Source organism: Lontra canadensis, unplaced genomic scaffold, assembly GCF_010015895.1.
Source record: "Lontra canadensis isolate GAN:19392208 unplaced genomic scaffold, GSC_riverotter_1.0 scaffold163, whole genome shotgun sequence".
NCBI lineage: Eukaryota > Metazoa > Chordata > Mammalia > Carnivora > Mustelidae > Lontra > Lontra canadensis.
Window position 1 is genome coordinate 2,128,643 of NW_022631157.1, and position 142,114 is coordinate 2,270,756.

At 43.3% G+C, this 142,114-nt stretch overlaps 5 protein-coding genes, 1 long non-coding RNA gene and 1 pseudogene across 17 annotated transcripts in view; 4 read left to right on the forward strand and 3 right to left on the reverse strand.

Annotated features, from left to right (window-relative positions):
* Window positions 1-3,154: 3,154 nt before the first annotated feature.
* On the forward strand, window positions 3,155-48,000 carry ATAD5 (ATPase family AAA domain containing 5). 3 transcript variants are annotated; one of them, XM_032845410.1, is made up of 23 exons: window positions 3,155-3,609; window positions 7,325-9,213; window positions 10,426-10,534; window positions 12,582-12,746; window positions 14,657-14,783; window positions 15,280-15,361; window positions 21,125-21,309; window positions 24,442-24,599; window positions 25,629-25,788; window positions 26,240-26,566; window positions 28,418-28,514; window positions 29,861-29,940; window positions 30,171-30,313; window positions 30,414-30,507; window positions 34,568-34,738; window positions 35,015-35,148; window positions 35,852-35,945; window positions 37,089-37,153; window positions 41,348-41,528; window positions 44,318-44,499; window positions 45,215-46,074; window positions 46,518-46,676; window positions 46,780-48,000. In XM_032845410.1, the coding sequence occupies exons 1-23, from the start codon at window positions 3,544-3,546 to the stop codon at window positions 46,856-46,858; spliced, it is 5,607 nt and encodes a 1,868-aa protein (XP_032701301.1). In that variant the 5' UTR covers window positions 3,155-3,543; the 3' UTR covers window positions 46,859-48,000. The 3 variants fall into 3 exon arrangements, with proteins under 3 accessions (XP_032701301.1, XP_032701300.1, XP_032701299.1); XM_032845409.1 differs by having other exon boundaries at window positions 3,156-3,609; window positions 30,414-30,564; window positions 46,521-46,676; XM_032845408.1 differs by having other exon boundaries at window positions 3,157-3,609; window positions 30,414-30,564.
* A 2,254-nt stretch (window positions 48,001-50,254) lies between these two features.
* TEFM (transcription elongation factor, mitochondrial) lies at window positions 50,255-57,675 on the reverse strand. Its single transcript, XM_032845412.1, has 4 exons — window positions 57,609-57,675; window positions 56,144-56,607; window positions 53,035-53,184; window positions 50,255-51,245 (listed from the first exon to the last, which is right to left on the reverse strand). The coding sequence occupies exons 1-4, from the start codon at window positions 57,673-57,675 to the stop codon at window positions 50,808-50,810; spliced, it is 1,119 nt and encodes a 372-aa protein (XP_032701303.1). The 3' UTR covers window positions 50,255-50,807.
* Window positions 57,676-69,162: 11,487 nt separating this feature from the next.
* Window positions 69,163-98,041, forward strand: ADAP2 (ArfGAP with dual PH domains 2). 4 transcript variants are annotated; one of them, XM_032845327.1, is made up of 11 exons: window positions 69,163-69,365; window positions 70,233-70,363; window positions 71,993-72,084; window positions 75,131-75,210; window positions 76,158-76,270; window positions 86,775-86,921; window positions 90,728-90,811; window positions 93,818-93,880; window positions 95,447-95,524; window positions 96,483-96,711; window positions 97,589-98,041. In XM_032845327.1, the coding sequence occupies exons 1-11, from the start codon at window positions 69,272-69,274 to the stop codon at window positions 97,672-97,674; spliced, it is 1,197 nt and encodes a 398-aa protein (XP_032701218.1). In that variant the 5' UTR covers window positions 69,163-69,271; the 3' UTR covers window positions 97,675-98,041. The 4 variants fall into 4 exon arrangements, with proteins under 4 accessions (XP_032701218.1, XP_032701219.1, XP_032701216.1 ...); XM_032845328.1 differs by having other exon boundaries at window positions 97,640-98,040; XM_032845325.1 differs by lacking the exon at window positions 97,589-98,041 and having other exon boundaries at window positions 96,483-97,324.
* LOC116859772 lies at window positions 81,189-84,250 on the reverse strand (annotated as a pseudogene).
* A 6,585-nt stretch (window positions 98,042-104,626) lies between the features above and the next one.
* RNF135 (ring finger protein 135) lies at window positions 104,627-120,321 on the forward strand (the record flags this gene model as incomplete). The annotated part of the gene is made up of 5 exons (XM_032845399.1): window positions 104,627-105,037; window positions 112,821-112,970; window positions 115,522-115,684; window positions 118,821-118,910; window positions 119,505-120,321. Coding segments are annotated over 5 exons (1,344 nt in total), but the record flags the coding sequence as incomplete, so codon positions are not given.
* Window positions 120,322-132,047: 11,726 nt separating this feature from the next.
* LOC116859806 lies at window positions 132,048-133,029 on the reverse strand. Its single transcript, XR_004381213.1, has 3 exons — window positions 132,942-133,029; window positions 132,670-132,789; window positions 132,048-132,322 (listed from the first exon to the last, which is right to left on the reverse strand). It is a non-coding gene; the product is annotated as an uncharacterized LOC116859806 (long non-coding RNA).
* Window positions 132,579-142,114, forward strand: part of RHOT1 (ras homolog family member T1) — a 63,568-nt gene continuing 54,032 nt past the window's right edge. For 5 of the 7 annotated variants that reach the window (XR_004381212.1, XM_032845393.1, XM_032845390.1 and 2 more), the window contains exon 1: window positions 132,702-132,805. Coding sequence is in view for 6 of the 7 variants with exons in the window: in XM_032845393.1 (XP_032701284.1) it covers window positions 132,730-132,805 (76 nt within the window). In the remaining variant the exon portion in view is untranslated. Of the gene's footprint in view, window positions 132,806-142,114 lie in introns of all 7 variants that reach the window. The other 2 variants (XM_032845395.1, XM_032845394.1) reach the window with 2 other exon arrangements.

Below are 142,114 nucleotides of genomic sequence, written 5' to 3' on the forward strand. Positions count from 1 at the left end.
TGGGAAGGTGGGAAGAGAGAAAGTGTGGAGGGTGCTGTTATAAGAGAATTAAGTCCTTAAACAACATAAAAGGACATTAATGAATACTGTTCAAAATTGTTAAATCAAGAAATAGCTGTATAAGCAAATTGCTCTATTTAAAAATAAGAAGATGGGTGCCTGGGTGGCTCAATTGATTAAGCAGTGGCTCTTGATTTCAGCTCTGGTCATGATCTCAGGGTCCTGGGATCAAGCCCCGCATCAGGCTTGCTCTTAGTTGTGGAGTCCACTCGGTTTTCTCTTTCCCTTTCCCTCTGCCTCTCCCTGCTCTCCGCTTGTGCATGAGCACTCTCTCTCTCTCTATCTCTAATAAATAAAAATCCTTTAATAAATGAGATCTTAGGTGCCTGCGTGGCTCAGTGTGTTAAGCCTCTACCGTTGGCTCAGGTTGTAGTCTCAGGGTCCTGAGATCAAGCCCCGCATGGGGAAATTTCTGCTCAGCAGGGAGCCTGCTTCCCCTCTCTCTGCCTGCCTCTCTACCTACTTTTGATCTCTCTCTCTGTGTCCAGTAAATAAATAAAATCTTTTTAAAAATCATTTAAAAAATAAATGAGATATTTATAGTGCTAGAAGAGTTTTGAAAGTGACTGCCTCTGGGAAATTATACTAGGGTATGACATAGAAATCAGCTCTTTTTTGGGTTACCTGACTGGCTTAGTCAGTAGATCATGTGACTCTTTTTTTCTTTGTCTTTTTTAAAAGATTTTATCTATTTGAGAGAGAGAGGGTACAAGCAGGGGGAGCAGCAGAGTGAGAAGGAGAAGCTGGCTCACTGCTGGGTAGTGAGCCCAACATGGGGATTGATCCCAGGACCCTGGGATCACGATCTGAGCGGAAGGTAGACACTTAACCTACTGAGACATCCGGCCGTCCCAAGAGCGTGTAACTGTTGACCTCAGGGTGGTGAGTTCAAGCCCCACACTGAGCAAAAGGCCTACTTTGAAAAGAAAAAAAAAAAAGAAAGAAATCAGCTCTTTTTTTTAAAAATTAAGATTTATTGGGGCGCCTGGGTGGCTCAGTGGGTTAAGCCTCTGCCTTCGGCTCAGGTCATGATCCCAGGGTCCTGGGATCCAGCCCTGCATCTGGCCCTCTGCTTAGCAGGGTGTCTGCTTCCCCCACCCCCTCCGCCTCTGCCTGCCTCTCTGCCTACTTGTGATCTCTGTCTGTCAAATAAATAAATAAAAATCTTTAAAATTAAGATTTATTGATTTATTTTAGGGTGAAAGAGGGCGAGCAAGCGTGAACAGGGGGAAGGGCAGTGGCACAAGGAGAGGGTAAGGATCTGAAGCAATCTCCCCACTGAGTGTGGAGCCTGACATGGGGCTCAATCTTGCAACCCTAAGATCATGACCTGAGCTGAGATCATGTTGGATGCTTCACTGACTGAGCCACCCAGGTGCCCTAGCTCTTTTCTGATAGTAAGTTTTATAATGCTCTTTGCCATTTATTAACCAAATACAGGCATTACTTTGATAAATACAAAAGTTAATAATTTTTAAAAGGGGGTGGGACTCTGGAGAAACATTACACAAGTTCAAGGAGACATAGACAGGAATGTTCACCGGCTCACTGAAATAGAAAATTGGAGACAACTCTAAGGAAATGAATAAATAAAATGTGTCTAGTTGGATGGAATGCTGAGGAGTGAAAGGAAGTAAATCAGATCTACATGGATTATGGATAGCTCTTGAAAACAATGATGAATGAAGATTGCTGAGTGATATTTACATTGTAACCTTTTCTGTAAATAAAAACAACACTGAAGATTTTTCTGTGGATACATATATGTATCCATATACAGTGCTACTACCCACCAAATAGTTAATAATGACCACCACTGGGGCCAAGAGGAGTTTGGGGGTTGAAGTCAAATGGACTTTTTTATTTCTCCTCCTTGTCCTCTTCCTCATCCATCTCCTTGGACAATGTTCTTACTCTATGGTGAGTAATAAAAAATTAAAAAAAAAAAAAAAAAAAAAAAACCCGGAACAACAAAACAACATATAGAAGACTGAAGGTAGTGCAGTCCCGCTTCCTAAAAAACCTTATCCGGGGCTAATAATTGTAAAAGAAAAAATAACTACCTCCAGTTTTCTTTTCCTTTTTTTAGATTTTATTTATTTATTTGCCAGAGAGAGAGAGAGTGCACAAGCAGGAGAAGCAACAGGCAAAGGGAGAAGCAGGCTCCCTGCTGAGCAGGGAGCCCAATACGGGACTCCATCCCAGGATCCTGGGATCATGACCCCAGCCAAAGGCAGACGGTTAACGGACTGGGCCACCCAGGCATCCCTACCTCCAGTTTTCACTGGAGAAATTTAAACCCTTTATGTTGTCAGAACAACAGCAATACCATCTTTATGGTATAGAGATGGACACAATTACATCAATAGTTCAAGTCAGTATGCATAACCCGATGTAACAAAGTGGCTTCCCATATTATTTGATATATCCTTTTACTTGCCTTCACAATATCATCCAGTTAAAACTATGCACTCAAAGTAAATACACTCTATATGTCACTGCAACTAATGTAAAAAAAAAAAAAAAAGTCAAAGCTAAACCAATCCATGAAAACAATGCAAATGACGTATGAGATTATCATCACTACAAACCAGCAGAGTACTGGTACCCTGCGACTGCTGAGCACTCCCACCAGCTGAGGCCATGACATTGGGCTCCTAGCTGCGCGCGAGGATGAAGTCCACGGGAAGATAATGCCTCTTTTTTAGCTCAACTGAGGGTTAAAAGTTGCAATCTCGGATCCCGAAAGAGTGTATTTCGAGATAGGACGCTTGGCAAAATCCAAATAACATTCCTTCTGGGAAAAAATATAATCAATTACTTCCTTTCCTGTATTTTTCAAATTTCCACTTTTGAAAAAGAGCTAGCTTGGGACGTCAAAAATCTAGTTTTAATTCTGCGAAAACGGACTTTAGTCAAATCTTATCCTCATCCGTGAAACTGGGTGTCAGAAGTTCAAATCTCCAAAATTCCCGCTAGTTTGAAATCCCTAAATGAGACGAAGCCCGCCTCCTGCAGTTTCGCCCAAGAAGTATTTTGACCCTCTCTACTCACCGTCCGCGCGGTCTCCCGAAGCAATCGTAAGCTCCGCCCCCTGCGCTCCGGACGGCGCGAAAACCCAATTGACAAGAACTCCCTCCGAAGCCCGCGGGTCCGATCTGTGTTCCGCCTGCTTTCCCAGCTGGGATCGCAGTCCCGGGCGCTCACCCTGGGGCGCCCGCGTCGAGGGCACCCCGCGCTCGCCGGCCACGTCCCAGAGTCCTCGCTGCCCGCGCTTTCTTACCGCCTCTTCCCGCGTCCGACGCGGCTGAGCTGGGCCCAGCCTCCGCGACCGCTCCGGCCGGGTGGGCGCGGGGGAGTCGGAGACGGACCCTGCGGCCCCGGCTGCTCCCTCTGCGGGAGCCGGCCGCCTCCATGGCCTCCGGGCTGGCGGGGCCCGGCCGCGCAGTGCCCTAGGAACCGGCATTCCGGAAAGCTGGGAGCATGGTGGGGGTCCTGGCCATGGCGGCGGCAGCTGCTCCCCCTCCGGTGAAGGACTACGAGATTGAGGTGAGCTAGTGTATATCTCTGTCTGTAGGAGGTGGGTGAAAGGTAATCCCGACTTTGGATCTAGGAGGGGAGAGGAGGGACCAGGTGAGGCCCCACGGTTGTGACATTGTGTGCAACAGTTGCTGGAGTGTGTCGCTTCCTAAAGCCGTGATAAGTGCTAACAAACATTGGAAAGTCAGGATTCAAAAGATCCCTCGACCAGTTCCCAGATCCTGAAATGTTGGTGGAACCTAATGTTTTGGACTTGTGGAATGTCACAGAGGATCCCAGGATCAAGTCTGGGTTCATCATAAGGAATCACAACTTCAGTTTGAAAAGAATCTCTGAGTTCACCTAGTCTGTCCACCTTAAAGACCTTTAAGAACAACTAGTCCGTTCAACTAACCTAAGACTACCGCTTAGATTGTCATTACGGGAGTCAAAGTAATTTTTTAAAGAATCAGCTTCTCATCTCATGGCTTTAGAGCATGGAATGCTGTTATTCTTATGTTTTCACCAAGTTTCAGTGAAATGCTCTAAGCAGTCGTTATAAAGATGCTTTAATGTCATGAAGTAATGGAGTAGCATCTCAAAGTGACAGTTGTATTTTTACACCTTTTCATCTCAAGCTAGCATTCTAACTGAAATACACATACTGGTGTCTGAAGTAAGCCAAGTTGTACCTTCACTTATTTAACTCGGACTTTCTTATTTTTTAGAATTGAATAACTTTTTTCTATTTGCTAATAGTTGTTGTGCTGATATTTGTTTGCTAAATCAAGGCGGTTGCTCAGTTTTCTTGGATGTGAAGAAAGACTTTTGGTACTTGAGTTAGACAGTTCTTGATTTTTGTATGGTCAATTTATCAAGCTTTTCCTTACAGTTTCTGTTTTTGGTGCTCTGCTTACCTTATTTCATAGTAATGATACTTTCCTTTTAGTATTGCAGGGGTAGGGGCCTTGTATACATTGTTTTGCTTAATATCAACTGTGCTGAGGTATCATTATCTGTATCCATACAGATGAGGGAAGAGGGTCAAAAAGTAATTAAAAGTGGAGCACCTGAGTGGCTCAGTCTGTAAGGCGTCTGCCTTTAGCTCCGGTCATGATCCCGGGGTCCTGGGAGCCAGGCCCCACATTGGGCTCCCTGCTCAGCGAGGAGCCTGCTTTTCCCTCTCCCTCTGCCTGCTGCTCGCCCTGCTTGTACTTTCTCTCTCTGTCAAATAAATAAATAAAATCTGAAGAAAAAAAAAAAAAGGAAAGAAAATTAAAAAGTTAAAAGTGGGCACCTGGGTGGCTCAACTGGTTATGCGTCCGCCTCTTGATCTCAGGTCAGGTCTTGATCTCAGGGTTATGACTTTAAGCCTTGTATTGGTCTTCACATTGTGGAACCTACTTTAAAAATTAAAGAAAAAAAAAAGTTAAAAAGTAATATGCTTCGGGTCCTATGCTAGTAGATGCCAGAGCCAGCACTTGAACTTAGATCTGCCGGACTCTAGGCCCCATAGTATCATGCCTTTGATAACCATCTCGGGGTAATAATAATACTAACAGCTCACGAGCATTTTCTTCCAGTGCTTTTACCATTTCATTTTAGCAGGTGAAATTTTAATCAGTAACTTATTTTGCCTCTTATTTATCCAACTGGTTAGAAATTTGTCCCAATACCATTTATTAACTACTTATTTTCTCACTAACTTAAATGCTACTGTTCTCCTATACCAAGTTCTAAATATATACTTATTTCTTTATCTGATTTTCTAATCCATTCCATTATGTTGGCTACCTTATTCATGCATCAGTACTATGCCTTTTTTTTTTTTAAGTAGTCTCTACCCCCAAGTGGGGGCTCAAACTCACAACCCCAAGATCAAGAGTCACACGTTCCACTGACTGAGCCAGCCAGCTGCCCTTCAGTACTAGCTTTGTGATACCTTTTAATTTTCTAGGAGTATAATTCCCCTATTCACTATTTTTAGACTTTATTTATTTGTCAGAGAGAGAGAGAGAGAACATGTGTACAAGTAGGGGGAGCAGCAGGCCGAGGGAGAAGGAGAACCAGGCTCCCCACCTAGCAGGGAGCCAGATAAAGTTTTGAACCCAGGACCCCAGGATCATGACCTAAGCCAGAAGACAGATGCTCAACCAACTGAGCCACCCAGGCGCCCCGTCCCCATTCATTACTTACCTTTTTTTTTTTTTTTTTAAGATTTTATTTTTAAGTAATCTCTACACCCAGCGTGGGGCTGGAACCCGAAACCCTGAGATCAAGAGTCACATGCTTTACCAACTGAGCCAACCAGACACCCCTCATTACTTATCTTTTAAAAAAATTTTTTGTCATTCTGGGATGTTTAGTTTAATGAATGAACTGAGGGAAATTAAAAGAAATGACTGATGGAGCTTTTTGTAGTAATAGTTTTTTCTAATATGTAAGGTACTAATTTATGACCAACAAAAATATAACTTTGTAGTATTATAGTCAACTTGATATGTGAGGGTAATAACAGGAGGCAGGCAGTAACTTTTAATAACAAAACACTGGAAAGTTTTGGTTTTTTTATTTGTGGTAAGTGTCCTTCATAATTTTTACTTGATTAGTAAATTTGAGGATCACAGGTTTGTTCACTGTATGTCTGTTTCTTAGAAATAATATGATTTTTTTTTAAAGATTTTATTTATTTATTTGAGAGGCAGAGAGGCAGGCAGAGAGAGAGGAAGGGAAGCAGGCTCCCTGCCGAGCAGAGAGCCCAATGCGGGGACCTGATCCCAGGACCCTGGGATTGTGACCTGAGCCGAAGGCAGAGGCTTTTAACCCACTGAGCCACCCAGGCATCCCCGAAATAAAATGATTTTTTAAAATATTTATTTGTTTATTTTAGAGAGAAGAAGAGAGTGCAGGGGGGAAGGACTAGAAGAGGAGAGAGAGAATCTCTCAAGCAGTCTACCTGTTGAGCACAGAGCCCAGCAAGCAGGGGCTTGATCCCATGACCCTGAAATCATGACCTGAGCCGAAATCAAGAGTTGGATGCTTAACTGACTGAGCCACTCAGGTCCCCCAAGAATACCTTGTTTTTAACTTAAAAAGGAAAGAGGGAATGGAATTAGTATTTGTAGAGTCTCCACCATGCATTTGATTTCACACATTCTTATGCAACGTGTTCGTTACAAATTTTGTGGGATGGGTGGTAATATTCAAAGGTTATAGAGTGAACAGAGACCAACAGAAATTAACACATTTGTACATAAGTATAGCAGCCTTGAAACTTTTTATTCAAGTATACATAAAGTAAAACACACAAATTATAAGTATATGGCCTGATGTGATATTGAGGTTTGAATGTAGGTTTAATTTTAAAGCTCTTTCTTTAGGGCATCTGGGTAGCTCAGTTGGTTAAGCATCTGCCTTCAGCTCAGGTCATGTGTCCCACATCGGACTCCTGCTCAGTGGAGAACCTGCTTCTCCCTCTCCCTACGCTTCCCCCAGCTTGTGCGCTTGTGTGTGCGCTTGCTCTGTCTCTGACAAATCAATAAATAAAATCTTAAAAAAAAAAAAAAAGGTAGAAAAAGCTTTTTTTTCCCTAATAAATCAGCTTCATTACCTAAGGGAGCCTTCCTTTTATTATCCAAATATCCAAAAATCTAAATATCTAAAATATTAGATCCATATTTACAATTTATGTTTTGTATTATTTTGTTTGAAATAACTGCTTTTTTTTTTTCTTTTAAATTGATAGGCATGCAAAAAGCGAAGGAAAGATGATGACAGATCTTCCTGCAAAACAATTACAAAATATTTATCACCAATAGGGAAGACTGGAGACAGTGTCTTCTCTCCCCCAAAATCCAGTAATATTCTGGATTATTTTAGAAAGACTTCCCCCACAAATGAGAAGACACTGTCAGCAAAAGAGTGCAAGATAAAGTCATCTGCTCCATTGCCCTCTGACAGCGGCAAAGACTGTAAACCACCATTGGAAATGTTCTCAAATCTAGAGTTTAAGAAGAGAGGAAAGAGAGTTAATTTATCTCATCGGCTGAATAGTGTTAAAACTGAAAATGAATCTCCAATTAAAATTAGTAGTGATGACTCTAGTCTAAATCATGATTTTGTAGAAAGTAATACTTCTCTTTTACTCTACAAGAAACATGTAGAGGTCCTGGCAGAAAGTATTCAAGATAAAAAACAGCCAAGCACTATGACTTCCATAAAAAGCTCTAAGAAGGTGAATCCTAAAAAAAGGATCACAAAAAATGATTGCAAAAAAATGAGAAAAAGGAAGCACAGGGACATAATAGATCTATCTGAAAGCTTACCATTGGCTGAGGAGCTCCCTCCAAAAGATGGTAAAGGTAGGAAACAGAGTCCGCCTTCCCTAACTAATGAGATGGAGAGTCCTGCAAGTGATGTGGACTCCAGAGGTGACAGACCCAGAACAGCCCACTTACATGATAGTACAATTACTGTCTCTTACGAGGAATTTTTAAAAAGTCACAAGGAAAATAAAGCAGAACACATACCAGACTCTACAATGTCGATCTGTATTCCCTCTGAAACTGCTGAAGATATGGTCAAAAGTGGTTGTATAAGTGACCCAGAAGCCTGTGACATTTCCCAACATGGACGCTATAAGACAGTTACTGTTCTTGCGCAAGTTCACCCTGTCCCCCCAAGAAAGACAAGGAAAATACCCGCCATTTTCTTGAAACAGAAGCAGTTGGAAATGGAAAATAGTCTGTCTGATCCCGAGAATGAACAGACCGTTCAGAAAAGAAAATCCAATGTTGTCATCCAGGAGGAAGAGTTGGAATTGGCAGTGTTGGAAGCTGGAAGTGCCGAGGCCGTGAAACCAAAATGCACTCTAGAAGAAAGACAGCAGTTTATGAAAGCATTTAGGCAGCCGGCAGCCGATGCACTTAAAAATGGAGTCAGGAAGTCTGAGAAGCAGAAAGAGCCCAATGAAAAATCTTTAAACGAGGAAGGAAGACACAATAATTCTAAAAGAATAACAGAAAATCCTAATGTCCAGGTGGTTTCGAATTATGGCAGTTCGCCATCACACACTGAGAAAGGAAGTTTTCCTAACGAGAAACGTAAAAAGCTGAAGAAAAAGGATAAGAAAATGTTAGATACTGGTACTACCGCAGGCGAAAATAGACAGGGCAATATTCAAAAGAAAGCAGCCACTTTTTCCTTTAGAGATACACAGAATCAAAATAGACTTAGAATGAGTTTAAGACAAAAGAAAATAGAAGTTTTCAAAAACAGCACACTATTTAACAGTGAAAGGCTTATTTGTAAAGATTTAGCAAATGATGACCTAAAGATTTCCTCTCCGTGTAACAAGAAGTCTTCAAGAAGAACCAGCATGCCGGTTAAGGATAACGTTATACATTCTAAAGCTGAATCTGAAGACAGTTTGGTAAATGTTTCCACACCCAAGCCAACCAGAAGGTCTATAAGAACCAGCAGCACACCTACTACAATAGTCATTAGCGGTTCTGATTCTGAAGAGGGTAGTCCAGCAAAGGCATCCACTCCAAAAGCAGCCAGCTTACTGGAAAAGCACAGTTTATATACAGCAGAATTAATGACAGTACCTTCTGACTCAGAGAGCCCTATTAGGTAAACTTTTGTATTTGTTCTGAAGTTCTGAGTAGTCTGTATTTAATACCTGGGAAGGAAAATACTTCAAGCATTGGAGACTATTATTTTTTCTAGAACACAGCTGATTACTATAAGAAAACAGTTTCAAAAATGCTCTTTGTTTTCCACATTTAATTTAAAGTCAGGAATGGTTTCAGAAGGATTTTAGATGACTTCAAACTCTCATCACAGTTGCTAACTTCGTAGGGAAATATTTTTCAAATATGAATTTAGGAGTGCTTGGGTGGCTCAGTGGGTTAAACATATTTTTCGGCTCTGGACATGATCCTGGGGTCCTGGGATGGAGCTGCATGTCAGGCTCCCCACTCAGTGTGAAGTCTTCTCCTTCCTCTCTTGCTCCCCCTCGTTGTGTGTGCTCTCTCTCTGTCCGACAAATAAAATCTTAAAAAAAAAAAATACAAATTCTGTGCATGTAACAAACATGAGATTAAATAAGAGTTTTTTTTCTTGGGTAAACTGAGCCATATTCTATGAGGTATATACTTGCATGCTGGTTTTGGCCAATGGAAGAGTGATCTTAGGAGGCAATTTTTTGTAAAGCTTATGATTTCTAAAAGGAAACATTTTATATTTTCTGAGAGTTTAGCTTGAAGTTTGCCTTACTTTCGATCAGTAGTTTGAATCTAATTGGGAGTAATTTTTTTAAAGAACTGTACAGGGCACCTGGGTGGCTCAGTTGGTTAAGCAACTGCCTTCAGCTCAGGTCATGATCCCAGGGTCCTGGGATCGAGGCCTGCATCAGGCTCCTTGGTCAATGGGATCTTCCTTCCCTCTCTTCCTTTGCCAGCTGCTCCCCCTGCTTGTACTCTGTCTCTCTCTGTCAAATAAATAAATAAAATCTTTTTTTTTTTTTTAAAGATTTTATTTATTTATTTGATAGAGAGATCACAAGCAGGCAGAGAGGCAGGCAGAGAGAGAGGAGGAAGCAGGCTCCCTGCCGAGCAGAGAGCCCGATGCGGGGCTCGATCCCAGGACTCCGAGATCATGACCCGAGCCGAAGGCAGCGGCTTAACCCACTGAGCCACCCAGGCGCCCCAATAAATAAAATCTTAAAAAAAAAAAAAAAAGAACTGTCTAGAAATTGGAGCCATGTTTGGTTCTTTTCTATATTTAATTGAAATTCTTACACGTAATTATGAAAATGCTTATGATTGTCTTTTTTCCCCCCAGAATGAAATTCACCAGAATTAGTACTCCTAAGAAATCTAAGAAAAAATCTAAGAAAAGATGTGAGAAATCTGAAGCCACTGATGGAGATTTTACTTCTCAGACCAGAAAGGTAATTGAAATCTCAGGGGGTTGTTTAAGTGGTATTCTGTTTCCTAAAACAACAACTGCTATTAGAAGTAGTATGCCAAAAGAAGATACACAGATTTTATAGATTGGTTATGTTAACTACAGTCATATACTGTTACTATTATTCTGTTCCTCTGGTTAGTTTGTTGTCAAATAGCTTACTGTGAGATGAAAACAATTGGTAAGGATAGTATAATTTACTTGGAAAAAGTTTTCTTGGGGGCTCTTGGGTGGCTCAGTCAGGCTCAGGTCGTGATCTCAGGATTGTGAGATTGAGCCCTGTGTCGGATTCCAGACTCAGCCCTGAGTCAGCTTGTTCCTCTCCCTTTGCACCTCCCCGAGCTTGCGTGTATGTGCGCTCTCTCTCTCCTCTGTTTCTCTCTAAAATAAATAAATAAACAAAATCTTTAAAAAGAGAAAGTGAAAAGAAAAAGGCTTTTCAGTAAGAGTTACATTCTAATCATTTTCCTTCAGGCTGCTTTTATAGGTCATGATTGAATTTTTGGTTTGTTTCTATAGATCAGAGGCTAAAAAGTGGGGTCTATAACTGGTACAGGTCTAACAACCCTGGTACTGTTGATATTTTGGGCTGGATAATTCTTTGTTATAGGGGACTGATTGTGCATTGTAGGATGCTTAGCAGTAATGGGGCCTCTACCCATGAGATGCCAGGAGCTCTCCAGCTTCCCTGGTTCTAACAACTAAAAATGTCTCCACACATTACAAATATCTCCGGGAGGGAAAGAAATCTACTACTACCCTAAAGGGAGAAGTAGAGTATATAAGAATACTATAGGGGCGCCTGGGTGGCTCAGTGGGTTAAAGCTTCTGCCTTCAGCTCAGGTCATGATCTCAGGGTCCTGGGATCGAGCCCCGAGTCGGGCTCTCTGCTCACTTGGGAGCCTGCTTCCATTCCTCTGTCTCTGCCTGCCTCTCTGCCTACTTGTAATCTGTCAAATAAATAAATAAAATCTTAAAAAAAAAAAAGAATACTATAGCTACTTTTACAAACTAATCTCCCCAGGTTGAGTAGGAACAGGTATGTGTGTGTGGGGAAGCCCCCAGTGTGATTGTGACATAGTCCTTGCGTGACTACCGCTGCGGCAGAAGATTGGCATCTCTTTTGTTGTTATTAACAGCTGTCATGTTTTTTGACTGCGTATCACATTCCAGACGCTATGCTTAGTACTTACCATTAATCTCATAAAGTAAATATTTAACCCTGTTTTGAAGGACAGAGGAGCCAAAGGAGGTGAGAACATTTTTTAAGAGTCGTTGAAGTGGTGTACAGTGGGATCCAAACTGCGTGGGTGCAGGGAAGGCTGATAAACAGGGAAAAAGTAGTGAGTGCTGTCGAGCGGTTTCTTCATTTTTTTTTTTTTTTTAAGGATTTTATTTATTTGACAGAGAGAGAGACAACCAGAGAGGGACCACAAGCAGGGGGAGTAGAAGTGGGAGAGGCAGACTCCCCGCTGAGCAGAGAGCCCGATGTGGGGCTCAATCCCAGGACTCTGGGATCCCGCCCCGAGCCCAGGCTAGATGCTTAACAACTGAGCCACACAGGCGCCCCTCAAGAGAGGTTTCTGATATAGTCAGGAGTAAGTAGGGCTGGGAGGATGGGTGATTAGGTCAGAATGTAGGGTGTTGGAAATTACTTATTTTCAAGGTAATAGGATTATGATTGGTTTTAGTTTTCTTTATTTTTCTGTTTTCTGTTTTTTTATAAACATGAACTTTTTATTTTTATTTACTTATTTTTTTTAAAAGATTTTATTTATTTATTTTACAGACAGAGATCACAAGTAGGCAGAGAGGCAGGCAGAGAGAGAGAGGAGAAAGCAGGCTCCCTGCTGAGCAGAGAGCCCAATGTGGACCTCGATCCCAGGACCCTGGGATCATGACCTGAGCCAAAGGCAGCCGATTAACTGACTGAGCCACCCAGGCATCCCAGCCTTTTCTAATTTTTTTAATCATTAAATATAAAATGTTTGCCACTAACCTATATTAATATTTCATATTTTTTTGTTTAGGCAAGCAGTGCTTCCAAAAATGTATCTAGAGCAAAACAGTTGATTGAAAAGGCAAAAGCTTTACACATTAGTAGGTCAAAGGCTACTGAAGAAACAGTGACACCCTTGAGACGTTCATCTAGACATCAGACACTTCCTGAAAGGAAGCCGTTGTCAGAAACAGAAGTAAGTAATAGAAATATTTATTGGTATGAGTTCTGTCCTCTTCTGCTGCTTAAAGTGGGAGAGAGAAACCATTACAAAATTATAGGGTAGAACTGTAAGATACCCTTGAGGGCGACAGAAAGAATATCATTTTCAGTTGTTTTAGAAGCTTTGGGTTCTTTTGCCTACAGAATATAGTCTGAGTCCTTATCAAGTCATTCACGATCCTTTACAGGCTGAATAAGCGCTTCCCTTTCCTCGAAGCAACCATCTTCCTCATACACACAGTTTGCTCTAGTCACACTAAATTATTCATTTCTCCCCCAAATGGTGCAGTTTTTACTTGTTCCACTTTGAGTCTTGGCTTGAAATGGCCATTCAGAGTACTCTCTTCTACCTCAGGAATTCCTACTCAACACGTTAAGTCCTGCCAAATGCTAACACTTCCTCTTTTTTTCTTTCTTTTTAAAATATTTTGTTTATTTGACAGAGAGAAAGAGAGATCACAGGTAGGTAGCAGCTAGAAAGAGAGGGGGAAGCAGGCTCCCCATTGAGCAGAGAGCCCGATGCAGGGCTCGATCCCAGGACCCTGAGTTCATGACCTGAGCCGAAGGCAGAGGCTTAACCCACAGAGCCACCCAGGTGCCCCGCTTCCTCTTTTTTTCAAACCAGCTTTATTATAGAGATATGAGTCACATACCATACAATTCACTATTTAAAATGTGCAATTCATTTGGCTTTTACTATAGTCACAGAGTTGTGCACCCATCACCACAACTTCAGAACATTTCATTACCCCAAAAGAACCCCTATTTCCCTTAGCTGTCACTTCCCAGTCTCTCCTCTCCGAGCCGCACCCAACCACTACTCTACTTCCTGTCTCTGTAGATTTGACTATTCTGAACATTTCGTATAAATGGTATCATACGTATAGTATATGGTCCTTTGTGTCTGGCTTCTTTCGTTCATCATAATGTTCTCAAGGGTCATCCATGTTGGAGCATCAATATTTCATTTCTTTTTATTGCCAAATAATACCCCATTGTATGGATATATCACATTTTATTTACCCATTCATCAGTTGATGGACATTTGGGTTGTTTTCCACTTTTTGGCTATTAAGAATAATGCCTCCTCTTGAAACCTTTGCTGAAGTCTTCAAGACAAGTAGTTTCCTTCCCTACATGTACTTTACTTCTATGGTTTTTGTATTTTGGTCAATATTGCCTTCACCAGGGGCGCCTGGGTGGCTCAGTGGGTTAAGCCACTGCCTTCGGCTTGGGTCATGATCTCAGGGTCCTGGGATCGAGCCCCGCATCGGGCTCTCTGCTCGCCTGCTTCCTCCTCTCTCTGCCTGCCTCTCTGTCTGCTTGTGATCTCTCTCTGTCAAATAAATAAATAAAATCTTTAAAAAAAAAAAAAAATATTGCCTTCACCATACTTAAAGACTAGCTCTCTCTCCATCACCTAAGCCATGGTGTAACCTTGAAGCCAACTCTTGTTTCATTTGTATATGTACTCAGTGCCTGTTGTATTGCCTGATATACAGTAGATGCTCGATAAATGTATGCTGACCACATGAAAATGTATCAGATTTTCATCTAATACCTTTATAGAATGTATAGCTTTCAAAGAATATACCTAAAATTTTTATAGCTTGGTCATATTGATTCTTAAGTCTGTTGGTTGCTTCTTTAAAAAAGAAGGCCATGGTCATAATAAATCCACTCTTTGATATGTGAACTTGTATGATGTAATGTAGACTGTTGTCACTGTATGTTTTCTGTATTAGGTAGTGTCTGATGGAGAGAGGTATGGAGCTGCTAATGTCATTATCTTAACCTGGGGCTTCTAACGTCGTAATCCTCTTGACATTTTAAAACATCAATTGTATGACATATTTTTAAAATGTTTTTCTTATTCTGTCTTAGGACTCTGTAATAATTATCGATTCAGATCATACTTCTTTAAAGCATCCTGAGAAAAATCAGAAGAAACTTCAGTGTCTGAATGATGTGCTAGGAAAAAAACTAAACAAGACTCCTAAAAATGTACCTGGTAATCAAATTTGATAATGCTTATGATGAACATTAGAATGTTTTAGAGAGATTATATTGCTCTGAAGGCTGTCAATTTAATTCCTTTCCTTCTATGGTGCAAACTTAATTATATTAAGTATTTCTATCTATCTGTTTAGCCTCAGTTAAATTTAGAGGTTCTCAAACCTGATAGATCATCAAAATTGTCAGAGTAAATTTTAAAATTTCCTAAATCTTTAGGTCCTTCCCTAGGCATATTGACTGAGAATCTCTGGAGGGGGGTTATGGGAATCTATAGTTAAAAAGTTGCCTGGAGATTCTGATAATGATATTGGGAGACCAGATCATTGTATAGAAATTTTTTAAAATAAGAAGTTAGTCTTTTTTAAGATTAAAGAAAGTAAAAAGGCTTAATTTTTTTTAAGTTTAAGAAGGTAGTGGTATAATTTGAAAATAGCTGGAGGTAAGAAGAGATGATAAACATTGACACTAACATAAGTATTTATTTTTCTAAGGGAAAATGAAAGTTGCTCCTTTATTTCTTACCAGAAAGGCTCAAAAAACAGCTGATCCTGTTCTTGGTTTTGATGAAAGCAGGTCAGTCCAATACAAATTTTTAAATGCTGAAATATCTTACAGAATGTTTTTGTATTTTTTTTTCCTTTACTTTGATGAGAAAGCATGTATGTTATCATTGAGGCTGTAAATAAGTTCACTTTTAAAGATGACAATATTAACAGTGCTACGACTGCAATTTGAAGATCATTTTGTGGCCCATCTCTAGGTGAAACAGTGGAAACATAAGCCAAAAGTACCAAAGAGCTGATTCTGAACTTATTCAGCAAATATTTAAATACCTGCTATGGGGCACCTGGCTGGCTCAGTTGGAGGAGCATGTGACTCTTGATCATAAGGTCATGAGTTTGAGCCCCACATTGAGGGTAGAGATTACATTAAAAAAATAATAATAATAAGTAAAAATAAATGAATAAAATAAAATCTTCCAAATACCTGCTTTGTACCAAGCAGTATATTTGGCACTGGGAATATTATGGGGAACAAAACAAGACACATTCTCTGTCCTCATAAGGCTTATACTCAAAAGGAAGGATAATCTATAATTAAATATTAATTGAGCCAACAAATGAAAAATTGTTGTTGTACTAAGAAGAAGAGGTGCCAAGTTCTATTAAAGTTTATATTAAGTGGATTTGGTCTGGTCAAGCAAGCCTTTGCTAAGGAAATGTCACCTGAACTGAAGGATGAGCCGGAGTTCATCAGGGTGGAACAGTGTTCTAACCAGAGGGAACAGTCTGCAGAGTCCCTATAGCTGGAAGGAGCATGGCAAACAGAAGGTTGAAAGAATGCCAGTGTGACTTGAGCATAGAGAGCAGAGGTGAGAGAACTGTAGGATTAAGCTAGAGAGGTAGATGCCAGTCCATGTAGCACCTTTGGACCACGTGCAAGAATTTTGTCATTACAGCAACGGCCATTAGAAGCAGTCAGAGGGTTTTAAACACACATCTGGACATAAACATTTGGAATTTTGGAAAGCTTATTCTGACTGCTAGATCAGTTTGCTAGATCAAAATCCATAGTGATTAATTAGATCTGGGGGCTGGGGGTAAGAGAGAGGAAGGTGCAAAGATGACACTTAAGTTCTGGTGTCCGTGTGCAAGTGGATGGGATGTTGGCAAAAGACCAGGTTTAGGGACATCATGTTCAGGTTATTTTTTTCCTCTTTCACTTTTATTGAGGTATAATTACATATTGTTAAATGCACAAATCTTTTTTTTGTATTAAAGTATAATTGATGTACAATATCCTGTTAATTTGAGATGTACATAATAATGATTCGATATTTTTATATCTTAAAGAAGATCCCCATGACAAGTCTAGTTACCATCTCTCACTGTATAGAAAGTTGCTATAGTTGCTTGTACTCCCTATGCTACATATTTCATCCCTGTGACTTAACTTTAATGACTGGAAGTTTATACCTGTTGATCCCCTTTCCCTATTTTATCTGCCCCCTCCCCTTCCCCACTCTGGTAGCTAACTCTTTGTTTCCTTTCATGAGTCCATTTCTGTTTTGTTTGTTCATTTGTTAAATGCATCATTCTTAAGGATAGCAGTTTTTGTAAGTACATTAAATCAATATTTAACATATTTCTTTTACTCCTGAGAGGTACTCTTTTTCTGTTATTCCCATCCTACCACAACAAAAGGTTACCACTATCCTGATTTCATCACCATTGATTAGTTTGATTTCTGTTACCGGGGATTAGTTTTGTCAGTTTTAGAACTTTGTGTAGACTTTATATATATATTCTTTCATATCTAATTGCCTTTGGTCAGTACACACAGACACAAACACACACACACACATACACACATTTTTTTGTTGGTGGTGGTGTTGTTTAAAGATCTTATTTATTTATTTGACAGAGAGAAATCACAAGTAGGCAGAGCAGCAGACAGGGAGAGAGGAGGAAGAAGTTTCCCTGCTGAGCAGAGAGCCTGATGTGGGGCTCGATCCCAGGACCCTGGGATCATGACCTGAGTGGAAGGCAGAGGCTTAACCCACTGAGCCACCTAGGCGCCCCCCACACACACATTTTTAAAAAATCACTTTTATTGGGTGCCAGGGTGGCTCCATTGGTTAAGGTCATGATCCCAGAGCCCTAGGATCCAGTGCTGCATCGGGCTTCCTGCTCAGCAGGAAGTCTGCTTTTCTCTCTGACCTTCCTCCTCTCATGCTCTCTCTCTCTCATTTTTTCTCTCTCAAATAAATAAATAAAATCTTTAAAAAAAATAAAAAATAAAAAATCACCTTTATTCAGGTATAATATACAATCATATGCATATAATATCAAGTAAACAGTTGGAGGTTTAATAAATGTACACATCTGTGTAATCTCCACAACAATAGAGAACATCTTCATCACACTCAAAAAAGTTCCTTTGTGTCTCTTTTCAGTTAATCCCTGCCCCCCAACTCCCATGCAATTTCTGATCTGTTTTCTGTTGATAGAGATTGGTTTGCCTTTTCTAGAATTTCATAGAAATGAAATCATACAGGAGGTACACTTTTGTCTTTGGCTTCTTTCAGTCAAGGTAATGTATCAGTAGTCTGTTCTTTTTTATTGCTGAATAGTATTCCTTATATGAATATATCGCAGTTTGTTTATCCATTCTTTAATTGATGGCCATTTGGGTTGTTTCCAGCATTTGGCTAGAAATTAGGCTGCACTTAAGCTGCTGTGAACATTCCATACACATGTGTAGACAGTGTTCCCATTTCTCTCGAGTAAATACCTAGAAATGGAATTGCTCTGTCACTAGGTGGGTGTATGACTAACATTAGAAGAATCCGCCAAGCTATTTTCCCAGGTGGTTTTTCCATTTTACACTCCCACCAGCAGTGTATGAGAGTTCCGGTTGCTAACACTTGGCATTATCAGACTTTGTAATGTTAGCCATTCGAGTAGGTTTCTAGTGGTCTATTTTTTTTTTATTCTTTTACCTTTTATTATTATTTTTAATTGATTAAATTTTTAAACCTTACTGGGGTATAGGGGTGCCTGGGTGGCTCAGTTGGTTAGGCAAGTGCCTTCAGCTCAGGTCATGATCCTGGAGTCCCAGAATCGAGTCCCACATTGGGATCTCTGCTCGGCAGGGAGTCTGCTTCTACCCCTGACCCTCTCTCCTCTCATGCTCGTTCTCTCTCTCTCTCTCTCTCTCATTCTCTCAAATAAATAAATAAAATCTTAAAAAACAAAAAAAAACCAACAACCTTACCAAGGTGTAATTTACGTACAGTCACCTGTATTGGAAGTATATAACTTGGTGAGCTTTGTCAGTTGGCTACATAGTGAACGCCCACTCCTGCCATAGAGACCCAGATTTATTTCCGTGGCCCTCTGAAAGACTCCTTAGGCCTTCCGGCAGTCCTCCTCCTAGTTCCGGCTAAGACAAGTGGCAGTCTCTTTTTCTCTGTTAATTTGCATTTTCTAGAATTCTTTATAAGTGAAATCATATATTCTTTTTCACCTGGCCTCTTTCATTCAGCGTGCTGATTTTGAGACTTATCCATGTCCTCAAATACAGTCGACTCCTGAACAACATGGCTCAGATGGCGCAGGCCCCCTCACATGGATGTTTTACATTACGGTGCTGTAAAAATGGATTTTCCTTAGGACTTTCTTACTATTTTTGTCTCTAACTTCCTTTATTATAAGGAATATAGCATATAGTATAAACAACATGGACTGTGTGTTCATCAGAGGTTAATGTTAGTCAGGAAGGCTTCCAGTCAGCAGGAAGCTATTATTGGTGGGTAAGTTTTAGGGGAGTTACATTACACATGCATCTTTGACTGTGCAGGAAGTCGGCACCCAGAACTCCCATGTTGTTCAAGGTCAGCTGTATATCGGTAGTTCATTGTATTTTTGCTGAGTAGTATTCCACTGGATGGATACACCACTCACCTGTTGGTGGACATTTGGGTTGTTTCCAGTTTTAAACTATTGTGAATAAAGATGTCAGGAACATTCATGTAGAAGTCTGCTGGGATTTTGCAGATGATTGTTTTACATTGTGAGAGAATTGGTATCTTAGTAATACTAAGTCTTCTTGTCCAAGAATGTGATATTTCTATTTGAGGTTTTAATTTCTGTGGTTCTCAGTGCAGAGGTTCATCTTTTATTTACTCTGCCCCAGCTCTGTAAATAGCCTTTTCTCCAAAGAGCCGTGGTTCCTTTTAGTGGAGGATCTAGAAACCCCAAGACCTAAGTGCTTATTTTACTCATTGCTTCTGAGGTATCAATGTTTCTAGACCTCCTTAAAGCTAGGAAATACACATACACACAAACACACACACATGTGCATCCAAGAGTCCAAACTGTAATTGTATATAATACATATTGTATAACATATATAATATGTTTATATGTGTAAAGACTCCCTTGTACCCTTCTTAAAGTTTATCTTCTGCTATAGGCGCATACTCTTTTTTTTTTCCCTAAGATCTTATTTTCTTTTTTTTTTTTTTTAAGATTTTATTTATCTGTTTGACAGACAGAGATCACAAGTAGGCAGAGAGGCAGGCAGAGGGTGGGGGGAGCAGGCTCTCCGCTGAGCAAAGAGCCCGATGCGGGGCTCGATCCCAGGACCCCGAGACCATGACCTGAGCTGAAGGCAGAGGCTTAACCCACTGAGCCACCCAGGTGCCCCTTAAGATCTTATTTTCAAGTAATCTCTACACCCAACATGGGGCTCAAACAAGAGTTGCATGCTGTACTGACTGAGCCAGCCAGGTGCCCCAAGCACATACTTATTTAGCTACAACTTCATCCATCCTTTCCTCCTTCCTGCCAATTAGCAACAAAAAGGTACACCTCCTCTTTTTTAAGATTAATTCCTCCACTCTGGCTTTAGGTCTCATCTTTCCCTCATTTCTCTCAAATAGAAAAGGAAAAGAGAAATGGAAGTTTTTGTAGCCTCTTTTTAATTACCAGCCCAAATTTCTGTTTGTAGAGAATATGACAATTCTCCCTCTGTATATGACAGGCTAGGAAAGGCAAATAAACTGTGATACCACACTCTCTCCCCTCCACTAATCCAGCATCCCATTACCTCCCTCCCACAGAAGTCAAGACTCTTAACGATTAACAATATGAAGATAAGCCAGGTAAAACTGAGGCATCAGTAATAAGGGCCCTCATGTTCTTGCTATTATTTAGGAAACAGTATCACATTAGAAATTCTTGGGGAAAAAAAAAAGAAATTCTTGGATTAACTTTTTGAACTATAACACTTATTTTGTTTTCTGATTATAATATAAACTTTTTTTTTTTTTAAAGAAGACAAAAGACTCAAGGGGAAAAACTCACTACTCAAAGATAGCCTCTGTTAACATTTGGTGGATGTCCTTTAAATCATTTTTCTTTTTTTTTTTTTAAGATTTTATTTATTTACTTGACAGAGAGATAGAGAGACAGCACAAGTAGGCAGAGCAGCAGGCAGAGGGAGAGGGAGAAGCAGGCTCTCTGCCGAGCAGGGAGTCTGATGCGGGGCTCCATCCCAGGACACTGGGATCATGACCTGAGCCGAAGGCAGACACTTAACGACTAAGCCACCCAGGTGCCTCTCAAATTTTTCTATATATACTTATTTTTACTTAATTTCTTACAACTGGTAGACTTGTTTTTATGATAAGCAAAAATGAATTTGACTACCTACCATCTGAGGTAGCTGATTTTTTCAAATTAAATTAAAAGTATTTTATAGTTGGTTGTTTTTTTTTTTTTTAAGTGTGTATAACCTTAGCTTTCCTCTTTCACTTCATTTTCTTAAAAGTCAAGATACATCTGACAAGGCTCAGGATTGTGAAATGCAGTTTAAAGCAAAGCGGGACTTCCTAATGAGTGGTTTGCCGGATTTGCTGAAACGACAGATTGCAAAGAAAGCTGCTGCATTAGATGTGTACAATGCAGCAAGTACTAGTTTCCAGAGAGTCGTCCATGTACAACAAAAAGATGATGGTGAGTTTCCTATAATGAGAATTTTAAAATGAAAATATTCTTAATATTTACTATTCTATATATTTTATATTAATATTTAATATTTTAAATTTTAATATTATGATGTCTTTTTAAATTTTAATCTAAAGATTCTAAAATTTTTAAATTTTAGAAGTAATGTGAAACTGTAAGTTGACTTAAAACAAGGCTAAGGTTTAAAGATAATTCTTAAGGGGAATTTAGTGGGAATTCAAAGGGTGTGTTTCACTCTCTCCTCCTCAGTCTTGGACTCACTTTACCAAGAATGGGGGTGTCAGGGCAAGAGAGCCAGCAGCATCCTCAGCCCTCCCCCTCTGTGCAGTGGGGAGCAGGCACGTGGGTGGGACCTCAGTGGATGTTGTTCCCCAGAGAGGGACCGTGTTCTAAATGGAAGGCCATGCTCTTCACACACGTAGCCTGTGTGTGAACAGATCATCTTTTAAGACTTTCTCAGAGGAGCTCCGGCTCTGTTCTTTCCAGTGGGCTGTTGAATGTTCCAGAACAGCTTTTCCTCTCTCAAACCATATAAATAACTGCTGGAACACGTAGCAAGTCTCAGTGCTCCCCGCTCCAGTTCAGCCTTCCCTCACACGCACCGTGCCCGGGGTGAGCTGTTCGCACAGGCCACTTGCACAGTGGCCTTAGTGTGGTCAGAACCTGCTTCCGTTTGGATTCAAATGCTAGAGCAAACACAATCTTATTTCACTTACCTAGTTTTGAATTGCTGAAAGTGTGTACAGCTTTAGATCTTCCTCATTATTCCTGCCTAGAGGTGTTTTTGCCTTATCAACACAAAAGCACTTGTATTCTTCTCAGGTGGCTTTGAGGTTTGGTTTAATGCACTCCCTCTACCCACAAAACAGACTCTGTGTTCTCTTTTCCTTCCTTTTTTTGTTTTGTGTTTCTGACCTTGATAGGTTTTTTTTGTGGTTTTTTTTAAGATTTTTATTTATTTATCTATTTGACAGACAGAGATTACAAGTAGGCAGAGAGGCAGGCAGAGAGAGAGGAGGAAGCAGGCTCCCTGCCGAGCAGAGAGCCCGATGCGGGGCTCGATCCCAGGACTCTGGGATCATGACCTGAGCTGAAGGCAGAGGCTTTAACCCACCGAGCCACCCAGGCGCCCCTGACCTTGTTTTTGAATTTTGTTCAGCCTCCCATTTAGATTTTATTTTATTTATTTATTTATTTATTTATTTATTTTTAAAAGAGAGGGAGCACGAGCAGAGGGAGAGGGAGAAGGACAAGTAGTCTCCTGCTGACTCGGGGGGCCCAACATGGGGCTCAATTCCAGGACCCCGAGATCAAGACTGGGCAGAAGTCTGATGCTCAACTGACTGAGCCACCCAGGTGCCTCTCAGCCTCCCGTTTATACAGGGAACTTCCTAGCCAGTCTGTCTATCTATCTATCTATTTAATTATTTTAACTATTTTCATTAACACATAATGTATTATTTGGGAACTTCCTAGCCAGTGTTTCTATTTATTTATTTAAATTATTTTTATTGACATATAGTGTATTATTTGCCCCAGTGTACAGGTCTGTGAATCACCAGGCTTACACATTTCACAGCACTCACCATAGCATATACTCTCCCCACCCAACCACTCTATCCCAACCCCCCACCCCCCAGCAAACCTTAATTTGTTTTGTGAGATTAAGAGTCTATTAGTTTTCTCCCTCCCAATCCCATCTTATTTCCTTTTTTCTTTCCCTACCTCCCAACATCCCTCGCCCTTCCTCTCAAATTCCTTGTATCAGAGAGATCATATGATAATTGTCTTTATCTGATTGACTTATTTCACTCAGCATAATACCCTCTAGTTCCATCCATGTCTTTGCAAATGGCAAGATTTCACTTCTTTTGATGGCTGCATAGTATTCCATTGTATACACATACCACATCTTCTATATCCATTCATCTGTTGATGGACATCTAGGTTCTGTCCATAGTTTGGCTGTTGTGGACATTGCTGCTATAAACATTCAGGTGCACGTGCCCCTTTGGATCACTACATTTTTATCTTTAGGGTAAATACCCAGTAGTGCGATTGCTAGGTCATAGGGTAGCTCTATTTTCAACTTTTTGAGGAACCTCCATCTAGCCAGTCTTTCTTTTTTTCTTTTCTTTTCTTTTCTTTTTTTTTTTAGATTTTATTTATTTATTTGACAGATCACAAGTAGGCAGAGAGACAGGCAGAGAGAGAGGGAAGCAGTCTCCCCGCCGAGCAGAGAGCCTGATTTGGGGCTTGATCCTAGGACTCTGGGATCATGACCCGAGCTGTAGACAGAGGCTTTAACCCATTGAGCCACCCAGGCGCCCCAAAGCCAGTCTTTCTAACGATATTTTACTTTCCCACTCTTCTCTAGCTCTGAAGAGTTATTGTGTGTCGGTTTACTAGTATCTGGCATTCTGCTGAGCACTTTGTATGCATAACTAGTTTGATCTCTGTAACAACTCTAGGAGGTTGACTATTATAATTATCACCCCTACTTTACAGAGGAAGAAACTAAGGTTTAGGATCTTGCCCATGTTCAACCTAGCTAGCAAATGGCACAGTCTGGATTTGAACTCAGGTCTGACTTCAAAGTTTAAATTTTATTTATTTATTTATTTATTTATCTTAAAGGTTTTTTTTTAAAGATTTGACTTGTGAGAGAGAAGTGGGGGGGCATGAGGGGGAGGGTGGGGCAGAAGGAAAGGGAGAAGCAGGCTCCCCGCTAAGCAAGGAACCTGATGTAAGGCTCGATCCCAGGATCCTGAGCCAAAGGCAGATGCTTAACCGACTGAGCCACCCAGATACCCCTGAAAGTTTAAATTTTAAAGCAGGATGCTACCTGCCCCTGAAATTTTTACCCTGAGTAGCAAGGTTGATTTAAGAAGAAAAGAAAGTTTGCTATTACTTGGTTATTTTAAACAGTTGGATCAGAAGGCTCAGTAATTTTTATTAATTGTATTCGTTGGAAGTAAGAATGGGTTCCCTGTGCACTCATTTGAGTTTTGGTATCTTTATGTTAACTATGTAGTTGTCAGGTCTTTTCATGTTTGGGTATTTGGATTTGATGTGTGTGAGTGAAAGTAATTAAGGTATTTGTTTTCTGTTTTTCTTTAGGATGCCATTTGTGGCATTTGAAACCACCTACTTGCTCTCTTTTAACTAAACTTAAAGAACTGAATACTAAAGTAATAGATCTCTCAAAATGTGTTCTTGCTCTTGGTGAATTTTCAACATTGAATTCAAATTCTAAAAGGACTAATTCTGCTGTTGGGGTAAGTACTGGAGAGCTCCTCCATTATAGGATGTTTCCTTCATATCTTTTAGAGAGAAAAAAAAATTGGAAATCTACTATTGTGGCCTAAAGTTCATTTTTTTCCCCTAGAGTCCAGTTTTAAAAAATAAATCCCAATTGCGATAGACATCTCTTTTAAATATTCCTAGAGCTTTAGAAATGTTTTAGGAATTACTGGTAGCCAATTTCAAAAGAATATTAGGTTATATAGCACATTTAGATATTATATAAATCAGCCTTCTAATCTAATAAATGTGTAATGTACAATTAGTTGAAAGAGGGAACAATGAAAATATGAACTAAGTCCTTCAAAAGTATGCAAATGCAGCTTCATTGTCAAGGTTGTATTTAGTCACTGAAGCTACTCCTACATTAATACTGATTTATTATAGACAGAAAGTAGTTGTTGACTAATATTAATAGTGTAGGGGGCGCCTGGCTGGTTCAGTTGTTGGAGCAAGATACTCTTGATCTCAGGGTTGTGAGTTTGAGCCTCATATTGGGCATAGAGATAACTTTATTTTTTGTTTATTTCTTTTTAAGATTTTATTAGGGAGAGAGAGAACGAGCTGGGGGAGGAGCAGAGGGAGAAGTAGACTCCCCACTGAGCAGGGAGCCTGATGCTGGGCTCAGTCCCAGGACCTTGGAATCATGGCCCGAGCTGACAGCAGACGCCTAATCAACTGAGCCACCCAGACGCCTGAGATTACTTAAAAAAAAAAAAAAAAAAAATCTTAAAAAAAATAGACAATGTGGGTCTGTTACTGAGCATTTTATTTTATTTTATTTTAAGATTTTATTTATTTATTTGACAGAGATCACAAGTAGGCAGAGAGGCAGGCAGAGAGAGATGGAGAAGCAGGCTCCCCTCTGAGCAGAGAGCCCGATGTGGGACTCGTGGGACTCGATCCCAGGACCCTGGGATCATGACCCAAGCTGAAGGCAGAGGCTTTAACCCACTGAACCACCCAGGCACCCTTGTTACTGAGCCTTTTATTCTGTATTGCAGTTTGTGGAGAAAAGGAAAGATTTGACTGAAGAAGTAAGAAATCTTTTGCTGGAGGAAATTAGGTGGTCAAATCCTGAATTTTCTTTGAGGAGATACTTTTCCTTGCTTCTAAAAAAACAAAGTGAGCACCAGGGGCTTTCTGAGTGTCATCGTAAACAAGGTTAGTGATAATTATTATCATTTACATTAGCATTTTGCTTTTGAAAACATTAAGACTTGGTCATTGACTCTTACAAGTCCACAGAGAAAATATTGCTTATGGTTGGCAGGAAAAATTGTTCAACTGAAGTAAAGCATCTCGTTTAAGTGCAGTGTTGGCCCCTGCCATTTTCCATAGATGCGAATGCAATGGCGGCTTTAATTAAGATATTAATAGTTCATTTAAGGAAAGCATTAGATAAGATTATTTGAATTTACACAGCTTGTACAAAAGGCAGTCTAAATAACAAGATAGCCTGCTTGCTTTCCGTGTGCCATATTTGATTCTTGCTTCTTCATTTTGTGGTATTAAGATTATTGGATATTCGGAAGTGACATTAAGATGGTCGGATATTAAAATTTCATTTCGGTTGACTTGTTAAACACATGCATTTCTGTGATTTCTGAAATAGAAAGTCCACAACGAGAGCCCGATGTCAATCAAAAAGAAACTAAAAGGAAACGAGTGGAAATGGAAATTCAGAAGTCAAAAAGAAAGAAACCAAACGAGTATTCACAAAGTCCAAAAAAGACAAATGGGAAGCCAGAAGAACTTGACAAAAGAAATAACTCCACCAGGATAAAGCTAGACTCTTGTAAAGTCCTTCTTTCTAAAACATCCAGGAAGAAAGAGACTGCTCTGAGCACAACATGTAAAGTAGAAACAGAAGCAGTTGAAGATCCTGATGTTCTGATGATAGATGATGGCAAAGAGTCTCCCTCAGAAAGATCTATTCCTGGTAAATCAGATCTTCTCCTTGTGGTCCTAGAACACTTTTGTGTACTTAACCTCTCATCTTCTCTTCTCTTTAATACATGTTCATGCAACATTCAAGTGATATGTGTGTATAAAACAGGTGGGAGCCTTCCTAATGTCAGCTTTAAAAAGAGTACCACATTTAACAGATTGGTGTTTGATGTTTGATTTTTCTGTGCTTCTATAAATACATGTGCTTTTATAAAAACCTGGAGTTATACTACACCATTTATTTTACATTTGTTTCACATGTCTCTGACATGTTCCCATTTGGGTTACCTAGCTTTTTCAAAGTATTCTTTTGAATTAATTCATTCTGTTAGATAGCTTTAGTGTATGTTTTGATACTTGTACAGCAAGTCTCCTATCGTTTCTTTAAACTATGTTCATGTAGCTACACTGCTGAATGAACTTTAGGTTCTCCTACCCCCACAGATCCCATTGGGGTTTTGATTTTGGATTAGTGTATAGATTCATTTGGAGTGAATTGGCATCTTTACAACATTCAGTCTTCTCAAATGGGAGTGTTGCACATCTCCATTTACCCTGGTTGACTTAATAGGACAGTTTAATGTTTTTTTTGTTTTTTGTTTTTTGTTTTTTAGGAGTCAAAGGAAGTTGCACTAGAACTATGCTACCTTTGCTCTTCAGATTATTTCTTATAGTATAATTTATTTTTCATATTTCATGTTTTTTAGTGATTATTAAAATTTTAAATGTGTACTTTTATTTATTTTTTAATACTTAATATTTTTAAGTATCTGCAACCTCAATGTGGGGCTTGAACTTGCAACCCCAGTTGAGCCAGCCAAGTGCCTCTAAATATGTACTTTTTTTTTTTTTTTTTAAGATTTTATTTATTTATTTATTTGTGAGAGAGAGAGTGTGAGCACACACGCTCTAGAGCGCAAGCAGGGGGAGCAATAGGCAGAAGGAGAAACAGGCTGCCCACTGAGCAAGGAGCCTGATGTGGGACTCAATCCCAGGATATTGGGATCGTGTCTTGTGCAGAAGGCAGACACCTAATCAATTGAGCCAAGCAGGTACCCCTAAATGTGTACTTTTAAACCTTACTGCCATGAGACTTTATGGTGGTTGGCCTTTTTTTTTTTTTTTTTAAGATTTATTTATTTGAGAGAGAGAGAGAAAGCACACTGGGGTCAGGGGGCGGACAGAGGAAGAGGGAGAAGAGCGGACTTCTCTATGTGCCAAGCCGGACATGGGGCTGGATCTCACTACCCTGAGTTCATGACCCTGAGATGATGACCTGAGCCAAAATCAGAGTTGGATGCTTAACTGACTAAACACCCAGGCCCCCATCCTTTTTTTTTTTTAAGTAAGTTCCATGTCCAGTATGGAGCCCAACTTGGCTTGAACTCACAATCCTGAGATCAAGAGTTGGGCACTTATCTAAGTCACCCAGGCATCCTAGTGGTGGTTAGCTTTTAAGGAGAAAGGGTTTTGATATGAAAAATTTAGATGTGGGGTGCCTGGATGGCTCAGGCAGTTAAGACTCTGACTTCAGCTCAGATCATGATCTCAGTCCTGGGATCAAGCCCAGGGCTGGGCTCCCTGGTCATCAGGGAGTCTGCTTGTCCCCCTGTTTATCCCCTCATTCATGCTCTCTCCCCCTCTCCCTCAAATAAAAATACCAAAAATTAAAAAAGAAAATTTTTTTTTAATGTAATGTTAAGTTTTGAAATTGCCCCTTTTGGCATTTTATAGATATAAATACCTGGATAAATACTCGTTGGTTACATGAAACAATACTGTAAATGTCAAGAATATATACTTATGTCAAGGAAAAATGTTTAATATGTATTTTTTGCTTTAGATTTTGGAACTGAAGACATGCTTTGGACAGAAAAGTATCAACCTCAGAACTCCAGTGAACTCATAGGCAATGAGCTAGCTATAAAAAAGTTACATAGGTTGGTAAAACTTATAAAAGAATTGAGAAATTGTTTATGGATCTAGTTTTACTACGTAGTCTGTTTTCTTTATACTAAAATCTAGAAAATCTAGAAATTATAAAGTAATACATTACATGGAAAATCTTAAAAAAAAATTAAGAAAAATGTGAAAATAAATATCCATCTTTTCTCCCATTTCTGCTTTCCAGAGGTAACAACTATTAAAGTTTTTTTGTATGACTTTACAGAAAAATGTAAGGTTATACATATATTATGCATATATTAGCTCCTTTCTTCCTAACAAATAGGATCATATTACTAATTCAGGTCCAGAATCCTTTGTCTATGATTCCCACATCCAAGAAGTTCTGAAAACCAAAAGTTACTAACTTTATTATATTTTATGGGTTTTATGGATTCCCACTTAGTAGGAGTTCATACATTTTTTTAAACAGAAATATTAAGTGATTGTGGATGTAATGTTATGGACCCCATTAGAGGTATCGTGTTATATGTGGTATATGTACCAAATTACTTTTATAATATCTGAAGATTTTTGAATTCTAAAACTCACCTGGTCCAAAGGATTTCATATAAGAAATAGGGACCCATAATAATAGTTAACACTTTGAGTCTATCATCATTCTAAGTACTTGCATTGTTCTTAGCTCATTTAATCCTTAAAACTATGAGGATAAATACTGTTGTCCTTATGTTACAGATGAGGAATGGGCCTACAGAGGTTGAATGATTTGTCCAAAGTCACACAGCTCGGAAGTGGTGGAGCTGGAACTCAAACTTGGGCAGTCTAGCTCCAAACTAGAACTTCATCTTTCTACTTTTACTTAACATCGTGTATTAGACATCTTTCATGTCATCACACGGTCTCCTCGGTTCTTTTTTTTTTTTTTTTTTAAGATTTTATTTATTTATTTGACAGAGAGATAACAAATAGGCGGCGGGGGGGGAGTAGGCTCCCCACTGAGCAGAGAGCCCAATGTGGGGCTCGATCCCAGGACCCTGAGACCATGACCTGAGCCAAAGGCAGAGGCTTTAACCCACTGAGCCACCCAGGCGCTCCACGTCGGTTCTTTATAGCTGCTCTATACTGGTTTTTTAGCTAACTGCACTGTGTGTATCTTTTCTCCTACTGAGGTACTTCTAGGTTTTTCCCTATGGAAGCTAATAGGAACAATGTTGCTGTGAATAACTTAGCTCATAGAGTCTTGTGTGTTTTGGTAAAAATATTACTTCATTTAAAAATATTCATGCCCATGTAAAAATATTTCACTATTTAGTTGATTCAAAGAGATACAGCTCTAATCTCTGCATTATTTTTATTAATATACATTTTCTTATGGCAGTTGGTTGAAAGACTGGAAGAGAAGAGCTGAATTGGAGGAAAGACAAAATCTGAAGGGAAAAAAAGATGAGAAACAGGAAGGTATTTTGAGTCCTTATCTCCATTTGACTGGACATTTTGAGTTAGATGAGCTAAATATTCATATAAAATTTCCTAACTGGTATTTTATACTTGATTTTCTAGCTTTTGTAAGTTAAATTTCCAGCATTTACTGGCAAGAAGTTTGTAAGGTTTGATCATTGGGTTTTATGAGATAGAGTTGCTGCCTGAGCAATTATCAAATGATAATTTGCATTTGAATAATTTTTCAGATCCATCGGATAGCATAGATTTTAAAGGCAGTTCAGATGACGAAGAAGAGACTCGCCTTTGCAATACTGTTCTTATAACAGGACCAACAGGAGTGGGGAAAACTGCTGCGGTGTATGCTTGTGCTCAGGAGCTCGGATTCAAGGTTAGTAGGAGCTACACTGGGAGAATGTTAATGTCGTAGTTACACTTGAATTAAAGGAAAACCAACCATTCTGCCTTACTTTCATTTATTCTTCTTTTAGATATTTGAAGTCAATGCATCTTCTCAGCGCAGTGGTAGACAAATTCTGTCTCAACTGAAGGAAGCCACTCAGTCCCATCAAGTGGACAAGCAAGGTGTGAACTCTCAAAAACCTTGCTTTTTCAATAGTTACAACCTGGGCAAGTCACCAAGTAAGTAAACTATTGTCTTTAGGTCTTAATATCTTTTGAAAAAACAAAATCTGGGTGGCTCAGTGGGTTAAGCCTCTGCCTTCGGCTCAGGTCATGATCCCAGGGTCCTGGGCTCGAGCCCCGCATCGGGCTCTCTGCTCAACGGCGAGCCTGCTTCCCCCTCTCTCTGCCTGCCTCTCTGCCTACTTGTGACTCTCTCTGTCAAATAAATAAATAAAATCTTAAATAAATAAATAACATATACAAAAAAGAATTTTAGTAATCAGCATTTTGCCATTCATTTTTTTTTTTTAAAGATTTTATTTATTTATTTGACAGAGAGAGATCACAAGCAGGCAGAGAGGCAGGCAGAGAGAGAGGAGGAAGCAGGCTCCCTGCTGAGCAGAGAGCCCGATGCGGGGCTCTATCCCAGGACTCTGAGATCATGACCCGAGCCGAAGGCAGCGGCTTAACCCACTGAGCCACCCAGGCGCCCCTGCCATTCATTTTTTTATCTTTTCCTACACACACACACACACACACGCTGTTTTAATTTTTGCCTGTACAGTTTTAAAACAAATCTTAAGACCATCATATAATTTTACCCATATATACTTCACAGGTATCTCTGATAAGGACTTTACTTATTTATTTATTCATGTATTTATTAAGATTTTATTTTTAAGTAATCTCTACATGGAACGTGTACAACCCCATGATCAAGAGTCACACGCTCCTCTGACTGAACCAGTCAGGCACCCTTGATAAGGACTTTTTTTTTTTTTTTTTAAGATTTTATTTATTTGAGAGGGTGTGTGAAAGAGAGCGCGTGCGAGCACACCAGCAGGGACAGAGGGAGGGGGAGAAGCAGATTCCCCTGTGGGGAGCCCAATGCAGGACCTGATCCCAGGACCCTGGGATCATGACCTGAGCCAAAGGCAGACACTTAACTGACTGAGCCACCCAGGCATCCCTGGATAAGGACTTTTAAAAAAGCATAACCACAGTATTATAATTAAACCTAATGAAATTAACTTTATATCTTAATTTGGTCTAATACATACTCTTAATTTGGTCTAATACATACCCTTCTAATACATACATACTCTTTCTTTTGTTTAAATGCTTTGTGCAAATTTGGATCCAAACAAGGTTTACATCTACATTTGATTAATGTTTTTTAAAATTTCTTTCAGTCTCCCTAATAATTCCCTCATCTTTTTCATACCATTTATTTGTTGAAGAACATGGGTCATTTTTCATAAAATTTCTCACATTTTTAGATATGGCTGATTGTATCTTTATGGTAACAGTTAATATATTCCTCTTCCCTATTTACTTGTAAACTGGCAGTTAGATCTGTGGGCTTGATTAGATTCAGTTTCTGTTTCAGGGCTATGTACCTGCTTAGGCAAGGCTGTGTGCTTTGTGATATTAACATGGACTGATGAGTTCACTTGTTTCCAGGCTGACCTGTCCATTAAAGAGTTCCCCCATCGCTCTTTGAACGAGTAGTATTTTGTAGCTATGAATGATCTTTATCGAGTAGATTATTTCATTAAAGGTTAGAAAATGGGTGATTTTGTAATTCACTTAGCCTTTCTGGATTTATTAGTTAAAATTCTGAGAAGCACTTCTCATCAACTGTCTGGACACTTTGACATAGAGTTTGTACAGGAAAGGCACAAGAAATGCTTCAATCTTTCCTTTTATTTGTCAGTTCACAGAGCAATGATGCCCTAGTAATCTCTGAGGTTGTCCAGTGAGTTTTGGGGTAGTTTACTTTTTTTCAGTATTATGATGAACTCATGGATTTGTGTATATATAATGTGTTTCAGTCATCTGCTTCTGTGCTTCTTTTGAGATTTTTCTCTTTGTCACTCATTGTTAGCAACTCTGACTTTGATGTGCGTTTGTGTGGTTTTCTTCATGTTTCATATGACTGGGGTTTGTTGAGCTTCTTGTATGAATGGGTTTCTGGTTTATCAAATTTGGAAAATTCCAAGCATTATTTTTTTTCTTTTAATTAAAATATATCTGACATATAACATTGTATATATTTAAGGCATACAACATGTTAATTTTATACATTTATATAGCAGTATGTTTGCCATTGTGTTGATAATTAGTAATTAGTACCTCTATCACATTACATAATTACTTCTTTTTAGTGGTTGGAATAATTAAGTTATAGCCTCGGGAAGTTTGGTGATTATAATATATTGTCTATATTTACTATACTGTGCATTAGGTCTCTAGGATTTATTTATTACTCATTGCAAGTTTGTACCCTTAAACATTTGTCCTATCCCCCTACCCCATCTCCTGGTAACCACCATTTTACTCTCTGTTTTTGTGAGTTTGGCTTTTTTAGAATCCACACATAAGGAATGTCATAGAGTACTTGCTTTTCTCTGTCTGACTTAACCTCACTTAGTCTGATGTGCTCCCGGTCCATCTGTGCTGTTCCAAACCGCAGGATGTCCTTTCTTCGGGCTGGGTAATCTTCCATTGTGTATAGAAACCACATCTGAGGGGCGCCTGGGTGGCTTAGTGGGTAAAGCCGCTGCCTTCGGCTCAGGTCATGATCTCAGATTCCTGGGATCGAGTCCCGCATCGGGCTCTCTGCTCGGCGGGGAGCCTGCTTCCCTCTCTCTCTCTCTCTGCCTGCCTCTCTGTCTAGTTGTGATCTCTCTCTCTCTCTGTCAAATAAATAAATAAATAAATCTTTAAAAAAAAAAAAAAGAAACCACATCTGGATCCATTCACGGGTGGGCACTCAGGTTGTTTCCATACCACATTCTATTCTTTTTTTTTTTTTTTTTTCAGATTTTATTTAAGATTTTTTATTTAAGATTTTTTTTTAAGACTTTATTTATTTATTTGACAGAGATCACAAGTAGGCAGAGAGGCAGGCTGAGGTGGGGGGGGAAGCAGGCTCCCCGCTGAGCTGAGAACCCGATGCGGGGCTCGATCCCAGGATCCTAAGATCATGACCTGAGCCGAAGGCAGAGGCTTAACCCACTGAGCCACCCAGGCGCCCACCACATTCTATTCTGAATAATGCTGCTAAGCTGTCTCAGCTCGATGATTGTTCAGGTTTGCAGTTTTCTTGTTCCTCTCTTGGATAGTTTCTAACTACTGAAGTTCACAAATATTTTCTGCAGCATGTGGTAGGCTGTCCGTGCCATCTAATGTATTTTGTATTTCACACATTATAGTTTTTATTTCTAGAAGCTGGACTTGGGTCCTTTTATATTTTCTGTGTTACCATGCCCAATTTTTTCTCTAAGTTTGATTGTTTTGGGTCTTTTATGCTGTATTAGGGGAGGCGATAGCAGCATTTAGTTTAGGACTAATTTTGTGCCATTACTTAGCAAAATCCTTCTGAGTAATCTATCCTGTCCATGTCGTTGCAAGTGGCAAACTCAGTTTTCAAACACCTGTAATATACAAAGGATATGATAAGATCTGTGGAAATGAGGTGTAAAAAATAATAAACAGAATTTGTACATGTGAAGACTGAATCAGAGCACTTAGAGGGGAGTAAAGGACATGCTCTGGAATAAATGCTTGGGACTGTAGAACTTCTGTCTGTCCTTCACTACATCTCTAGAAAAATGTATTCTCTGCTTGCAGTATCCATTTACTATAGGGCTAACCTGAAGTTGGATAGCAGGTATATCTCCGTATACACCATTATCACGTTTCCTCCAGCCTCTTCTGAACTCCAGCTGATGGAGAGAAAGTGAATGGAGGGATTCTGAACATTCTTTGCTTCAAGGATGTATGTTTCTTTGGAAAAGAATGTCTTTTCCAAATGACTGGCTTTACCTTCTCTGATAATAGAATAACTGTAACAGTACAGTACTATTTGTATACAGTATTTGAATATGAGAATGAAAGGAAAGTTCTATATTAATTTTTAGCTGGTAAGAGTAGAAGTATAGACTGTGAATAACTTGATCTTACCATCCGTTTAACTTTTAGAATACTCATCCTTCAGTAAATTTGTTTTTGGCAGAAAAATTAAGTTCCCCTAAGAAAGTTCTTACATCGCCAAGGAAACTTCCTCCACCATCACCACAAACTAACATACCAAAGCGAACACTTCCACCTAAAACTTTGGCAAATTATTTTAAAGTGTCTTCCAAGCCAAAAAATAATGAAGTAGTACTCCTGGAAAATAATAAAGGTAAGGCATTAAATGTACAAAATGTATATGACAGTTTTTAATACTAATGACCCTGAAACATAAAAATTTTATCATATTTCCTGAGTTTCTGTTGCCATTTGTTAAACCTCAGCTATACTGAAGGTCCTACATATAAGAGTTTTGATATTTTGTTTCAGTTTTTCCCCTTTGTTTAATTTTTGATAGGGGGTTTCAGTTTGAGTTTATTCCGTAGAAGCATCCAGTGTTCTATTAAAAGTTGATTTTATCTAAAATACTAATATTTTATTTATGCAGGAATAAAAAATTCTTGTGAACAAAAACCAATTACTCAGACTAAATCTGCGAACACAACTAAGTCAAATGTCAAAGAATTTGGAGCTGAGGAACCCAACAGGAAAAATGCAACATCTCTCATTCTTTTTGAGGAGGTAGGCTCATGGGCATATATTTATGTTATCTCATAGTAAGAACTTACCCTAAGGGTTACTATATGTGTTACTATAAAGTATTGTAAAATAGCCAAGGAAGCTGGGAATACTTGTATCTGTTTAAATGTTTAAAAAATTTTTTAAAGATTTTATTTATTTAGAGAGCATGTGTGTGTATGCCCGAGTTGGGGGAGGGGCAGAAGGAGAGAGAGAGTCTCAAGCAGACTTCATCCTGAGTGCGGAGTCAGATGTGAGGCTCGATCTCAGGACCCTAAGTTCATGACCTGAGTGGAAATCAAGAGTCCGGTGTTTAACTGCCTAAGCCGCCCGGGTACCCAATGTAATCTGTTTGAATTTAAAGTGAGTGAAACTGTCAACCATAGAAGAATTTTTCAGAAGGATGATTAATGCAATTCAGGATTATTAATTATTATTCAGTGATTGTAGAAATTATTCTGACTCATACTTGTCCAATTATAGGTGACTCCATTTTTTTGGTTTAATATTTGATAATTTTTTTTTTACTTTTAATAGTTCAAAATATTTTAAGCTTTCAGTATGGGCTGAATCATATTGTTCATAAATTTCATAAATTCATAAATTTTGTCTCTAACAGACATATACTATATCTATTATGTATATGTAACATATCCAGTACATGTTTTGTTACTCAATACAGTATTATTGTCATAATGGCTCTTAGGTTGATGTCATTTTTGAAGAAGATGCTGGGTTTTTAAATGCAATCAAAACATTCATGGCAACAACTAAGAGACCTGTGATTCTTACTACTAGTGGTAAGTAACAATGATTTTGCAACTAATTACTTTTGGTTTAAATATTTTGAGAAAGCTGCTCATTTTAGTTAAAAACGTTCCTTTAAAAGTCTGCTAGTAAATTAAGTCTTTTTTCCTAAAATTTGGAGGCTCCTAGATCATTTTTTAAGTGAAGAATTACTTAAATTTGCTTTCGATCCACAACCTTGAGTAATTATAAAGTTACTGTATTACCCTGCGAATAGCAGTGGTGTGGAACTGGATACTACTTTGAATCACTGTGTAGAGTATTAGATATTTAGGATGCCTACAACAGCATAGAATGTAGGTAAAGAAATTTTATCCAGGAAAGGGGTTTTGGTAGGGGCGACAACAGATCTTTCTCTATGCCTCTTCTTCATACTTATAATTAGATCACCAAATGTTACTCGCTGGTCAGAACTTTTTATGGAGCCCATAAAAAATTTTTTCTGCAGTGCCTTAATATTGAACTTAGCCATTCCTTATTCCCTGAGAACACTTCCATATGAATTATTTCATATTTTGTCAAAGTAAGCCATAGTCAGCCTAATGGAATTGGTCCACTTCCTTTTTGTTTTTTTCCTAAGATTTTATTTTTAAGTAATCTCTACACCCAATATAGGGCTTGAACCCATGACCCCAAGATCAAAAGTCACACAGTTCACCGATTGAGCCTGCCAGGTGCCCCTGGAGTTGGTCCACCTTCCTAGTAATTTACATTCCGTGTTCAATTTTAAGACTCATACAGGTTGGTTGGTTTGTTTGTTTCATTATAAACACTGAATTATGACACTGTTTTCTAATATTTTTTCATTGCACATATTCAGTAGTGTATCTCCGCTGTGGATTTCTGTAGGAAAATGTGTTTATGTTAGACGCCGCTTACAAATTAATGGCTCATTTGACTGTTAGTGATTGTACTCTAAAAATACGGATATAAATCATGTTACTCAAAGGGTACATGGTATTTTAATTAAAGATCACAAGTTACTTTAGGTCAAGACAAATTTAGTTCCTTTAATGATTTATAATTTACATGATATTTTCATTATCCATGAAATATAGAATATTTTCATAGAAAAAGTAACTGGAAAAATGAATTGAGTAGTCTTAATGGTTTTTTAAAAATTCTTTTTCCTCTAGATCCAACATTTAGTTTAATGTTTGATGGCTGTTTTGAAGAAATTAATTTCACTACTCCTTCGCTTGTAAGTTTTCATTCTGATCATAAATCACGTCACAACTCTATAAAGGGTGGTTTAATGTGATAGTGCCAGCAAACCTTCAGTACACTGTTGAATAGGAGTTAAACATGAACATCTCTGCCTTGTTTCTGAATTTGGGGCTAAAGTAGGCACTCTTTTATCAGCAAGTGTGATATTAGCTGATTTTCATAGATTTTCATCAGTTAGCTGTGTTTTTATTGTCAATGGTGTTGAATTTTGTCAGATACTTTCTACCTTTGAAGCAATCATATAGTTCATCTTTTTAATTCTATTAATATGGCAAATGATACTAGTTGATTTTTGAATGTCAGAGCAGTCCTGCATTCTTAGGATAATATGGTCATGATGTGTTATGTCTTTTTACAGTTCTGGATTTGATTTGCTCATATATTGTTGGGGACTTTCGTGTCTACATTTATGAAGGATGTTGGTGGGTGGTTTCTAGGCCATTTGAAGTGGATTAGGACAGGGGCGCCTGGCTGGCTCAGTGGGTTAAAGCCTCTGCCTTTGGGTCAGGTCATGATCTCAGGGTCCTGGGATCAAGCCCTGCATCGGGCCCTCTACTCAGCGGGGAGCCTGCTTCCCCTCTCTCTGTCTGCCTCTCTGCCTACTTGTGATCTTTCTCTGTCAAATAAATAAATAAAATCTTAAAAAAAAAAAAAGAAATCTGGGTTCTCAGTTTTTCCATCAGTACTTTTTTTTTAAGTAGGCTGCACACCCTGCATGGGGCTTCAACTCATCACCCAGAGATCAAGAATCACATGCTCTACCAACTGAGCCAGCCAGGTGCCCTGAGTCAGTACTTTAAAGATGTTATTCCTTTTTCTTTTGGTCAGTGGTATTTCTGATTATGTCACCTTTTTTTTCCCCTCCTGTGTAATATGTCATTATTTTCTGGATGCTTTCAAGATATTCTCTTTAACTTTTCTTTTTTTTTTTTAATAAGATTTTTTTTTAAGATTTTATTTATTTATTTGACAGACGGAGATCACAAGTAGAGCAGCAGGCAGAGAGAGAGGAGGAAACAGGCTCCCTGCTGAGCAGAGAGCCTGATTCGGGGCTCGATCCCAGGACCCTGGGATCACGACCTGAGCTGAAGGCAGAGGCTTTAACCCACTGAGCCACCCGGGCACCCCAGTTTTCTTTTTTCTTTTTTTCTTTTTTATATTTCATTTATTTATTTAAGACAGCATGACAGAGAGGGAGCACAAACAGGGTGGAGGGGCAGAGGGAGAAACAGTCACCTTGCTGAGCAGGGAGCCCAATGTGGGTCTCAATCCCAGGACCCCATGATCATGACCTGAGCCAAGGGCTCAACTGACTGAGCCACATAGGCGCCCCTAACTTGAGTTTTCAGCAATTGCCTGTGATGTGCCTAGGTGTTATTTTTCTTCATGTCTATCCTGGTTGTGGTTCTTGGATATCTACAATCTGTAAATACATGTCATTCCTTCAATGAGGGACATTTTTAAACTTAATTTTTCAAATTTATTTCATGTCCATTTTCTCTTTCCCTCTTGGGAGTTTAATTATAAGTATGTTAGACATTTTACATTGTCTCAGGGGCCACTGAGGCATGCTGTTCTCCACCGCCCCCCCAACTTTTTTCTGTTTGTACTTTTGGTTTGATCATTTATATTGATTAATCTTCAAATTTAATTGACACTTTTTTCCTGCCACCTCCATTCTTCCGAGGCTCATCTGGTAAAATTTTTATTCTGATACTATGATTTCTAGTTTTACATTTGCTGTTTCCTTCTTTTTTTTTTTTTTTTTTTTTTTAAGATTTTTAAAATTTATTTGACAGAGAGTTAAGAGCCAGACAGCAGAAATGGAGGGAATGGCAGAAGGAGAAGCAGTCTCCCCACTGAGCAGGGAGTCCAGTGTGGGGCTCAAACCCAGGACCCTGGGACCATGACCTGAGCCGAAGGCAGATGCTTAATGACTGAACCACCCAGGCACCCCTGTTTCCTTCTTTTTATGGTTTCTACTTTTCTGCTGGACTTTTTTTTTCTTTTAAAGGTTTTATTTATTTACCTGACAGACAGAGGTCACAAGTAGGCAGAGAGGCAGCCAGAGAGAGAGGGGAAGCAGACTCCCTGCGGAGCAGAGAGCCTGATGTGGGGCTCCATCCCAGGACCCTGGGATTGTGACCTGAGCTGAAGGCAGAGGCTTTAATCCACTGAGCCACCCAGGCGCCTGTCTGCTGGACTTTCTTATTCATTATGAGCCAGTTTTCTTTAAGCATAGTTTTACTAGCTGTTTTCAAATTCTGCCAATTTCAACATCTTTGCCATCTTTTTTTTTTTCCTTTTTAAAAATTATTAACATATAATGTCTTATTTGTTTCAGGGGTACAGGCTTGTGATTTATCGGTCTAACACAATACATAGCGCTCACCACAACACATACCCTCCCCAGTGTCCATTACCCAACTACCCTATCCCCCTTTCCCTCTCCCCTCCAGCAACCCTCAGTTTGTTTCCTGAGATTAAGAGTGTCTTATGGTTTGTCTCCCATCTTCTTCACTTTGTGATTAAATCTATTGGTTGTCTCTGAGGAGTTAGTTACTTTTCCTGCTTCTTTGTATGTGTCATAGTTTTAGAGTTTAGAGTTTTATCCTCTACTTTGCGAGTGATATGTTGTAGATACTCTGGATTCGGTTCTCTTCCTCTGAATAAATACTCTCCTGTAATATGTAGCAGCTAATATTTCTGCCCAGTTCTTTTAGTTTTAGCTGCCTGCTTTCAGACAGGCTCACACATGTGAAGTTCAGGTGTCAGCCAGGGATTTGCAGTCTTCTTTAGTTAGAATCTGTTTCCCTACTTTCACAGACATCCCCTCTCACTTTCCAACTACTGCCAGCATTCCAAACTCTGTCCTCTGGTAAAAGCCTGTAACACTGTGACTTTCTGAGTTTTAGCTATTGCTGCTCCATCCTGCCCTAAGTCAGAAATCGATTTAGAGGGGATGAGATGGGGGTGGGGATTCACCCAGGGCCATTTTCTTTTGTCTAATTGTTGATTTTCCCTTCAGTTATCTTCTGCTTTTGGTTACTCTCTTGTCCCTTCAAATCATTTGCTTTTTTTATTTATTTGTAGTTGGTGATGGAGTTTATCATTATTACTGATGGCAAGGTTTGTCTGATAGTAGGTAGTTCATTATGAAAGCAGAATTCCTAGATTGTGAAGCAGAAGTCCCAGAAGTATGCAGGAGTAATGTATGTACATAGAATGAGGTCAGAGATTTAATAGGAGAAATCATTTTTTAAATTGTCTTGTTTAAAATAAAAATGCTAGTGGTCTTGTAAAATCTGCAGAATGTAAATGTAATTTTATTTGTTTTAGCTTTTCCAGGTAAGAAGCTTTCCAAAAACAGTGGGAAGAGAATAGTATATGTTTTGTTGTTTTGCAAAAAAAGTCATAGCAATATTGATGGAACATTAAATAAAATGAAAATTTGGGGGCACCTGGGTGGCTCAGTTGGTTAAGCCTCTGCCTTTGGCTCAGGTCATGATCCCAGAGTCCTGGGATGGAGCCCGGCATCGGGCTCCCTGTTCCACAGAGAGCGTGATTCTCCCTCTCTCCCTCTACCTCTCCCCCTGCTTATGCTTTCTTTCTCTCTCTAGCTTTTCTCTCTCTCTTTCAAATAAATAAATAAAATCTTAAAAAAAAAAAAAAAAGAAATCTCATGGGTTTTGCTTTTTGGTTTTTTCCCCTAATGTTTCTTGTTTATTTACATTTATGCATTTGTACATGCATTGATAGAATTTTCTAACTCTGGTATAATAATACTCTATCAGTATTATTATAGTATTCATATTTATAGTTTTAATGGCTGTAAAATATTCTATCAAGTTGTACCATTATTTAATACTAAGGGAATTTCTCAAGGTTTAATAAAATTGCCTTCAGGGTTTATAGAAAATCTCCCATAAAAGTTTCCTTGATGTTTTAGACTGTATACGGTTACTGAAATAAGGTTATATAAAATATTTAATTTGGGAAGTATATTCCTTTATTTTATTTTTCCAGATCAGTTTCATTCTCAAGAGCTAAGATAGTATGAATTTTAGTGAAATTTGTCCTACTTTTAAATGTGTATTACTGATGTATTTCTGTTAATTCTGCCATTTACCATGTTTCTTTTTTCTTTCTCTCTGTTTCTTTTTCTCAGCTAAATGTTGCCAGCTACTTACAGATGATCTGCTTGGCTGAGAACTTTAGAACTGATGTGAAAGACTTTATAACATTGTTAACTACAAATGCTTGTGATATCAGAAAAAGTATCCTTTACTTACAATTCTGGATTAGAAGTGGAGGTGGATTTTTAGAAGAAAGGCCATTATCCCTTTGTCGTAAGTTGATCTGTTATAAAAGAAATTTCTACAGTAGGACCCTACATTAAAGTACGTGCTGTACCAAAATAATCTGAAAGATCTTCAAAATTTTGAGCATCCAGGTATCGTGTTAATCTTGAAAATATATGTATGTCAACTTTGTTGGTGAAAATTTTATAAACATTAAGTGTGGGTAGAGTTAAACTACACATGGAACAAATTGTTACTTATAAATTTATTAGCATAGTTTCTTTTTATTTTTAAAAAAACTTTTTTTCTTTTAAAGATTTTATTTATTTGACAGACAGAGATCACAAGTAGGCAGAAAGGCAGGCAGAGAGAGAGGAAGAAGCAGGCTCCCTGTCGAGCAGAGAACCCGATGCAGGGCTTGATCCCAGGACTCTGGGATCATGACCTGAGCCAAAGGCAGAGCCTTTAACGCACTGAGCCACCCAGGCGCCCCTCTTTTTTTATTTTTTAAGATTTTACTTATTTTCGAGAGTGAGCATGTGTGCAGAAGCAGGAGGGGCAGAGGGAAAGGGAAAGAGAATCTCAAGCAGACTCTGTCCTGAGTGTGGAGCCCCACTTAGGGCTCTATCTTACTACCCTGAGATCATGACCTGAGCCAAAATCAAGGATCAGACGCTTAACTGACTGAGCCACTCAGTCGCCTTATAATCACAGTTTCTTACAAACAATTAGAATACTGTTATTTAGGGGTGCCTGGGTGGCTCAGCAGGTTGAGCCTCTGCCTTCGGCTCAGGTCATGATCTCAGGGTCCTGGGATCGAGCCCCACATCGGGCTCTTTCCTCCGCGGGGAGCCTGCTTCCCCCCATCTCCCTTTCTCTCTGCCTGCCTCTCTGCCTACTTGTGATCTCTCTGTCAAATAAATAAATAAATAAAATCTTAAAAAAAAAAAAAAAGAATACTGTTATTTAGCAACTAGCTTTCTTTTTTTTTATTTATTAAAAAAACATTGGTGACTTTTCCATATATATAAATTATTTTTATATGACCGTAAGTTCTCTTTCAGCTTCTTTAGTGGTCTATATATAGTTCTGTTTTTCATAAGAATTTATCATTCCAGAAATGTTTTATTTCTTATCGATCTTTGGTCGTTGTTACCTAATTGAAGTCACAAACATTTATTGAGGGCTTTCTCTATGCCAGGTCCTGTGTTTACATGAATAAGACATGGTTTCTTCCCTGAAGAAGTTGATAGTTTGTGGTTTTCATGCTCCATAGTCACAGTTCTATAGTTAAAGATCCTGCTCTGGGAAATATACAAATATTTAAATAAAACCAATGTGAAGTTCTGTAATATTAATCCCCTGTCAATTTTTTTTCTCTTTGTTCATTTCAGAATTTTAATATATTTTTCTATTTCAAAGTGGCAAATGTATATATTTAATTCAGTGTGAGCTTGTGCCTTTAAATGTTTCTTAGAAGTAAATATGATAAATAAGACATGGTAAATATCCTTTTAGAACAAACAAATTAAAAAAAAAAAAAGAAAAAACAAATTAGGGGTGCCTGGGTGGCTCTGTGGGTTAAAGCCTCTGCCTTCAACTCAGGTCATGATTCCAGGGTCCTGGGATCGAGCCCCACATCGGGCTCTCTGCTCAGTGGGAGCCTGCTCTCCCCACCCCACCTATTTGTGATCTCTGTCTGTCAAATAAATAAATAAAATCTTTAAAAAAAAAACAAATTAGTAACTGTTGCCATACTGTTGGATATAAAATGCTATACAAGAAACTTTAAAAGATAATAATTAGGTATAGCATTCTTTCTTTTCTTAAATATTTTATATGCATTTTATTTCTGTCTTTCCTACAAAACACAGGTAGGTACTCATTGGAAATTGAAATAGTGCAGAAGTATATAAAATAGAAAGTAAAAGATCTTCTGCACTTCTTAAAGTTAGCCACTGTGAGAACTTGATCTATGCGTGTACAAATATCGCTACCTACTTATCTGGCAGAATTAACCAATACTATATATACTGTTAATCAGTTTGCTGTTTTTTACTTGAGAATTTTTTGTTGGTATGTACAGAGGGGTACAATTCTGTCCCTCTATTTTTCACAGCTATGTGCTATTCCATAATAGGGAATGGATGTGACACAATTTATTAACCATTACTTATTAGAGGAAATTGAAGTTATCGTCAGTTTGTCATTAAAATATGCAGCGAATGTCTAGACACATATCCTTGAGCATATCTGTCAGTACTGCAGTTGGAGAAAATTCTAGAAGTATTGTTGCTGGGCCAAAGGCTGGAATACATTTTTACTTTCCAACAGGTATTGTCAGGTTGCCCTCCCAAAGATGATTGTCCTGATATATGTTCCCATGAATAGTTTATGGTGGATTTTTAATATATACCTCTGAGAAAACTAGGTTACCAAGTTGTTTTACTTTTGCCAATTTAAAAGGTGAAAAGCATATGGTATCTTTTATTTTTTTTTTGCATTTCCATGATCACTAGTGAAATTGCACATCTTTTTATGAGTTTATTAGATATTTGTATTTCTTCTGTAACTTGTCTGCTCAAAGTCCTTTGCACTTTCTTCTTTTGGATTGTTTTGTAAGCCTACCCCCACTCCTCTTACCCCCTGTATGCTAAAAATAGTGTAAAAATGGTGTTTTATTGTACTTTTTATGAATTAAATACATAGGTGGAGAAGAACAAAATGGGAGTATAGGTCTCAAAAATGCGGATCTTAGGTCTTAAATAATTGTTTGCTATAGTTTATTAAAAATATAGATGGCTAAGGGTTGGTTTTTTTTTTAATTAATTTTGTAGGAGGAAATAACAGAAACGTTCAACTTGTTTGCTCTGAAGATGGCCCTGATTCCAAAAATAAAGCTAAAAATACTAAAAGAAGTCCTACAGATCTTCCCAAATGTGATACTGGCTGTGTTGAGACCTTGTTTGGCCTTAAGAACATTTTTTCTCCATCCGAAGATTTATTTTCATTTCTAAAGGTATTTTCAGTATCTAATATGGGATATCAAATATTTATTCCTTTTCATCTTCCTAACACTCATTCCTATCTTTTGAATCTTAAGGTTAACTTACATTTGCCTATAATTTTTATAGGCTTTAGATTTCTGATTTTAACATACTGTACTACTTTGACAAATGGTGCATAGACAGTGCTCTAAATGCATATATACAGGATTTAGTCTAGAATTTAGAAAGATTTCAGATTAAAAAGACAATTTTCAGAAAAGTAGTTTTTAAATAAATTAGGTTCTCACTATTGAATTGGGGTATAAACTATTAGAAAATTTAATTCTTGGGGTACCTGGGTGGCTCAGTGGGTTAAAGCCTCTGCCTTTGGCTCAGGTAGTGATCCCAGGACTGGGATCGAGCCTCACATTGGGCTCTCTGCTCAGCAGGGAGCCTGCTTCCCCTCTCTCTGTCTGCCTCTCTGCCTACTTGTGATCTCTGTCTGTCAAATAAATAAATAAAATCTTTTTAAAAATATTTAATTCTTCAAATATTAGTAGTCTAATTCTATTTTATAGACTCAAAACTATTCTGATGAATTTAAGGAGTACAGATTAATAAAATTATGAGAGGGTAGCAACATATTACTTTTCAGATAGAATAAGGATGCCACTATATTCATATAGGTAGAAAAATGTTCAGACTGTGTTCTGTTATAACACCTCTTCATTCAAAATTGTTTTTCAGCACAAAATCAGAACAAAGGAAGAATGGCATCAGTTCATCCAGCTTCTTACAGAATTCCGAATGCAGAATGTTGATTTCTTATATAGTAATCTTGAGTTCATTCTACCACTGCCTGTTAATATCATTCCAGAAACAGAAGACTATTATGGTTCATTAGTAAGTGTGGACACCAGTGCAGCAACAAAAAACATGAAATGTGTTGCTCGGAAACATTCTGAAGAAGAGAAACCATTGAAAAAGACACAAAAAAGGAAGAAAAAGAAAAAGATAGTAATTCTAGATGATAGTGATTTATTTGACACTGAATTGACCTTCTCTAATGAATTTCTTAACCTTTCCCCTACATCTTCCTCCTCAAATTCAGAAGAAAGCAAAGTCAGAGATAAAGAAAGCAATCTAGAGACAAAGAAACTGAACCAATGTGTAGAGTCTAACACAAAATCTGTTCCTTGTCCACCTAAAACACTGGCAGAAAAGAAACGTTCTGCCCTTGTTTCTCAGTGTTTAAATTCCCTCACTGAGTTCCTGGATAACATGTCCTACTTAGATGCCGTTTTAACTGATGTAGGAGATCAAAAGGAATTTGGTCAAAATGACTTCAGTTGGACAAATGTGAAAAGCGGACTCTGTGATGAGTTTAGTCTGGAGACCAGTGATGGATGGACTTGTTGGAGCTCTGGAGAATTAAAGGCAGCTATAGAAGCTCTCAGCTTTACTAAGTGTTCGTCTACTATTTCAAAAGCACTGGAAACCTTGAATTCTTGCAAGAAATCAGGAAGAGATCCAACAAAGGAGCTTACTCTTCATGTTCCACAGAAGCGCTGCAACATATACTTCAGTCAGTCGGTGGCTAATGTAGAGTAAGTCTTCCTTTTACTTTTGATTTTTCAATAATAAATGATAAAAAATAATAATAAATGATAAAGAGGAAACTATTAGTTTCTTTTTACTAATTTTGAAGTGCTGGGCTTTATCGATCATGGTAAACCCTTAATATTAATAGTGCACCTTCTAATAAGACAGGGAGACCAGCCTGATTGCTGGGAAGAAAAATGAGAGAGATTAGAACGACAGGGAATGGAGTTTGGATTTGCTGGGGCAGAGAGCGGGTAGCCATTCTAGGTTCTTTTCGGTAAGGGAGTGATGTGTTGAAAGTAATACAGGAAGTTAACCTGGAATCTGGTTGATCTCATTTAGACCAGAAGCAAAGAGAAGCAGAAACCAGAAGCTGGTTGTGATCGGGACTGTTGCATTTCTCTTGGACAGTAAAAATCCAAAGTAATGCACTACTTTTCATTTACAGCAGTGCCTGGAAGAGGATAGCAGTCATTAAAAGTGTATTTTCTAGCCGATCCCTTCTGAACCTGGGTAACAGACAAGCTAGTATAACTGAGTACTTGCCAACTCTTCGGAACATTTGTAGGACTGAGAAGCTAAAAGAACAAGGAAAAAGTAAAAGAAGGTAAAAAAGCTCTATATAAATAACACTGTAGACAGCTATTTCAAGATTAATAAATATTCTCATCTGATGGTTAAATTTGAATTTCTCCTTGTAATTTTGACAGGTTCCTACACTATCTTGAAGGTATTCATCTTAACATTCCGAAAGAGACTGTGAACACTTTGGCAGCTGGCTTCCCTTAATATTCCGTATTAATAATGCCTTGTACAGATTATTATGTTCCTCAAGATACATTTTATATTGATTTTCATGGAAGAATTTCTTTCTCTTAATGTACATTTAAAACGGACTGTTTGTATATTTTTTTATTAGTGTTCAAATATTTAAAATGAAAAAATTTGAGTTACAAATTGTATTTATGATTGTGGTGTTTTTTTTTCTGAAATTTTTTGTATTATTTGAGTTAGCTTTGTTGTATTTTGCATGTGAGTGAGTTGTTTCTAGAAGGTAGAATTCACTATATTTCTGAACATGTTTCATTATTAAATTAACCCATAATTTTTCCCTTTCCCGTTACCTTTAATCCACCTTCCTCCTACCCACCCATCAGTACTCTGCCAAGTTGTATGTATGAATCATCCAGGTGGTAATCAAGTTCGTACAGTACAAAATTATGTAAAAACTTCCTAGGTAAGAAATTATGCTTCATTTTTCAAAAAGTACCATCTTCTAGATAAATTTATTTTTAGTGTATTCCTCCAGTGTATTTTGCCATTGAATCATTGAATGTTTACAAAGTGAAAACAAGATTATGAATTGTCATTTTCATAGATTTTTTAGCAACCATACATATGTGATATTTTGTATATTTTGCCAACTCACATCATTTGCCTTGTACATTTTTCTTATATTTTTATATCAGTGATGTTTTATTTCATAAAGATATTAATGATGTTAATATATCTATTTTGGACAAACTGCTATTCAGTAAAATTGTAAGAAAGGAGGATTCTTCGATGGACTTTCTACATCATAGTCCTTTCCACTTAAGGTTGTTTTTTGGAGAAATCATGTATTTTTTAATTACAAGATTTTAAAATCCCACATTTCACTTAAAATCATTTTTGCAATCATATAATCAGGTATATCTGAAAATAGTTTCCTATTTCAAGTGTTTATATATGTATTAGCCTTGAATTCAGTTACTTTATCTGGTGAGTTACATATTTATCTCAAAGGTAAGGATCCTAATTTTGTACAGATGGAAAATATTAATGTGTATCTGTTTACAAATGTGTATGAAGATATGTTTTTACCTCTTACTTGTTCAGTCTACCTTTTTGTTGATAGTATATTGATGTAATTAAAGGTAAAATCTAAAAGACTTAATGCAATGTTTAAATAGGTGGTCCAGATGTAGTTATCTGGGTAAATATGGATATTTTATAGGTTTGGATATAGGCTGTATCTTACAGGTTTTGTCCTTGTACAAAAGAATAGATCTGAAGTTCTGTGGGTGTTTTTTTCTTTTAAGTATATGGATTTTCTTCTATTGCATACTAGCATTCACTATTTGCAGAGCACTTACCTGTTAATTTGGTCTTATCGAAAATTCTGGTAATAGAGTAAAATAAACTAACTTTGGAATTTTAAGAAGATCAAAAATCAAGAACAATGGGGATATTTTCTTCCCTAATAGGGACACATTTGAGATTTTCTTGTAGGTGGGGCGCCTGGGTGGCTCAGTAGATTAAAGCGTCTACCTTCAGCTCAGGTCGTGGTCCCAGGGTCCTGGGATCGAGCCCTGCATCGGGCTCTCTGCTCAGCAGGGAGCCTGCTTTCTCCTCTCTCTCTCTCTCTCTCTCTCTCTGCCTGCCTGCCTACTTGTGACCTGTCTGTTAAATAAATAAATAAAATCTTAAAAAAATTTTTTTTTCTTGTAGGTTTAGCATCATTTGGGGGGGAATTTTTTTTTTTTTCCTAATTTATTTGACAGAGAAAGAGAACATGAGCAGGGGCATCAGGAGAGGGAGACCTGGGGCTCAATCCCAGGATCATGACCTGAGCCGAAGGCAGATGTTTAACCAACTGAGCCACCCAGGTGCCCCAAAGTTTTATTTGAGAGAGAAAGAGAACATGCAAGCGGGAGGGGTAGGGAGAGGGAGAAAGAATCTCAAGCAGACTCCACCCTAAGCTCAGAGCCCAAAGTGGGGCTCAGTCTCACGACCCTGAGATCACAAGATCATGAGCTAAAACCAAGTCAGATGCTTAACAAACTGTGCCACCCTGATGCCCCGAAAATTATGAATTCTTTTTTTTTTTTTTAAGATTTTATTTATTTGACAGAGAGAGATCACAAGAGGGAGGGAGAGAGGGAGAGAGAGAGAGAGAGGAGGAAGCAGGCTCCCTGCCTAGCAGAGAGCCCAATGTGGGACTTGATCCCAGGACCCTGAGATCATGACCCGAGCTGAAGGCAGAGGCTTAACCCACTGAGCCACCCAGGCAGCCCCCGAAAATTATGAATTCTTAAAGGTGACAAAATCCTGTAAGATTTAGATTCACTTTTAAGATAAAGTAAGCAAATTCTGATGGCTTTTTCAGTACTTATCCTATAAATGTCTACAATTAACACATTTTCACTTAAAGCTATTTCCAGAAATATGTGGGAGGTAGAATGCCACATATCTGGCATGAACCACTGGATGGTTGGTGAAGCTGTTTATCAAATTATAGAACAATGGCAAAGGAGGCAATTTGAAGGAAAGAGGATTATTTGAGATAGATAGTTTGAGATACCTACAACATATCCAAGGTGGAGATGTTTGTGTACAATCATGTATGTAAATGTAGAGATTTCCAAGTGAATGGCAATAAGTCTAGGCTGCATCCCTAGGGAGATGGGAAGTGCTGGAAGAAAGGACTTCTACTTATTTCACTTTTTTTTTTAATTTTCAGTGTTCCAAGATTCATTGTTTATGCACCACTCCCAGTGCTCCATGCAATATGTATCCTCCTTAATACCCACCACCAGGCTCACCCAACCTCCTACCCCCCCTTATTTCACATACTGGATTATTCTAAAGTTTTTCTAACAAGCATATTTCACTCTGTAGATTAAAGGAAGGACGTAATGCTTTGACATCATACACTTGGGTTCAGGACTGCTAAGATATAATGAGGGCCTAAACTGAGGCAAATGTAATACTTGAAAATGTGAGATGTGAAAAAATTACGTGCTACTTTTCTCAAAAGTTGGTCTATCTAGGCGTACCTGGGTGGTGCAGTCGGTTAAGCACCTGATTCTTGGTTTCAGCTCAGGTCGTGATCTCAGCATCTTGGGGTGGAGCACAGCATCAGGCTCGGAGCTCTGCATGAAGTCTGCTTGGGATTCTCTCTTCCCTCTCCCTCTGTACCCCTGCCCCCACATACTCATTCTCTCTCTCTCAAATCTTTTTTTAAAAGATGGTCTGTCCAGGGGCGCCTGGGTAGCTCAGTGGGTTAAGCCTCTGTCTTGGGCGAGCCCCACATTGGGCTCTCTGCTCAGCAGGGAGCCTGTTTCCCCCTCTCTCTCTGCCTCTCCGCCTATTCGTGATCTCTCTCTGCTCTGTCGAGTAAATGAGCAAAGTCTTAAAAAAAAAAAAAAGATGTTCTGTCCAAGTAAAATATTTCAAAGTGGGGGAAAAAAAGAAGGTATTAGACAAACCTTCTTTGTTCTGGGCTGATAAAACTGAATTGATGAAAATCACCTTTTGGAAGCAATACATCAAACCACATGCTATTTACAGAATTAAGAAGATGACTTCTTAAGTTGTGTTCTTGATTATATTTAGTGTTATTCCCATAATGAGCACCACCCCAAAAAATCATTACTCTCTATTAACAATAGAATGATGCAGATCATTGGTATGGGATGGAATCTGCTTTTCAGGCAAGATAACTTCGTTCTTGCTTCGGCTGTTTAGGGGGCATCTTACTATTTAACCCTTATACCCAAAAGGCACAGAATCTCCTAAAATATTTATTGATTTAGCTTATTACTGTTTGAACAATTCAACAGTTGAAAGTCTGACTTTAAATACAAACATTTTCTTCTCCATAAACATGGATGTTAAAAACAGTTGGCTGTACAGCTTTCGGGCTAATAAATATAAATTAATATAACCTTAGAGCTCTTTATTTAACCTCAGCATTTTAAGGTTCAGTGTCAAAAACTGCTAATTCATAGAAGGCAACAGCTTGCAGTAATGAGTCATACAACTCTTCTGCTCTGTGCTGTTCGGTAGATGAAAACATCTGTCTGTAGAGGACAATCTTCTCAGGGGGGAAGACTACCCGAGGCTGCTCCTTCAGAACAGACTCTGAGAGGAACTGCTTCACGAGCTCTTTTCCACTAGTCCGTGTGTCCCCAATCATCAGTTCAAAGTGCTTCCCCACTCCATTTCGATTCATGCTCAGCACCTGATGCTGGCCGTCCTGGGCAAAGGTTTTGTTTAATAAGGCATACAGCATGGCTTCCATGATATGAAAATGTAACACTACAGGAAACCGAGATGAGTTCTGAACTGAAAACCCGATTTTTTCCAGAACATAGAAGTCAGCTTTAGGCATCTTTGAAATGACTGAAGAAATCTTTAAAAAAACAAAACAAAACAAAATAAGTGAACAGAAATAATTCATTAAGTTTTGTTGTTTCAGTCCCCTCTCCCATTTCTTTTTAAAAATATGTAACTTACTTTATACTGCTACTGACAGTTTTTTGGGGTTTTTTTTGTTTTGTTTTTGTTTTTTAAAGATTTTATTTATTTATTTGACAGACAGAGATCACAAGCAGGCAGAGCAGCAGGCAGAGGGAGAAGAAGAAGCAGGCTCTCTGCTGAGCAGGGAGCCCGATGCAGGACTTGATCCCAGGAGGGGGAAACAGGTATTTGCAAAAGTACCTTACTTTATCCTGAGAGCTGCAGGATACTTAACCGACTGAGCCACCCAGGTGCCCCTACTACTGACCGTTTTGAAGTAACTGAAAAATCATCATTTTATGGAGAGTCAGGAGTCAAGTTCTGCCCTGGTTCTATCAGGAATAAGCTGAGCTAAGGCAGATCATTCAGTCCTCCCAAGTACTAGTTTCTTCATCTTGAAAATGGGCTTCATAATTTCTAAATCTATATTAAGATCAGACAACTTAAAACATTTAGTAACCTTTTGAAAATGTCTAGGGTAGAGCATAGGGTTAGAATACCTAGCCTACGATCAGGGGTGCCTGAGTAGCTCAGTCGGTTGAGTGTCCAACTCAATCTCAGCTCAGGTCTTGACCTCAGAGTTTTGAGTTCAAGCCCTATGCTGGGCTCCACAATGGATGCAGAGCCTACTTAAGAAAAAAAAAAAATGAAGGCCTAGCCCACAATCCATTATCTGCAACTGACTAACTGACTAATCCTGTCAGATGCTTGATTGATTATACCAGTTTTCATATGTGTAATCAGGATGGTAATTGTTACCCATCTCACAAGGTTCTGAAGACTCAAATGAGACAATTAGTGAAGGATTTTGAAAAATAAGCTTAAGGGCACCTGGGTGGCTCAGTCCGTTAAGTGTCTGACTCTTGATTTCAGCTCAGGTCAGCATCTCAGGGTCCTGGAATCAAGCCCCATGTCGGGCTCCATGCTCAGCAGGGAATCTGCCTGAGGATTCTCTCCCTCTCCCTTTATGCTCCCTTCACTAAAACCAATAAAAAAGGGGTGCTTGGGTAGCTCAGACAGTTAAGCATCTGCCTTTGGCTCAGGTCTTGATCCCGGGGTCCTGGGTCTAAGCCCTGCATCGGTCTCTCTCTCCCTCTGCCTCTCCCCACTGTTTGTGCTCTCTCTCTCTCTCTCTCAAATGAATAAATAAATAAAATCTTTTCTTAAAGAATTAAAAATAAGCTTTGTAAATATAGTGCTGAAGTTCTATAACATTAATGTATTTTACCATCAGTTTTCTCAGTATCTGCCTTTGATACATTAAGGTATTTCATGAACTAAATGAAGATTCAATTTTTAAAAATCATAGGTGATGAAAAACATGATAGGAATGGGTGAGTAGGGGCGCCTGGGTGGCTCAGTCGGCTAAGTGTCTCCCTTGGACTCAGTTTGATCCCAGGGTCCTGGGATTAAGCCCCATATCAGGGTCCCTGCTCAGCAGGAGGTCTGCTTTTCCCTCTCCCTCTGCCAGTGCCTCTGCTTGTGCCATCTCTCGTGTTCTCTCCTCCTTTCTCTGTCAAACAAATAAATAAAATCTTAAAAAAAAAAAAAAGGAATGGGGGAGTAATAAGCAGCCAAGGGAAATCCATCTGCAGTAGTGTATTCCATTCCCTTTAGAACTAGAAGATTAAACTACATGAGGAGTTCCAGCAGGGAGGAATTTGGAGGTGCAGTCGCTTTACCTCTTGTAAATAGACAGATGATATGTACGTTCCTTTCATCAGCTGGCGGCACTCATCCTGCTGCCAGTCCAGCACTGCCAGTTTACGATCCACGTGAGCCCAGGCAACTCTTCGAGTTCCAAAAACGATGGATACGATACTATTAACTGCCTACAACAAAAAGACTGGTTTAATTACAAGTATAAACATTTTAACATATGCAAAATTTAAGCTATAAACTCAGAATGCCAAATCAGTTTACGCGATAGAATTATACCGGGGAGCCAGAGTGGCTCAGTTGGTTGAGCATCTGATTCCTGGTTTCAGTTCATGTCGTGATCTCGGGGTCATGAAATCAAGCCCCATGCCAGGCTCCATGTGGAGCTCAGTGTGGAGTCTGCTTAAGACCTTCTCTCCTGGGGGCGCCTGGGTGGCTCAGTGGGTTAAGCCTCTGCCCTACATTGAGCCCTCTGCTCAGCAAGGAGCCTGCTTCCTCCTCTGTCTCTCTCTCTCTCTCTCGTGATCTCTGTCAAATAAATAAATTAAAAAAAAAAAAAAAAAGACCTTTTCTCCCTCTGCCCCTACCCTGAGGTTGCACTCTAAAATAAATACATAAATCTTTAAAACAAAGAAGTATACTTCTACTTTATGAACTGAGAATTGTTAAGGAAATGCAGGAATAATAATTTTTTTAAAGACTATTTATTTATTTGAAATAGCATGAGTGGGGGGCAGAGAGAGAGGGAGAAGCAGGCTCCCTGCCGAACAAGGAGCCCAAACTGGGCCCCGATCCCAGGACCCTGGAATCATGACTGTGCCATCCAGGAACCCCCAGGAATAATTATTACTAAAAGATTACCAGTAGCAGTCAGTTTAAAGACAAAGAACCTTTACCTAGCCCAAAGCAGGCATTCAAATATTCCAGTGTTGCTGGAACAAGGAACATGGCCATACATTGTAAGAAATGCCACCACACAACAGTCACACCATCAGGAGAAGACATGGTCTGGGACGATTTCCTAAAGGACTAGGAGAATGAGTAAGTGTAAGTGGGAAGTGATTTCCCCGAGTGTCCACCCAGATAGGCGGTATTACACTTCACACACGCAGGCCCTGGAATAAAGTGTGCAAGTGGGAAAGATGTGGAGGGGTAAATAGGTATTTGCAAAAGTACCTTACTTTATCCTGAGAGCTGCAGGAAGCCATCAAAGCATATAACTAACATTCAGACACAAAACGAGATTTACAGTTCAGAACCATCACTGACCGCTGTGTGGAAGATGGACCATAGAAGGCTAGACGAGAGGAAGGGATCTATTAGGTGCCTGTTATGTGACAAAGCATTAAGAATCAAAGACAGTGATGATGAGGACAAGAAACAGGTCGGATATAATGCCAGTAGAACTGATATGCGGGGATGGGAGAGCTTAGGATAAGCCCACTTTTATTGCAGTATTAATATTAAGACATTAATCAAGATGATGATAGGAAGCAGATGAACTTGGGAAGGTAGGGGAAGAGGAGTTTTTTAACGTACTGTATTCAGGTTGCCTATAGGGCTTCTAAGGGGAAATGTGTAATAGATAGTTGGATATGTGGATTTAACTCTGCCGAGGCTGGAGGTAAGAGTACAATAGCATCTCTGTACCCTCACACAGTTCATTTAGTTGTACGGATAAATAAATTAGTGTGCTCTGTAGATACAAAGGCACACAAGCAGGAACATTTTATAATTCTATACCCATCTCTCTTTCACTGCTAGGGAATGGATAAAATATCCATAAAACGCAGACTAGTTTGGATGCCCAAACATCTACAAAATACAGGCCTTCTTTTGATTTCTGAGTTCAGTGATTCTCAAGCTTTAGTGTACGTAAGAATTACTAAACCAGGTTACACATGGTACTTCATGGGCAAGAGATTTGAGGAAAAGAACATACTTTATTTGGAAGTCAGTATAATTGTTCTCATCATATACAAAATGACTTTAGAACCCATCCCTGTAAAAACACTGCAACTCCACTATAATGACTATAAATAGTACTTGTAGCCAAATCGGAACAGAAATCCAAACCCTGAAAATTTTGGTTCAAATATGTTCCAGATCAACTGCAGAAGTTGTTCTATCTGTAGTCCATGAATGGATTTCATGTAACCTATATGTCCTCTGAAAGTGTATACAATATTCTATGTAAATGTGCTTTTTTGGGTTGTTTTTCTGAAAAGAGGGTCATTAGCTTTCATCAGGTTTTCAGAAAGTGTCCATAATCTTCCCAAAACTGAGAACCACTGGTCCAGAGAAAAAATGTGCTTACTATTGGTACACAATGAGAGAATATTTTATCACGTACTGCTACACAGGACCTAACCTCCTCCTCCAAGGTTTAATGTTTGATGTGCCAAGTAATTCTAATATTTGTTTTTTAAGACAACACTGAAAAGGATTTGCTTGTAGAATGCCTTTTGAAAGGGGGAACAGAAAATAACTTTAAATCCTGCTGGAAAGACCAGTATAATGTTCTGAAGTCACTCCTTGGTCATAACCCTCTTTCTATCTTAATCTCAATATAACCCTCTTGATAGACACAGGTAGTTCCTCAATTCCTCTTCAATAAATCTTGCACAGACCTGTTTCTCTACAATTGTTCTTTCTTCCTAGAATGCCTGCCTCCTCCAATGAGCCTCATTCTCCTTCTCTGAGATCTAGGTTTTGGTCAACTTTCCCCAATAGGCACAGCCCATGGTTCTCTGTCCTTTCGACTGCCCATTCACTCTCTCCTCATCTCATTCTTCTGTACTGATCACATTCCAACTAAACTATAAGCTGTCCTGCTACCCAGAATAGTACTTTGCAAAGTAGATTCTCAATATGTAGGGAGCAGTATAACGGACATTAAGAAAAAACAGTATACCAGGGTACCTGGGTCTCTCAGTGGGCTAAGCCTCTGGCTCAGGTCACGATCTCAGGGTCCTGGGATCGAGCCCCACATCGGGCTCTCAGCTCAGCAGGCAGCCTGCTCCCTGCTCTCTCTGTGCCTGCTGCTCTGCCTACTTGTGATCTCTCTCCATCAAATAAATAAACAAAATCTTTAAAAAAAATAATAATTAAAAGAAAAGAAAAACGGTATACCTTAAGTCTCTCTCTCTCTATTTCTGGTTTGATGAGCTTTCTCAAGAGCCGGTTGTCCTGGAACTTTCTTTTTTTCCCTCCAGTCTCTGGACAAAGAATGGAGTTACAAACTTGAATGGTAGTTTTATACTGGAACAAGGGCACATTCATTAAACTCTCCAAATTCTGAAATGGCCCAAACTTCTCTCTGTGCTCTATAATATTGACAGATTTTCTTCCACGAAGCAACCTGAAAGCTTCAAGTTCTTTATTAGATGCCGTATTCAACACATGCAAGATGGAAGCCTGCTGTTCTGAAGAGAAGAGCTTGTCAAGTGCATTTCCAGGTTCCTTTGTATTTTCATCGTAAAAAGCAGCATTGGGAGTAATCTTCTTAGGTGCAGTGGATTTTTTCCAACAGCAGGAACTATGTAGCGCCTGGAATAAGGATGACCTTAATGGAACTGGAAAACATCGCCCCCTTCCTAAAAGGAAAATTCAGCAAAATGTAAGCTGGAATGTCCTACTTCTTTTTAGTATTAGTTGTGGCTTGACTAGAGCCTTCGCAAAGGGACAGAGACATTCCCATAATCTTAGAAGTAGTATACCATACTCGCAAGAGAAGTCTTCTGATTTTTGTGGATAAGTCCTAAGTTTTACTACCAAGAAATCTTACTTAATGCCTATTAAAAAAAAGCATGTATTTAAGACAATGATTTCCACCGCTGAACGTTTTTGACATTTTTAACTTTAGAGGAATCTTTGTGTAATTCATATCTCTCGTTAGGAATATTTTCACAACCATTTTCGCTAGTTTCTTATGCGGTGCAACCAAATAAAATTAGATTGTATACGTTTATAAGACGTGTTTTAGCTGAGTGGTGGATGTCACGGGCGGTTTTTATTCTCACCGGTACACTTTTCCAGATTTCTACTACGACTGTTTCCGCAAGCAGAAAAACAAAACACCACATTGAGAAGTAATTCTGGGGGCGCCGGGGTGGCTCAGTGGGTTAAGCCTCTGCCTTCCGCTCAGGTCATGGTCTCAGGCTCCTGGGATCAAGCCCCGCATCGGACTCTCTGCTCAGCGGGGAGCCTGCTTCCCCCCCCCCACCTTCCCACTCTGCCTGCCTCTCTGCCTACTTGTGATCTCTCTCTGTGTGGAGTAAATAAATAAAATCTTTTTTAAAAAGAAAGAATTCTGCAAAACCAATGGGAAGTCACTCAGACACCGCGGCCACAGGAAAATACCACAGCCTGAGGTGAGCAGACGGCGGTTGGCATCTCAACCCTCCGCCCGCCACACAGTCGGGGAAAGGCCCGCCCGCGGACCCCTCCTCCGGGAAGCGCAGTCGCATCGAGGCGCCCCGTCAGCTCAGCCAAGACTCCAAGAGGGAGGGCTGGACGGGCGACTTGTGGAAAAGGGTACTCCAGGACCAGAGGCTAAAGACAGGCGGGAAATTAACCTGCATTCCAGGTACCCTACCTCCCGCCACGAGGAGACTACCGACGCTCATCCTTCCAGGTAAAGGACGGTGTTCCCGCAGTCCCATCTTCCTCCACCGACTTCCGGCCCGGCGGTGCTTCGCCTCTTAGGGCCCGGCCTGGCGGCGGAAAGGTTCCGGCGGCAGCGGTGTTCCGGCGGGGGATGGGTCCGGCTGAGCTGCGAGGGAGCCACTCCTCCGCTGCGGGCCTCGTGGCGGCCTCCCGCCAAGGCGGTGTCCTCCGATCCCGAGCCCCCGGGTGGTCTGCACATTCATTCCACCGCGTCCTGGAGACGTTCTGCCCAAGGCCGGTCCGTGACAGCCACTGAGCGGAATCTCTAGGAAGAAAACGCTTGGGCGGGTTTTTGTCCGTGGTTGGCCAGCTCCTCCTTCAGGGAGCCTCCCTGGGTTTTTTCCAGGCACATGGACTGATAAGGTCTTGTTGTGGCCCTGCCTGGTGCGCAAGGAGCGGAGTTTGGTGGGGAGCATAGACGGGTACACAAATAAATAACCGTATCACTAGGCAGAATCGGGAGAGGTAAGGGTTCAGGGAAGGGCGAGCGGTAAGAGGAGGTGGCTTTGCCACTGAGACTTGAAAGCCACAGCCTCATTCCATTTGGAAGGGATGGGGCGAAGGGGAGGGAGATGAGGCAGGTACAAAATTTGGTTGGGCCTTGAATGCAAAAAGGGGTAGTTGAATAGGGTCATACCAGAGGTATGTTTCTAGAAAATTTGCCATATATAAAAGTGCGAGGCTAGGGACTCCTGGGTGGCTCAGTCAGTTAAGCAGCTCAGGTCATGATCCCAGATCCTGGGATCCAGCCCCACATAGGGCTCCCTGCTCAGCAGGGAGTCTGCTTGTTCCTCTCCCCCTTCTTGTGCTCTCTATCAAATAACTAAAGTCTTAAAAAAAAAAAAAAAAAGGATCTAAGAATCTTATTAATTCTTGGAGAACTTAGAACTGTAAGAAGAAATAAACTCAACTTTTTGTGCAAAATCCTCCAAATCAAATAATTTCCTTTTCTCCTGGCTTATTCTGCTTAATGAGGTGTTACAGGTTGAATTACATCCTTCAGTAAAAGTATGTTGAGGGGTGCCTGACTGGCTCAGATCTTGATTCCTGCTCAGGTTATGATCTCAGGGTGGTGAGAATGAGACCCATGTTGGACTCTGCATTCGGTGGGGAGTCTGCTTGAGATTCTCTCCCTCTGCTCCTCCCCTGCTCTCTCTAAAATAAATAAATAAACAAATAAAATCTTAAAAAAAAAAAAAAAGTATGTTGAAGTCCTAGCCCTCAGGTCCCCAGAATGTGATCTTATTCAGATATAGGGTTATTGCAGATGTACTTAGATAAAATGATGTCATCCTAGAGTGGGAGCAGGTGACTAATTCAATATGACTGGTGCCCTTAAAAGAAGAGGACCAGGAGTGCCTGGGTGGCTCAGTGGGTTAAAGCCTCTGCCTTCGACTCAGGTCATGGTCCCAGGATCCTGGAATCGAGCCCCGCATCGGGCTCCCTGCTTAGCGGGGAGGCTGCTTCCTCCTCTCTCTCTCTTTGCCTGCCTCTCTGCCTACTTGTGATCTCTCTCTGTGTCAAATAAATAAATAAAATATTTTAAAAAAAAAAAGAAGAAGAAGAAGAAGAAGAGGACCATACGAATGCCATATGAGAATGGAAGCAGAGCTGGGAGTGATGAATCCATGAGCCAAGGAAGGCATGGATCACCAGGGGGTCGTCACAAACTAGGAGGGATGCATGGAACAGATTCACCTTTAGAAGGAACCAGCCCTGCTTATATTGTGATTTCATGCTTCCAGCCTCCAAAACTGTGAAAGAATAAATTTCTGTTGTTTTAAGCCTCCCTGTTCCGAGTAGTTTGTTACAGGAGCCCTAGGAAAATAACACTTGGAGCCCTAAAGAGCACTGGTGATTGAGGCTTTCAGAGATGACAATGTTCACTGGCAAGATGTAACAAATCACTCGCTAACTGCACAACCTTAGACAGTGTCTCATCCTCTCTGAACCTCAGCTTCCTCATTTGTGAAATGGAGATAATGATACTTGCCTTACACAGCGGCTAAGAGGATTTCTCATTAAAAACAATGCAGAGAGCCTGGCACATACTAACGGTTCAGTAAATATTAGTTCCCCCTTAAAAGCATTACCTCTTCCTGGCAGCTAATTACTAATGACCTTCAGGGGAAACTCCCGCATTCATTCATTCAATATCCTTTGACCTGAAGCTGGAAGTGGGAAGGAAAGGGGCGACTACTGTAGGTGCATGATTTACTGTAAACCAGACTCTGTGTTCAAAATGAAAGTTGTAACTTTCCCCAGAAACCAGGTCCTTCTCGCTTCCCTGTCTGTATCGCAGAAATCCATGGCTCCTCCCACTCCTTTCATCACTGTCTAGCCTGTTATCTGGTTTCTGCGTGTTTTTTTTTTTTTTAAGATTTTATCTATTCTAGAAAGAGAAAGAACAAGCAGGGGGAGGGGCAGAGGGAGAAGCAGACTCCCCACTGAGGAGGGAGCCCAAAATGGGGTTCTGTCCCAGGACCCTGGGATCATGCCCTTAGCCAAAGGCAGATGCTTGACCAACTGAGCGACCTGGGAGCCCCTGTTTTCTAGTTTTTAAACTTTTTTGGCCATGACACAGGATCCCAGGACCCTGGGATCATGACCTGAGCCGAAGGCAGAGACTTTAACCCACTGAGCCACCCAGGCACCCCTGTTTAGAAAGATTTAAAAGGAAACAGGACAAAGTCAAGTGAAAGAGACAAAAGACATAAAGGATTTTGAGGAGTTTTTTTGAAAGCTGGGTTAGTTGGAAGCACTAAGTCAATATTAATTTCATGACTCACTACTACATGGTATTGGGTAAATGCTTAAAAACACAAGAAGTTCTATCAACCTTAACTGCAAAATGTCCTTTTTAATTTTTAAATATTTTGTAATTTAAATTCAGTTAATTAACATATAACATGTTGTTTGTTTCAGGAGTAAAAAATGTTCTTTTTTTTTTAAGTTTTTATTTATTTATTTGATAGAGACACAACGAGAGAGAGTGAACACAAGCAGGGGGAGTAGGAGAGGGAGAAGCAGGCTTCCTGCTAAGCAGGGAAGCGGGTGTTGGTTGTATAGTGGTGAGCATAGCCGCCTTCCTGCTAACAGGGAGCCTGATGCAGGGTTCAGTCCCGGGACCCGGGATCATGACCTGAGCCAAACTCAGACACTTAACTGAGCCACCCAAATGCCCCTAAAATGACCTTTTTAAACTCTCTCTTGCTATGGTTACCCTAGTGAGGGTCTCACTGTCTCTCACCTGGGCTCTTACAAAATCCTCCTCCCCTTCAATTTTCCAGCTGCCTAATCAACCTAACCCCTTCCCTGTCCTTCATACACACCCTACCTGTCCTGGCCAACAGATTTGGTTGACCAAATCTCCCAGTTCCTGCGGTGAGGTGGGGCCTCACTTCCATCTTCTAGCTCTTTCTCTGCTCACCACCCGCTGTGGCACCCCACACCCACAGCGCTCTCCTGATAATCCCTAATTGAAGGTGGGGAGCCATTTCTTCAGGGAAGGCAAACCGGTTATGGTAATCCCATTTCCCTTTGCTAAGGATGAAGATTAAGAATGGGTGTGATTCAGGGGTGCCTGGGTGGCTCAGTTGGTTGGGCGTCTGCCTTTGGCTCGAGTCGTGATCTCAGGGTCTTGGGATCAGGCCCCGCATCAGGCTCCCTCCTCAGCAGGGAAGCCTGCTTCTCCCTCAGCTTGCCACTTTCCCTGCTTGTGTTCCCTCTCTTGCTGTGTGTCTCTCTCTCTATCAAATAAATAAATAAATAAATGAACGGGTATGATTCGGTTTGGGGCATATCAGGGAAAGATTTTATATCATCATAAAGAGTGGGAGGAGAAGCAGCCACCTCCCCTTTCTTCCTGAGGCCCTGAGGGTGGGATGAGGAGCTGAGAGGAGCTACCTCCCGCTGCGGGACAGGCCATGCTGACAGGAGCATGAAGAACAGAAAGATGGGGCGTTCCTAGGCCTTTATGACATTCTTCAGCTGCTGGGCCATCCCTAAAAGCACTCATCTGTGGACTTTTGGTTCAGTAAGAGAAAAACTGACCTAACGGTTTCAGCCACTTGTAGATCAGTATTCCGTTCCTTGAAGCTGATAATTTCCTGGTAAATATGGTTTTTTTTTTTTGGAAAAAAACGTAAAAAAAAAAAAAAATTAGTACTTCATACAGGGAGCCCGCTTCTCCCTCTCCCTTTGTCCCACCCCCTCACTGTTCTCTCTCTCTCTCTCAAATAAATAAATAAAATCTTTAAAAGAATTGTAATTCTCCAAGTCATTTGAATTAGATATACATTGTATAAGGTTTAAGTGTTTATTTAGTGATATTATCTTCTTTATTTTTCTTCAAAGTCCTTCACCTCCTCAAACATAGCCAGGATTCCTACAAAAAGGCTGTTGATTCTTGGATAGATCATTCTGGGCAAGGTGCACACATCATATCTCCTTGCTCCCCTTCCCCTAGTGATATTTTATAGAGGAAAGATAATTGGTCTTCCTAATCTTACTCTGGCCAAAGTTTTGAATTTCTTTTCTGCTTTTATGTTACACTGTCCTATTGTCTTTTTAAAAAGTATTACACACAATTAAAACGATAAGGCGAATGATTAAAACAGAAAGCAGCATTCGCAATTTGAAATCCAGAACAGAATACGTGGGCTTGTGCCCCAATACTGCCTCATATAATATATGCGAATCTCAGTTTACATCTTTTTTCTTTTTTAAGATTTTATGTATTTATTTGTCAGAGAGAGAGGGGAGAGCACCAGCAGGGGGAGCAGCTGGCAGAGGGAGAAGCAGGTTCCCCACTGAACAGGGAGCCCAATGCAAGACTCGATCCCAGGATCCTGGGATCATGACCTGAGCCTAAGGCAGACACTTAACCGACTGAGCCCCCCAGGAGACCCTCAGTTTACTTTTGTAAGAACAGTTTTCTCTTTTGTAAACTAAAGTTCAAAGTACCACTCTTATAAGGTTGTTGTGAAAATGAGATTATGGAAATCACTGGGAAAATAGAAGATGTTATACAATGGAAGCTTTTTTTTTTTCATAATGGAGGATATTATTAATTGGATTATTGATTATATGGATTGAGATGAGAGGTGTGATTGTTTAAGAAACCACCTCAAGAGGAAAAGACTTAGATGCTTTCCAAAATAATCCTTGGGGCACCTGAGTCTTGATCTCCAAGTCATAAGTTCAAACCCCACTTGTGGTATAGAGATTTCTTTAGATAAATAAATAAACAAATAAACTTTAAAAAAATGAAATACTCCTCTATGTGATTAATTTAGGTATAGCTAAAGGAAATTGAAGTTTTAGCTTTTCAAGCCTAATTTTTAAAAACTCTAGTTCAACAGGATTAGCACGCCAACATTCAAACCACATTTCCAACAGATGTCACCCTAACCCCTTAAATTGTAGTTGCAAGTAAACCTCTGTGACTAACTTCTCACTCAGTGCTCCAGGTAATGTTATAAAATGTAACCACCTAGTTACGATGTGTTAGTTCTGGACTTATTTTTCTGGCTCTTCAGAATTCACAACTGGATGTTTCAACTCCTTATATTTTGTTCAGAATGCAAACCCCACAATGCCCGATTGCCTGTAATAATGGGGCTTTCTTTCCCCCCCAATTCAGCCAACATTGGGGGGGGGGGGGGGGCATGTGGCAAAATTCACACAACAAAATAATCACCATTTTAGCCATTTTATTCCCCTGTGATCAAGACCTAAGAGTCAGATGCTTAACTGGCTGAGCCACCCAGGAGCCCCATTTTAACCATTTTGAAGTGTATGATTCAGTGGTATTTAGTACATTCACAGTGTTGTGCAACCATCCCCACTAAATAGTTCTAGAACATTTCCAACACCCTAAAAGGAAAACTTGTACCCATTCAGCAGTCATTCTCTGTACCCCACCCCCTACCCATGCTCCACGCCCCCACCCTCCAAGCCAGCTCCCAACGTTGGCAACCAGGAATCTGTTTCCTGTCTCTTTGGGTTTGCTTGTCCTGGACGTTTCACATAAATAGATCTACCAACATTTTTTGGGTTTGGCACTTGCTAGTCACCAAGAATATAAAGACAAATGGGACAATCTGCTTTTAACAAGATCGCTGTTAACTGGGACAAAATAAATTTTTAAAAATCATAGGACAATGTGATGATTATTGCAGCAGAAATATGAACATTGTGAGAAAATAGGTGAAGGAGATAGGACAAACTGTAAGAAGTAAGATTTGAATTTGGACATAGAGGCAGGAGTTTGCTAGAACAGTGGAGGCTGGGCAGGAGGGTGGGGTAGAGGAGAAGGGGGCTGCGGTAGTAGAGGAAGGAGCTTTTAATTTTTTAATTTTTATTTATTTTGTAAAAGATTTTATTTATTTATGAGAGAGAGAGAGAGAGAGAGAGAGAATGAGCGGGGAGAGGGTCAGAGGGAGAAATAAACTCCCCGCTGAACAGGGAGCCCTATACACGACTCCATCCTGAGACTCCAGGATCACGACCTGAGCCAAAGGCAGCCGCTTAACCAACTGAGCCACCCAGCACCCCAGCAGAGGAAGCAGCTTGAGCGAGGCACAACAGCATGGAGTTGGACCCCTCTGTGCTCAAAGGATGTGGACAAAGCACTCCCCAAGCATGTTACCACCTCAGGGCCTTTGCACTTGCTGGCCTCTTTTCCTAGGACCACCCCCCCCCCAGATAGGTGCCTCATTGGCTCAACCCCTTCCTTCAGATCTTTGCTTCAATGTCACCTCCTCAGAAAGGGTCTCCTTGACCTCTCTTTAAAATAGCATCTTCTAACCTTCTCTATCCCCTTACTGTGTTCCTTTACAGCATTTTTTACTCTGGTGCCATATTGTATATGGGTATATCTGTCTTTCCCACTTGAAGGTAAGCTGCATAAAGGCAGGACCCTTTGCTTTGTTTATAGCTCTGTATCTCCAGTACCCATAACGGTGTCTGGCACATAGTGTATGCCCCATAAATATATAATGAGTGAAAGGAGCAAACGCTTTGGTAGTCCTGCAGTGAGGAGTCCCTCTGGGCTCTTAGCTGCTTCCTATCAAAGACAAGTTAATAGTGAATATACAAAGAAATATGTCAGCTCGATCAGATTCTTTTGCCTGGCTGCTTGATTTTCTGCTGTTGCACACGCCTGCCTCTTACTTCCATTCCAAAGGGAAACACTTTCGTGATCCCAAGTCCTCTCTGCTTTGTTGTTTATTATTTTTTTTACCCATAGTCATTTCTTTAACTTGCAAATATTTTTTGAATCCCTGCTACACCGCTGGCAGGTGCTGGGATACACAGATGATACAACAGACATGACCTTGAAGCTTAGGTGAGTAAGGGACCCCGGGAAACCAGTGAGCAGTTACAGGAGATTCAGGTGCTTGAAAACACTAGCATTAAAGACAGGAAAAGGCTTTGGGCACAAAGATACTTATTACAGCATTATGTATAACAACAAAAAAGCAGGCACAATCTATGTCCAACAGCAAGGAAATATACATCTCTCATGGACTATTAGATAGCTATTAAAATGGTATCATGAAGCCCCATAACAATATGATAGGAAACATTATGTAAAGAAAGTTTAAAAAAAAAAGGACATAAAATTGTATGAAAAAATATGATTCTGATGATATAAAAATATATATGTATAAGTGGCCAGAAGAAAATTTAGGAAAAAGTTAAGAAAGACTGTTGGTAGAGGGGCACCTGGGTGACTCAGTGGGTTAAGCAGCTGACTATTGATTTCGGCTCAGGTCATGATCTCAGTGTTCTGGGATCAAGCACTGTATCAAGCTTTGCACTCATGGGGGAGGGGAGTCTGCGTGAGGATTCTTTCTCTCTCTTTCTCCCTCTGCCCCTCCTCTTACTTGCACATGAGCTCGCTCTCAAAAATAAATAAATATTTTTTTAAAAACTGGTGGTAGGACTATTAAAAGAATAATACTAGGTTGAACTGCATGACATTACTATTTTTGTAGGTCAACTTCATGCTATCAACCTACTATATTGATGAAAGGGGGCCACGCAGACCTGGGTTCAAATCCCAGCTCCAGACTACGTATCATCCAGGATGCATCATCTCAGTTGTGTAACTTGGGACAAATGTACTAAAACTCTCGCTGGGGCCCTCAGTTGTCTCATCTATAAAATGGGCATAAAATAGTTTATGCTTCAGGGTTCTATTTCAGATTAAGTGGAATAATGGCTGACATACAGCAATCCCTGAATCAGTGATGGTTATACTCGTGGGTGCTGTTTTCTTCCTTCTTTATTGTATCTTCCAAATTTCCTGTAATTGTAGTTAAAAATAATCTAATAAACATAATTATTTAAATTTCCAAAGGGGTTGTGATCTATTCCCCAGGGATCTTGAGCCAAGTCCAGGGCTGGGAATGTGGTTGAAAGCTTTCTTCCAGCCCTGTGGCGGCTGGGCTCAGCTCAGCAGACAGTGACCCTGAGAGCAGGGCTGGATGTTTGTGCTCTGAGGAACCCTGGGAGCTTTATTTACGAGGATACTCTGTCCCAGGCCCTGAACTGCTCCCTCACCCCTGCGGCTGCTGTACAGACTGAACCCATGAAGGAGGCTGCCTCAGCCCTCCCTGCCCCTCATAGCTTGTCCCCTGATCCCAGTCACTACAGTCTTTGGCCCAGTGCTCTTCTTCCCTTAGGAGTAGCTTCTGGTTCCTGAACACAGACCTGAGCGGAACGCTGATCGTGTCCAATACCCATGACTGGGCTGTTGAGTTTCTGTTTGTGGTGATGAAAAAATTATAAAAACAGACAGTGGTGATGGTCGCACGACATCGTGAATGTAATCAATGCCACTGAATTGTACACTTAAAAATGGTTCAAAGCAGAATGCCTGGGCAGCTCAGATGTTTGGATGCCCGCCCTCAGCCAGGATCGTGATCTCTAGGCCCTGGGGTAGAGCCCCGGGTTGGCCTCCCTGCTCAGTAGGCAGTCTGCTTCTCCCTCTCCCCGTGATTGTGCTCTCTCTCTCTCTCTCTCTCTCAAATGAATAAATAAATTTTAAAAAATGGTTAAAAGGGCAATTGTGTGTTATAGAGCTTTTACCACAGTTTTTAAGAAGTAAGGGGAAAAAAAATCTAGGAATGGGAGGACAAACGGGAGGGCAGGCTTGTCCTGCGGGATTTGGTGTCCTGGGGCTGGTGGACACCAAAAGACCTAGGTTTAGACCCCTGTTCCACCCATTTGGCTCTTTGACCTTGGATAACTTCACTCCTCTGAGGATAGCATACCGCCCTCAGAGGACAGTCGGGGACCTCAAATGTGATCAAATGGTGTGAAACTCTGTGTGAAACAGTCAATAACTGTTAATCAGCATTATCACCCTCACCTGCCCCAGAGAAAGAAACCCATTACAAACAAAATACAATTGTGCCTTTTATTTCTTAAATATTTATGTATTCATTTAGTCTCTGAGAATGCCTGAAATTCCACTTTAAGACTTGGAATTCTATAAATGGAAACTTCCAGAAATAAGGGCAGGAAGAGGCCAAACTAAAGCAATCTCTCAACCTCTGATTTCCTCACCATGAAGGAGATACATTTTTCTGGGTTGGCTTTTGTGCACCTCCGTCGTGCCAGAGGAGAGCGGGACAAAGGTGTATGAACCAGGAAGGCTGAGGGTCTTGCCCTGGCAGGGGCACAGCAGAGAAATGACGTCCTTGCCCTGTCCCTTCTTTGCCTCCCTACTTCCCCCATTTTGCTTTTCCCATGTGTCTCCTGGGAGATTTATTTCTGTCTTTTTTTTCTCATCTAAAGCAGAGGAAATGAATCATCTTTCAGCCTGTTTGGTCAACAGCCCCATGCCCTCTGACCCTCTCTGGGCCCTCTCTGGTTCCTCTGGAGCTGCCTCTGGGCTAGATTTCAGCCCCCTCAGTGGAGACTCTCCTGGATGGTTATTTTTGGTAATGTCCCCCTCCTCCCAGGCCCAGAGTCTTGACCTCCTCCCTGCTGTGGAAGATGGGAAATGATACACAGCATTCCACAGGATGGTCCCACGAGCTGACCAGAGGAGCAGGGAAAGCAAAGGAGCCACCGTGTTCTGAGGATTAAAAAAAAAAAAAATGTTTTAACTTATTTGACAGAGAGAGAACAGGAGAGCATGAACAGAGGGGAGAGGCAGAAGCAAGCTCCCCACTAAGCAGGGAGCCAGATGCCTGACTCCACCCCAGGACCTTGAGATCATGACCTGAGCCAAAGGCAGACGCTTAACTGACTGAGCCACCCAGGCACCCCGTATTCTGTGAATTTCGTGTGCCACACATGTACTGGCGCATCTCAGTGAAGATCAGTGGATCTTCCCAGATCCTCCTTTTATCCGTGAGGACCACAAGGCTCTGAGAAGTGAAGGAACTTGTCCAAGGCCATATAGCTAGGAAGTGGTGGAGCCAAGATTCAACGCCTGTATTCTTGGATTCATTCTATTATACCATGCTGCCCTATGGATTCACACATATGCACGCATGTATGTGGAATTGGGGATATAGGCAGGTCAGCTAGACCGTCAGCTGCAGTTATCAGGATGGAAATCTAACATCCTTGTGCATAAAGCTATATGCATATGACATATGGGTGTTTACTTGCAGAGGGGAAGGCCAGTGTTTGCAGTGTGTGCCCCCGGACCACAGAGAAAAGGGTCAAGGAGGGACAGGAATGGTGGAGGGAGAGCCCAGGTTCAAGACCACCTAAGCCCTGCCAATACCTGACAGTGATGGAACTTAACAGATAAAAACACCTAGTGGAGTCCATGTTGGTGAAACCACACTTTCCTCGTGAACACAGTCATGCAACAATTCAATGGGCTTCTAAAAATGTTCAGGTGCTGTTTCCAGGAGTTACGTGGGATACGGAAATAAAGCTACTGACATCAAACTATCTAGAGTGGCGTGTGTGTGTGTCGGAGGTGGAAGAAGGATTCACATAAATATATCAATAACTGTAACGCGACGTAGATAGAAAGTGCTCAGGGCCACACGGAGGGACAGATCCTATAACAGGGTTCCAGAAGGACCAGAAGCTGGAGAGATTGCTCAAAGCCGGGTAATTAAGGAGGGTTTGTTTCCTGGGGAGGTAGCTTTGGAATGTCTAAGTAGAGGTCAGCGCTCCATCCATGGACCGCTTTCCCGGAGGTTAGATCCTGTCTAATTTTCCAAGAAGCCCAGAGACTCAGACCTGCCCTCATTCGCCTTTAGCAGACGTGGAAACTGAGGCCAGAGAAGCTGACTGGGTTGTCCACAGTCCCGCAACTAGCAAGCGGCAGGCCAGGCTTTGCTCTCCGGCCAGCGCTCGGGTGGCTCCCCGCGGGGCGGGCCTCAGCCGCGGCAGGAGGGCGGGGCGAGCAGGGGGCGGGGGTGGCCGGCACGCGCCGGGGGCGGGGCGGAAGGCTCGAGGGGCGGGGCGGGCGCGCGGGAGGCGGCGCCGGCGCGCGGGAGGCGGTGGAGCGGCGTCACTCTTCACCTGCCGGCGCGAGCTCAGCGCCCTGGGCGGTAGGCGGGCTAGGGGGCTGCAGGGCTGAGCCCCGCTGAGCCCGCCGGGCCAGCCATGGGCGACCGCGAGCGCAACAAGAAGCGGCTGCTGGAGCTGCTGCAGGCGGCGGGCACCGGCAACGCGCACTGCGCCGACTGCGGGGCGGCGGGTAAGGGTGCGGCGGCGGGGAGCGCGACCCCTGCCCGCAGACCTCCTCTCCTCCTTCCAGACCAGGTCCTGTCCCGGGCCCGTGCGGGGGCTCTTCTGACACCCTCGGACCCAGGCCCCCGCCCACCCAGACCGCGAATGTCTGTCTGGCGCCCTCAGCCGCGCTCTCCACAGCGGTTGCCGAGCCCATCCGAACCCAGGCCGGCTGACCTCCCCACTGTGGACCCGGACACCGACCCTTCCATATCCTTGGACCCAGTCACTAGACCCGGGACCCGGATGCCTTGACCATCTGGTTCGCCTGCCCCACCAGACACCCCACCCACCCGGACCTCGGTCCCTGACATAGTCACTTAGGACCCAGCCACCTCCCACGCCCACGGACCCAAACATCTCCCAAACCTAGGGGTCCCAGACCCCCGAAGGTCTAGTGCTCCCTTATCAACTGCCGGAAGCCCCTGGGATCCTCCCAAGTTCCTGCTCCGCAGCGTGCCGACTTCCCCACCTGCACCTCACCAGCCGGGCGCCCCAGTGCCGGCCCCTTCCTCTGCACTCTCCTCTCGGTTCCCCGGAGTCTTGTCACTTCCACTTTGCGCTCGTCTCAGCCCTCACCCCATCCCTAGACTCCTTCCAAGATCATCCTGGTAGCCTCCGTGCTTTGGCCGGTGGGCTGACCAGAAGGTTGAATGTTGGTATCTTAGCTCACCCAAGGTGGGGGGACCGAGAGAAAAGGACGTCCTAATATGGGCAGTGCTGGGCAGGGCCCCAGGAATCCTGATGGATTCCTGCCTCTCCAGCACCCCCAGCCCAGCCGTGGTTTCTGTGCATAACTCTCCATCCAACTCGCCTTCCACCCTCTTGCCCCTAGATCCCGACTGGGCCTCCTACAAGCTGGGCATTTTCATCTGCCTGAACTGCTCTGGTGTCCACCGCAACTTCCCAGACATCAGCAAAATTAAATCCGTGAGACTTGACTTCTGGGATGACAGTACTGTGGAGGTAGTGAGGGGGGGGTGGGCACTGAAGAGCCTTGAAACAGCAGAGCAGGGGTGGAGGTGGAGGGTGGATAGCCCCATTCCTCTGCAGGGGAGGAAACTGAGTTCCAGAGAGAAGCAGTAACTAGCAAGAGAAAGCAAAGCCTGTTAGAGTCCTGGCTTAGAGACCCTGAGTGCAAGGCCCTGAGCTTTTTATTTCCCTCAGTTTCCACTTCTGTATTTTAAGGATCCAACTATTCTTTCAATCAGCTCATGTAAGGATTAAATGTAGGCTCATTGCCTACATTTGTAGGCATTATGTATCATTAGCTGAAGTCCTGGACTGGAACAGAAATAGACTAATTCATGGTCTATAGTCTCCCTTCCACCCGTCACCCCAAGCCAGGAAGAGCACCTTTTTGCTCCTCTCATCTATGGAGATGGAGGACACCATCAGCCTGGATGATATAATACCATTTTGGCCAGAAAACCTTCAGAGAGGAAGCTGTTCTAAATTGTGCTGTTTGGCTGAGGAATTCAAGGACTACCGGAAAAGCAGGCCGGTGTTTCCTGAGTGCCCACTCTGTGCCAGGCACTCTGCTAGATGCTTTATTCGTTGGGCACGTAGTGACTGTAAGCCTACTGTGTGCTGGGTATTAGGAAAGAGCAGTGAATAGGATAGAGTCTCTGCCCACGTGGAGATTATGTTCTAGTGCAGGAGAAAGATAGGAAGCTGGTAAACCAGCAGGCAGACCTGAAGATTGTTTCTTTGTCCCTTATAACCCCCTTATTATACTTTCTTCATTTTTGCAGTTGAAATCCCTGAAGCTTAGGGGGGGTTCAGTACTGCCCAAGGGTCACTCAGTGAATCAGTGGCACAGCTGGGATGTGAAACTTGCTCTGTTGGGATCCAAAGCCCATGCAAATCCCAAGTCATAGTCTAGAGTCCCTGGGGGAGGGGGAGAATGGGGTTCACTCTGCTCAGGGGAATGTAAATTAAAAACCGGATGTTTCTTCCCACATGTGCCCTCACCCCAGATATGCCAGCTCTGTTCCTGAGTGGTAACTGTTGGCTGAGGCCACTCTTAGCCTATCTGCCTCTGGGTCCGTCAGGTGTTCATAGAGCCCCAGTGATCACCCTGACCTACCTACTCAAGGGGGCCAGTTCCGACTTCTTCCATCCTCCAGCTATGTCTGTCTCCTGCACATAGCTGCTGGTGGTCCTGGCCATCTAGGGAGGGGGTGGGAGAAAGAATTTGAATTTTGGAGTTAGACAGGTCTGGGTTCAAGTCCCAGCTCCTCACTTTCTAGCTGCGTCATCTGGGGTCAGTTGCCTAACCTCTCTGAGCCCGTCTCCTCACCTCTAAAATGAGGATGGCAATATTAAAATTGTCGAGGAGATGGAATGAACTAATGGGGAAGGACTGTAAAGTGTTCTGCCTATATGAGGTATGCTGTAGCCCCTCATTGCCCCAGGCTGGGGCTTCCCAGCAGCGTGGATAACCAAGCCCAATGGGAAGTGTCAGAGTCCAGTAGGAGTGTCTCCTGACTCAGCCTCGGAGCCAATGGGAAGAGCAGCCTTCTGGGTAGACCATGGTTTCATTTCACATTTTTTCAAGTTCTAATATTACCCCAAGTTGCTGTTGTCTTGCAGTTTATGACCCACAACGGGAACCTCCGTGGGAAGGCCAAGTACGAAGCCAGAGTCCCTGCTTTCTACTATGTCCCCCAGGCCAACGACTGCCTGTGAGTAGGTGATTTCTTGGTCTCTCCTCCCTTTGTCTCTGGTCTTTTCCATGTACCTGGTGGACCCAGGAAGACATTTTGGTACTGTCATGGAAAACACTTAGACCTGGCTCAGTTCCTCCTCTACCCTTATTCCTTGGTTTATCACTTCCCCTCAATGGGACTCAGTTTCCACAGCTGTGATATGGGGCATTTTCTCTATGACCCGCCCCTTTGCCTCTGATGTTCTCATAGCCTACTGGTCGCAGCTAACTCGATAACGAAGAGGAACACTGGTATTTTAGTAGAACAGGTGTGTTTCAGCTATTTCCTATGAAGTGTTGTTCCCAGGGCTGTCCCACTTCAACTCAGCCTAGCTCCAAAGCAACTGTCTGGCCCCAGATCCCTATGTAATCACCGTAAAAATAATAGTAGCCACTAATATTTATTGAACTCTGCCTATGTACCAGGCCCTGTGCTAAATGCTGTGTGCATTCATGTCTTTAATTCTCTCAACAGCTCTGAGATAACACTGGCATGGTCCCCATGAAATAGATAACATTCCTGAGGCTCATAGAGACAGAACTGAGACCAACTAGCCCATCTGACACAGGGCACTGGGGAAATCTAATATAAGTGGGGGGAATCTGGGAAGCAACATGAGGTTTCAGGTCCCCTGGATGTGAGGGGTCAGTGTGACCCTGGTACCTAGTGACCCCAGCCTCTGCAGAGCTAACTGCCTGAACCTTAGCTTCCCTTCCAGGGACTCAGGCTCACTGCCAGGGCTGCTAGACAGTGACCCCCTCCCTTTATCTACCCCCAGCCACCATTCTGGAATAAATAGGAAGAACATACCCTCTGGGCAGGTACAGCCTCACTAGCAGTGAAGGTATGGCTTTCAGGAAATAGGCTACATTTCAGTCGCCATTGTCCTTTAGCCTCAGCAGGAAGCTTTTGGACAGTGTGCAAACTATACAACTGTACCTAGTACCCTACCATTTTCCAGTAGTTAAAACAACCCAGAGGCTGCTGATGCAGCATGGAGTGGTGGGGTGGGGGTGGGGGGGACACAGCTTTCTACTCAGAGGACCCCAGTATTGTTTCCTGACTCTACCACTCTCTAGCTGTGAGAAGGTAGACAAGTTACCAAACCTCTCTGAATTATGGCTCTCTTGTCTCTAAAATGTAGTTAATGATGCCTCCGTCATGGCATGGTGGTAGAGAGTAAATGAGATAATTTATGTGAAATGTCTCACAGGCCACCCAACAGTCTAGTTTAAAAAAATTTTTTTTGAAAATTTTATTTCTTTATTTGACACAGAGAGAGAAATCACAAGTAGGCAGAGAGGCAGGCAGAAGGAGTGGGGGATGCAGGCTCCCTGCTGAGCAGAGAGCCTGATGCGGGGCTCAATCTCAGGACCCTGAGACCATGACCTGAGCCAAAGGCAGAGGCTTTAACCCACCGAGCCACCCAGGTGCCCCCCAATAGGCTAGTTTTAATCCATTTCTCATTGTCACCTTTGGAATGCTGCCTGGTCCCTGAGGGAGGTGCCAGGCTTACCTCAAGAGGGTCTGGCTCCCCTTGCCTCCCTGCTGCTTTGCTGCAGGAAGGAAGGAACAGACATTTGGTGAACACCTACTACGTGTTGGGCTTTCTGCCAGCACTCCAGACACTACTTCCACGATTCCAACCACAGCCCCTCACCTCACACCCTATTAGTGGGACACAAATGGCCTCCTCCCTGGAATTCTAGAAGTCCTCTAAATTCCCCACTTCCAGGACCAGGACTGAGGCCTTAGTCTCCACTCCCTCTTCCAGCTCTGATCCTGTGGCTCAGGGTGCCACGGTTGGCTTGGTGACTGTCTTCAGTGTGCCGGGGGTGAGGGCTGTGCATTAAGCAGGGCCTCTGGTTGCAAGTGACAGAATCACAGCTTAGGCACGAGGGGAGTTGTAGGTTCTAGGGATCAGAGCGTAGGAGGGACAGAGGTGGAGCCCCCTCAGGATGGACAGGCCAGCAGCACAAACACCTCTTACATTCTCTTTCTGGTTCTCATTTCTGCCCCTTTCAGTTGGCCAGGCTTCTTTCATGTAGCTGGGAGCAAGGCCACTTTGTGTCCCTGGCTCCAGATCCTTGGCTCCAGCTACCAGCTTGACGGAGAGAAGGCTTTCAGTCCACCCCTCCCTCGGTTTTGCTCCTTTTGCTCCAGTAGCTCAGGGCAGAGCTCTGATTATCCGGGTCGGGCCAGGTGCCCACTTCCGGGTCATTCCCTGTGGTTCTTGGGTAAGGTCACATGAACCTTAGAATGTTTACCTGGAAAAGGCAAGAGGGAACCAAACAATTGCAATACGTTTTCTGCAGGGGTCATGTGACTGATTAGGCTAACATTAAACTCCTGCTATGTGGTGATCATGGTACCAGATCCTTTTACATATATATTTAAACCCCTCAACAACCCCAAAGGGAAGGTAGGTGTAATATTATTGACATATTCCCCAAGTTCAGAGGAGTTATGCAACTTGCTGTGGGTCCCATGGTGGATAAATAGGAGAGGAGGAGCAGGTCCCAGGTGGTTGGACCCCAAGATCACTGCTGTGTCCAGTGCAGCAGGCCCAGATTTGATGGACAAGCCACAGGTGGAGGGTCCTGGACTCTCCTGGCTTCAGCTGATGAGTGTGCAGTGGGAGGGGGCAGTATAGATGATCCAGGGGAGCTGGTTGATCTAGAAGCCTGGGCTGGGGCTGGAATAACCCAGTGGTTTTCAGATAGCCCCTTGGGGGGAATATTTTTCTCCGGGAGACACTGGCAATATCTGAAGACATTTTGGGGTATCATAACTGGGAAGAGGGTACTACTGGCATCTAGAGGATAGAAACCAATGATGCCACTGGGCATCCGACAGAACACAGGAGTCTTCCCCTTCCCCCAACAGAGATTTACCATAACCAATGTTATGGTACCGAAGCTGAGCGGCCCTGGAGGGTCTGACCAGGCAGCTGCTGGGATGCCCCCACCCTGTGAAAAGGGGTTGCCTCAGACACAGTTGACCAAAGGCTCTCTCTTCTTAGGGTGTTAAAGGAACAGTGGATTCGAGCTAAGTATGAAAGACAGGAATTTATGGCCGATGGGAAAACCACCTCACCTCCAGGTAAGGTTATTTCCTTCATCTTTTGAGGTCTATGTTCTAATGAATTCTGGTCAATAAAGCACCCGAGTATTAGGAAGAGGGCCCAGTCAGGAGCTATCTGCTGGCCTCACTCTGGCCACAGAGGCCAAGGTGTGGGTTCCTTTGCCTCTGAAACAGCAACACGTCGTCAGCAGGCGGAGTTTTATGGTCTGAGTGGTCAAGAAGCATTTTTATCTCTGGTCACCACAGGGCCACAGGTGCATACAGTGTCTTAGTGTAAAGTTGCAGGAAGACTTGCCCGCCAGACAGTTAGCAAAATGCACCCCTGCTGTTGGGGAGTGTGGCCCCTCGTGTGGCACAAGGCTTGGTAAGGTACATGGGAGGGATTTCCGCCTCCCTTCCCACCTTTGTGTAGGGCCCAAGCTCACGGCTAGCCCTCGGCCTGTGGCTGAGTCTGCTCATTGCTCTGAGCCCAAGCTGAACGCTGACCCAGAAAGCAAAGTGTACAAAACCACTGCGAGGACTGGAGACAGCCGGAGCTCAGCAACCCTAGCTAAGGGGAGCACATGGTACTCTGAACTTGCAGGTTCCTAGAGGTCGCTCAACATTTCCGTCCTTTGGAGGGTTTTGTCAGGTCGGCGTCAACATGACACCGGACAGCACCATTACCAGCATCTTTCAGAATCATCCAGTTTCTCAGAACTTAGCCTTCTTAAGGGTTTAGTCTGTCTTCTTATGAAAGAGCCAAAGAAGGAAGTTAGGGAGAGCCCAACCGAAGTCATGAGACTTGGCAAATTTGGCCCCAGACAGAACCCTACGTGCAGCAGCTGACATAGCTAAGTTAGATTTAAGATATTTTAGCAAGGGGTGGAGCATTCTCTCTACCCTTGAGACCCTACGTGGTTTGCAAACTGCTTGTTCATCTCAAGGATGTGGCTGTTCCCTCTTTCTCATCCTTGGCGGCTAAGGAAACCGGGAAGGGTTCCTGTGGAAGCGGGGAAGGGACAATGCACAGTTCCTGAGAAGGAAGTTTGTCCTCCTGGCAAAAGAAGGCCTCCTGAAGTACTACACTAAAGAGGAGGTAAGAGACCAGACCAGCAATGGTCCCTCCCTGAGCGCTGGCCCGCACCCCACTGAGGTCACATCGGAATCAATGGTGCCATCTTCCAGATAATCTCAGCCACTGAGTGTTCAGCACCGCATGGTTATTTTTCAGCAGTCAGGCAATCAGTCCAGTCCACAGAAAACACACCTCCTCTTCCCTTAGAATTAGCTTAGACTGGGCCTTGGATGGCCACTTGAGCTTACTGCATTTGTTTATACGCTCAAGAAATTATTTATTTATTTACATATTTTAAAGATTTTTATTTACTTATTTGAAAGAGAGAGAGGGAGAAAGAGAAGGAGCGGGGGGGAGGGGCCAAGAGGGAGAGGGAGGGAGGGAGAAGGAGAAGCAGACTCTTCACGGAGTGGGGAGCCCGATGTGGGGCTTGATCCTGGGACTCCAGGATCATGACTTGAGCCAAAGGCAGCTGCTTAACCAACTGAGCCACCCAGATGCCTTTCGAGAAATTATTTATTTATTTATTTATTTATTAAAGATTTTATTTATTTGTCAGAGAGAGATGGAGAGAGAGCAAGCACAGGCAGACAGAATGGCAGGCAGAGGCAGAGGGAGAAGCAGGCTCCCCGCCGAGCAAGGAGCCGGATATGGGACTTGATCCGATCCAAGGACGCTGGGATCATGACCTGAGCCGAAGGCAACTGCTTAACCAACTGAGCCACCCAGGCGTCCCAAGAAATTATTTATTGATCACCTACTATATACTAGACATTCCTGTAAGCACTGGGGCTATAGCAGTAAATGAAATGAAGCTCCTGTTCTCATGGGGCTTACAGTCTAATAGAAGAAGACAGGTGGTAACCAAAAGGCACATCAACATATGATATTTGAGGGGCACCTGGGCGGCTCAGTCGGTTAATCGTCTGTCTTCTGCTCAGGTCATGATCCCAGGGTCCTGGGATTGAGTCCCCTGTTGGGCTCCTTGCTAAGTGGGGAGCCTGCTTCTCCCTCAGCCTGCCCGCCCCACCGCTTTTGCCCTCTCTCTCTAGCAAATAAAGAAATAAAATCTTATATATATATGTGCATATTTATATATACATACATATATATGATATATATAGTATAAAACACACACACACACATATATATATATGATATATGTGGTATATGGAGGTGGTAGTAGGTTCTGTGAAGAGAAGTAAAAGCAGGTGAAGAGTTAGAGGATGGTGGGGCTGATATCACACAGGGGTCATGGAAGGCCCCTCTGATGACATTGGAGCAGAGAAATCAATAAAAGTGAGCAAGTCAGAGGTCCTCGATAGGTCAGTTGGTTAAGCAACTGGCTCTTGGTTTCAGCCCAGGTCATGATCCCAGATCAGGGTCCGGGCTCAGTGCAGAGTCTGCTTAGGTTTCTCTCTCTCTCTCTCTCTCTCTCCCTTCTCCATCTGCCCTCCCCCACTAAAATAAATAAATAAATTTTTTTTTAAAAAGTGAGCAAGTCATGTGGGTACGTGGGGCAGAATAGAAGAAGTGGAGGGAACATAAACATGGTCCTGGATAGCACATACATGCGTGCCAGTTAGAAAATGACCCCTCTGAGATGGTGTAGCCCTGAGGCCCAGGTCTAGATAAGCAGAAGCCTAGATTGCAGTTCTCGATTACACCCTCAGCCAGGGACTTTTTGTGTAGGGCACAAACTACTCCACCATAAGCCACAGCCTGAGCTGGGAGGGTAGTTGGTGGATCAAGGAAGCCAAAATGACCTGTGCAGAAGAGGAAAGAAAAGGATGGAGATGAACTTCCATAGGTAAGGACCTTGTAAGGCCTAGTAAGACTCAAGATTTTTTAAAAAACAGTTTTATCAAGCTATAAATTCACAGAGGTGCCTGCATGGCTCAGTCAGTGAAGAGTGGGACTCTTGATCTCAGCTTAGGTCTTGATCTCAGGGTTGTGGGATCAAGCCCTACTCCCAGCCTTCCATTGCACTGGGCTCTGCTCATAGCAGACGGTCTGCTCTGGATTCTCTCTCTCCTTCTCCTCCCTCACTGCTTGCATTTTCTCTCTCTCTTTCTCTAAAATAGATAAATCTTAAAAGAAAGATACAAATTCTTATATCATTACAATTCACCCATTTAAAGCATACAATTAATGGCGTTTAGTCTATTCACAGAGTTGTGTGACTGTTACCACAATCAATTTTAGAACATTTTCAAAACCCCCAAAAGAGGGCACCTGGGTGGCTCAGTCATTAAGCACCTGCCTTTGGCTCAGGTCAGGACCCTTTGGCTGGGTCTGTGGATCAAGTCCTGCATCAGGCTTCCTGCTCTGTGGGGAAAAACCCAAAAAGAAATCCCACATCCATTAGTCCTTATCCTCTCCCCACCAAACCCCCAGCCCCAGGACACCAATGATCTACTTTCTGTCTCTGTAGGTTTGCCTATTATGGACAAATAAGGACATGGACTAGGTGGTCTTTTGTAAGAGACCTCTTTCATTTTGTATATGTGTTTAAGATTCATTCAGGTAGCATGTATTAGTACTTCTTTTTATTGCTAAGTACTGGTCCACTGTGTGCACCTTTCATCTGTTCACTTAGTTGGTGGACATTTGAGTTATTTCCACTTTTGGGCAAGTACGAATAACACTATTATGAACATTGGTGTAGCAGTTTTCATGCGGATGTTTCCACTCTTCTTGGAGATATTCCTAGGAGTGGAATTGCTGGGTCGGATGGCATGTCTCTATTTACTCTTTAGAGGAACTGCCACACTGTTTTCCAAAGTGGCTGCACCGTCTTATGTTTCCACCAGCGATGTGTGAAGGTTCCTCTTGCTCCACATCCTCACCAACACTTGCTGTCATCTGTCTTTGATTATAACCATTTTGGTGGATAAGAGGTAGTATGTGGTTGTGATTCTGATTTACATTTCCTTGATGGCTAATGATATGCAGCATCTTTTCTTGTGTTTATTGGCCATTTATCTATCTTCTTTGGAGAAATGTCTGTTTAGATCCTTTTCCCGTATTTTAATTAGTTTAGTTGGCTTTTTGTTATTGAGTTTTTATAGTTCTTTGTGTATTCTAGGCAAAAGGCCATATTGGATACATGATTTACAAAAATATGTAGGCTTTTTGGATTTTACTCTGAGATGAGAAGCCATAGGAAGGTTTCGAGCAGAGAAGTGATATAATTTGATTTAAGCTTTTTGCATTTGGGGAATACAAGTCTTGTGATGGATGAACATTTTGTGGGGACAGTTTCCCCTGTCCTTTTTCTCCTGCTTGCATCAAGGACCATTACCATGACTATTATTATTTATTTTTTAAAGATTCTTAAGTAATCTCTACATGTAACATGGGGCTCAAACCCATAAATCCAAGGTCAAGACTTACATGCTGTACTGACTGAGCTGGCCAAGTGCCCAACTTCAACTTTTTTTTTTTTTTAAGATTTTATTTATTTATTTAACAGACAGAGAGCACAAGTAGGCAGAGAAGCAGGCAGAGAGAGAGAGGAGGAAGCAGGCTCCCTGCCAAGCAGAGAGCCTGATGCGGGGCTCGACCCCAGGACCCTGGGATCATGACCCGAGCCGAAGGCAGAGGCTTTAACCCACTGAGCCACCCAGGTGCCCCTCAACTTCAACTTTTTAAAGGAGCACTCTGGCTGCTGCTGCAGTCAGGATGGGGCAGAGAGGGGGCAAGACTGGAAGGAGGGAAAACAATTAGGAAGCTATTGTAGTAATTGAGGAATCAGGGCACCTGGCTGGCTCAGTCAGTAGAGCATGTGACTCTTGATCTCAGAGTTGTGAGTCTGAGCCACACCTTGGGCATAGAGTTTATTTAAAACAAATAAAAAACAGTTAATAAAAAAATAATCAAGGGAGAAATAATGGTGGATTAGACCAGTTTGATGGTGAAGGAGGTAGTTCGAGGTGGCCAGATTTTGGAAGTAGAACCAAAAGAACTTACTGCTGGATTGGTCGTAGGGCGTGAAAGTAAGAAGGACGAAGGGTAGTTCCCTGATTTCTACCCTGTGCAACTAGAAGGAGAGACTTGCCATTTACTGAAATGACAAAGACTTAGCTCACTGAGAGGATGATCAAGAGCCCTTTTTGGCTTGAGATGCTTATTAGTCATCCAGGTGGATGGAGAAGGAGGTTGGATATGTGAGCCTGGAGGTCTGGGGAGAGTTTGAAGGTGGAGTTGTCAGCATTGGGAGTGGTTTAGCAATAGAACTGCCAGGGATCACCTGGGAAGGAGTGTGGGTAGATGAGAAAAGATTTTTTTTTTAAGATTTTACTTATTTATTTGAGAGAGAGAGTGAGAGCATGAGAGGGGAGAAGGTCAGAGGGAGAAGCAGACTCCCCATGGAGCTGGGAGCCTATGCGGGACTCAATCCCTGGACTCCGGGATCATGACCTGAACTGAAGGCAGTCGCTTAACCAACTGAACCACCCAGGTGCTCAAGATGTTTTTTCTGTATCCAAAACGTGCTTACTAAGATAATTTCCCACTCATCTTTTTTTTTAAGACATATTTATTTATCTAGATATCTAGATAGAGAGCACACAGAGGGAAAGGGAGAAGCAGACTCCCTGCTGAGCAAGGAGCCCTATGCAGGGCTCGATCCCAGGACCCTGGGATCATGACCTGAGCCCAAGGCAGACGCTTTTCCAACTGAGCCACCCAGGCATCCCTATTTCCCACTCATCTTTTTTTTTTTTTTAAAGATTTTATTCATTCATTTGACAGACAGAGATCACAAGTAGGCAGAGAGACAGGCAGAGAGAGGGAGGAAGCAGACTCCCCGCCGAGCAGAGAGCCCGATGCGGGGCTCGATCCCAGGACCCTGAGACCATGACCTGAGCCGAAGGCAGAGGCTTAACCCACTGAGCCACCCAGGCGCCCCTCCCACTCATCTTGATTCAGGATGCTTTTAGTGCTGCTTCTGTCTGAAGGAGCATCCTTCTGCAAGCCTTGCTTTTCATCTTGTGGGCTGGCAGAGGACAGTGGAGCAGTCCACACACAAAACTACTGTTTGTGCCTGGCCAAGGACCGTGGTGGTTTTATAGCATCCTGGCCACTTCACATCCACGCAGTAGGTGTTGGGGCTCTGCACCAGGTGCTGTTCCTTGTGCTTTTCTGCTTCTCTTCTGGGGATGAGTGCAGGAAGTCCTCCTTCACAAGGAGTGTGTTCTTATGGGGAGGTTTTCACGTGCAGAAAGGAGCAAAAGCAGAAATCCTAGACTGAGTATTTTCGTTACTTGTTCCTGAATGACAAACCACCATACAACTTAGTGGCTTAAAACATCAGTTTATGATTTATCTCAGTCCTGGGGGTCAGGAGTTTGGGCAGGCCTTGGCTGCTGCAGTGTACCCCATGTAGCATCAGCCAGGTCATGCACCCTGCCGCCCTGAGCTGGTGGTTGGGCTGGGCAAGAAAGCCCAGGAAGCCTTCACTCCTAAGTCTGGGGCCTTGGCTCCTTTAGGGAGCCTCTGTCTTTCCATGTGCTTGTTCCTTATTCACGAGTCTGGCTTGAGCTTCTTTGCAGCATGGCAGCTGGCCTCCCCTGAGCAAAGGGCGATGCTGTAGGCTTCTTCAGCACTAGGGCGGGAACTATGTTCTGAGACACCTGGGTGGCTCAGTGGGTTAAGCCTCTGCCTTCGGCTCAGGTCATGATCTCAGGGTCCTGAGATTGAGCCCCGCATCGGGCTCTCTGCTCAGCAGGGAGCCTGCTTCCCCCCCTCTCTCTCTGCCTGCCTCTCTGCCTACTTGTGATCTCTCTCTCTGTCAAGTAAATAGATAGAATCTTTAAAAAAAAAAAAAAAAGAGGAACTACCTTCTGTTGATCAAGGCAACTCCAACAGCCAGCCCTGATTCAAGGGGAGCAGATACAGACTTCCCCTCCTTATGGGTATCATGGCACGTACATATGGGGAGGGAAGGAGTTTACTTTGAGATTATTTCCCATACTGAACCCTGAGACATTCCAGTGTTTAGAGGGCAGAAAAATGAGACGTTTCCAGGAAAGAATGTGAAGGAGCGGCCAGCAAAGTCAAAAAAGGACAAGCTCTGAGCACGTTAGCCATCACCTGCCTCCATTTCCTGCAGGTGGACTGACTGACTGACTGACTGACTGAATTTCACATTCCCCCTGTTGCTTTCCTAGATAGAACACAGCAAGGCTAGCAGGTGACTGCAGTGTGACTGCAACCTGGGACCAAGTGAAAAATGATGGGGAGTGAAGAGTACTACCCCTCCACGTGAGAATTAGGGGTTTCTTCTCAGCCTTCAATTCAAAGCACGGAAAGATGTTGCAGGTCCAAAAGGCAGGCAAAGGGCTGCGGCAGACTTAGGAGCAGACGTAGTACCCCAGCGGCCACTAGGAGCTGGCCTCCAGCAGAGTCTCATCCTTGGTTCGCCAGGGTCCATCTGTTTCTCAGTCCTAAGCCAGTTCAGTCTAAACCAGTCTAAAAACAGAATGAGTGGCTTCTGTTACTTTCAAATTTCTTTCCCAAGAGGGAACTTTTTTTTTAAGGTGGTAAAGGTAACGCATTTTTATGTAAAAATTTTGGGTACTACAGAAAAGTAAGGCTAAAGAAAGGAAGACTCATCTCAACATAATAAAATAATAATACCCAGAACAGGTTTTCTTAAAAAATCTACAAAGCAAAAAGAAAAAGACAGTCTTTTGGAAAAATTGGCAAAGAAAATAGACTGGCAGTTCACAGAAGAGGAAGCCAAAATGCCTGATAGATAGAAGAAGAGATGCTCCATCTCTCTGGCTGTCAGGAAAATGCAAATTAAAGCCCTACGGAATATACCACCCGCTCACCAGAATGGCTGGAATTAAAAAGGCTGACAACTCCATGTAAAGGACGTGGAGAAACTGGAACTCCCCTATGTTGCTTGGGGGGATTGTAGAGTGATACAACCACTTGGGAAAACCATTTGGCAGTTTGTAATAAAGGTAGATATATACTTAACAGTATAACCCAGCCATTGCACTCCTAGCCATTTACCAAAGAGGAACAAAAACATGTGTCCACAAAAATATTTGATGCAAATGTTCATAGATGCTTTATTCATTAAAAAAAAAAAACAACACCAGAATGTGGAAAGAACCCAATGTCCATCCACAGCTGAATGAACAAATTGTAGTATATCTGTAGAAGGAATATTACTCAGTAATATTACTCAGTAATAAAAAGGGACAAACTACTAATAAATGAACAATGTAGATGAATCTAAAATAAATTATTCTGAGCAAAAGAAGCCTTATTCAAGAGTATGTACTATATAATTCCATTTATACAAAGTTCTAAAACAGGGTAAAACATTTCATATCGGGACGCCTGGGTGGCTCAGTTGGTTGGGCAGCTGCCTTCGGCTCAGGTCATGATTCCAGTGTCCTGGGATCGAGGCCCACGTCGGGCTCCTTGCTCAGCAGGGAGCCTGCTTCTCCCTCTGCCTCTGTCTGCCACTCTGTCTGCCTGTGCTCACTCTCTCTGACAAATAAATAAATAAAATCTTTAAAAAAAAAACATTTCATATCAAAAGAAAGGAGATAAGTGATTATCTAGGGTGGGGGGAGATATGGAAAATGACTCCCAGGGGGCCTGAGGAAGCTCTTGAGTTAGTAGTCTTTTTTTTTTTTTTTAAGATTTTATTTATTTATTTGAGAGAGAAAGAGAGAGTAAGCAGAGGCAGGAGCAGAGAGAGGGAGAAGCAGACTCAGCACTAAGCACAAAGCCCAGTGTGGGGCTAGATCCCACGACTCCAAGTTCATGACCTGAGCTGAAACTAAGAGTCGGAAGCTTAACTGACTGAGACACCCTCGTGCCCCAGTGATTGCAGTGATGCTTCCATGGATGTATCCATTTGTTAAAAACCATGCTGTACTCTTAAAATGAGTGCCATTTATTATTTGTAAATTATACCTCAACAAAGTTGATGAAATGAATGTTAAGAATGACATTCAATTTCATACCCATCATATTGGCAAAAGACTTAAATCTGCCAGTCAGGTGTGGGTGAGGCCATAGGGAAAGGGGATCTCCTCTGTGACTGAGTGTGTTATTCGTTTCCATTATTCAGTATTCAGTATTGAAGTAAATAATGGTTCAGCTGCTATGGAGAGCCATTCAGTGAAATAATTTGGCAGTTTCCTGTACATTGAAGATGTGTACCCGTGTGATCTAGCAATTCCACTCCTAAATATACACTGTGACTTGGAGAAGCACTCCCATATGTGTACCATGGACACAGCCTGACTGTAGCATCACTTCTGATTGCAAAAATCGAAGTAATCTCAGTATCTTGAACAGGAAAATAGAGATAACCTTTGGTGTGGTCATTTACAAGAGCCAGCCAGGTTGGTGTATCTCAACACGAACAGAACTCACAAATGTAATGTTGAGTGACAACAGCAAGATCTAGAATGATACATATAGTATGATACCGTTTATATAAATGGAAGCCATAAAAATCAATACTGTATATTGTTCATAGATACGTATATGTGCGCAGAAGTATAAAAAGTGAGCTAGAAGAATAAACATCAGACTCAAGACAGTGATTGCCTGGTTGGGGGGAGTACAGGAGAATGGGATAGAATGAATAATAGCGAAAGGGATTTTGCCTTTATTAGTAAAATCACATTTCTTTTAGAAAAAGTTAGGAAGAATATTGGCAAAATTAGATATTCTTTTGTGTTTCTAGTATTTCCCATAGTAAGTATTTAAAAAGGAAAGTCTTCCAGTAGTCCTTCAAGAAGAGTATTAGTATAAACATGTCTATATATTTTTAAAAGATTTTATTTATTATTTGACAGAGAGAGACACAGCGAGAGAGGGAACACAAGCAAGAGGAGTGGGAGAGGGAGAAGCAGGCTTCCCGGCGAGCAGGGAGCCTGATGCAGGGCTTGATCCCAGGACCCTGGGATCATGACCTGAGCCGAAGGCAGACACTTAACAACTGAGCCACCCAGGTGCCTCTAACATATCTATATTTTTATGGATGTTCAAATTGACATACATTTTATATATATGTATATATACTTCTGCAAGTATGTATGTGTTATTTTTTGTATTAGTAGGTTCCTACTATGCATCCTGTTCTGGGATTTGGTATTTCTACCCATGGATATCATGGATATTTTTTCATATAAGTAATATTGACCTAGGGGTGCCTAGGCTCAGGCATTGGGTATCTGCCTGTGGCTCAGGTCATGATCCCTGGGTCCTGGGATCAAGCCCTGCATTAGGCCCCCTGCTCAGCAAGAAACCTGCTTCTCCCTCTCCCACTCCCCCTACTTGTGTTCCCTTTCTCGCTGTCTCTCTCTCTGTCAAATAAATAAATAAAATCTTAAAAAAAATAAGCAATATTGATCTAAATTATTCTATAAAAATTCTGTGATATTTCATATACCATTATTTGTTTATTTAACCCATTGTCCCTGATGTGTGTGTGTGTATATATACACACATATATATAGTAGTTATATATTATTATATAGATATATATAATAGTTTCTCTTCCTGCTCCTCCTCCTTTTCCTCCTCCTCCTTTTTCTTCTTCTTCTTCTACTACTACTATTGTTCTAAAAAACATGGCAACAAGCATCTTTTGACATACATGTTTGCACAGTAATGCATTTCCTGGCAATAGATTTGCAGATGTGAAACTGTGAGTTAAGGCGAAATACTCAACATTTTAATAAATATGACCAAATTTCCCTCTAGAGAAGACTATCAAATAGAACTTTGTTCAGTGATAAAAATGTTCTATGTCTGCCTTGTCTGATACCCTAGCCCCAGGTGGCCTAGCACTTGAAATGGGACTAAGCATAGGGAAATGAGGTTTTTTTATTTTTCTATAATTTTATTTTTAACTAAGGTCTGGGCCCACTGTGGGGCTTGAACTTATGATCCTGAAATTAGGAGTCGCATGCTCTATCCACTGGGCCAGCCAGGTGTGCCCTAAGGAACTGAACTCTCATTTTTATTAAATTTTAATTTAAATAGCTACATGTGATTAATGGCTGCCCCACGTATAGAGTATTTGTACCATTTTTCTCTCTTGTCAATTACAAAGGAAAACACTCTTTTCCCTTCCTTGCTTATTGTGGGTTAGTGCTTAACCCTTGTTCCAGACCCCTGCCAACAGCGTAGAGCATGGGAGGGAGCTCCCCAAGGCCCCCATACCTGCTTTTATCTATTTATCTATTTTATTTTATTTGTTTGCTTCCATAGATGATTTGCTTCTGAAAAGGTTCTGTGCCTAAAAAGTTTGAAAAGTCCTAAGTTCAGGCCTTTCCAAGCCCCCTCCCAGCTCGGAGAAGCCAATCTGGTCAAGTGGGAATGGCAGGATGGCCAAAACACAGGAGAGTGGTAGAACATTGGCGCATCTGAGTATTAGAGCAGGAACATTCAAGAGCTATGGAAAGCTACAAAGTGGTTATCCAGGTGTACTTTGGCCTGGGTGAAGGTGATAAGAAGTCACCCGTATCTTCTCTTTCAGGGTAAAGGCCCCAAAGCTGTCATCAGCATCAAGGACTTGAATGCCACCTTTGAGACAGAGAAGATAGGGAACCCCCATGGACTGCAGATCACCTACAGGAGAGAGGGCCACGTCAGGAACCTCTTTGTGTACCATGAGAGTGGGAAGGTGAGATAACCGGTGTTGGCACCCTGGCCCCAGCCTGCACCCCAGGACTCTGCAGGCCTGCCTTGCCAGCTCCCTGGTTCCACGGCCACTTGAGGAGCACTGCTGCTCTTGGCCTCATCTCTTGTCCCTTTCTGGGCCGAGACAGCTGTAGGAGCAATGCAGAGTGAGCCGTCAGCACATTGAGGTTTAAGACATCAGCTCTGCCAGAGAAGAGCAGGCCAATAGTACAGGTCTAACAGAGTAAGCTAGGTCAGAAGGAGCAGTCTCCTGACTGAGCAGTCTCCTGACTGAGCAAGGGACACAGATGCCAAGTAGAGATGGGGAGGGGTAGAGGTGAGGGTAGACATTTTTGAGTGCCTGTTAATTCTGTGTGAGGCACTGTTCTTGGCAATCACATCATTTCTTTTCTCTTTCCTTTTTTATTTTTTTAGATTTTTTTAATTCATTCATTCATTCATTCATTCATTCATTCATTCATTTGAGATAGAGAGCACAAGAATTGGGGAGGAGCAGAGGAAGAGGAAGAGGGACAAGCAGACTCCACACTGAGTGTGGAGCCCAGTGTAGAGCTCGAACCCATGACCCTGAGGTCATGACCTGAGCTGAAATCAAGGCAGACACTTCAGTGACTGAGCCACCCAGGCACCCCGTTGTTCATCATTTCTAATCCTCAAAACAGTCCTGGAGATGTCTTAACCCTATGTTACTGAGCCCCGGGCCTGTTAAGTAACTTGCTCAGGGTCTCCCAGACTATGGTTCCTGAGTCCTACGACCCTTTTACTCCTCCCCCTGCCCATGTGCCTCTAGCAGAGGGAGACTCCTTGGCGGCAGGAGCCAGGAACCCTAGAGGAGGACGAGATCTTCCCAAGGGGCCCCAGCACTGGGATGCTGGCAGAGTCTGGGCAGAGTTCCTGGTGGTGGAGTCTGAAGGATGAGGGTTTGGAATCAGAAACTGGAGCCCTGGTTCTGCCACTCTGAGCTGTGTTACTGGGCCAAGTCTCTTCCCTTCCTCCATCTGCTTGTTTGTGAATTAGATCACCCCCTGCCCAGAGGGGTTTTGAGGGTAAATGACCATGAACCATGAATGTGAAAGGATTTCATTACAGTGAAGTACATTTCAAACTAACCTCTGCTAATTAGGGGCTAATTGGTGGCTCAATTGGCTCAGGTCATGATCCCAGGGTCTTGGGATGGAGCCCCTTGTCAGGCTCCCTGCTGAGCCAGGGGCTGACTTCACCCTTTCCCTCTTGTTGTACTATGCTCTCTTGCCGTACTGTGTGATGGGGGCCGTACTGTGTGATGGGGTGTGCGTCATGCTGGGGACACACAGGAGATGTGTAAGTGGCAGGGAGCAGCCACAAGAAAGAGTTTCTATTTAAAAATTATGTGAATGTGTTGAAAAAGGGTCTGGCCCTTCTCTTCAATGCTCCAGCTTCTCTGTTAGGTAGGCATAAGTGGGGGCTACTTGTGCCTGCAGGAGCCACATCCCTCTTTTGAAAGTGAGGTGGACAAGGGGCCAGGTAATGATCCAGGGTCCTAAAATCAAGCTTTCTGCTCAGCAGGGAGTCTGCTTCTGCCTCTTGCTCCCTTGCTTGTGCTTTCTCTCTCTCTAACAAATAAATAAATCAGTCTTTTTCTAAAAAAAAAAAAGTGAAGTAGACAGCTATAGGCTTTAAAGCAGGAAAACCTGTATAGAGGACTGAAACAAACAAAACTTCAGGAACCAAACAAATCTCTATGCAGGTTGGATTTGGCCCCAGCGTCACCCGTGAGTCACCAAAGTGAAGGTCTGGGTGAGTCTTTTCTGGGATGGCCCCATTCCTTCAGTGCCTGGGACCTGGAAAGGTTATTAACACCTGGGACAAGAGAGCTCGCCACTCTGGAATACTAGGGCCAGAGCAGCTCTGCTGGTGAGAGAGAAAGGGTCATTCTGTTGCATTCCTGGAAAACCATATTCAAATGAATTTCTCAATCACCGTATTACATCAGAGGGTAGCAGTTCGGCCATTCAAACCACTCTTTCTCGGCTTCCCGATTCCAAATTCTTGGGAGAGAGGACCTGAGAAGCCTGGTCTAGCCTCTGCATTGGTCCAGCCCTGACCTCGTTGCAGTGGCCAAGAAGGGGCGGGTCCTAGCAGTAAATGTGGCTGCAGTTGTGGGTGAACGGTGAGTGTGTAAGCAAGGCTGTGGCCGTTCTCATAGGCTCGGGCTGAGTAAAAATCCACAACTAAATTGAACTTCAGAAGAAGTAGAATGTTCTAGGCCAAAACTATGTGTGGGATGAGGGGAGAGAGGTGGGCAAAGCAGAGTGTACAAGGCAGAGTCAAATAGATTGGGAGGATTGCAAATGTTTTGGGGTGTTTTGTTTTGTTTTGTTTTGTTTTTAAAGATTTTATTTATTTTGAGACAGAAAACCACCAGAGGGAGGGGCAGAGGGAGAAGCAGACTCCACACTGAGCAGGGAGCCTGTTGCAGGGACTCAATCCCAGGGCGCTGGACCATGACCTGAGCTGAAGGGAGATGTGCAAATGCTCTTGTACCTAGGGAGCTCAGGGGGTGAAGCAGTCATACTATGGAACTTAAACTTTTCATCTGAGGGTAGTAGAGAGGACTCTAAGCCAGACTTAGTTAGATTTTCAATTAAGAAATCAGAGGTGCCTGGGTGGCTCAGCAGAGAGCCTGCTTCTTCCTCTCTCTCTGCCTGCCTCTCTGCCTACTTGTGATCTCTGTCAAATAAATAAATAAAATCTTTAAAAAAAAAATCATTCTGGGGGGCGCCTGGGTGGCTCAGTGGGTTAAGCCTCTGCCTTTGGCTCAGGTCATGATCCCAGGGTCCTAGGATCAAGCCCCACATCTGGCTCTCTGCTCAGTGGGGAGCCTGCTTCCCCACCCTCCGCCGCCTGCTGTTCTGCCTGCTTGTGATCTCTGTCAAATAAATAAATAAAATCTTCAAAAAAAAAAAATCACTGTGTGCGGGTTGCCTGGGTGGCTCAGTCAGTTAAGCGACTACCTTTGGCTCAGGTCATGATTGTGGGGTCCTAGGATCGAGTCCTGCATCGGGCTCCTTGTTCAGTGGGGAGTCTGCTTCTCCCTCTGCCTGCCATTCCCCCTGCTTGTGCTCTCTCTCTCTCTGTGACAAATAATAAGAAAATAAATTTAAAATAATAATAATAAGTTAAAAAAAGAAAATCACTCTGAGGAAAAAAAAAAGATCACTTGGGCTGCTGTCGAGAGGCCCCATTGCAGGGTAGTAGAGCCAAGGCTGAGCCAGCTAGATAAGTGGTTCACCAGGGATAACAGTGGCCCGTACCACCAAAGACACACTCCCCCGGAATGACACAAGCAAGTCCAAGCCAGCTTTGGCCCAAGTTGCACTCCAGGTGATTGGTGGGGAATCTGCAGGTGCACCTGCCCGCACTTGAGAGGTGGTCTTTGACATCTGAGGACCCTTGCTCCTCCAGCTGTGTCCCACTGACGAGCATGGCATCACCAGAGAGCTTGTCAGAAATGCAGGATCTCAGCACCACCACTCCCCAAGCATGGCCCAAGGCCATTACTGAACTCTGGTGCAGTTCACCTTGGTCTTTCCCCCATGGCTCTGGACATCTCTCTATCAGTGGCTTCCCTCCTCCAGTGAACCCCCCAGGCTCTGGCATTGTCCTCCCAGATGCCTGTGATCAGCACACAGTCCCTGAGCAAAACCGGGGGTTGGGGGAGATGTGCTGACCCAGCTAGTTTCCTGCCCCTAAACTCGGCTCCCCCAGGACTCCATCTCACAGGCGGTTTGTTCTCATTTTTCTCCGCAGGAGATAGTGGACTGGTTCAATGCCCTGCGTGCAGCCCGTCTGCAGTACCTAAAAACGGCCTTTCCTGAGCTCCCTGAGTCTGAGGTGAGCTAAATGTAGACCCCAACTTCTTCTATTTTTTTTTTTTAAGATTTATTTACTTATTTGAGAGAGAGAGAGAGAGAAAGCGTGAGCAGAGGGAGGGGAAGAGGAAGAGAGAAGCAGACTCCCCGCTGAGTGCAGAGCCTGACTCAGGGCTCGATCTCATCACCCTCATCAAGTCATCATGACTTAAGCAGAAGCTGAGATGTGGATGCTGAACTGACTGAGAAACTCAGGAGCCCCATGGACCCCGACTTCCAAGTCTCCTCCCTGCCACCTCCTCTCCTTGTCTGCTGACCTCAGAGATACTCAGAGGCTAGACTAGCTTTGTGGACAAGACCTTGAGATCTGGGGTTGGATACCTCCGAGGGAAACCAAAGGCTTTCTTCGGGGGATTATGGCCTCACACGTGGCAAGGCAGCTTCAGAAATGTAGGTCAGGCTGTCCCCTTTGGGATGCATATCCACCATCCCCAGTGTCAAGGGGCTCAGGATTTGGGCATCTCTTTCTGACCCCTTCTCCCACTGAAATGTACAAATGATCCCTAATGAACTGCTTACAACATGCTTTTGAGCCCATTTTATCTTTTGTCTAGTAATCCCCTGTAACAGCCAGTTAGGTGGGGTGATTATTCCCATTTTACTGATGAGAAACTGAGTCCCAGGAAGGTCAAGTGAATGCCAGAGAGCACACCTCCCACTCTAATGTCCTCCCTTTGCCCTTTTGTGTTCTGTCTCGGGAAGGCAATGGGATCTTCTCCATTACAGCTCTAACAGGAACAGTCCACCTTCTGTAGTCAAGGTAATGGTGAGACCAGGAACTTCATTATGGTTGTCCTCAGACATGTGGGGCCCCCATCTACATCTCTCAGGTGTGGGGGGTACAGGCTGCTGCCTCGAGCCAGACACTTGGGCTCTCGTGGATGCTTTGTTGCTAACTCACTGTCTGACCGCTGCAGGTCACATCACGTCTCGGAGCGTCTGTTTCCACATCTGTGTGATAGTGGTGGGTCTGGGTCATTATCAGGGTCCCTGCCAGCTCGGAGATGCTATGGTTTGGGGTCTGCTTCAGGCCCTGCTCCAGGAGGATTTTGTAAATGATGGTGGGGCGGAGACACCCTATTAATCCCAGGACTTTCTTTTTCCAAATTGTTAGACCCTCCTTGAAAGCCTAAATGCTCCTTAATTCCAAGGTTTGCAGGGAGCTGAGTTTTGGGAATGGGCATCTGCTCCAGGCCTGGCAGTGCACAGAGATGGCCCCACTGATGGCGACCACAGCCAGACCTGCGGTGGACCCTCTGGGTCTGCGGAGTCAGCACCCAGCTTGAGCGAGTGCACGTTCCGCGGGCGGGGCGCTGTGCCTGTCGAGTGCTGACTGGAGAGGTTGGAGAATGGACTCCCAGCCTTAGTCATCTGGGCTCACTCTCCAACTTTGCTGACCTCTGCAGAGAACATTGGTCTCTGGCCAACTCCTCAGTGTCCTCTTGCCTCCCCTCATCCACCGTGGGTCTCCTCCCTACCCCCGTCTCTTTGCTGCCGTTCCTCCCCCTGGGGTTAGGGATGGCCTGAGGTTCTGGGCAGTCACCTGGACCTGGCTCAAGGTTAGGGATCCAGAGGCTAGACACCCGGGGAGTTCCAGTGTCGGGGGTGGTCCCAGACTAAGAAAGGGGTGGCCTCTGAAGTCAGAAAAGCTGGCTTATTACCTGGGGCACATCACCTTACCGCTCTGAGCCTTGGTTCACTCATCGGTCACCGTGGGGACAACGCCTACTTTCCAGGGCTGCTTGAGACTCGAGGGAGCCACAGCTTCTGGGATACTGCAAGCAGCTCCCCATCCACATGAACTCCCCTCTTCTGGTTGCTTCCCTAGGCTGAGAGCGCACAGCCCTGACTCAGGGTCAGACTCTTGCGCAGTTTAGGACTCTTCCTTCCAAAAAAAGGAATGAGGGCCTACAGAATGTATTGTGGGGACAGAGGAGTGGTAGAGTTTATATTTTCATTTTCGGCTTACAGTTTTCTTCCTTTCAACTTCCCAGACTTCACTTCCCCTCTGCCCCTACCCTGGGCCCCGGAGCTCCTAAGAACCAAGCCCCTCTGCTCTCAGAGGCCTGAGCTGTCACTGGGAGCTCTAGACTTGCCAGTTTGACTCCTCGAGCACAGGAAGCCAGCGTTCATTCCTGGAAATGTCTCTGAGCATAGGGTGGCAAGCTGGAAGGGTCCTGGGGACCACATAAACCCATCTCCTTATTACTCAGACGGAAATGGGCCCAGAGAGGGACAAGGTCTTACCAAGGGACACAGCTGGTACGGGGTCAGAGGTGCAGCTGGGATCCAGGTCTCCTGACACCTAGTCCAGAGCTTTCTCTACATGCCCTCTCTGCTAGCTTCTCCCGTGGGCCTGTTGCAGAACTGCCAGCAATGGCCAGACCTTGGCCAGGGGCCTGATCTGAGGGCTCGGCATGTCTACACGGCAGTGTCATGGTGGAGTGGGAGGAGTGCCACTAGTGTACCATGGTACTGTCTCGTGCCTGTCAGCCCGAGGTGTGAAGCTGAGCTGTATATCCTACCAGCAACACAGCTCAGGGAAGCTCCCCAGACACTTCTCTGGGGCCTGGTTTCTCTAGAAGTCCAGTGAGCATAATAATGTCCACCCCACAGGGTGACTGAGAATTGTACCCAGAGCTTGACACATGTAGACCCTCAGAATATGCCCTCTGACACCAGGAAGGTTTCCTTAGAGCCTTGCCTCTGTCTGCCTCCTGGGGTTGCAGAAGGGATCCTTAAGCCATGATTCGGCTCTGCTGGTGAGCTCTGCAAACATCTGAGATGCTGTCGTCTGTTGAATTGTTAACATTGCCTCCAACACATTCCAAATATAACCCTGTGAACCATGAGCACACATCCTTCCCCATTCCAAACTTCCCCTTTGCTGGGCAGCCAAGTTCAGTGGGGAACCTTGAACCCTTTACATGTGAGTGGGGGTCTCAGTGTTATGTCTCTCTTCCCCCAGCTCGTGCCCCTCATCACAAGGAAGTACCTCAAACAAGGCTTCATGGAAAAGACGGGTCCAAAGGTAACTTCCACCACTCTCTGTGGGACTTACACAGCCCTGGTTCCAGTGGGCAGTAGGGCAGAATTTGGGAAGTGGGGAAGTGAGGAACCAAGGGGATGGGAAGAGGGAGGGATGGGAAGTAACCCAGTGTTTGTGAGTTCCTGGGGCAGAAGACCAAGCGGGGACTGGTGAGCTGGTGTGTGGTCTGGGAGCCCAGGATCACTGCAGGTGCTTCTCCTGATCCTTGGGCAGCCTCCTTCTTTAACGACATCAGCAGCAGCTTCTTTCCTCCTTTTTTTTTTTCTTTAAAGATTTTATATATTTGAGAGAAAGAGAGCAAGCAGAGGGGAGGAGGGGGTTAGAGGAAGAAGGGGAAGCAGGCTCCCCGCTGAGCAGGGAGCCCATGCAGCTCCATCCCAGGACCCCGGGATGATGACTGATCCAAAGGCAGATGCTTAACTGACTGAGCCACCCAGGTGTCCCCAGCTTCCTTCTTCTTTCTTCCTCTTAAATCCATATGACTGACCCCACTCCTAGGAAAGCATAGTTGAAAAGGGACTTTTGGGGGCAGCAGCTTTTGCACTTTCCAGAACCCCCGTGTGCTTTGTGCTGGGGGCCTACCAGGACTGTCCAAGCGAGACAGACTCGTGGCTGGTCTGGGAAAACACACCTATGCACACACATGGGCACACCACTTCCCAGCACACACACCCTCCCTCCAGCTCAGCCTCTGCTCTCCATTGCTAAACCTGCCCCAAATCCCAGTGCTGCTCATTCCCACTGATCTGGGCAGGAAGGGAGAACTGGCTGCTCTTGGGCCTCCCTTGGAGGGTCCGGAGGGGTGGCGGCTCCTGCTGGGGATGAGGGGGAGCCCAGCCTGGATCCCAAGAGGGGCACAGCTCCAAGTCAGAAGTCTGACTGGAGAGGGTCTTGGCGGTTGTGAGGGGAGGAAGGGGGGAAGGGAAAGCAGAGGGAGCCTCCTAAAAAAAAAAAAACCTCCAAAAACAGCAGCAATCCAATGCGGCTTTTTTTTTTTTTTTTTTAAGGTGTCATATCTTGACAGGATGGGTGTTAAGATTGCAGGGAAAGGTGTTAGGCAATCAGTGAGAAAGAAAGCCTCTGGGCAGCTTAAAAATGAGTCAAAGCACTGTGCATTTTGTTTTCTGCCTTCACCAGTTGATGGCACAGCCACTCCCCAAGGGTTCTCGTCAGGGGCTTCCTTTCCCCTGACCTCGGTTAGAATTCCTCTCAAGGCCAGCGCTGTCAGCACTGCTGAGCGGTAACTGCTTCTAATTTCTCCCACTTCCTTTTTCTGAAACTGCTTGTCCTTAGCCTGAGAAAGAGAAGAGCCCCTCTTCCTACCCACAGTAGTGCCCAGAGGCACAGGGTACAGCTGGCAGGGGGTGAGGAGGTGGGCAGAGCCTCCGGGAGGCGCGCTGGCGTGGCTAAAGGGCCAAGGGACCGGCCAGCTCTCTCTGCCCAGCCCAGGCTGGCTCTCTGACCTCTATGCTCCCCGCACCCCACCCCCGCTTCACACACCCCCCCCCTGCTTTGGCTGACCCCGCTATGAGCTTCCCTCTTTTGCAGCAGAGAGAACCTTTCAAGAAAAGGTGGTTTGTCTTGGATCCCCAGGAGCGGAGACTGCTCTATTACAAGAACCCACTGGTAAGAACAGCTGCACGCCTCCCCTCCAGTGCAGAGGACCCCCGACAGAGGTGAGGTCTGTGCTAGCCCGGGACCATGGGCAAGCGACAGTGTGGGAGAAACCTGGTGAGGGACACACTTGTACTTTTGCCCGTCTCTAAGTCATTTCCTGTGCATAGAATTATTCTTGTCCACATTCAGGACATCCTCTGTGTATCCAAAATGCTGCCAATGTATTTAAACAGGGTGTTCCTCGTCCTCCCGTCTCCAGGGCTCACTTCTCATGGGGAAGCTCGTGGTTGGGACGGTGGGCTTTAGAACTTTCAGTCCCGCCGCTTAGTGGCATGCCTTGGGCAGAACACTTAACTCTCTCTGTCTCAGTTTCCTCCTCTGGAAAACAGGCTTAATAACAGTGCCTTCCTCAGAGGTTGCGGTGAGGATTATGTAAGTTACTTAAGGTCAAGCACTTGAAGTCTTGGTGCATAGTAAGCTGTCCCTAATGTCAAGTAAGTATCCTTTTAACAGATCACGTGTGTGATTTCTTTTTTTTTTTAATTTAATTTAATTTTTTTTTTTAAGATTTTATTTATTTATTTATTTATTTGTCAGAGAGGAAGAGAGAGAGAGACAGCACACAAGCAGGGAGAGAGGCAGGCAGAGGCAGAGAGAGAGAAGCAGGCTCCCTGCTGAGCAAGGAGCCCGATGCGGGACTCGATCCCAGGACCCTGGGATCATGACCTGAGCCGAAGGCAGCGGCTTAACCCACTGAGCCACCCAGGCATCCCACGTGTGTGATTTCTTTTATAGTTTTGTAGCCCTTCAAATTCTGGGTCCCCACAAGCAGAGATCCCCAGTAGAGACCTTCACTACACACATGAAACACCTCTTTCTCCAACAGAGCTTGGGGGGGATGTCCGGGCTGCAGGTGCCCGTCTGCCCCAGGTGTGGCCTCTGATGACCAGGTGTCCTCTGTCTTCAGGATGCCTTTGAACAGGGCCAGGTTTTTCTTGGGAGCAACGAGCAGGGGTATGGAGTATATGAAGACCTGCCCAAGGGCATCCGAGGGAACCACTGGAAAGCCGGCCTCACCATTGTCACCCCTGAGCGGAGGTTCCTCTTCACCTGCCCCAGCGAGAAGGAGCAGAGGGAATGGCTGGAGAGTTTTCAGGATGTCCTCTCCCGCCCCTTGACGCCCCTCAACCTTCTCAGTAAGATATGCAGCCTGGGCTTTGTTCTTTCGGCCAAGGGCAGAGGGCAGATCGGAGCCTCACAGGGTTCAGCTGTGAGCCCTGAAACTGAGCTCCGGGCTCCTGACTGTGCTTCTAACATTTTCTTCTCTTCCTGCCAAAGAAGAGTACAGATGGTGCACGTTGTTGTCAGGAAGCCCTCTCTGTCCATGCACAGCTCTTCTGTGGGGAGCTCCGCCCTGTTAGCTACCCGCGGCCCACCAGTCCCTCTCCATGTGAGAAACCGTGGTCTGTTATTATTAGCTATGGTCACACCCACTGGGCAACTCCTGGGGTCTTGGGTTCCTCTCCCCTCACAGAGGAAAAGCTACATTGGGTGCCCTTCTTTTCTCTGCATCCTCCCTTCTGTCGCTGCTCTCCTGCTACTCCCCTTCCCCCCAGATGTGTGACAAGTAGGCTTCTGTCTGCTGACAGCCATGCGAAAAATGAGAAGATGTTCTGAGCAGGAGCAGGAAACTCCTGGCCCCGGGGCCTGGTTTGCAGGCACCAGGAACAAGTTCTGTGTTTGAAAAAGGACAGACGGAGGAGGAGACCCCACAGCGCCCCCTTACGAGAAACCCTTGGGTCCTTTGAGTCAGATCCACAAAAACACACCCGCTTTTCCCTTTCCAAAATCTGAAAGCCAAAGAGCTTGAGAAACAGACTTGAAAGTTGTTAGTAAAGCCCGTCTGCTGGCGCTTCCTTGTCCCTGCCGGTGGGTCTGTGTGTCTGACTCTGTTTCCATGTCTCTCTCTCAATCTGCGCTGGCGTTTGTCCCTTCTGTCTCTCACCGCCGTTGGTTGTTTTTTTTATTCTGGTTCTCTGTCACTGTCCCCTTGCTGTCCCTTCTCTTCAGCAGGACTACACTGGCACGGTTATCATCTGAGCTCTCTTCTTGCTCCCCTGACAGCTGCATCATCGGAGAGTGGCCACAGCAGCAGGTGACCCACTGGCCACTGGTCACCCGGAGCTCGTGGTAGGAAGGACAAGTTCTAACCTCAGCCTTCGTTGCCCACCAGGCATGCCCCGCCGTTTAGCAGCCATGGCTGGCCATGAACTTTGCCAAGACTGAAGCTTTGGCCTTTACCTGCTGGCTCCCTGGGCCTTCCCACAACCCAGCTCGGGGGAGTCTTGGGGATCTGGCCCATGTCCTCAAGGCCCCAGACTTCTGAAATGAAAACACTGCATCAGAGAGCCACCCACTGTGTCCTGCAAGTGGCAGGTTTGCTCAAAGAGAAAAAAATCTTGATTCTGGATGGAACCATGAAGAAGTAATCAGACAAATCCACAAGAGGGACATTCTATAAAACGGCTGGTATATAAGCAGTGAGGAAACTATTCCACATTAAAGAAGACAAAGGAGGCAACAGAGTGGAATTCACGATTCTTGATTGGATCCTGGATTTTGATGCCTTTTTTTTTTTTAAGATTTTTATTTTTCAGTAATCTCTACACCCAACGTGGGGCTCAAACTCATGACCCTGAGATCCAGAGTCCCACGCTCCACTGACTGAGCCAGTCAGGTGCCCCCTGGTTCCTGGATTTTTTAAAAAAGCAGCTATAAAGGACATGATTGAGATACTGGGGGAAGTCTGAATATGGATGCATATCAGCTAATCAGATAGTGAGACGGATGATTATGTCGTATTTGTGTAGGAGTTTGCACTTGTGCCTGTGGATACGTGCTGATGTATTCAGGGGTAAAAATGTAATAATTTTTAGTCTACAACTCACTCTTAAATGGGTCAACAAAGAATAAGTGTGTGTGTACATGTATATATAGAGAGTATATACATATATATATAGTGTGTGTGTCTATATGGAAGACAGGAAGTACATACACACACACACACACACACACCCAGGGAGAGAGAGAGAAAAAAAGTGAGCCGCTGTGCAAAGTGTTAGCAACTGAGGGATCTAGATGAAGCAGAGACGGGTCTTTGTTGTCTTACTGGTGTACATTTTCTAGAGATTCAAAAGTGTTCAAATTAAGCACTTGGAAGCTGGGGGAAATTATTAAAGAAACACCCATTTGCACTCTTCAAAAGCAGTGTGTTTTCTACATGAATCAAAACAGTTCCTGGGGAAGTCTCGTCTTGGTACAGATTTTAGAAGAAATGAAAACCCAGAGAATACAAAACAAACAAACAAAGGCAAACACAAAAAAAAACAAAACAATGTTCAGATTGATTATTGGAAGCAAAGAAGCAAGCCAGCTCCACTGAAACCCAGGGCAGAGAGCTCTCCAGGCTGCCAGCCAGCTCTGGCCTTCCCGCAAACTCGAAATGGTCAGAAACCTCACTTTCCCACCAACGTGCCCTGGTTTTTCTCTTTTGGAGGAGGAAAGTGTACTGACTATTGAAATTCCATGGAAGCAACAAGTACTTTTGAGGTTCTCCCAGGTGCCAGGCTCTGTGCCAGGCCCTGGGAACAGGGTGGGAACCAGCTGGTCCCTGCTTATTACAGATGACAGGCTGCTGCAAGGCCACGCTTCCATGGGGCAGGACAGTGCCACAAGTGTTCAGGAAAGGAAGCACAAACAATTGTGGGAGTCTGGGTTTCACCTAAATGAGGGGAAGGGGGGCCTCCATCCTCTCCAGAAAGTGATGTTGAAGTGGAAACCTTAAAGATATTTAGAGGTAAGTCAACAGGAAGAGGAAAACACCCGTCTCAGGGAAGAAAATGTTCAAAGGCCCTTAGGTGGGAAAGAGGAACTAAAAGAAATCTGGAATGGCTGAAGTGTTAGAGAAATAGATCACCGCTGAGGTCCCTGCTCTATGACTCTTTCTCCTTCAGGTCACGTGCAGAAAGATATTTGGTATGCTCTCTTCATTTTGGTGGAGACCAAGAGGGTTGGGAGGGCATTTAATAGAGTCTCTGCTTTTTATGGGGTTTTCCTATGGAACCCTCAGAGGACAAGCAACATTATTGGAGTGTCTTTCCGGAGGCTTCCTGACAGCCCAGATGGAGATGGGCGTGCTTCCTCTTCTGGCCCCCAAAGCACCTTGAAAATGTTTGTTTCAACACCTGCTGAGTTGTATATTAATGGTTAATGTACTCATCTGCCTTTTTCACTACCTGTGAGCTCCATCTAGAGAGAAAGAAAGAAGAAGACAGTCACAAAGCTACTTGCTTGGCATTAAGAAGGAGAGTCCATGATCAGATTTAAGACTTGGGAAAACAATGCAGCAATGTAGAGTGTGGGAAGGAAGCAGAGAGATCAGCAGGGAGTGTGGGGCGGGGGGCATTGCATGAATCACAAGCGTCATAGGAAAGTGTAATTGCAGACCTGCGTCTGAGGCAGCACACCAGCTCTCCTTCCCACCTCTTCTCTCTTAAACATCCTTCTGTTCAGAAAAGAAAGCCATACCTCTTATCCACCTTAAACCTTAAAAATCATTGGGATGCCAGATAGCCAATTTGAAATAGGAGTGACAATTTTCCTTTATGAATTTTATTTTTTTACATTGTTCTATACTAAAATCGACTTATTTTGCATGTTCTATAAATTTGAATACATATATGGATTCCTGTAACTACCACCACAATCAGAGTAAAGAATGGTTACATCACTTTAAATGCTCCTGGGTGCTACCTCTCGCCCCCTTGCCCTGCCACCTGCCAACCACAGCTCTGTTCTTCATCGGCCCAGATTTATACTTTTGAGGGTGTCCTATGAATGGAATAATTCGAAATGTAATTTTTGAAATTGGCTTCTTTCACTCAGTATAATGGCTTTGCAATTCATCTAAGTCATCGCGCGTATCAACAGTTATCACTGCCGAGCCGTAGTGCGTCTTATGGGCATACCATGGTTTGTTTATCCCGTGGAAGAGAACTCCACAATAAAAAGGAATGAATTATTGGTACACGCAACAGTATCCAGGAGTGGAGCTGCTGGGTCACGTGGTAGGCGTATGTTTAACTTCATAACAACCTGTCAAACTGTCTTCCAGAGTGGGCCTGGACCCTTTCACCTTCCCACTGGCAATGTGTGAGAGTTCCAGTTACCCCGCATCTTCACCAGCACTGGCTATTCTCAGTATTCTTAATTTTAACGGTTCCAGTTGTAGTGGTGTCCCTGTGGTTTTCATTTGCATTTCCCTATAGTGGCTGGTAACGCTGAACATCTTTTCCTGTGCTGATCTGCCAACCTTGTATCTTTGGAGAAGTGACATTGTATCCATGTCTCATTTTTTAAGAATTTATTTACTTTTTGAACAAAGCTTTTATTTATTCATTTCAGAGAGAGAGAGAATGCAAGCAGGGCAGAGGGAGAGGGACAAGCAGACTTGCCACTGAGCAGGGAGCCTGACATGGGGCTCAATCCCAGGACTCTGGGAACTTGACCTGAGCCAAAGTTAGACACTTAACTGAGTGAGTACCCAGGTGCCCCTCATTTCTTAATTTTATGGTTTCTCTTCTCTATTGTTGAGTTTTGAGAGTTCTTTATACATTCTTGATATCAGTCCTTTGACAGACATAGGATGTGCAAATATTTCCGCCCAATCTGTAGCTTTTTATTCTCTTCACAGTACCAGTGAAGTCTTTTTAAGGCATGGAGGTCAGGTTTTATGACTCCCTCTGTTTCGTGCAGATTTTGGTTGGTGACAAAGTTTGGCTTTAAAACTGGGGTGTTTCGGCTTATGTTTGGATGTTTTGAATTCATAAAAAGTGGAGTGGAACTGAGGATGATGTTTATTTAATGACCTCTCCTGCCCCTAACAAAACATGCTTTATCCCTGAAGGAATCTAGTAAGAGCAAAGCAAAGCACTGGTAGATGTTAATGAGGGTCATACCTTATTTCCCCCAGTGCACAAATTCAGGATCTTGTCCTTTCCCATCTGACTTAACATTAGAACCCAGTGTCACAGGGATGTGTATTAACACATCTATTTTGTGAGTGTGTGTGTGTTTAAGACTTTATTTATTTTAGAGACAGCACACATGAGCTGGGAGGTGGTGGTGGGCAGAATCAGAGGGAGGGAGAGAATTGCAAGCAGACTCCCCACGGGGCACAGAGCTTGACTCAGGGCTTGATCCCATCACCACAATATCCGAGTCGGAGCTTAACGAGCTGAGCCACCCAGGTGCCCCTTAACACATCTATTTGAATTTAACAGTGAGGTCAGATTCTTTGGCAGAATATGAGTCTGACTTGCCTGACTGGTTTGATTTGAGAACTGGCCTTGCCAATTAGGTTATGTGGCAATATTTTGCATAAATTGGACAAGCTAAATCTGTAGCTCCAAATTTTAAAGAAAATGTATTTCAAACATAGAAACGTATCTTTCCAAAAAAATTAGATCGACAAAGGTGTATTGAAATGAATAATATTATTCTAATTTTTCTAGCCCTTTTTGAGTATATCACATTTAACAGTGACTCATAAAAGAGTGGTAATTTGATAATTTGATAAGCCTTGGTGAAGTCTTATTAGCATACCTCCCAGAAAATGAGAAAGTGAATACTTGCTTTTTCCTTTAAGTTTTTATTTATTTAATTTCTACACCCAACATGGGGCTCCAGACTCACAACCCCAAGATCAAGAGTTGCTTGCCCTTCCAACTGAGCCAGCCAGGCACCCCAAGAAAGTGAATACTTCTAATGATTTTTGCAATACAGTTAGTTTCATATTCTTTGTTCTCAATTAAAATTGAAGGAAAATCTAACCAATCTGGTCAGCTGAGGGATTACTAAGTAATTTCTGATAATGTATCACTATGTGATCTTTTTTGCTCTTCAACAAACCGTGTGACACTGTTGTCATTTATATATGTGGACAAGGTTCCTCAGCACTAACATGTATAAAAACAAAAAAAAACAGGAATATAATTTATTACTGAACCTTGCTTAATTCTGTTGGTAAGTAATGTTCATCTCTCACATAATGCAATAGCGAAAATCCAAATAAAACAATTTGAAAATGGACAGAAGACCTGAATAGATTATTTTTTCAAAGAAGATGTACAAATGACCAGCGGGTGTGTGAAAATGTGCTCAACATCATAATCACCAGGGAAATGCAAAACAAAACACGAGTGAGATATCATTTGCTATAAGAATAGCTACCAAAAAAGACAAGAGATAACAAGTATTAGCTAGGATGTGGAGAAGAGGGAACCCCTGTGCACTGCTGGTGGGAATGTTAATTGGTGCAGCCAGTATGGAGAACAGTTATGGAGGTTCCTCAAAAAATAATATAATCCAGTAATCTCATTTCTGTGTATATATCTGAAGGAAATGAAATCACTGTCTCGAAGAGCTATCTGCACCCCATGTTCATTGCAGCATAATACACAATTACCAAGACATAGATATAGCCTATGTCTACGTTAACAGACGATGGATAAAGAAAATGCACACACACACACACACACACCCCTCGAGGGCATGATGCTAAATGAAATCAGAGAAAAACAAATACTGTATGATCTCACGTGTGGAATCTGAAAAAGCTGAATCAGAACCACAGAGTACAATGGTGATTGCCAGGGACTGGAAAGGGGTGGGGGAAATTGGGGAGATGTAGGACAAAGTATAAATTTCCACTTACAGGATGAATACTGGGAATCTATCGTTTGGCATGGTGACTATTGTTTACCATTCTGTATATTTGAAAGTTGCTAAGAGCAGATCTTAAATGTTCTCAACAGCCTCAAAAAAAGGTAATTATGTGAGACGATGGAGGTGTTCATTAACCTTATTTGATAATCATTTTGCAACATATGTGCATTAAATAAATCATCATATTGTATATCTTAAACTTAGAGACAATGTTATATAGGTCAGTTGAGGTAGCTCAGCAAAGCTGGAGAAAAAAGTAATGTTCATCCACAGATAAATGCATTTTGTAAAAGAAACCAGCACATCAATCTCCTTAAGAGCTGTAATTCCAATAAAAATTTTGACTTTTTGTTTACCAGTTATTTATATATTTTTTTGATTGACTGCTAGTAATACGTTTTAAAATATTTATTTATTTATTTATCGTTAGTTCATTTCAGCGGAGCAGAGAGATGGGGATTCTGGTCTCTGCCACTCAATTACTGCCGTGTAAACCTGAAAGTTCCCTCCGGGGAGGATGTGATGCTCTTCCAGCGCCAGCGTTTTCCTGCTGTAATGAGCTTGGGACTGGAGAAAGAGGAGAGGAGGAAGCGAGGGAGCCCAACCAAGGCACGCTACCTCAAGAGAACAAGACTTTCTAGTATTTTTGTCCAGATGCCTCTTGGGTAATGTGCTTTTAGCCAGCAGAGAGCAGTAAGAAGACAGGGGCACAGTTCCGCATTGTAACAGCGGTTTGAAAAGTCTAGGGGTCACTCAACGTTGGCTGCGCGTTAGAATCCTCGGGGGGGGAGGGAGGTTTTTACGCATCCCGGCGCCGGGCTCCCACCCCAGACGACGAAATCATATTTTCTGGGAGTGAAGCCCCCAGCGCCAGTATTTTTAAAGAGCTAAGTGCACCGGGTGTTCTCTAACCCTTACCTACTTGTTGGAGTGCTGGATGACATCTAGTGGGCGCCTTCTCATGAAAAAGCTCTTGAACCGAACCCCCTCTTTCTTCTGCTCTCAAGTGCTGTCGGGGTTGCGTTTTAATGGGCCGAGATGGATGTGTGTCTGGGCCGGGAGGGAGGGCATCAAGCTAAAGGGTCTTTGGGACATCAACGGGTTCCTAGCGTTTGGGGGCGAGCCGATCCTCCGTGCAGGAGGCCGTGACTCCGGCCCGCTCTCACCTATGGTGCCCCGCACCAGGCGCGGGGAGACTCAAAGTCCGCTTACAGAGGAACGCGAGACAGGAAGGGTGGGCCGAGGCGGGGAGAGGAAGGCCGAGGGAGGAGCCGAGGAGGAGCCGCGGCTGGCGGGCGGTCCCCGACGAGGCCCTGACTTCCGCGTCCCGGCGCCCGGCGGCGCGGCCTGGCCACTATTGCGGGTATGGACACCCGCCTGGCCGTCCCCGTGTGGCTGGCCGAGGACGATCTGGGCTGCATCATCTGTCAAGGGCTGCTTACCAGGCCCGCCACGCTGCCCTGCGGCCACAGCTTCTGCCGCGACTGCCTGAAGGGCCTGTGGGCCGCGGGCAGCGCCAGCCCCCGGCGCTCCTGCCCCACCTGCCGGGAGAGCACCCCGGCGCCGCTGCACCTGCGGAAGAACACGCTGCTGCAGGAGCTGGTGGACAAGTACAGCCGGGCGCTGCGCGAGCTGGGGGCGGGTCCTGATCCCGACCCCGCCCCCGGCCCCGCCCAGGGACGCGCCCTTGGCCCCGCGCCTGCGCCTGCACACCCGCGTCGCACCGCCCAGTTGCCGGTAGGGAGGTGCAACGTGCTGCCCTCGCTCCCCACCGCGCCCGCGCGTGCGCGCGGTCCCCGCTCTGCCCCACTGCCCCGGCTTGCCTGCTGTCTCGCGGGACCGCTGTCACTCTGTGCACTCGAGCTCTTGGGAGAGTTGGCCTAAGTATGAAGAAGCGGGGGGTGGGGAACCCCAGTTTCCTGACATCCCACCAGCCTGGCTGCTCCTTGGCACGTTCCCACTCCTTTCCAGTCTTACCGCTGTCTCTTTGAACGTTCTTACACTGGGGTAAGATAGAGCACAAAATTAGCCATTTCAGCCGTTTTTATGTGTACAATTTAGTGCCATTCGTTATATTCTCAGTGATGTGCAGCTCTCACTCTGCACCGATTATGCAGTAACTTCTCATTCCAACTCCCTGCAGCCCCTGGTAACCTCCAGTCAGTTTTCTGTCTCCCTGATTTCCCTACTCTAGATATTTCATATAAGTGGAATCCTATAATATTTGTCCCTTTGTGTCTGCCTTCTTCCACTTACCGTAATGTTTTCAGGGTTCATTCATGTTGTAGCATGCACCTGAATTTTATTCCCTTTTGTGGCTGAATACTGTCCCATTGTACGGATGTACCACATTGGTTTATTCATACACTGGTGGGCATTAGGATTGTTTCCGCCTTTCTGGTGACTGTGAGCGATGCAGTCAACATTGGTGTGCAAGTAACCAAGTTCTTTTCAGTTCTTTCGGGGAAATAACCTAGGAGTGGACTCGGTGAGTGGTATAGGAGTTCTATGTTCAGCATACTGTGGAACACAGCTAAACCATTTTCCATAGCATCTACGACATTTTACATTTCCACCAGCAGAATTGGAGTTGCCGACTTTTCCACATCCTTGCCAATACTTACTATTCATGTTATTTTGATTCCTCCCCCCTACCACTTTGTTTTTTAGGATAGCCTTCCCATTAGGAGTGAAGTGCTTTGCGACTGCGGTTTTGATCTGCATTTCCCTGAGGATTGATGGTGTTGACTGACTACCTTTTCATGTGCTTATTGCTCATTTTTATATCTTCATGAGAGAAATGTTTATTCAGGTCCTTTGACTTTTTAAAAATGGGGTTGTCTTTTTCTTGTTGAGGTTTTTTTTTTTAACATTTTATTTATTTATTTGAGATAGAGATTGAGGAAATGAATGGGAGGAGGGGAAGAGGGAGAAGCAAACTCCCTGCAGAGCCTAATGTGGGGACTGGATTCCAGGACCCTGGGATCAGGATCTGAGCCCAGGGCACTACTTAACTGACTGAGCCACCCAGGTGCCCTTTCTTGTTGAGTTTTAGGAACTCTTTATAAATTCTGGATACTAAACCCTTATCATATATATGGCTTGCAAATATATTCCCCCATCTTATGGGTTGCCTTTTACTTATGAGTTACCTTTTACTTTGGTGTCCTTTGATGCCTAAGAATTTTAAGTTCTACTGATGTCCCGTTTATCTGTTTCTTTTATTTCTCTTGCTTCTGGAGTCATATCTAAATCCAGTGCCGAATTCTGAGATCATGAAGATTTTCCCCCATATTTTCTCTTAAGAGTTTTATGGTAGGGGCGCCTGGGTGGCTCAGTGGGTTAAAGCCTCTGCCTTAGGCTCAGGTCATGATCCCAGGGTCCTGGGATCAGGCTCTCTGCTTAGCAGGGGGGCCTGCTTCTTCCTTTCTCTCTGCCTGCCTCTCTGCCAACTTGTGATCTCTGCCAAATAAATAAAATTTAAAAAAAAAAGAGTTTTATGGTAATAAGTCTTATATTTAGATTGGTGATTTATTTTGGGTTAATGTTTCTATATGGCATGAGGTAGGGGTCCAACTTTACTCTTTTGCATGTGGAAATCTAGCTGTCCCAGCACCGTTTGTCGAAGAGACTGTTCTCCAGTGAGTGGATTCAGCATCCTTATAAAAAGTTAGTTGGCAGGCGCCTGGGTGACTCAGGGGGTTAAGCCTCTGCCTTCGGCTTAGGTCATGGTCTCAGGGTCCTGGGATCGAGCCCTGCATCGGACTCTCTGCTCAGCAGGAAACCTGCTTTCTCCCTCTCTCTCTCTCTGCCTGCCTCTCTGCCTTAAAAAAAAAAAAAAAAAAAAAAAAAAAAGGTCGGTTGGCCATAGATGAATAGGCTTATTTCTGGACTCCCTAATTCTATTCCTTCGGTTTTTTGGTTTATCCTTAGGTCAGTCCCACATTGTTTTGATTACTATAGCGTCATAGTAAATTTTGAAATCAGAAATTCTGAGTCCATCTGACTGTGTTCTTCTTTTTCAGGATTGTTTTGGCTCGGGACCCCTGGGTGGCTCAGTTGGTTGGACGACTGCCTTCGGCTCAGGTCATGATCTGGGAGTCTCGGGATCGAGTCTCACATAGGGCTTCCAGCTCCACGGGGAGTCTGCTTCTCCCTCTGACCTTCTCTCCTCGATCATGCTCTCTCTCACTGTGTCTCTCTCAAATAAATAAATAAAATCTTAAAAAAAAAAAAAAAGATTGTTTTGGCTCTTCAGGGCCCCTGCAATTCCATATGAATTTGAAGATGATGTTACCATTCTGCAAAGGAGGCTGTTGGAATTTGGAGAGGGATTGCATTGAATATATAGGTCGTCTTGGGCATGACATCTTTAGCAATATTAAGTCTTATCCCCCAAAATGTTAAATATTTTTGCATGTATTTAGGTCTTTTTAATTTCTTTTAGTTCCAAAAAGTTTCTGTAGGTTCCAAAAATAAAAGTCCTTTCATCTCCTTGGTTTAATTTATTCCTAGACATTTTACTCGTTTAGGTGTTGCTAAAAATGGAATTGCTTCCTTAATTTCCTTTTTGGCTAGTTCACTGCAGGTGTATAAAAACACACTTCCTTTTGGGTGCTGATCTTGTGCCCTTCAACTTTGCTGAATTCATTTACTTGCTCTAGTAGCTTTCTTGTGGATTCTTTCGGATTTTATTTATAAGGTCATGTCCTATGTGACTAGAGATCATCCTACTACTTTTCCAATTGGGATGCCTTTTATTTCTTGTTTAATTAATCTGGCTAAAATTTCCAGTACAATGTTGGGTAGCAGAACTGACATCAGGCATGCTTGTTTTGTTCCCTATCTTAGGCAGAAATCTTTCAATCTTTTACCATGAAGTATGATGTTAATTGTGGGTTTTTCATAAATTCCCTTCATTGTGTTGAGGAAGTTCCTTTCTATTCCTGGTTTTCTGAGTGTGTGTATGTTGTTGTTTATCATGAAAGGTGTAAGATTTTTTTGTCAAATGCCTTTTCTGCATCAATTGAAATGATTGTGTGTGTATGTGTGTGTGTGTTTCCTTCATTCTGTTATTATAGTGTATCAGATTGGTTGTTTTTTCTTAAATTGAACCACCTTCCATTCTTGGGATAAATTCCACTTCGTCATGCTGTGTTATCCTTTTAATATGCTGTTGGGTTTAGCTTGCTAGTATTTTGTTAAGGATTTCTATATCAATATTCATAAGGGATATTGGTCTGTAATTTTCCTTTTTTAAAAAATTTTCTTTTATTTTTTCAGTGTTCAAAGATTCATTGTTTATGCACCACACCCAATGCTCCATGCAATACATGCCCTCCTTAATACCCACCACCAGGCTCACCCATCCCCCCACCTCTCTCCCCTCCAAAGTGTCTGTAAATTTTCTTGTGATGTGTTTATCTAGCTTTGGCATCAGGGTAATGCTGGCCTCACTGAGGAGTTAGGAAGTGTTCCATCCTCTTCAATGATATGGAAGAGTTTGAGAAGGATTGGTGTTAATTCTTCTTTAAGTATTTGGTAGAATTCACCAGTGAAGCCATCTGGCCCTGGACTTTTCTTTGTTGGGGTTTTAGTTACTGATTCAATCTCTTTATTTGTTATACCTCTGTTGCAATTTTCTATTTCTTTTTGAGTCAGTTTAGGTTATTTGTGTTTCTAGGAATTTATCCATTTCAGGTAAGTTATCTAATGTGTTGGCATACAAAGTTCATAATAGTCTTTTAAATTTTATTCTGTGAGGTCAGGTGTGATGTCTTCAGTTTACTTTCTTTCTGATTTTAGTTATTCATGTCTCCCTCTCTCTTTTTCCCCCCATTTCTTCTTCTTTTAAAAATTAATATATAATATATTATTTGTTTCAGGGGTATAGGTCTATGATTCATCAGTCATACACAACTCCCAGCACTCACCACAACATATACCTCCCCATTGTCCATCACTCAGTCACCCTATCCCCCCAGCAACCCTCAGTTTGTTTCCGAAGGTTAAGAGTCTCTTATAGTTTGTCTCCCTCTCCAGTTTTGTCCTGTTTCATTTTTTCCTCTCTTCCCCCATGATCCTCTGCCTTGTTTCTTAAATTCCTCATATCAGTGAGACCATATAATAATTGTCTTTCTCTGATTAACTCATTTCACTTAGCATAATACCCTCTAGTTCCATCCATGTTGTTGCAAATGGTAAGATTTCAAATTTTGATGGCTGCATAGTATTCCAGTGTGTGTGTGTGTGTGTGTGTGTGTGTGTGCGCGCGCGCGCATGCGCCACATCTTCTTTATCCATTTATCTGTCAGTGTACATCTAGGTTCCTTCCATAGTTTGGCTATTGTGGACATTGCTGCTATAAACATTCGGGTGCACGTGCCCCTTCAGATCAGGACATTTATATCTTTGGGGTAAACACCCAGTAGTGCGACTACTGGGTCGTAGGATAGCTCTATTTTCAACTTTTTGAGGAACCTCCATGCTGTTTTCCAGAGTGGCTACACCAGCTTGCATTCCCATCCTCTCTTTTTCTTTATCAGTCAAGCTAAAGATTCATCGAGTTTGTTGATTTTTTTCAAAGAACCAACTTTTGCTTTATTGATTCTCTCTATTGTTTTTACATTCTCCATTTTATTTATGTCCAATAATTTTTATTATTGGTTAGCTTTGGGTTTTGTTTGCCCTTTTATCCCCTAGTTCCTTAAGGTATAAATTTCAGTGATTGATTTGAGATCTTTCTTATTCCTCTTTTTTTAAAAGATTTACTTATTTATTTGTTTGTTTTTAATTTATTTATCAGAGCGAGAGAGGGCACAAGCAGGGGGAGCAGCAGGCAAAGGCAGAGGGAGGAGCAGGCTCCCCACTGAGCAAGGAGCCTGATGCGGGCTCAATACCAGGACCCTAGTATCATGGCCTGAGTCTAAGACAGCTACTTAACTGACTGAGCCACCAGGCATTCCTCCCGTAATATTCTTTTTTTTTTTTTTTAAGATTTTATTTACTTATTTGATACACAGAAACACAGCCAGAGAGGAAACACAAGCAGAGGGAGTGGGAGAGGGAGAATCAGGCTTCCCGCTAAGCAGGGAGCCCAATATGGGGCTGAATCCCAGCCTGGGATCATGACCTGAGCTGAAGGCGGACCCTTAACTACTAAGCCACCCAGGGCCCCCCACCCCGTAATATTCTTAAAGAGAGTTGAGGTCACATTGAATAACCAGGTTATATCCTCTTTTTTTTTGTTGTTTTAGTTAATTGAGTTTATTCTTTAGAGTAGTTCTAAGTTTACAGAAGATTGAGCAGATAGCATGGCAAGTCCCCATATGCCCCACACAGTTTGCCCTATTATTAGCATCTTCCATTAGTGTGTTACATTTGTTGCAACTGATGAATCAATATTAATACATTATTTACCAAACTCCATAGTTGAGTTTTGCATAGCGGCTGTATCGTAGCCAATGAGGTTTGTCCAAGGCGTGATTATTGCCAATTGAAACTAAAACCCACAGTTGATATTAGGGTTCACTCTGTGTTGTACAGTTCTTTTTTTTTTTTTTGATCACTTTTTTAAAAAGATTTTATTTATTTATTAGAGAGAGATCACAAGTAGGCAGAGAGGCCCGCAGAGAGAAGGCGGAAGCAGGCTCCCTGCCGAGCAGAGAGCCTGATGCGGGGCTCGATCCCAGGACCCTGAGATCATGACCTGAGCAGAAGGCAGAGGCTTAACCCACTGAGCCACCCAGGCACCTCTCCTCTACAGTTCTATAGGTTTTAACAAACGCATGACCTCATGCAGCTACAGTTACGGTGTCATACAGTTTTACTGCCCTGAAAATCCCCTGTGGTCCACCTCTTTGTACCTTCACCCCCATCCCTGGCAACTGCTGATCTTTTTACTGTCTCTTTAGTTTTGTTTTGTTTTGTTTTTTCCAGAATGTCATATAGTTAGAATCATACAATTTCTGCACTTTCTGGGTACTGTTCTTTCACTAAACAAAATTATGGTTTGTGGCTTGGTAGCCCATTTCTTTTTATTTCTGAAAAATATTCCATTACACAAATGTACCATGATCTATCCATTCACCTTCTGATGGGACTTATCGGTTACTTCCATTTTTTTATAATAATGGTTAAAATTGTTTTCTTCTTTTTTGTTATAAATACAACATCATCCCTCAGGTCTTTAAAACTCTTCGCTAATGTTGCTTAAGGTGATTGAATATACTTCCCATTGGCTGTTAAGTAAAAACGATTGTTTTTAGACGGCAGGATATTGGATGATTTAAAACATTCCCTCTTTCTCATGCTCTGCAGTTTTTTTAGAGTTTATTTATTTATTTGAGAGAGAGAGAACGAGCAGGGGGAGGAGCAGAGGGAGAGGGACAAGCAGGTCCCCCCACCACTCAGCAGAGAGTCTGACGCGGGGCTCGATCCCAGAACCCTGACATCATGACCTGAGCTGAAATCAGATGCTTAACCAACTAAGCCATGCAGGTGCCCCTCATGCTTCGCACCGGCCTAAACATCCCCAGAACCTATTTACTACTCTTGAGCTCTTTGGAGATGTCTCTGATCTAAACTCACTGCAATGAGTGTGCATTCCTTTAATGAATAGAAAAAACAATGTACTTATTCTTTTAAGTTTTTAATTTGCCCCAGCGCCAGGATAAGGGCTCCTTTCTTTAGTTCCAGCCACCCGAATATTTAGGAGTGGGGCCTGGAAATTTAAGAGCAAATGGTGTTACCAGTGGTCGGCTACCTCCCTCTCTAAAGTAGCCCAATTATGGCTTCCAGAACACATGCTGCTTTGAGGGATATCAGACTTCTTAGAGATACTGAAGGTCCTGGGTCAATTCCAGTTTTTGAGGTCCTAGCATGATTTTAAAAATGTAAAACGTCAAAACAAAGTTATAAAAACTCTGGTTTATTGACAGTTGGTTGATGAACGCATTGTATTTCTGTGACTCTGTATAGAACCCCTTTTGGAGGGAATGCAGTGTTCACCATTGAAGTCTGGTCCCCACCTTCCTCTGATGAGTGCCACCAGGTCTGGAAGTTGTTGCCAGAATGTTGGCTGCCGAACTTCCACTCCCAGCCAGGCAGCCGAGCAGATCAAGGTCTTTAAGTGGGGTTGTGTGTCTCTCTAGTCTGAGGGTCCCTTTAAATGGGCAAGATGTAGGGGTGCCTGGCTGGCTCAGTCGGAGGAAGACTGTGGGACTCCTGATGCGTACCCCCCGGTCAGCATCTCTGCTCTGACTTCTGTTCAGAATGAGCCCACGGATCCCTTTAGGCTTCATTTTCACCCCCTGCCCCCCAGCCTGGGGATGGGCTCTGGTTCCCTATTACAGCTACCAGACAGTCAGCAGGCATGCAAAAGCTCTGGGACATCCCCCTCCTTGTCCTTTGGACATTTTTGTCACTCTGTTGCTTGCTTCCTTTATGCAGTGTTGATAGCCCCCTCTATCGAGAGCTGGGTCCTAGGTCCAGCTCTGGGTTCTGCTTTCTTCTTTTAAAGGCCGCGGCACAGAAGAGAATCATAGAAGTTGTGCGCGAGCTGGCAGAGTTGGCAGAACAGCTCGTAGACATTGTCAAGAGTCTTCAGAGTCAAAGGGACGTCCCTGAATCTGGACCAGACAATGACAGGAGCACCCTGAGCATGAGCATGGTAGGCTCAGCCCGGAGGGGAAAGCAGGAAGGCGTGTGCCGGGGACGGGGCTAGGGACAGCTTCCAGCTGGAGCCACGGAAATATGTTGGGAGTTGAAGGATGCAATAAGTCTTCATCTTTTACCATTTCTTACTGTCACACTTGGATGACCGGAAGTGCGATGCTTGAGGTGAGGTAGGGGAGCTTCCGGTGGGCCAGGTTTCCATCCTTATCTCTGCATCTAACCAGCTCTGAGATTCCCCAGGGACGTCTGTGCAAATCCTGCAGACAGTCTAGTCTCCATTTTCACTGACCTTTCCTCGGCCTTTGACCACATCCTCATTCCTGAAGCTTTCTTTTCCTTAAGCTTCTGGGACCGGGGTCTTCTGACCTTCCCCTCTTTCTCTGGCTGCTCCGTCCCCATCTGTCTTGCAGGCTCTCTCTCTTTTCCTCTCCTCAGCAACAAAATGCCCAAATCCCTCAAGGCTGAGGGGTACATCCCTTTCTCTTTCCTGCTGAGTGGTTTTCCCCACACCATGGCTTTAATTACTGCCCCATCCACAGGCACGGCTCCAGCCTGGACCCCTCTCTGAGCTGTGGTCTGCTATCTTCCTTCTCACCTTTCCCTCTTGCTTTCTCAAAGGCACTTCCCAAACTGTTTCTCCTCTGGGAGTTCCTGTGACTGGCCCTGTGATCCTTCTAAGGGCACAACCTGGGAATCATGTCACCCCCTCCCTCACCGGCCTAAACATCCCCAGAACCTATTTACTACTCTTGAGATCCTTGGAGATGTCTGTGATCCAAGCCTCTGATCATTTTTTTTTAAATTTAAGATTTTATTTATTTATTTAAGAGAGAGTGAGTAAGAGAGAGAACACAAGCCATGGGTGGGAGGAGCAGAGGCAGAGGGAGAAGCAGGCCCCCCACAGAGCAGGAGGCCCGAGGAGGCAGGGCTCCATCCCAGGACCCTGAGACCGTGACCTGAGCGGAAGGCAGCCGCTTGAAGGACTGAGCCACTCAGGCGTCCCAAGCCTCTGATCATTTCTTGCCTGGATTGCTGCAATAGTTAATTACTTCACTCTGTTCCCACTGGTCTGCTCTCCTCATGGTTGTCAGAGTGACCATCTCAAACATAAATCTGATTTACAACATCTCCAGTGACATCCGCTTGTGTGGGATTAAGGCCCAAATCCTACAGGGCCCTGTAGGACTCCCTCCCTGTCTGCCCCCGCTTCAAGCCACAGCCACTCTGGCCCCTGTCAGTCCCTCTAGGATGTCCTGCTTCTTTCCACCACAGGGTGCACTCCGAGGAATATTCTTCTTTCGCCCTGTCACCTAGATAACCCCTGGTCATCCTTCAGACCCCAGCTGGATCATCACTTTCCTGGAGAAACCTTCACTGATTTCCTCGAACAAGTCCTGTTATTAGAGGCTCTTACGATTCCACCTGCAGCAGTTACCACAGCTTGCAACTTGATAAGGACGGGCGCCATCATTTATTCATGTCTGTTTTCCCTCTTCCCCTGCCTGAGACTCTAACCTTCATTAGGGTAGAGACCTTGATGACTTTCGTTCTTTTGTTCACTCTTGTATCTCCAGGCCTCTAAAGGGGCTTGCCACATAGTAAGTGCTCAGCCAATACCCAGGAGTCTTCAAGGGCTGCAGGCTGTTGCGGGGAGGAAAGCCTGAGAGTCTGACTCTCACACTTGACGTTGCATTCATCTGATGTGAGGACTAAAACAGCTCTGGTCTGAATAAGTGCTCAAGCGGTGGGAAAATGCAGGATGATAAAATTCACTGTAGGGATTTAGTTCACTCTTGTGAGCTCTAACTTCTTTTGCAAGAGGGGGATAACCACCTTACCTGGGAAGGTTGTTATACAAATTAGAAGTGAGCCACGGGAAGTACTCTGTCCGTGATGCCTGCTACTTTACTCTTGGTAAGAAAAGTGGAAAATTGAGTATGCAGAGTTGGGAAGGAATGTCAGGGGCCGAAGGTGGCAAGGTGGGAGCAGATGAGAGGCTCTGTTGGGGAATAACAGGACCCGAGGTTAAAGAAAGTCAGGGAGCATATGCTGGCAGCCCCAGAGAGCTGGGAGAGCCTGGATGCCCAGCCAGATGTCTATGCGGGCTCTTGAGAGGAGAGGTAATAGAATGATAACCTTCCGGGGAAGATTATTCTGGCCTCTGTAGCTGATCTTAGTGACTGTCTGTATTATTTATTTTATAAAGCCCCTAGAGGATGGGCTTGCAAATTTTACTACTTTTTTGGATATTACCTAAGAAATCTATATTCATTATAGAAAATACTAGAAAATGCATAGCAGTTTAAAGAAAACAAAGGAACATCTTCCATAACCCTACCACCCAGAAATTACCACCCCTTTAATATTTTTCCTGCATGATGTGTTCTTCCAAACTGCTTTCAAGGCATATAGTTTGAGGGCCTAATTATGTTTTTAAAAATCTGTGAGGAGGTAGAAATTATAGATGGCAGAATTAGAATATATTATTTGATGAACAACTTAGGAGACTTTAATTATTTAATTTGTTTTTAATGATCGATCAATAGTCTTCTTCTGGTGAGATGGACCTTTCCTTGGCTTCTTCAAAACCAATGACTTCCAATACACCTGAGAGAAAAACAAGAGACGTTCTGCATGACCTAGAAGAAATCCAGAAAAAATTACGGGAAAACTTCACATGGAACGAGTCCCTCGAAGAACAGATGCAGGGTGAGTTGGTTTTACTGGGTGAAAGAGGATTTGGGCGCCTGGGTGGCTCAGTTGGTAAAGCAACTGTCTTCAGCTCAGGCCATGCTCCTGCAGTCCTAGGATCGAGTACCACATCGGGCTCCCTGTTCAACAGGGAGTCTGCTTCTCCCTCTGACCCTACCCGCCTTCTCTTCCTCTCTCTCTCATTCTCTCAAATAAATAAAAAAATAAAATCTTAAAAAAAAAAAAGGATTAAATATGGAAGTTGGAGGAAATGACCAAAACAATGACAAATGGCTTTGTGGGGTTTTTTTTAAATTAACTTATAATGTATTATTTGCCCCAGGGGCACAGGTCTGTGAATCATCAGTCTTTTTTTTTTTTTTTTTAAGATTTTATTTATTCATTTGACAGACAGAGATCACAAGTAGGCAGAGAGAGGCAGGCAGAGAGAGAGAGAGGAGGAGGCAGGCTCCCCGCGGAGCAGAGAGCCTGATGTGGGGCTCGATCCCAGGACACTGGGATCATGACCTGAGCCTAAGGCAGAGGCTTTAACCCACTGAGCCACCCAGACGCCCCTGTGAATCATCAGTCTTATACAATTCACAGCACTCACCATAGCACATACCCTCCCCAATGTCCATAACCCAGCCATCCTATCCCTGCCCCTCACCCCCCAGCAACCCTCAGTTTTTTTCCTGAGATTAAGAGTCTCTTATAGTTTGTCCCCCTCCTGATCCCATCTTGGTTCATTTTTTTCCCTCCCTCCCCACCACAACCCCCCGCCCTGCCTCTCAAATTCCTCATATCAGAAAGATCGATAATTGTCTTTCTCTGGTTGACTTATTTCACTTAGCATAATACCCTCTAGTTCCAATTATGTTATTGCAGATGGCAAGATTTCGGGGGGTTTTGATGGCTGCATAGTATTCCACTATAAATATACACCACATCTTCTTTATCCATTCTTCTGTTGATGGACATCTAGGTTCTTTCCATAGTTTGGCTGTTGTGGACTTTGCTGCTATAAACATTTGGGTGCATAAACCCCTTCGGATCCCTACACTTGTATTTTTAGGGTAAATACCCAGCAGTGCAACTGCTGGGTCGTAGGATAGCTCTATTTTCAACTTTTTGAGGAACCGCCATACTGTTTTCCAGAGTGGCTGCACCAGCTTGCATTCCCACCAACAGTGTAGGAGGGTTCCCCTTTCTCTGCATCCTCTCCAACACCTGTCATTTCCTGACTTGTTATTTTTAGAATGGCTTTGAATTTTGGGGCTAGGATCCCAGAGCCCAGCTGTGTTATCCCTATGCTATTGTTAATGAGGACGGGGTGGGCGGAGGTGTTTTTGTGCCTGGATATATGTTTTGGATATGGCTAGAGGTATGATGTCACCTAGGCTTTTTAAAGGTAGAAACTCATTTTCTAAGACCTCTATATCCAGAACCTAGACCTGATTTTGCTGCTCTGAGGAGATTCAGAAACAGACTGCTTTTTATGTTTAACTATTAAATGTCTTTGTTTACAAAGCATGTTACTTTGTAAATTGTCCTTGATAAGTTCTGTTAAAATGTCATCTCTGGTGGGTATGCTAATAGTAACAGTAACAATGCGGAGAAAAACCTCTCTGTCCTGACTTCGGAGGTTCTGTATTATAACCCTATTCACACCAGACCCTCAGATACAAGCTCTGGGCTCCCTCCTTTCTGCCTCCTCTCGCCACTGCCAGCTTTATATACTTTAGAGACATATTGCTTATAACTATTTTTATGTTTAAATGATGTTGCTCTGCTTAAAAAGTTATTTTTTATTTAGGTGGAGAAATAATATCTCTTGGGAAAGGTTTCTCAAGGAATCAAGTTAGAGCACGGTTTATTAGTTGTTCCAAAACCTGAGAAATACATGCCCTCTTGGCTCCTGTGCGCCCCTAAATTTAGACTAGTTTCCTTAGTGATCTTAGTTGCTTAAACAAATTTAAGATCAATATTTAGGGGTGCCTAGCTGGCTCAGTCAGTAGAGAATGCCACTCTTGAACCCAGGGTTGTGAGTTTAAGCTCCACATTGGGTGCCAAGAATACTAAGAAATAAAATCTTTAAGGGGCACCTGGGTGGCTCAAGTGCGTTAAAACCTCTGCCTTTAGCTCAGGTCATGATTCCGGGGTCCTGGGATCAAGCCCTGCATTGGGCTCTCTGCTCTCTGCTCTTCTCTCTCTCTGCCTACTTGTGATCTCTGTATGTCGAATAAATAAATAAAAAAATCTTTAAAATAAATAAATAAATAAATAAATAAATAAATTATTTTTAGATTTTGGGGTTAAATTTGAAATTTTAAATTCAGGGGTGGCTGGGTGGCTCAGTTGGTTAAGCAGCTGCCTTCGGCTCAGGTCATGATCCCAGGGTCTTGGGATCGGGTCCCTCCTTGGACTCCTCGCTCAGCAGGAAGCCTGCTTCTCCCTCTGCCTGCCCCACCACCTGCTTGTACACATGCTCTTGTCTCTCTCTCTCTCTCTCTCTCACAAATAAATAAATAAAATCTTAAAAAAAAAAAAAAAGAAAATTTAAATTCAGAAATCAAAACAATATAAAAGCATACAGTGAAGGTCTCTTTCCCACCCTTGTCCCATTTTCCTGTTGCCCTGTCTCAGTTAACCGTTTGTATTAGTTTCTTGAGTGCCCATTCAGAATTTACTTATGGAAGTTAACAGTTTAAATAAAGCACTGATGGAGGGGAAGGGGCGGTGGTCGTGGGTATTCTGGGTGTTAGGGTGCTGTGATCCCCTGGAAGTGTAATTTATTTGATAGATAGGCACCTCACACTTACTTCCTATGTAGCTGGCACTCTGCTTGGTGCTTGGAACATAAATATGAACAAGGTCTCTACCGGCAAGGAGGTTAGAGCTTATGGGGAAAAGAGGCAGTTAAAAAAAAAAAAGTCTATGGTGAGAACATGAGTCTGCACATACCTGAGCTGGGAGTTGTGCCTGATCCAAGTCTGCCCCTAAAAAAATGTGTGAGGAAATTTGATGAAGCAGACAAGCCGTGTTCCCTGACCATGACGTTTGGGTACCCTTGTATTTGCCTTTTGTTTGTTTATTTATTTATTTGTTCTTTTGATGCCACTTTTTCCCCTTCCTGGTTTTCTGAAACCCTTAGTGGAACTCCAGGAAGCTCCCCATTCCGCTTCATGCCTGCTGCCTGGCCAGAGCCACCCAGCCCCCAAGAGGGCCTCCCGGTTTGCTCAGTGTAAGTATGTGGGCTGCGGACACTTGGGCTGGGCCTGCCAGTCCCCCTCCCTGCTGCTGGGCCTGTTCCCTGGCTCACAAGGGGATCTGATTACCAAGACAAATGGGATTGAAGACTCCCAAATTCCAGGCTATGCTGAGACAGCTTCCTGAAAGAGGCCTAATGGGGAAGTAAATATTAAGATGGAAAAGGGGTATTGTGATGAGAACAGCACCAGGGATGTGTACAGAAAGCTGCAAGTGGACCTACCAGTTTTAATGCCAGTGTGAGTAAAACTTTATCACACCCAAAGATACAAAGCTGCCTTTTTGTGGGGTGCCTGGGTGGCTCAGTCAGCTAAGTGACTGCTTTCAACTCAGGTCAGGATCCTAGGGTTCTGGGATGGAGCCCCCCTACATCAAGGTCCCTGTTCAGAGTGGAGTCTGCCTCCCTCTGTTCCTCTCCCCTCCCCCTTCCTCTCCCCCTGCTCCTACTCTGGTTGTCTCTCAAATAAATAAATAAAATCTTTAAAAACAAAACAAAACAAAACCCAAAAGCCCAAAGCCGCATTTTGCTTTTAAAGTGAGCCCATCATATCCTTGTTCTGTTCCTCAGGGGCCATCAGTCCAACCTTTGACCTTCGCAGCCACTCCTGCAGCCTAACGGTGTCCAAGGATGGCCTGGCGGTGACTGTGTCTCACTGCCCACAGACCCATCTCTGGAATCATGAGAGGTTTGTGACCTGCCAGGCATTATGCTCCCAGGCCTTTTCTTCTGGGCGACAGTACTGGGAAGTGGACACTCAGCGTTGTAGCCACTGGGCAGTTGGGGTGGCTTCCTGGGGGATGAAACGTACCCAGATCCTGGGAAGGACCAGCGACTCCTGCTGTATAGAGTGGAAGGGGACGGGCCAGCTCTCTGCATGGCACATGGTTGAGGAGACTGTCCTCGGCTCAGACAGACCTATGGTGGTGGGCATCTGGCTGGACCTGGAGGAGGGGAAACTTGCCTTCTATTCAGTGGCTAACCAGGAGAAGCTTATATATGAGTGCCCGGTCCCAGCCTCCTCTCCTCTGCACCCTGCCTTTTGGCTCTATGGCTTAAATCCTGGAAACGCTCTGACTATAAGGCCAGTAAATGTGTAAAGTTTCCCTGGATGTCAGAACCTGGTGGTCCTGGCCTTTCAAACCAGGCCGTTGACAACAGTCCCACTTCCGGAGTTAATGGGTGCGCCGCAAAGGGCTAACTGCAGGCCTGGGATGGGCAGACTGCACGTTCCTGAGAGAGCATGGGTCCTTGACTGGCTCCTGGGAGGCACCCCCTAAGCCCTTGGGGTATCCTGGCTGATAAGAGTGTTGTTGTTTACCCGTGGCCTTGGGCCAGGAGATATCAGCTTGACCTCTGGAGGGGCTGGAGACTAAAGCATGCCCCTGTGACCCACCTCCGGGAAAAGCCTTGGGCACCAAGGCTGGGGGGTGCTTCCCTGGTTGGGAGTCCCCTTGTACATTGTCACTAGGAGAATTCACATTGTCCTTGTGACTCCACCGGGAAGGAGAGTAGGTGTCTCTTGGCCTGTGTCCCATGTGCCTTTTTCTCCCGCTGATTTTAATCTGTATCCTTTTACTGTAATAAACTGTAGCCAAAACTACAATGGCTTTGTTGAGCTCTCTGGGTTCCTCTAGGGAATCGCTGAACCTGGGAGTGGTTTTAGGGACCAACCCCCCAACATGGGGGCAGGTTACCCATTGCTGTGGAATACTACTACCACGAATGCAGAGGTTTCACACAGCGCGCGGCTGTTAGCTCCGTTCCCGTGCCCCAGGCACAGTCTGACGACCAACCTCACCCTCTGTAGTCAAGGGGTCACCCAGGGCCATGGTGGCATCTGTAGTTCAAGTGGGGAAGGCTCTTCTTCCAAACTCACATGGTTGTTGGTGGCGTTCAGTGCCCTGTGGGCTGCCAGATGGACAGCCTCGGTTTCTTGCCGGCTGTTGGCTGCAGGCCACCCTTGTTCCCTACCCCATGAGCCTCTGGAACGTGGCTGCTTACATCCTCAGAGCCAAAGAGGAAGAGGAGATCCTCACCCCAACGAACATTAGGTCTTGCATAATGTAATCACACAAACATACTCACATACATCCTGTGGCTTTTGCCTTATTCTGTTAGAAACATGCCCCAGGTCCTGCTCATGCCACTCGACAGGGAGGGATTAGGGAAGGGGAGGAATACCAGGAGGTCGGGGACATGGGGGGCCCTTACAGTGTGGCCAGCACTGCATGTCATTTCATACTCAATTCCCCTGTTTTTAAAAACCATTTTATTACGTAACAGAACAGATACAGAAAACTCCGTAAAACACATGTGGAATATAATGAATTATCCTATTCTGAACACCCCTATTAACTACCCCTCAGGTCAAGAAGTAAAACCTTCCTATGCCCCCATAGAAGTTCCTTCATGTGCCTTATCTCAGTCCCATGACCCTGCTTCTGCCTGAAAGGAATCTGACTTTTACAATAATCACTTCCTTGAATCTCTTTAGAGTTTTAGCACCTAAATATGCACCCTAACCACAGTCTTAACCACGTAAAAAAAAAAAAAAGGATATGTCTTTTTCTTAACTACTTTGTTGAGATATAATTTACATACTATTAAATTCACTTATTTAAAGTATACGGATCGGGTGACCCCTGGGTGGCTCAGTTGGTTGAGAAACCAACTCTTGATTTCGGCTCAGGTCATGATCCCAGCCAGGTTCCTGGGATAGAGCCCCACATGGGCCTATTCCCTTGGCAGGCAGCCTGCTTAAAGACTCTCTTTCCCTCCCCCTCCCCCCACTCTCCTTCTATTTCTCTGTCTCTCAAATAAACAAATAAATAAAGCTTTAAAAAGAAAAAAATAGGGGCGCCTGGGTGGCTCAGTGGGTTAAAGCCTCTGCCTTCGGCTCAGGTCGTGATCTGAGGGTCCTGGGATCGAGCCCCGCATTGGGCTCTCTGCTCGGCAGGGAGCCTGCTTCCTCCAATCTCTCTCTGCCTGCCTCTCTGCCTACTTGTGATCTCTGTCAAATAAATAAAATCTTAAAAATAAATAAATAAATAAATAAATAAAATTTTAAAAAATAAAAAGAAAAAAAATACATAAAGTGTACAGATTGGGGCACCTGGTGGACTGACTCAGTCCGTAGAGTTTGCAAGTCTTGATCTTGGAGTTGTGAATTAAGCCCTGTGGTGGGTGTAGAGATTACTTAAATAACTTTAAAAACATGGGGTGCCTAAGTGGCTCAGTTGGTTAAGCGGCTGCCTTTGGCTCTGGTCATGATCCCAGAGTCCTGGGATCCAGCCCTGCTCAGCAGGGAGCCTGCTTCTCCCTCTGTCCCTGCTTGTATTCCCTCTCTCACTCTCTCTCTCAGTCAAATAAATGAATAAAGTCTTAAAAAAACAAAAACAAAACAAACAAACAAAAAAAAAACAGAGGCCCAGGCAGGGGTCAGTGGTTTGCCTAGGACCGGTCAGCTAGCAGAGCAGCGACTGGCCCAGTTTTTCCTCTCTTGAGTCTCTAACCTTAATACCCTCTGATAAGGCCCTGTGTTGAGCCAGGAGCTGGCTTTCCACTGATGGGACACAGCTAGCCCTAGAGCGACGAGGTACTCTTCTTTTCTGGTTGTTGGTGGTAGCGGTTCTCAGTTGAGAATAGTATAATGGCTTTGGGTTGTCTGAGTAAGGACAAGACCTCTCTCTTTGTGCCAGCTGACCTTTAAAGGGCTCTCTGTTCTCATTTCCTGCATCGTGAAGCTTTTATCTTCTCACCCAGAGTCACCTTGATGTTTGCCCTTTAAAAGTACCAAGACTGAGGGGCGCCTGTGTGGCTCAGTCCTTGGGGGTCTGCGTTCAGCTCAAGTCATGATCCCAGGGTCCTGGAATTGAGCCCGCATCAGGCTCCCTTCTCAGCAGGAACCCTGCTTCTCCCTCTCCAGCTCCCCCTCCTTGTGTTCCCTCTCTCACTATCTCTATCTATCATAAATAAATAAAATCTTTAGGGGCACTGAGTGGCTCAGTGACTTAAGCCTCTGCCTTCAGCTCAGGTCATGATCTCAGGGTCCTGGGATCGAGCCCCACATCGGGCTCTCTGCTCAGCAGGGAGCCTGCTTTCCTCTCTCTGCCTGCTTGTGATCTCTCTTTCTCTGTCAAATAAATAAAAAAATAAAATCTTTAAAAAAATAAAAAATATTTTAAAAATTAAAAAAAAAATCAAAGTACTAAGATTGAGAATTCAGAGCCTAGGGTTTTTAGCATCTTGAGGTGCTTTAGTTAAATACCATCCTATCTGGTGGTTTGAATAATGGAGCCTCTGTGAGCATGGGGTTTGTTGCCTCACCATGTGATTTCTCCAACCCAGAGGGGAAGCATAAGAATCAGAGAGGTAGAGAATGAAGGTTAGTACTCTGCTTCTTTGCTTTTGTCTTGAGCTTTTGGTCTGCAAATCAGCCTTCCAGGACACTGTGGAAAGTGGTACCCTTCCTCAAATGAAACAAAGAAAAATCCTCTAGAATAGAAATAATGAAGCTGAAATGCCCATGAGTGAAGGACCTCTCACTTGGAACTATACTATGTGGGGGAAGAAATCATCCACAAATGGATCAAGCTGGAAAGACTTCCTATGGGGACACAAAGGCTCATGGGAAGAGCACCGAGGACTCCTGTGGCAGCTTCTCACCTTCTCTGCTGATGTTTCTCTCAAAAGCTTATGTTTTCTTAAGTAATGTTAGCAACAACGGCCACCTCTGTCTATCTCTCCCTCTCTCTTCCCTTCCACCTCACAGACACTCTTTACCCTCTGGGGAAGAGGCACCTACTGGAGGGAGGCATGGCTGTTCCCATTATTGGGGTCCAGGGCTTTGGGTTCCTAGAAAAACCCCCTACCAACCAGGAAGCCACCACCTTCCTAGGCTCACAGCAACCTCTCATACAATTACATCTTTATGTCCCTTAATTTTCCTCCCTCCAATACATTTTTTTTTTCTGGAAAAGTTTAATCTGAAGACTTTATCTCCCAGCTGATTGCAGAAACAAGCCAGGAAAAGCAACAATGCTGTTCCTTGGAGATACCTCAGGCCCTTTTGCTGTGGTTAAAGGAAAAATCCCTTCCCTGGGGGCACTTGGGGCTTTTGACAGGAAGAGAGAATTTTCCTTCCTATATGCTCAGCTCCATCATTCCCCACTGCCGCCTGAGCCCTCAGCCCCAAACCCAAATTCATTCTCATTCGTAATTGCTCAGTTCGGGGTTTGTGTGTTTGAGCCCCACATTGGGTGAAGAGATTACTTCAAAATAAAATATTAAGAGAAAAAAAAACCACCCAAAACCCTAGGTGCTGCGTGATTTTGTGTCCTTCCAGAGGAGTCTTCTTTAATTATAATGAGGGTTTTGCGAAGATTTGTTCTGATTTGGGGTTTACCTCCTAACCAGCCACAGGCTTTCTCAGGACACTGTTTCCCAAGCTTCAGTCTTTTATGTGCCACAATTCTTGTCACACTTGCCTATCTCCTGCACCATGTTTTACTGAATGTTTTTTCCTAAACCAACTCACTAACCCCCTTCAGATACATTCATTTCAAAAGGAAACTTAAAAAAAATGATGTAGATAGGCATCAGAGTCCTGTGTCTTAAATAAAGGGGTAACCCTAAATATATGTTTCATGGAAAACCAAAACATTGTGAGTGGCTTGGTTCTGTCCTATAAGGCTCTGAATCTTAGGCTTGTTCTGGAGCCGGCTTGCATGTGTTCTCTCTCTCTCTCTCTCTCTCTCTCTCTCTCTCGTGCACATGCCCACGCACACAGAAGGAGATTAACGGCTGTTATAGATTTACTGAGGCTTTCATCCTGACTTAATTAGGATAGAAACGGAAAAGGGAAAAACATTCTGGCTACAGAGGCCACCATTTCAAGTGTCCCCGCACCATCTACAATTACCCCGTTCCACAACTTAAGGTAACGTGGCCCTGAGAGATGGTGCACTACGGGACTGTGTCTTCCCTCCCTGCTCAGGGGAGTCTTTTCACCTTTATTTTTCAAAATTAATATCTCCTGGGGAGAAAGCCTTAAACCTTTGTTCAGGACACAGTGTCTTAGAGTTACCCCAGGATCTTTTCTTCACCACCTTCTGGACAATTAGTACCAAGTTGTGACCCTGGCTTCTGCTTACTCAAATTTTCCCGGGCCCCTCCGCTTCCCTCTGCATCTACTGTGGTTCAGACTCTAATCACTTCTCTGACAGATTATTCTGATTTGAGCCTCTCTGTCTCTAGTCAGAACCCCCTTCCCATCTGTTCTCATTCTGCTAACATGAGTTCCCCTGAACACAAATCAGATGTCATTCCTCCACTTCAAACTCCCTGGGGGCTCCCCAGTGCCTCCAGCAGAAAGTTCCAGTTCCTACCTCTACTCTTCCCCACCTCTAGTTCCATCTCCTGTCATCCTCCCCCACACACCCTCCACCCCAGCCACCTTGCTTTTTGTCACATCATGTACTTTCGTGAATCCAGTCTACTTCCCCTGTAGTGTGCCCCCCACTGCCCACCTTGTCCAGAGGGAGATCTCTGTTGAAAATGGTGCACAACATGTTTAGATCAGATCAAAGCAGACCCGATAATAGTAGGAGTTATCAGGAAGGCCCCTCGGGCTAAAACCATGGTATTTTTCCTTAGGAGATCTCTAGGGATATTTGCCTGCTTGCTGGGTTAAGGCATGGTGTGGCCCCGGGGTCATCTGTTAACACCGTTGGGTAGGAAGAGCAGACTACCAGAGGAATGCGACACAGTCACATCTAAAGATTTAGATGATGAGATGTCACTTCTTGCGGAGGTTTTTGAAAGGGTACAGAGAATGATTTGGAGGATTCTGGTGATGAGATGGGCGCCTAAAGACGCACTGCTTTGTCTATACTAAAACAGTGTTGTTCGTTACTGTGCTCCTCGCGCTGAGCAGAGAGCCTCACCCATGGTGGGGACAGTAAATACTTGTTAAATGACTTCAGTAATTTGGTATCCTACATTAGTGTCTCAAAGCATTCCTATTCTTCTAAATATTTCTTTTTTTAATTTTTTTTAGATTTTATGTATTTATTTGAGAAGGAGAGAGAGAGAGAGAGAGAGAAAACAGTGGCGGGGAGGGGAAGGGAGCAGGGAGTACGGTGTAGGGCTCAATCCCAGGACCCTGGGATCATGACCTGAGCCAAAGGCAGACGCCCAACAACTGAGCCACCCAGTTTCTGGTAATTTTATTTTAAATATATAATTATTAAATTAATTATTTAATTTAAATATTTCTGGTAATTTTATTTTAAAAATATAATTATTAAGTTAACCTTGACATTTTACAAAAGATGGTTGTACTAAAAATTAATTCATGATCTTTTTAAAAAAATTATTTATTTGACAGAGAGAGAGAGATCACATTAGGCAGAGAGGCAGGCAGAGAGAGTGGGGGAAGCAGGCTCCCTGCTGAGCAGAGAGCCCAATTTGGGGGCTTGATCCCAGGACCCTGAGATCATGACCTGAGCCAAAGGCAGAGGCTTAACCCACTGAGCCACCCAGGTGCCCAAAAGTTCCAATAATTTTATGCCATACTTAATTTTTTCCCCTATAATTGTATGCTTTTCCATTTTTAACTGTTGTGTAATGTTCCTCTAAATAGAATATGTATAGGTTTGTATATTTTTCTTCTTTGAATTATTTTCTTGGGATATATTTAAGTGTCATGATTTCTTTGCAGAAATAAACAGAAATTATAGGTTTACTATTCTATGGAATTTTTTGTTTTGCAGAATAGACCGTGGCCTAAAAATTTCTGAGAATCACTGGTCAATATTGCAAGGTTTTAATGTCTTTACAGTGATCAAAAGTTAAATTTAAAAAAAAATTTTTTTAAGATTTTATTTATTTATTTGACAGACAAAGATCACAAGTAGGCAGAGAGGCAGGCAGAGAGATAGGAGGAAGCAGGCTCCCTGGTGAGCAGAGAGCCCGATGCGGGGCTCGATCCCAGGACCCTGAGATCATGACCTGAGCCTAAGGTAGAGGCTTTAACCCGCTGAGCCACCCCGCTGCCCCTATATTTAAAAAAATTTTTAAAAACATCATATTAAATGCATTTTTGCCTTTTGGAGTTTGAGTGGGCAGGCTAATCAGTTTGCCCTTGGAAAAATGACACATGTCAGCAAATGAATTCCAAATTAAAAAATGCAGTGAACGGTGATATGTGAGCCTGAACTATGTGTTAAACAATGTTATAAATGTATTTTATCTGGATTTTATTTAATCATCAAAAGAGCCCTATGGGGGTACCTGGGGGGCTCAGTGGGTTAAAGCCTTTGCCTTCAGCTCAGGTCATGATCTCAGGGTCCTGGGATTGAGCCCCGAGTCAGGCTCTCTGCTCACCAGAGAGCTTGCTTCCCTTCCTGTCTCTCTGCCTGCCTCTCTGCCTACTTGTGATCTCTGTCTGTCAAATAAATAAATAAAATCTTTAAAAGAAAAAAAAAAAGAGCCTTATGAGATAGCTCCATTTTGCAAATGAGGTTTATGTTTTCAGAGAGATTCTGTAACTTGCCCAATGTTTGCCCAGCTAGCAAAGTGTTGGAGATGAAATGTAGGCTCCAGAACCCAGGCTCTTACCCATTCCCTAAGGGAATTCAGACCATGTGTGGGGAGGATGGTCTGTGAGGCTTCTCAGTATCAATTATCTTTTAATTGAGGGTTTTTTCTTTACAATCTGTATTTGAAAGGAGCTTAAGAAAATTAAAAAGAAAACTGGATGCAACCTTATCAATATGTGAGGACTTTTTTAGACAAAAATCAGTCTTTATTATCTTGTTGAGTGTTATAAAAAGTATCCAGTACTTCAATACTTAAAATATTTGTTCTTTTTCCAAAAGCTAAAGAGAACCTGTAAAATAAAGCATTTATACACTGCAGAGTGGAGGATTTTTTTTTTTTTTGAGTGTAGTTTGACACACAATGTTATATTAGTTTCAAGGGTACAGCATAGTGATTCCACAACCCTGTAAATTATGCTGTGTTAACAGATGAGGGTACTATGTGGAAAAATTGCTTTTCAACGTGGTTAGTTTTCAAATGTCTTTTAATAAGTAATTGTGCTGAGTGACAGACCTTCAAGCCCAATCAAGCAAACAGAATCCGTGACCTCTAGAGACCCATCCATGTGACAATGCAGAGGACATGGATGTTTGAACAATGAACCAAGAGCAAGTGCACTGGAAGGCAAGATTAACTATTTACTCTGTGTCTAGGCTTTGGACTTTTCCGTTCCACCAGAGCCGGCTTGACAGGAGAAGGAAAAAGTCTTCCTGGACAGAATGGGAGACAAAAATGAAGTATGAGTGGACAATGGATATTACTTTGGGTTTAAACGTGAGAGGCCAAAGATAAAAGGATCTGAGGAGTGGGACCAATGCCAGCCCGAGTCTGACTTGGCCTCCTGCCCAGGACTGTGGCTAACTTACCAATCAGAAGCCAGCCTCTTGGTTCCACCCAATGTCAGTCATATTCTACCCACTGGCCCTGGGTGTTTAACTGTCCTGGGATGTAGAGAGAGGCTGTGTGGCAAGTTCCTCCTTTGACAGACATAAAAGATGGATCCTTGGGGCACCTGGGTGGCTCAGTGGGTTAAGCCTCTGCCTTCGGCTCGGGTCATGATCCCGGGGTCCTGAGATAGAGCCCTGTATTGGGCTCTCTGCTCAGTGGGGAGCCTGCTTCCCTCCCCCCACACCCCTGCCTGCCTCTCTGCCTACTTGTGATCCCTGTCTGTCAAATAAATAAATAAAATCTTAAAAAAAAAAAAAAAAAAGATGGATCCTGTTATCTCCTGGCAAAAGTACTTTGTTCAGACCTCCCTATGTACCCAGCACAGTTGAGGAGGCAGGAAGTTTGTCTTGTGATGGTAGAGCTCCTTCCTAGCAGTGTTCTGGAGGAAAATTCCATCAGGGCCTTCTAGATTCCAATCTGTCTTCTTAGCTCTATCCAATATACTTAATACACAGTAATCAATCTGTAATATCCCAACAGTAAATTCCACTGCCAACAGCTCCATTCCCTGGCTTGTGTTTTGCTGCAGTGTGGCATCACGTGGCTCTACACTTGGGCTCAGGGAAGTGTACGGAAGTCACTTTCTTCACAATTTATTTCATATTTGTAAATCACTGACTGCGTACCATGCCCTATTATGAGTGTTTTCCTACTCCACTAACACATTTAATCTTCATTAACAATTCCACGAGGTGTTATCACCATTTTGCAGATGAGTTACAGAGAAGTTAAGCAATTTGCTTGATGAGGCACAACTGGTTCCTGGCAAAGCTGAGGTTCAGACCTAGGCAGGCAGACTCCAGAGTCCCAGCTCTTAAACCCTGAACTATTCTGTCTCTAGGAGGACTTCACAGTGATCCCTGATGGATGCCTGTTAATATCTTGAGAAGAGCATATCAAGGGAGTGAAGGGCAGCCAAAACTCCAGAAGTGTAGCTGATCGGGAGATGGAGAGGGGATTTAAAAAGAAACCTACATAGCCCAGGAGGCCCAGACACCCTCTCCCCCACTTTAATGAGTGCTGTTGTCTGTTTGTACTAACAATTAGTTGTTGCCTACTGAAAGTGGTTCTTCGTTCTCTCTATTCTGCAGCTCTTGCGCCTGGATTTTTGTTGTTGTTGTTTGTTTGTTTGTTTGTTTAGATTTTATTTATTTATTTGACAGAGAGAGAGACAGAGATCACAAGTAGGCAGAGAGGCAGGCAGAGAGAGAGGGGGAAACATACTCCCTGCTGAGCAGAGAGCCCGATGCGGGGCTCGATCCCAGGACCCCAGGATCATGACCTGAGCCAAAGGCAGAGGCTTTAACCCACTGAACCACCCAGGCGCCCCTTGAGTCTGGATTTTTTTTTTTCTTTAAGATTATATTTTTTTATTTGTTGGCGAGAGCGCAAGAGCCCAAGCGGGGGGGGGGTGGCAGAGGGAGAGGGGAAAAGCAGGCTCCCTACTGAGCAGGGAGCCTGACCAGGACCCTGGGATTATGAATCAAGCCAAAGGCAGATGCTCAATGGACTGAGCCACCCAGGCACCCCCGAGTCTGGGTTTCTTAAGTAGGTTTTATTTACAAAGGAGTTCCCAGTATTAACTCTGTGATGTTCCCTGCCAGATAAACTCTTCTTAGTCTCCTGCCTTCCAGACATTTCAGTTAATAGAAATGCCAAAGCTGTTGCCCAGCACATATATACAACACTATGAAGGCCTTGTCTCTTCTTATGCTTCTGGAGAAGTCCCTCAGAATTAACACTGTCCTCAGCCGGCAATGCTGTTGCTATACTCCTGGGATCAAGAGCCCCCACAAAGGGTGGCTAGGAACAGGCAGTGCCCTAAAGAATTCACCCCTCTGTAAGGGGCCTTTGTCCTTTGTAGTTTAATATTTTTGTCACTTTTTTAAAAAGATTTTATTTATTTATCTGACAGAGAGATAGAGAGCACAGGCAGGCAGAGGAGAGGGAGAAGCAGGCTCTCCGCCGAGCAGGGAGCCCAGTGCGGGGCTCAATCCCCGGCCCTGGGATCATGACCTGCGCTGAAGGCAGCCACTTAACTGACTAAGCCACTCAGGCGCCCGAGTGTCACTTATTTTTTTAAGAGAAAGTTTTTTCCAGGGCGCCTGGGTGGCTCACTCGGTTAAAGCCTCTGCCTTCGCCTCAGGTCATGATCCCAGGGTTCTGGGATTGAGCCCCGCACTGGGTTCTCTGCTCAGCAGGGAATCTGTTTCCCCCTCTCTCTCTGCCTGCCTCTCTGCCTACTTGTGATCTCTGTCTGTCGAATAAATAAATAAAATCTTTAAAAAAAAAAGTTTTTTCCACATATATCCTTTCATGGGCTCCTCCAAACAATTCCATAAGGTCAGAGGCTGGGAAGAGATGATAGTCTTCATTTGGTAGAGAGGAAACTGAGGCAACAGGTGATGTGATTTGCCCAGAGTCACACACAAAGGATGGCAGAGCCTGAGCTCAGTGTCAGCTGTCCTGCCATTGGCAAGTCAGGGTATCTCTCTGGTCCTGCTTGTACCTATAGAGTAATGAGATTGGAATAGGTGCTCGTGGAATCCTTTTCCCTGCAAGATCTGATTATCAAGACTCCCGAATTTCACATTTCCATCCATCTTATTTGCATCCATCCCAGAATACGACTTCATTATCTCCCAGCAAGCAGGGAGTGTATCTCTCCTATTTCCCTCCTTATATTACAGAGTATTTTTTGGAAGGGCTTCCTTCTCCTACACTCCTTAGGGACATCATTATACTAAGAGGCAAAATACTCTGGTGGAAGTGTAACAATGTATTTGCCTCAAAACCTGTGGCTTATAACTTCCCAGCGCCCTTCACTCTAACAATAGTAGCTGAGATCAACAGACCAAGTAAGGAGCCTTGGAGCCTCACACTTTACCAAATGTTTGACATGTATTATGTTACTTATTCTTCAAAACCACCTGATGAGGTAAGTATTGTTATCATTATTGTCACATTACAGAGTGGACAGGTTAGAGAGGTAAAAGCACTTACTCGGGATCCCATACCTAATTAGGTAATGGAGTCTGGATTCAATCCCCTGGAGCACGTCAGCAGCTCTTAACCGCTATGCCAACACCCCATGGCTCCTCCTAGGAGAAAAGGGGATTGTATTTTGCACACTTTATTTCCCTCTAGAAACTTACTTTGTAATATTTAAGATAGAAAAAAAAGGCACATTATGCAAAGAGTATTTCCTCATTAATTCTTTCTTTCTTCCTTCCTTTTTTTCTATCTATCTCTCCCACTGTGTGCCAAGCGCTGTTGTAACAGTTGGGATGTAGCGACAAATTCCTCCAGATGGAGAGGGCCAGGAGGAAGTAAGGCAACATTAGAAAAGTCAGTAATAGTTTCTAAGCCAGTGTCACCTATGTGTCTAGCATTACGTTCAGCAAGCCTAACTGAAGATAATTATCAGAAAACCTTGCTCCAAGGAAACGACAGAAAGTGGCTTAGTTTGGTTTAGAAACTAAATTTGGCTTAGCGCAGAGGAAAGTCATTTAGTTTGCTACAAAGAAATGAATCTTTTTACAAGGACAAGGTAAAGAAGAATGTCATTGTTTAAAACTGTATTTTGTAAGCATCACAGACAAAAAGGAACCAGGGTGGTGGTTTATGGGTAGTGAAAAAGGCTCTATTCCGGGAGCCGGTCACCCTTTCATCAATGAAGCATTTTCTGAGGGCTATGTCCTATGACGCTACTGAAAACCTGGTAGGCAAGTCGCTGCCCTCCCGGAGATTATAGTCCGGTGAGAATATTCCCGTCCTGAGTCACTGCCAGGCTCTAGCTATGTGACCTTGGACAAGTACCTTCTCCGGCCCCAATTCTGCAAAATAAATGGGGTCAGACTAGCGGATCTGCCGTTCAAATTCCCAGTCCCCGGCGGTATCCGCGGCCCCCCTACCCCGCGGCTGGGAGAAGGGTGGGCGAGGCGCCCCCGCCCCGCGCTGCGGCTGGCGGGACGCGGGGGGGGCGCCGCTCAGGCCCAGAGAGCGTTCGCGTTCGGAAAGCGCTTGTCCCTCGCGGCGCCCCGTCGGCCCCGCCGCCCGCGGAGCCGGAGGAGGCGGAGCTGGAGCTGTCCCGGCTCCCGAGCGGGGAAGCAGCCGAGGAGGCGGCTCGGCGGGCCCCAGCCGACGATCGGGCGGGGCGGCGGGGGAGGCTGGCAGGCGGTACCCGCAGCGCTGGGAGAGCGGCGCCGCGGGGTGGGCGCTCCCGGCGAGAGGTGTCCGCTCCATGCGTGCGGGCCGAGACCGGCCCCTGCGAGCCGCCGACATGAAGAAAGACGTGCGGATCCTGCTGGTGGGAGAACGTGAGTCCGCTCGCCGGGGCCCTCGCAGCCCCAGCCGCCACGGGCCTGCTCGCCCCTCTCCGCGCGCTCGGGCCTCCCAGCCCCTTAGCGCTCCCCTTCCCGCGGCCCGCAGGCGGCCCTCAACCTCTCGGCTCACCCGGGCCCTCCTAACACCTCCCGCTCCTGACCCCCAGTCGTCCTCGCCAGCCTTGTCCCCACGAGTCTCTGACCGCCGGCCTCATCCCTCCGAAGGTCCTCTCCTCCTTTTCCGCTTGGAATCCTTTCCTCCTGGGCCTCAAAGCGTTTCCGAGGCCGCTTCCTTTTCAGAGCCTCTTGTCTTCCGTGGAGATTCGCTTGTCACTGCCAGGCAGGTGCTGATACAGGCCGGCTGACCAATTGGGATAGCGTGAACCGGCTCCCGGGGAAGCTAGGGGGAGGGGTGCAGAACTGTTCGACTTGCCGGCAAGGTCAGGGTTCTGGGTTTTTGTTTTGTTGTTGTTGTTGTTGTTGTTTTTGTTTTTTGGTTTTTTTGTTTTGTTTTGTTTGGTTTGGTGCTCGCAATCTTCTCACCCTCTAGACATTCACTTCAAGGTATGGAGCGTTTTCGGCGTTCCTTGCACTTTGCATTGGAATAACTCCCGCTATCCTCGATATTTCCCCCCTAAATTTACTCTCAACTTCAAGTTACACAAGCGCTCAGTGAATGCATAATTATTTGGGGAGGGTCCTTTAGTTGAGAGAATTATTGTCACCAAAAAGCCTAGTCGTCCCCCCTCCCTTCCCCTCCCCCCTTAAGCAATATTTATTGGATAGCTACTTGGTAAATTTGTAAGTAACAGGCACAAAGGAGACCCAAACTGACACATACACATAAGACCCCCTAGAAATTCTTAGATTTCACCTTTTGAAGATATAATAAAGGAGAAATGCCTTCCGTTCACTGACTTGGGGACAGAACAACAGGGACTTCTTGATAGCAGTTGGCTAGTTACATGACTCATTTGGTAGGACTAAAATAGGAAAGTGGGCTGGGAGGACTGAATTGCCTGTTTGTACATTAGTTAATGCTCTGCCATTGATGTTTTGAAGCATTCTGTTTCAAACCCCATTTCATCCTAGAGTAGCTTCTCCAGGTCACTGTGATGCACTCCCAAGGAAGAAAGCGAACACATTTTTACCCTCTTCTGGAGTGTTCTTTGATAGTCATTGAAATCTCTGTTCACCTGCTGTTTGGAGAAGTCTTTAAAATCAGAATTTGGAAGGAAGCTTGGCCTGATACAGTTTACTTTTTGGTTTGCCGTTGTGAAATTTAGTCTTTCTTTATAACTATATCTTAATCTGTATTTTGCATGGATTTCCTTGACAAAGTTCAGGAGGGTGTTACTTAACGTATGATTCATACCTGATGCATTTGGAATAAGGTAGGGAAGGTGAGTGGATGAACCACTTAAAAAGCTGATCCTTAACTGTGTCATAAAATAGCTTTATAGTACAGTAATTATAATACTAATTTTCTGAAAGCAAAAACCCTATGTTTTGGTTTTATTTTGGAATATGGGAAGCAATTACAAATAATTAGTCTGTAAAACATCTAAATAGAAATGCTATATGTATGTAAGATATATTGTCCGGCCTTAGGGCATTTAAATGAAAGTGTTTACAGTATTATTTAGAAATACATAAAAAGAACTCAAAATTTGTTAGAAAAATTAAAAGCCATGTTCTGCAGGTATGAAAGCAAATAGGAGAGTTAAGAAAAGTGTGCATGCATGGGTTTTTTGGTCACAGGGAGAACCTGACCTAAAAGACAGTCTTAGTTTTCAAGAAAGAGATTTTTCTTGAAAAGGTTTGTACCAAAAGCTTTAGGCAAGTTACCATATGTATAATTTTTTTTCCCATTTAAAACTTCAGAATTAGACTTAATATGAGATATGTAATTTTAATTAAATTAAAAGGTGATATTTTGGGGGGGGAATGTTTGAAGCATTACAGGATTTAATGTAAAATTTGACAGTTATTAGCCTAGCTGTCAAATACCACCTTAAATGCTGAGTAAATATAAATGTAACCAAGACTATTTTAATAAATAAAAAAATATAAACTGGTCTAACACATGGATTTATCAGGAAGCCCACTTTTTAAGGTAAAAGTGGTAGTAATTTAGTTGTCATTTTAAGATGGTTAAGGGGAATGGGGAAAAAAAAAAAAAGGAGCTTCATCTCCGATATTGTTGTAAAGTCTGTTCCTTCTCTATCACTTCAGTATATTTTACTGCTGTTACTGTCCCTGAAGCACACAGCAGCATCTTCATTCAGTGAAGGTCCCAAAGAGTTTGTGAATGGTTTCAACATTCTGTTGGCTGAACCTATCCTGTACTCTGGAGATGAAATGGATCTTTTCTTGGCCCATCCAGAACCTGGTTTCTGATCTATCCAGGCTTAAATGCCTACTAATTGCTTACTGTCTCTTTAGTTCTTAGGTCAAAGAATTTAGATTGTCTATAAATTTTAAGGTATTTATTTGCGGAGAAATCCAAAGTGTTTTAAATATCTGCACCTTATCTTTTTTTTTTTTTAAGATTTTTATTTCTTTATTTGACAGAGATCACAAGTAGGCAGAGAGGCAGGCAGAGAGAGAAAGGAGGAAGCAGGCTCCCCGCTGAGCAGAGAGCCTGATAACGGGCTCGATCCCAGGACCCTGAGATCATGACCTGAGCTGAAGGCAGAGGCTTAATCCACTGAGCCACCCAGGCACCCCTCTGCACCTTATCTTAATAATATTGAACATGATAAGGTCCATTCAGGCCACGTTAAAAGTCAGTTGCCATTCTTTAAACAAAACAAAATTTTTTAAATCGTTAAAAATACAACCACGCAAAGTACCATCCATTTTTTTCAAAGAAATGGAACAAATAATCCTAAAATTTATATGGAACCAGAAAAGACCGCGAATAGCCAAAAGAATATTGAAAAAGAAAGCCAGAGTTGGTGGCATCACAATTCCGGACTTCAAGCTCTATTACAAAGCTGTCATCATCAAGACAGCATGGTACTGGCACAAAAACAGACACATAGATCAATGGAACAGAATAGAGAGCCCAGAAATAGACCCTCAACTCTATGGTCAACTAATCTTCGACAAAGCAGGAAAGAATGTCCAATGGAAAAAAGACAGCCTCTTCAATAAATGGTGTTGGGAAAATTGGACAGCCACATGCAGAAAAATGAAATTGGATCATTTCCTTACACCACACACCAAAATAGACTCAAAATGGATGAAGGACCTCAATGTGAGAAAGGAATCCATCAACATCCTTGAGGAGAACACAGGCAGCAACCTCTTCGACCTCAGCCGCAGCAACATCTTCCTAGGAACATCGCCAAAGGCAAGGGAAGCAAGGACGAAAATGAACTATTGGGATTTTATCAAGATCAAAAGCTTTTGCACAGCAAAGGAAACAGTTCACAAAACCAAAAGACAACTGACAGAATGGGAGAAGATATTTGCAAACGACATATCAGATAAAGGGCTAGTGTCCAAAATCTATAAAGAACTTAGCAAACTCAACACCCAAAGAACAAAGAATCCAATCAAGAAATGGGCAGAAGACATGAACAGACATTTCTGCAAAGAAGACATCCAGATGGCCAACAGACACATGAAAAAGTGCTCCATATCACTCGGCATCAGGGAAATACAAATCAAAACCACAATGAGATACCACCTCACACCAGTCAGAATGGCTAAAATTAACAAGTCCGGAAATGACAGATGCTGGCGAGGATGTGGAGAAAGGGGAACCCTCCTACACTGTTGGTGGGAATGTAAGCTGGTGCAACCACTCTGGAAAACAGCATGGAGGTTCCTCAAAATGTTGAAAATAGAACTACCCTATGACCCAGCAATTGCACTGCTGGGTATTTACCCTAAAGATACAAACGTAGTGATCCGAAGGGGCACGTGCACCCGAATGTTTATAGCAGCAATGTCTACAATAGCCAAACTATGGAAAGAACCTAGATGTCCATCATAAGATGAATGGATAAAGAAGATGTGGTATATATATACAATGGAATACTATGCAGCCATCAAAAGAAATGAAATCTTGCCATTTGCGACAACGTGGATGGAACTAGAGGGTATCATGCTTAGCGAAATAAGTCAATCAGAGAAAGACAACTATCATATGATCTCCCTGATATGAGGGAGAGGAGATGCAACATGGGGGGTTAATGTGGTAGGAGAAGAGTAAATGAAACAAGTTGGGATTGGGAGGGAGACAAACCATAAGTGACTCTTAATCTCACAAAATAAACTGAGGGTTGCTGGGCAGAGGGGGGTTGGGGGGGGTTATGGACATTGGGTAGGGTATGTGCTATGGTGAGTGCTGTGAAGTTTGTAAACGTGGAGATTCACAGACCTGTACCCCTGGGGGAAAAATATATATATATATGTTTATAAAAAATAAAATTAAAAAAAAAAAAAAAGAACAGTCCTGGGGGACTAACACAGCATCAAAAAAAAAAAAAAAAAAAAGAAAGGATGAATACCCAACTTTTGTAGCAACATGGACGGGACTGGAAGAGATTATGCTGAGTGAAATAAGTCAAGCAGAGAGAGTCAATTATCATATGGTTTCACTTATTTGTGGAGGATAACAAATAGCATGGAGGACAAGGGGAGATGGAGAGGAGAAGGGAGTTGAGGGAAATTGGAAGGGGAGGTGAACCATGAGAGACTATGGACTCTGAAAAATAACCTGAGGGTTTTGAAGGGGCGGGGGGTGGGAGGTTGGGGGAACCAGGTGGTGGGTATTAGAGAGGGCAGGGATTGCATGGAGCACTGGGTGCGGTGCAAAAACAATGAATACTGTTACGCCGAAAAGAAATAAAAAATTTAAAAAAAAATTCTTAAATTAAAAATACTTGAATTAATCAAAAAAAAAATACAACCACGCAAAACTTAGTTCTTCAGGTAATGATTTTTCATGCTCACATTCTTCGCCAGCATTTGTATTTAGCTAGATTTGCATAACTATGCTTAACAGTTGTCCTTATTGCAATAAAATTAGCATGAACCTCGATGGCCTTTTGTCTTAATCATGTAGCTACATTAAAAGTACACAAGATCTAGTTTCAGTGAAGTCTTGTTTTTAAATTGAGGTATGTTTGTCTTTACTGGTCAAATCATTAAGAAAGTGGAACTGTTACCCTCTTTTTAAATGAATCTGGTGGCTCTCTTTTTTTTTTTTTTAAGATTTTATTTATTTATTTGACAGATCACAAGTAGGCAGAGAGGCGGGGGGAGGGGTAGGGGGGTGAGGGGGGGTGGGGAAGCAGGCTCCCTGCTGAGCAGAGAGCTCGATGTGGGGCTCGATCCCAGGACCCTGAGATCATGACCTGAGCCGAAGGCAGAGGCTTAACCCACTGAGGCACCCAGGGTCCCTGAATCTGGTGGCTCTTAACACAGTATGTCTAACTGATCAGTTTATCATCGAAACTAGTTCAAAGCCAAACTTGCTCAGGCTTCAATTGGCTCTGGCCTAGGCTTTTGTAATATCTCTCCTTAACTGGTCTCCCTGCTTCTAATTCCATCTATCCTCTATGTAACAGGCAGAGTCATCTTTAAAAAATATCTCAGATCCTGTTACCCGTTTTTAAAATTCTTTGATGATTTCTAATTTGACTTAGAATGAAGTCCAGACTTTTTAATGCAGGCCTGCCAAGTCCATCACAGTCTGACCCTTGGTTTACTCATGCAGTGTTCTCTACTGCTGTCTTGACAAGAAGGCCCTGACTCAGGCAATTCTTCCCTGTGTATTTGTTCACTTGATTTTTGGGATGGATAGTAAGCTTCATGAGGGCAGAGGCTGTGTCTTATTCATTGCTGTATCCCCAGTGCCTAGAGTTGGCCTGGCTCAAAGTAGGCAGTCAAATGCAGTTGACCCTGAACAACATGGGTTTGAACTGTGTGGGTCCATTCATATGGGGATTTTTTTATGTTACAGTACTGTAAATGTATTTTTCTTATGATTTTTCTTTTTTTTTTTAAGATTTTATTTATTTATGACAGAGATCACAAGTAGGCAGAGAGGCAGGCAGAGAGAGAGGGTGAAGCAGGCTCCCGGCTGAGCAGAGAGCCCGATGCAGGGCTCCATCCGAGGACCCCGAGATCATGACCTGAGTTGAAGGCAGAGGCTTAACTCACTGAGCCACCCAGGTGCCCCTCTTATGATTTTCTTAATCACATTTTTTTCTAAAGCTTACTTTATTGTAAGAATATAATATATAATACATATAACATACAAAATATGTATTAATAGACTATGTCATCAGTAAGGCTTTCAGTCAATAGTAGTTATTAGTAGTTAAGTTTTGGGGAGTCAAAAATTTTCTGAGGATTTGGGACTGCTGGGGATATGGGGAGTTGGTTGGTGCCTTTAACCTCTGGGTTGTTCAAAGATCACCTGTAGTTTTTTTTGAGAGAGAGTGTGCGCAAGCGAACTGGGAGGGAGGGGTGCTGATGCAGAGAGAGAGAATCCCAACCAGGCTCCATGCTCAGTGCAGAGTTGGTTTCAGGGCTTAATCTCATGACCCTGAGATCATGACTTGAGCCAAACTCAAGAGTGGGACGCTTAACCTGCTGAGCCATCCAGGTGCTCCAGGTCATCCGTAGCTTTTGGAAGAATGAATGAGTTCAAGTTAGTTCCATTTATTTAGCCTTTCCTTGTTTTCCAAACCAGTCCTCTTAGTCATAAACATTTGACCATTCTCCTTTCTTAAATCCAGTCTGATGTGTGGTTATTGTTAGCATTTGAGGGCAGCATTCATCCAGTGTCTTGTTCCAGGTCCTTAGCTTGGTTTTGCCTGGGAGATTCCTGTGTTCTGGCAGTAAAGTAGACCAGTGATTTCTAATGACGGTGTCATGCCTAGTCCGTGTCTTGGCTGCCAGCAGTTAATATTCTTGTCAAAAGACGTCAGCTACTACTTGGAATACCAGCAGTCATCTTAGTGGGTTGGGGAAAGATCCTTCAGGCATAAAGTAGGAATAAGAATCAAAGAAACTGGGGGCGCCTGGGTGGCTCAGATGGTTGGACGACTGCCTTCGGCTCAGGTCATGATCCCGGACTTCCAGGATCGAGTCCCGCATCAGGCTCCCAGCTCTTTGGGGAGTCTGCTTCTCCCTCTGACCTTCTCCTCTCTCATGCTCTCTCTCACTCATTCTCTCTCAAATAAATAAATAAAATCTTTTAAAAATAATAATGATAATATTAATCATCAACATATTATCATTATAAAAAAAAAAGAATCAAAGAAACTGGGGCACCTGGGTGGCTCGGTGGGTTGAGGCCTCTGCCTTCGGCTCAGGTCATGGTCCCAGGGTCCTGGGATCGAGCCCCTCGTTGGGCTCTCTGCTCATTGGGGAGTCTGCTTCCCTTCCTCTCTGCCTGCCTCTGCCTACTTGTGATCTCTGTCTGTCAAATAAATAAATAAAAATCGTTAAATAAAATAAAAAAGAATCAAAGAAACTTCAGTAATAAGCTAGCATTTATGTTGTTAGGAAAAAACTTTTTGCACTCCCTTTATTTTTTTTTTTTTAAGATTTTATGTATTTGTTTGACAGAGATCACAAGTAGACACAGCGGGGGCCGGGGTGGGGGGGGAAGCAGGCACCCCGCTGAGCAGAGAGCGGGATGCGGGGCTCGATCCCAGGACCCTGGGATCATGACCTGAGCTGAAGGCAGAGATTTTAACCCACTGAGCCACCCAGGCACCCCTCTGCAGTCCCTTTAAAGCCATATTGCTTTCCATTCTGGCCTTTGTTAAATCCTCCAGTTTCAATTATACTGTGTTTAGTACCTGGGTGACAGTTTGTGACCAAGGATGTTCAAGCCTAGTCTGAAGAGTCTCTTTGTTCTTAGGAAGTGTGTTCTATGTCATTCTTGCATGTGTATCACACATCTGTCTTTTTGTTCCTCTGGCACCGGTTGAGCGCTAGGGTTGATCTAGTGCAAAGGACAGGGATGGACCGTGACGTTTGTTCTCCTGCAGCCCAAATAGTTTGCATGTGGTCAATGAAATTTTCCTTTGGAACAGTACTCAGCTATTGCCCCAAATGGTAGAGTTTCCCAGTTAAAATTGTAACTCCATAGTCACCCCCTCATCCCTGTATACTCTAATTACGTAATTTAGGAAGAGCCGACAAGGCTACGTAAGGAGCAGCAGATAAAAATGAGGAGTAGGTCCCTTTACCACTTGAAACACGGGGTGTTTGTTAACAAGCAAAATAGCCAATATGGCTGGTAAGATGGTAATTAGAACCAAAAAATGTTATTTCCGCTTCATGAATATTAGGAATTTGCTGTCATTTAGAACTAGATGTTCAAAAGATGTGATGAAAAGACAAAGAAATTTTTAGCCTGGATGAATCTCGATAATTTGTTCTATAGTGATGAGTTGTGTTTCCCGTGGATGACCTACTTAGAAGCATGGAGTCTCAGGCAGCGCTGGGGCATGTTGTGTTGAACTGATCAGGAGGCCTTCCCTCTCTGGGGATAATTGTGACCGTGCCTTTTGTTTTTAGAGATTACTTCAGTGTTTCTCAGGCAAAAGAGAGGAAGTAGAGACTGTTAGGTGGCTGGCTAACAATAATTTTTTGTTCTCCATCTTAATATTTTTGTTAAATATCTTTCAATTATATTTTTACATATATTTTATTAATAAATTATTTGTTATAAAATTCTGTAAGTATATATGGTATTTGTATTAAATATAAAATTTAATGGGCACAGTAATGAGAGAAGTTCGTTCCTTTATGGAAATTATTATTATTTTTTAAAGATTTTATTTATTTATTTGACAGACAGAGATCACAAATAGGCAGAGAGGCAGGCAGAGAGAGAGGAAGGGAAGCAGGCTCCCCGCCAAACAGAGAGCCCAACGAGGGGCTTGATCCCAGAACCCTGGGATCATGACCTGAGCCGAAGGCAGAGGCTTTAACCCACTGAGCCACCCAGGCACCCCTATGGAAATTATTTTTGAAGCTGTTGAAAATATGTAGTCTTTATACTCAGATCTGCCATTGTCGAGGGGCCTTTTGGATTGTAGGCTTGTTCAAATAGTTTTTAAAATTTAATATTCTAAAGTGTTTTCATTGTTTTTAAGGTACTCATTTGTTTCTCAGTTAAAATTAGTCTAAAATTAGTGGCCTATTGTAATTTTAAACCTGCTGCTTCCCTATTTCTTTTATGGTCTCATTCAGGGTTAGGTGGTTAGGCCTTAAAGGAACCAAAAAGCTTAGATTCACCGAAGCATTTCTTAACTGAATCAC

Bases quoted from the DNA above. Each gene is read 5' to 3' on its own strand.
- ATAD5 (XM_032845408.1), top strand. From the start codon at position 3,544: ATGGTGGGGGTCCTGGCCATGGCGGCGGCAGCTGCTCCCCCTCCGGTG. The intron at 25,789-26,239 runs GTTAGTGATAAT...TTTCTGAAATAG, and splicing joins TGAGTGTCATCGTAAACAAG to AAAGTCCACAACGAGAGCCC. The intron at 41,529-44,317 runs GTAAGTTGATCT...TTAATTTTGTAG, and splicing joins AAGGCCATTATCCCTTTGTC to GAGGAAATAACAGAAACGTT.
- TEFM (XM_032845412.1), bottom strand. From the start codon at position 57,675: ATGGGACTGCGGGAACACCGTCCTTTACCTGGAAGGATGAGCGTCGGT. The intron at 53,185-56,143 runs GTATACCGTTTT...TTTTTGTTGTAG, and splicing joins TAGAGAGAGAGAGACTTAAG to GCAGTTAATAGTATCGTATC. The intron at 51,246-53,034 runs GTAAAGCGACTG...GTTTTTTTAAAG, and splicing joins CATCTGTCTATTTACAAGAG to ATTTCTTCAGTCATTTCAAA.
- ADAP2 (XM_032845325.1), top strand. From the start codon at position 69,272: ATGGGCGACCGCGAGCGCAACAAGAAGCGGCTGCTGGAGCTGCTGCAG. The intron at 72,085-75,130 runs GTGAGTAGGTGA...CTCTCTTCTTAG, and splicing joins CCCCAGGCCAACGACTGCCT to GGTGTTAAAGGAACAGTGGA. The intron at 93,881-95,446 runs GTAACTTCCACC...CCTCTTTTGCAG, and splicing joins TGGAAAAGACGGGTCCAAAG to CAGAGAGAACCTTTCAAGAA.